Genomic DNA, 132,500 nt, shown 5'->3' with positions numbered 1-132,500 from the left:
TGTGTGTGTGTGCGCGTTTGTCTAGCTATACTTATGGGGACCATACGCATGTTCACACACCGACATGCTGGGGACGTCTGACACAGTGGGGACAAAATCGTAGGTCCCCATAATGTTATCATTCAGGAAGATAGGGGGCAGTGTTGCTGAAGTGTCTGGTGTTTTTTTTAAGCAAGTCCCTCAATTCGCGTTTTCATGTCATATGACACACACACACACAACAGTGGGGACAGCCCCCATCAGACGATAGTTGGTACTGCAGTTTGTGTGTGAGTGTCAGCATGCGCCGTTGAGTGTGTGAGAGAATGGGAGAATGAGAGATTCACACACTACTAGCCAATCACAGGTCAGATATTTGCATACAATGACGTTGGCTTCAAGTCAGCCCATATGGTGGACTTTCTTTCAAGGACTTGGTCCCCGGTTGGTCCCCGTAATGCATGCATACATGCGTGCGTGTGTGCGTTTGTGGTTGGTCCCCGTAATGCATGCATACAAACATGTGTGTGTGTGTGTGTGTGGGGCTTGTGAAAAAAAAAACAGTTTAAATATACTGTATATTCTAATGGCCATTGGGGAAACGTGACACATTCGTGTGCTTCCAATCTTGCCCATTAAACAGTTGAAAATTGTTTCCTCTTATTTGAACGGAACAAGGAAACATAAAAAGTGCTTACTGAACTTAATGAATTACAATACAATAACCAGCTAACAGTATTTTTGCAAACCTAATGACATTTAGATTGTCTTAAAGCATACTGTGCTATTGCTGCAGTGATCACATAAACCCGACTTATACTCGGTTGCACTTCGGTGTCGCATGACGACAATAGCCAATCTACAAGTTCACAGCGCAATGCATGGCGACGCGTTGCGAGATTGTAGATCTGTTTTTTGTATGACACCGGCACGCAACAAAGTATTAAAACGTCACTGTCGGGGAGAAACCTCGTATCTCCAAGTTGCACATTTGTACTTTTCTTTGTAAAGTAAAGTCCTGCTTCATCACACAAGACTGTCATACAAAACTAGTGAAAATAGCAGATCTACAAGCACACCCCTTGGGATAATAAAGGTATCTATCTATCTACACAACACACACAATGCCTGTGTGCTTGTAGATCGACTATTTTCACTGGTTTAAAACATTTTTAAAGTGATAAATACAAAACGGTTTTGGACATACAAGAAGGTTTCCACCCGATAACGACGCAGCAATATTGTGGTCAGCTTTTATTTGGCGGGGCCCTCGATCATGGAGTCCACGGTGAAGTTGGCATGCTCGGTGCTGGCTTCCCCCTCGGCCTTACCCCCAGAGTGGATGGAGCCGGTGGGGAGGCAGGCCATGGCAGAGTCGTAGCCAGTGGCAACCCCGTTGGGCAGGCAGGCTAGATGGGGAAAGAGACACATGATGTTAGAGTAGGGCTGGGCGTCATGCATTCACACATCAGTATCACGATTATTTTAAACTTTTGTTTTCAAAGTATCAGATCTACAAGCTCACAACACGTTGTGAGCTTGTTGATCGGCTATTTCTGCAATTCCTGGACAACACTATTGTAAAAGTATAATATACAACTGAGTGTGTTGATACTGGACAATTATTGTGTTGATTTGTTGATATATAGGAAATGAAAAAATATATGTGTATATATAATGTTCAATAGAAATGGGGGCAGTGGAACTCACTAGCCAACCCACATCAAAGCAGGCTTATCTCTCTTCTTTCAAAACGCACCTCTTCAGACTTGTCCTCCCCACCGAATCCCCTTTCTTTTAGTTTACCATGATATGTTTTAACAGTTTTTAGTCTTTTTCTTTCCTTATTTTCTTTAGCCTAATTATTTTTTTGCTTTAATAAAGTCTGTATTACCTAGAAAAGCGCTATATAACAACAAGTAGGTCGGGAGTGGCTTATTGTCGGTATCAGCCGGTAACACGCTGGAGCCTGTCCCCGTTACAATGTGCTAGACCCCTGGAAGATGGATTTCTGAGATGGAGCGCCACACCTACCATCAGCTCCCAGTATTTGCAGCACGACTTGCTGCACTCAAGCCGTGCTACTCATACGCTGAGTTGGCGGTGCCTGGGATCATACACATGACCTTATGGTCCAAAGGCGAGACCTCTATCGACTGAGCTACCCGAACATATATGATATATTATTATAGTTATTATGTACAATATTGTGCTATAATAAAGAGCTGCTAGTAGGCTGTGTTGTGTTAGCATTGCACTGTACCCATGTTGGGTCTGCTAGGCGTATGGTTAGAGCTGTCACAATATGACATTTTACATGGCGATTAATTGAAACTGAAATAATTGCAATTAACGATTTAATTGTATTTTTGTCGTTGACGATTACATTTCTGTTTCGCTTTTAGGCTTTGAAGTTTAACACACTTATCCTAAATGACTGACATTTTGACAACTTTCTACTCAAGAACGTTGATAGTGGAAATAGCCGATCTACAAGCTCACAACGCATCGCATCGACACGTTGTGAACTTGTAGATCTGCTATTTCCACTATTTTTGAAAATGTTTGAAAATATATGAACATTTTTCAACATGGAAACGATTATGACAATTATATCAAATAATTGCGATTAAACGATGATGTAACTAGAAGCAGTGCTCTTCCGAGCACAGGTCTCCACCAGGCCACACAAATCGGCCTGTTATAGCGCCACCATGAGGCTGATTTAAAAAATGTGGGGCAGAGGTTCTGAATTAGCATCCAGGGAGTGTGTGTGCTCAGTTTGGCAGCGATCGGGCCAACGGCGCCGGAGATTAGCTGGTAACAACCAGGCCACACAAATCGGCCTGTTATAGCGCCACCATGAGGCTGATTTGAAAAATGTGGGGCAGAGGTTCTAGATTGGCATCCAGGGAGTGTGTGTGCTCAGTTTGGCAGCGATCGGGCCAACGGTGACTGAGATTAGCTGCTCACAAACTGCGAGGACGCACGGACGCACGCACGGACGCACGGACGCACGGACGGACGGACGGACGGACGGAGGGGAAAACATACTCTCCCATAATAATTGTGACAGGCCTATATTTGGTGGGGATCAGCCAAATGCGATAGTAAACTTGACTGGGGTCTGCTCTGTACTTGGTCCTCCCCACATGTTTTAAATGGTTAACATCATCCCTGAGACAAGACCTTTGACAGCAGGCCAGCACAACACAACACTTTACCATCATGCTTCCAGAGTACCAATATCGAATCTTATCAATGTAAGCCCATTTGCCCACTCCAGCCCACAATGTGAGCTTGAAGATCTGCTTCCCCCCATTTTTGGAAAATGTTTGCCTATTTTGAAATGCCCAAAATAGGGACACCAGGTTTAAATGGTTGACCTACAAAAATGTAATGGAAAAACACAGTGCCCATGTGAGTATAACAAAGTACACTTGTGTAGTGAGGGGGGGAAAAAATATGCAGGCAAAAACAATCTCACATACAGCCAACAAATCTTTTTTTTTTTCTTGGATACTCCTCAAACTCATTAATGTGATAAATGAATATTGCCTGTGGCTTCAGGATAGGTACACAGTACAGCAATATATGGAAAATAAAAAGGTTTACACGTGACAGGCAAATAAAAGGGAGAAAAGAAATACTATTGCTAAACAGATAAACCAGCAGAGTAAAAAACAATACATCACCGCTCCCAAAATGAATGGGCCATTCTGTAGGCATTGTATTACTCGGGGACTCTGACCTACGATATAAACGTATTCTTGCCAAAGCATATAATTTACAGCAAATTGAACCACCCAGCATTTTTTTGTATTTAAAGAAAGGAAGACAATAAACACAAAAGTCGAGGCGTTAGCTCTTTTGCAGTAAACACAGTAGAGCTAGCCTATGTGCACCCAGCCATTTTAGCACACAATGTCCCTTTACTGCATGAATGGGCTAATAACAGCATGTTGCTGGCAGCTATTAAGCAAGTCAACTTGCATCTACTATGCCATTCTTGAGGGCAGAACATTTTAGTTTTCAATAAATGGAAAACATTTTCACTTTTTTTCCTTCTTCCTTGAATACAATTTACAATTTTGGCATTTAGCAGTCCAGAGCGACTTAAAATAAGCAATTGTATACATGCTGTACATCAATATCAATACATCAAATGCACAGCAATAGTAATCAAAGAAGAACATAATAGGTAGACCAAGCACCTATTCAATAAAAATAAAAAACACTGTAAGAAGCAGAGAGATCAAAAATGCTATCTAAAAACATGTATGGTCATTGAGCGTAGGCAAGTGCTAAGTTAAGTGCTATGGGCTAAGGTGGAATCTGAAGAGGTGAGTCTTCAGACCACGGCGGAAGCTAGGGAGCCTTCACCTACAATTTCAAGCACCTGACCACTTACTGTAAATCTTATATACAGTACTTTCTCCGGGGTCTATACTACGCCCCCTCCTTTTCCCTCTATAGACACAACCATGGAGCCCAATCATACAGTAACTGCGGTGTCAAGTGGCTCTGCTTCGCACCGCGACACCGCAACCACGAGACAGCGCTCTGTGGATTTGTCTATAGTCTATACCAGTGTTTGATGAGATTTAGACTCTCGGACCCAAAGCGTATTTTGTTAGTGTTTGATACGATTTTGAAATCCATGCTGTATTGATGTGGTACCATAGGAGAGAATAACAGGTAAACGTTGATCAAAATAAAAATTCTCTGATTCTCTGCGAATTAAGTAATGCAGATGTTTAACAAAAATGTAACTCTTGAGAGCGTAAAATGAAACCAAATGGACCCGTAAGAGTCTATTTATTTGGTTTCATTTTTACACTCTCAAGAGTTGAAGATCTATAAGGGTCCATTTGGTTACCAACTCCCCATCATTTAGCTGGGGACCACCTGGAACCCCCTCAAGGACTACTTGAGGGGACAAGCTCACAACATGTCATGTTAGGACACATTGTGTTCTCCTACTATGATAAGTCCAGAAAGGGGATTCAGAAAGAGGTTCATTATTGCTTTTAATGTGGTTTTATGTTTTAATTTACTTTTCTTTTCTATTTTGCTTTATTGTTAATCATTTTGTACTTTTCCTGTGCTTCATTCTTACTCTGTAAAGCACTTTGAGCTGCATTTCATGTCATGAAAGGTGCTATACAAATAAAGTGTATTATCATTGTTATAATTATTAGGAGTGCCACACGATTTATGCTTTAGCACTGTAGACAATATTCTCTATGGTGTATTGGTACAGTGTCATGCTGACATCACAGGTTGAGGTCTTAATTCTCTTTGGGAGAGACGGCAGTTCGTGTTCTCGGAATTGTCCTGTTCTCCTACTGACCATTACTTTAAGTAATGGAAAGTAGATAGATAATGGTGTTACATAGATCTGAACGGTCCAGGCTCCTTTCAGAAGCATTGTTATGCAAGGCTGCATTACACTATACGTATATACAACATAAACTACCTAAGGCAATACGCTGTACTAGTACTAAACAGAACATAAGCTTAAAAAGTAGAAATGTTTCCAACCATTGCAACCATATTGCAATCTCCCATCAAAGGCATGCTGTATAAGCAAAAATATCCATGTTCCATGTACACGCAAATTGACTTACAGTGTATGATAAATTCAATGTCCCGTAAAACAGATCTGAATTTCTCACCACCGCAGTACAACTTTGGTGAGGCCTAAACCTAAGAGAAGTCAACTTGAGACAAATACGTTTCCTTCCCTTCCTATTAGAAGTTCTTGGGCCACACTCGAGCTGGCGTGGCAAGTGCCTACCTCCCTCTCTCTACTCCTCCTCCTCCTCAAAGAGCCTGGCTGGGAGCGAAAGGAGGGGGGAGAAGGGAGGAAAAAAAAAAGAGTAATTTTTCTCCTCATTAACTTCCTGATTGGTTTCGGACTCCGATTTCTGCCCGTCTGCAGTTTGTCACCCATTCCAAACTGGTGCTCCAATCGTTAATACTAATGTTTGTGTAGCTAACTGCACCCAGCTCTTTTTTCCCAGCGGTCTACTAGTGCAGCAATAACGCTGTGTGGGTGGGGGTTGGGGGTTGGGGGCCCTAGAAGGGGGCAGCGGTTGTGAATTAGCCTGTTCAATGTTAATTCCCCCGTGTTCATCAGGGGGTAAATCTATGGCGTAATTAAAGGTGAACGCGACCGGATGTGTTATTTTCACAGGCGATAGTTAAATCACCAGAACACGCCGCGGTCCACGTGCTGTGTGTCAGGCCTTGGTTACGTATGTTTTTGTTTAATACAGATTGATGTCGGTGCACTCAAGTATCAGAAAAATACCTTGTTCTCAATTAGGCCTTCTGTGCCAGTAAATGATGAGACCCTTCCACTCATTTATTCCCCATGTATTCCCTCAGAGCCAATTGAGCTTCATCTATGGAACCATGACACAGAGTCGCACAGCGAAAATTGCTGATCTGACTGCTACTTCCAAAACAACAACTTAAGTAGGGTGAAACTCACGTTCCGCTGATCACCTCATAGCAATCAAAATGTACTTATACAGTTGACTGTGCGACCTTCTACTCTGCATCTACAAAACAAAACAAATTTAAATGTTTAATTCTTGTTCTTTCTTCTTTCTTAAACAACCCAATACTTGCCATGATAAGGCAATCATGCTCATGCTTCCATCATTGCATGAGGAATGATCACGCCACTTCTTATCACCTGACGGGGGAGCTTCCCGGGTTAGATGTAGCGTGTGGAACAGTTCCTTTCCCCTCCATCAGGCGCCCCGGCTGGCCAGGGGGAGGCAGTATAGAGACCAGAATTACTGCATGTATTTTGTGAGGGTAGGCGGCCTACCGACCCTAGGGGACACAGGGAAAACATGCAAACTCCACACAGAAAGGCCACACCTAGGGTGTGGGCGCTGATGACGCGGAGGAGAGAACACGCCGCTAGCGGCTCCCGGCGGGAATCGAACCCAGGAGCTTCTAGTTGTGAGGCGACAGCGCTACCGGCTGTGCCACCACGCCCCCCTACATTCGATGCTTCTGTATCTGTACGGTATGTATCTGAGCGTCTGTGTTTACGTCCATAGCCAATCAGAGAGGGGTCGTCCCAGCCATAGTCAATGAGGGACCAGCATTCTTGGTGACATCACCATCAACAAGTGCGACCTGATATAAATAACAAGGAGCAAGTCGGCACCTTGACTGAGTGCCAACTTGCCCACCCACATACAGTACATACAGACAGCACCGAACAGCTCTGATCGTAGTACTTGCGTGCTCTGCTGGCGCACAAGTAGGCTATACATGGCCACGAGTGCGGTCTAGTTTACTTAGCAATGATTGTGTTGATAACTTTTTCCAAAGAGAGTAGAGTAGAGTTCTGGTGATCACACCTTTGTCAAGTTGATGCCGCCTAGAGACGATAATTTAGACAAAAAATTACCGGTATGTATTTGGCTGCGGATCACTTTCTGTACAAAATGTTTACACAGGGACCCCAAAGATGTGTGTTGTTAAAAATGGAAGAAAAAAAATTAAGTAGCCCAAGTGTAAAATAGGATTAAAGGGATTAAACCTGGAAGCCACTCAAGGACCCCCAGGCGTCCCCAGACCCCACTTTGAGAACCAGTGCTTTAGACCGTTAATACAGCTCTTTATCCCATGTCTTTCACTGTATTCTCAGCCTTGAAATAACTCCCCCTGAGAGATCAGACTCCAACTTGTTGGTGTCCCTCAAGTGTAAAACAACTGTGTAACAAGAGAGGCTTTACTCAGTGATGTTTGAGGGGAACGTTTCTCCCATAAATGAACTTTTGCCCTTTTTCCTCGAGTCGCTCTGCTCACTATATAAGATTTCCAAACTATTAAACTGTCTTTGTGCAGAATAACAAAAGGAAGCTTTTTAACCCCCCTCTCCCCGTCCTGTTCAGAAATGGAGGGAAGGCGGGAGGGAGTGAATGAAGGCTCAATCATTTCTGCCGCTGCCAAAGAGGGGAACAAAAGCCCAGATGTGAGGGGAGATGGTAATTCAGTCTGATCCACTGTGGATAAGCAGCTCTCTCTGTGGGTTTCATACTCAACACTCATCCACCGTACACAAGGGTCATGAGGGTAGATAACGCACTTAAGTAACACACACACACACACACACACACACACACACACACACACACACACACACACGCGCGTTATTCTGCACTGTTGCAGCGATGCCTAAATGTTAACCGCATGAACGCGAGCATCCCTGTTCTGGGCAAGTCGTAATAGGCCGGAAATAGGCGAACATCTGGTGAAAATACGTGAATAGTATACCCTGCGAAAATAGCATATCTACAAGATCAAAGATTGTGTATTATTGCAATTTCACTAAGTACAGTAGGTTAGGTTCTTTGTTGTAATCATTATCATCATCATCATCATCAATCATCATCCTTTATTTCACAGGAGGGACCCTCATTTACAGTGGCGCTTTCACCGAGTTATTTTTAGTTAGTTACGCAAAAAAAGCTTGTTGTCATTAATAAGAAGCAACAAAAATAGAATATACAGTATAATATCAGCATGATGCCATAAGGTAAATACATGATCTTACACTGTAGGTGTAATCATAATAATCAAATAATTAATGCTCGAAAGCACTACGTAACATTGTTAATGCACAAAACTGAAATTGTATCTTAAAAAAATAAATACAAAAAAAAAAACTTTTCTTCCACATTTCAATGCCACCCAGAAGCACTTAGAGGAGGTTATCATCACACAAGTAAAAATTCAATCCTTCGAATGAAGAGTTGCCTGTCATATGACAAGGTTGGCCTGAGATTAAATAGTGCCCATTAAAACGATACGAGCGGTGTCTAAAAAAATAAATAAAAACCTGGCCCTGGCCCATTTGAAGGACTGGGGAGGGGTACAGGACCTGACTACGGATGACCCTCACCAAGATGGACGTTCCTTTCTCTAGGGACGACATGGGCGTCTGGCTCATCATTAGGCCCCGTGGCAGGACTTAATGGCCCAGAAAACTCTGTCAAAGAGCAGACAGGCAGGCAGGCTTTAAACAGGCCATGCCTGAAGAGAGGTGGAACAGTTGGAGAAGACCCATGTCACCGAAGAGAGAAATACGCTGGTTTATGTGCTTCTTAAAACATTTTCACGCCAAGGGACCCCTCCCCAAATTGATTTGTGTTTGGTCGGGGGACTGTGTCTGAAAAAATGTTGTGCCAGGAAAAAGGGAATATTTATAGAAATGTTTGAAAATGATTCAAAGATTTTCCACTATTCTTGTTCTTATGTTAACAAAAATAGCAGATCAAACGCTCCCACTTTGCACCATGATGCAATGTGATCTTGTAGATCGACTATTTTGAATAGCCAACGTATAAAATATAGTTAAAGTGATTAAACAGATTTTAATGCCATATTAACCAGTAAGACTCCCTAATCGGGGAGATAAGCGACCGTCAGGTCACATACACAGGGCAAAATCTGTAGGAGCAGTGTCCAAAAATTTGTTTTGCAAAGATTGGCCTGATGGTAGCGCTAGAGGAGGGTCATGTGAGAAATCAGGGCTGGAGGTTGTGGTTTGCCAGCCAAGGAGTGCGTGTGTGCAAAAGTTTGGCATGGATAGGGGCAACGCTGGCGGAGATAAGAGTGGGGCCAAAAGTGTGACGTGAGACAGACAGACGGAGGGACAGCCGGTGGAGCTTGTCATAGTAACTTGCAACCTGACGGTCGCAACAAAAGTTGCTGGGGACCCCCGGGAACGCACTCAAGTATCCCTACTTTGAGAACCAGTACAGTAAGTGACAACAGTAAGTGACAACATATTTGATCATATTAACAACCCCTCTGACCATTGATTGAGGGTGATGCCTGAGCTCCTTCTAACTCCAAGCAACATCAAACATCTAAGAACCGATGAATTAAAAAGCAATTAGTAGCATTTTGCCTCGTCATACATTAGGCCTAGTATCCTCCATACGTTCTATACTGTTACCAATTATGTCTTCCATAAAAGTTCTCATTTTCTAAATTCACAGCAGTTCATAATCAAGCAGTTTGTAAGAGATGCAGTCTCACAGATAGCTGTCAGTGTGCATGGGAGCACACTTAAATCCCCATTATTGGTGCATTATAGAAGTGTGGAGAGCACAGGGGCCGGTGCCGGGTGACAGAAGGCATCAGTGCCAGGGTCAAAGGCTAATTAAGCAGAGAGGAACCTCTGCTCCTGCATTGTTAACCAATCTGTCCCAGGTGGATATGACTGCCGGAGAGGCGTGACACAGCCCTCGTCCCTATGCTAAATCTCCATTTCGGCTACTGTGCCCCATCAACTCACAAAATGGCCTGTCACTCCATCGCCGGGTCTTTGGACGTGATCCGTCGAGGAGTTATGGATATACAATAATGAACCAAGGCTGCGGATCAATGTCTGTGGGATTTTTCTATCATTACATTTTAAACAAGAGATTCATCGGGAGGCGACGGGGTGAGAAAAAAATGCCAAAGGACACATGTAGAGTGAAATAAAGGCTATAGAAGCAAGGACAACCCTCGCAGGTCATAAAAGTACCGTATGTGTTTATACTGGTTTGCTCGAATGTTTCCAAGAACAGTCAGCACCAGCATCATTTGTCAATGCCCACAGACATTTCAACAAGAAACAATGCTCGAAACAATGAATGAATGAATGAATGCAATGCGAAGCAACTGCAACACCTTAAGTAGATGGGACTTTGTAACATTAGAGAAGCACATCACATAACGGTTAGCCTATACACAGCATTTGTTCTGCAAGTAAACAATGATTCAGGGATTGAAACACTGCTTGATATTACTTTCCCACTAAGTCAGTTCTTCATATTAACCAACTATCTTTGCTTACACGCAGGCGATTCGATTACTTGCATCCAAAACTTGATAACCGGGAATTAATATGTGACTGTGAAAAACAGTAATTCTGCACACACTCTCAGTCAAGGCTTTGAGAGAGAGTGTGAGAGAGAGTGAGAGAGAGAGAGAGAGAGAGAGAGAGAGAGAGAGAGAGAGAGAGAGAGAGAGAGAGAGAGAGAGAGCAGAGCGGAGACATAAACTACACAACCCTGGCCATTTAATGTCTCCACAGCCCCAGGCTGGTGTTAATGGTGATGTTGTACAACACATTACAACAGTGTTTGTGCCCTGAGCAGACAATTATACTGGTATTTAGCCCATCCAGAGAGCCAGAGGCTAGGCAGGCACTTAGCACAACAGCAGAGTGGAGAAAGAGGGAGATGACAGGTTGTGCAGGAGATGTCTCCTTCAGGGCATTTGGCAGGCGTTGATTCAATTAGCGGCTGATTGAGCGAAGCCCTCCGAGGCCTGCAGGAGTCCAACCAGAGCCACCGTCCGTACCGTCAGTTCTTACTTACAGTTCTCTCTGCAAGCCATAAGGCCTCTACATACTTCGACCGAAACCGCCGTTTTCGGTCAAAAGGTCCTTTTCTACCATAAAATGATATCCCTCGGGACTTCTGAAAAGCATTGGACCGAACGAGCGTTCGGAAATTTGCGGAAAACACAACTCACCGAACATTTCGGTCGAAGTATGGAGAGGCCTTTAGGAGGAGGAGGTCGGGTAAAAATGTAATAATGAACTAAATCCAATGTGTGTATGTGTATAAAATAAATGACTTTGGTGACTTGTTTTTATAGAAAATGAAGATTTTAATAAAAAACAGATTGCAGTTCATCAAAACAGATTTTAAAAGTAAAGTTAGTGTCCCGTTTAAGCGAATTTGACTTTCTGTTATCCCCACTAATGTGAATTTCCTCATATTAAACTAGTAAGACGACTCAGGGTGACAAGCGACCTCGTCCAAAAGGGCGAGGTCTCGCCACAGTGAAGTGGACACCAGAGCACATCCTATCGTTGGCCTTTCTGACATGCAGTCCTCACTCCTCACATTCTTCATTGCTTCAGTTCACTCTCTTCACTCTAGTGTCTAACAGAGGATCCCATATGGTGTGCCGTGTGACTAGTCCAGGTGTGCCTTGGGATTTTGGGATCTAAAATACATGTCAATATTTCATGTTTTGTTTTTAATAGTTACAAGCTCACAACACACATTGAGAGCCTGTAGATCTGCTATTTTCAGTAAGAATACAGGTGTACCTTGAATTTTGACTTATTGGTGTGCCACTGTGCCCTGGGCATGGAAAGGTCAAAAACCACGGACACGTGACAATGAGCGAAATGGCAGTAACGTGGGGAGAACTAATGCAATATTAGAGGAGGGTAGACCATATGTTAAACAAACGCCCATAAAAAGCACTGGACGCGCCATAGCTAAACCACGCAGACAATCAATTCGTCTTATGTATGCATCTCTCATACATGTCTGCCATGGTAGTTGGGATGACTGCACCACACTTGACAGTAAGACAACAGCCATTGTGTTGGCTGCTGAGGCAGTATAAACTATAAAGTGACACAGGAGTGCAGTTAGTGGAGTAGCGCTGAGTGATGCCCTCTGAGGGAATGAACTCTGTCAGTTACATCAGTGGTTCTCAACCTGTGGGTTCGGGACCCCAAGGGGGGTCCCGAACCCCAGATGATTAACTTAATGTGCAGCATTGTTTTCTCACTCAACAGTAAACAAACCACCATAAGGTTCAAGTGTATAGAGGGTTTATGCACATTTCTAAAGTGACAATTTAAGAACGATTTAATACCTCTAAAATGTCAAATTAAACATTGGCCAAAGTCAAATATTAGAGGCAGAAATTGTGAAAATAGCCAATCTACATGCTCACAACACCTCACGTTGCGAGACAATAGAACTGTGTTGTACAAAATGTAATGCCTCAACTCTTAGTGCTCGTCAGGGTGGGGGGGGGGGTCCCCAGTTCAAAATGCGATTATTTTTGGGGTCGCGGCCTGAAAAGGTTGAGAACCACTGAGTTACATGACAATGAAACAGCACTTCCTCCTGAGTGCTCACTGCTTGTTTTGGATTCTGTAAATCCCCACCGAGCGAAGCGGGGAGGGTGCTTTTCGTAAACTCTGGCTTTAGTGTGGCCGCAGGCGCGTGCTGTGTGTGTGCGAGTTGCTGTGTGCAAATGGCAAGTTTTTAAGTAATTTGATCCGAAGGGAGGCAAGGCCCATTTTACATGGGGAAACAAAGAAACTTATCGACACCGATCTCTCCATCGTTTGTCAGGGAAGGTGGAGAAGCTGGAACGGCAGAGTTTATACGCAGTAACTCACTTTTGTTGTACAGTACGGTACTATGGATTGAACCAAGGAAAATCAATAGAATATCATCTAGAAAGATAGTAATGGATTTCTAACTTAATGGGCTCACACAGGTCCATCGATTAGCAGGATTAACATCTGCAATACCTCAACACTCTGATTTGCATTTAAATTACTGTGTGCGCAGTGCTGACACCAATATAACAAAACAGACAAAATGTATGGGCGCCGCGCGAGGCGCCAGTGACTGTATAAATCTCGCCGTTCGCCGCGGAAAGCGAAACAAACACAATAATGAGCAGGGCTCTGCCGCAGTGCCAGACGGCTTACAAAACTTTTGAAATTGGAAAAAGTTTTGAGCAAGGGGGGAAAAAAAAGAAAAGAGAGAAAAAAAAGACAACAGACTCCAGCCAAAAGCTGCCTCCTGTGAGATTGAAATAGCTATAACTCAAGTAAGGGGCGGGGGGGGGGGGGGTTCATCTGAGCATCCCCGGGTAGCTCCTAGCAGGGCGCGGGGTGGGTGGGTGTCTGTGGAGGCACGGGGAGGGTGGGTATGGGGGTGTGTTAGTGTTTGTAGTGTGATGTGAGGTGTCGGGTGGGTGGGTGGGTGGGTGGGATGGAGTGGCGATGATGGTAGATGGGGTAGGGTGGGGTGGGGTGCGGTGTTTGATGGACTGCGGTGTCACCTCCCGCTCGGCGATTTACGGCGGCGGTGCTGCTGACGAGCGCGGGGCAGTAAACAGGCGCGCTGGGGGCGTATTTCACAGGGGGCTGGCTTTTATGAAGAACACCGGGACGGCTCTCCCCGCCGGCTCCGCCCGGCCCGCCGTGACGGATGGAGAAAGACGCATGACAAGCTTCATCATTGTTTGTAAATCTTAACTGTTCCCGCTCACTAACTCCAGAAGGCAATTTTGCGGAGACAGCGCGGGGGCCTGGGGGACGTGGGTGGGTGGGTGGGGGGGGTCGGGGGAGAGGAGGCGAGGTGAGGCGCAGAGGGAGGGGGGGCAGAAAGGACAGCGTGGCACTCCTGAAGGTTATTTGGATCTCTGTATTTGGCCAACTGATTAGCCCTATCCCGGGCTGTAGATAAATTTGACGGTGCGCTGTTTGGCAGCCAGAGAGAGAGAGAGAGAGAGAGGGAGAGAGGGAGCGAGCGAGGGAGGGCAGCTCAGGGCTCACAGCACACATCCTCCCGGTGGCCTGATGTGGAGGTGCACCTTAGTTTCAACCCAGCGCCGCAACGGAGAGGAGAAAGTTGACGCGACTGAAATGAACCTCTCCATGGGGGCGGTGATATAGATAGACCAGTGTTTCTCAACCATTCACATGTTGAGGACCCCCAAATCTATGTGTCTTTTAATAGGCCACAGACCCACTTATATTTTGTGCCAGGGACCCCCATAAGAAAAACCTTGTGCTGTTACATCTTTTCAAAAATCATTGCTCGATTTCACCAAATGTTTTGAAATATCTTGTAGATTGGCTACTTTCAAAAAGCACAAGTAAGTAAAGGGTTAAAGTGGTTTGACAGATTTTGATGCTATATTATTAAATAGATTTAGCTGGTAACCTCCTGGGGGTCCCTGGACCACTGACATAGTCAACAGAGAAGTGCTACTTATGAGACTTATTCCCCTCCATGTTACTGTGAACTCTTGATGTCAAACACAAACTCAGAGATTAAGATCTGGAATTATTTTATGCTTTAGCTATTGTAGATATACAAGCTCACAGCACAGCACAGATTTTTTGCAAATCTTTGAATATATATTTTTCAAAGCAAACTTTTTTAACTCAAAATTTACATTTATAGAATCGGGTCAATATATTCAAAGACAAAAATAGCAGATCTACAAGCTTAATGGGTTATGACAAGGAAGCCCGGTGAACAGATTTCCAAACAGACCAGATCAGAATGTTTGTAAACATATGTGTAGGCCTGTATTTCCAGGTAGAAAGTCGATGGATAAGGGGCACGTGGTGCAGTGGTTAGCACTTCGCCTCACAATTGGAAGGTCCTGGGTTTGATTCCCGCCGGGGAAAGCTGTGGGCGCTGGGGGCGTGTTCCTCCACCCGCGTCATCAGCACCCACACCCTAGGTGGGGTTGGCGATGGGGCCTCTCTGTGGTGAGTTTTCATGTTCTCCCCGTGTCTCCTTGGGCATAGGCCCTCACACAAAAACATGCAGTAGTCCTGGTTTCTATACTACCCCTAGCCAGCCGGGTGCTCCTCAATGTCCCCTGGCGCGGCAGGGGGAGAGCGGAAACCAGGACTGCAGGTTAGGTAGTCACCGGGTGAGAAAAATGGGTTGCAAAAATCGTGGGATAAAAAACATTAAAAATAAAATAAAAAGTCGATGGATATCCACACAATATAAAACCAAGCGCCATGTCTACTTTGTCAATAATAATACTGCTAATAATGGGATGCTGCTGGCGTTATCTACCCGGAAAAGCATTTTTGGTTGTGGTGATTGCGACCGTAGGTCACACTTACTATCAAAACCTGCACAAACTGTGAGTGAGTGAGTGAGTGAGTGAGTCAGTCTGTCCGTCTGTCTGTCACACCTCACACGTCACACTATTGCCCTGCTCATATCTCTGCAACCGTTGCCCCGATCCATGCCAAATTTTGCACACACGCTCCTTGGCTGCCAAACTACAACCTCCAAGGACCCCCGGAGCTCCAGGGACCCCCAGGTCCCTGGGGGACCCCCAGATGTAAAAAATGACCAAATGTGCAAAAATGACCAAATGACCACCCCAACGGGGCTGCTCACGGGGAATTCCCGGGGACCACCGACTCCTGGTGCTCCAGAACGGATGCAAAAGTGGTGGCGCCCCCAGTGGAGGATCCCCTCCACTGCAGCTCACATAAAATGCCGTAACTCGGGCTAGGAGGGTCCGGGAGAGCCGGGGCCGGTACCTATTCGTCCGCCAAGGCAACGCGGACACCCCACCCCTCATTTCTCACATGGCCCTCTTCTAGCGCCACCATGAGGCCGATTTTTAAAACACATTTTTGGACACTGCTCCTACAGTTTTTGCCCTAAAATCACGCAAATCGCTACACAGTATGTCTACACTCATCCCATCACCATGAATCTGTCCCATATAGCACCACCTTCAGGCCGATTTTTAAAAACACATTTTTGGACACTGCTCCTACAGATTTTGCCCTAAAATCACAAAAATCACTACACAGCATGTCTACACTCATGTCATCAACATGGATCAGGAAGATTTTGGAAAAACAATTTTTTGCCCTATTTGTGGAGATAAGGGAGTCTTACTGGTATGATGATGATTTGGTCTATATAAGCACATTGCTTACTGGCTGCACATAATTCCCTCAGCTGGGTTTTTATCAGCAAGAGTTTCTGTTCTACATTATGCCGAGGATATTTTTGTGTAAAAGATATGAAACATGACTCGTGACCCTGTCGTAATGTCCTCAGCTCGACCGTGGGTGCCAATAAAACACAATGGGAAAATATAAAATCCCATGACTCATGAGAAATGGCAAAGGAGTGAGAAGGAATTGGCAAAAGGTCAGCATAGAAAATATCAAAAAGTAGAAACAGCGGCATTCCAATTGATAAAAAATGCTAGATTTTGTTATTAATCTGCTACAGCAGGCTAGTGGCGCGTTTTGGCCAAAGCCTTCATCACCTGAGTAGGAGGGAACTGACTGTACTGGCATAGTGTCTGGCTGTTGACAGAACCACCGCTTGAGGCTACTGTGACGAGGCTCGGTGCTCGCAAGCAGATAACTGGACAGCAAGTCCCCCCGCAAACATTTTTAAAAATACTCTGTTACAAGTAAAGGTCCGGAAGTCCAAAATGTACTTGAGTAAAAGTATGAAGGTATTGGCACCAAACTGTACTTAAAAGTACCAAAAGTAAAAGTACAAAATGTTTGAAAATAGCAGATCTACAAGTTCACAATCGCGACGCGTTGTGAACTTGTCGATCAGCTATTTTCAAATAGCCTATGGGCCTAATGGGCTAAAGTGGAATAATGTATGTTTTATAATATCATCACTATTATATCTGCAAAGTAACTACTGTAGTAACTAAAGTTCTCAAATGATTGTAATGGAGTAAAAGTACAAAAATAGGATAAAATAGAAACTGCTGATATTGCGGAGGAGTGAGAAGTTACAGCGGCAGCGCTGTTAGCAACCAAGGACTGACTGTGCTGGCAGCATGTCAGAGTGCTGACAGAAGAGCCACTAGTGACGAAGGTGGAGGGAGCTCACTGGCAGATATTGATACATTAAGTCCAAGAAAAGAAAGAATAGCGTGTGAAACCATGTCGTCAACCTGGAACGCTCCTTCCAAAAAAAAAAAAAAAAAAAAAACATCACTTCTGGCACAGGTAGTTTGTACCACAGAGGCTACTGAAACCAAATAATGGCCTGCATCTATCAGAGTTCTCATAGGCGTGCCGACCCCCTGACCAATAATAGCACTGGCATGTCATGATTTTCACCAGTGTGATATTTGATGATATGATATATGATGATATGATACAGTATAGTTGATGATATTTGAATGTTTTTTTGTTGCTATTTTATTATTTATGTCTATGAATTGAATACCAAGGTTAGGACCTCCAACGCAAGGATTTATTTTGGGGTGTTTGAACTGTTCTTCATTTTTGTCTAATAAAAGATTCAATCAAAAAACTGCAGCAATGCACTGACACACCTAGCTTCATGACACACTGAACCACGACATACTGTACAAACGTATGTGCACACACGCACACACACGCGCACACACACGCGCACACACACACACACACACACACACACACACACACACACACACACACGCGCACACACGCACACACACACACACACACACACACACACACACACACACACACACACACACACACACACACACACACACACACACACAGACAGACAGACAGACAGACAGTATATGAAGAAATGAACAGCAGTGCATTAAAGTTATCTGGGTGAGGAGCTGACACCAAACACAAGAGGACCACCCTCCAAGACAGCGTTGTTGTCTTGTAATGGAGCATGTCAATACATGGCACAGGGCTGACGGGGGACCCTCACCACAACTGGACAGGTGACAGCTACTACTAACAAACAGCAGGGTGGGGGGGTCACACCACTAAACCCGCCCTATTTTGGAGAAACAAAGTTCTACAAGCTCACAACGCGTTTCGATGCTGGGATACATTGTGAGTGTGTAGATCGGCCAAGTTCACTGTTTAAAAAAAAAGCCTATACTGAATCCACAAAATAGGTACGCCAGGGTCAAAGTGGTTAACCCACTTTCCTACCCTATTTTCATCGGAGTTGCAGAATAATACAAAGTAGGAAAAGGCTGGTAGGAACTAGGAAACAAGTGCTTTTAGCAAGCTGCTGCTTAGCCTCAGCAAGAGAAAGTATGTTTCCTTGCTGGTATACAGTATACAGTACATGTGCACAGGCAGGCTGGTGTGTGCGTGTGTGGAGAGTGGAAAGTGGATACAGGTACCGATAGTGTCATTTAAGACTACCTTCCAAACGCTATGTGTGCAATGCATTGCTGTAAAAAGATTTTTACATGAAAGAATTCGGTCTATGCAATTAATTAATCCCCTTCAACTCTCACACTGCATGAAGCTTTCAATTTACAATTTAGGCATTTAGCAGCAGCTCTTAATCCAGAACAAAGCTAGCATGCATGCAAGTGATGTTGCCAAGTGATGCTGCCATGCTTTCATCAGTCATATCATATCTGTTATGGAGATGAGATTATCTGATTTGGAGCAATCCTCTTGAATCTGTTCATACTGTTATGCAACAATGTTTTCTAATACATTTTAAACTTCCTCACAGCAAAGACGTGCAGGTTAATTGTCTTGGGGAAGGGTCTATGTTATAGTTGTAGTTTTGACTTTATCCCCTTTATCCACAGACACCCACAATGAAAGCAAGGAAACAGTCGTGTATTGTTCTTATGTTGTGTGAAACGTTTGTTTATTCTTCATAACACTATTTCTTGGCCATGTCTCTATTCTGGCAAAATACGTCTAAAAAACAGACAGACAGACAGACAGACAGACAGACAGACAGACAGACAGACAGACAGACAAGAGAGCTACATGGTGTAGCTATAACCGCAACACACGTTCACATGTGTTCGCTATCTCTTTAAGTCAGGATTAAATACAAAAGGCTGCAGTAAAAATCTTTTTCTTTTCACTTTTATTTATTTTTTATGAACTTTATGGCGCCCTTGACTTGAGTGCAGACCTCCCTTGGATGTACTCTGCCACGCTCTTGACAAAGTCTGGATAAAACTTTATGGGGCCTGTGAAAGTGTGTGTGTGTGTGTGTGTGTGTGTGTGTGTGTGTGTGTGTGTGTGTGCGTTACTCACAGCCTGCCTTATTCTCAGTGCAGTTGTTGTTGTCGAAGGCGGGCGGCACGCTGGCAGAAGAGCTCAGTCCCTGACTGAAGGCTGCGGAGTAGTAGGAATGCATGTAGTCGTACATGCTATGGTTGGACAGAAGACCATCACTGCTGGGCACCTGCTTCACTCGCACGCACGCACACAAACACACACACACACACACACACACACACACACACACACACACACACACACACACACACACACACACACACACACACACACACACACACACACACACACACACACACACACACACACACACACACACACGTGCACGCACACACACACATGTGCACACAATGTAAAATTTAAAAAATGCACATTGTGGTGCATTCCCTCTATCCCGGAACACAGTTAGTGACACGCCAATATGTTGTACATCTCTCAATTGTGACCTTGACCTTTGAGACCAAAAGGCTGTAGTGGATCAACACTATATGTGTATATATATGTGCACACACACACACGCACGCACGCACGCACGCACACACACACACACACACACACACACACACACACACACACACACACACACACACACACACACACACACACACACACACACACACACACACACACACACACACACACACACACACACACACACACACACACACACACACACACACACACACACACACACACACAGACACTAACAGTAGCCAAAAGTGAAGCTCACAACGGGTTGTGCTAGATTGGCTACTTTGTGGTTATTCAAACCACAAAGTTTTGTCTTGGTTTCTTTTGCAGTTGTGAAACATTGAATGAGATGCTTTCTGCAGACCGCCCCCACCCCCTTTTTTTTAAGCGATGCGTTTCCTTCGTCTGACAAATACCCAAATGCTTTCATGCCTCGCTAGAAAGCTGCAAACAGATTACAAATACAACAACCGCATATGGCTCCAGTCCACACACCTCGTTTTCCAAGAGTATTTCCATTGCAGTGAATTTGTCTTTAAAATCTGCCCAAGCGAGCACCTAATCTTTACTGGCTGCAGTTTAACAGCCTAATCTGACAGGAAAAAAATACTCTGGGAGAGAGGAGAGAAGTAGCGCTTGAATTCACAGGCTGGTGGACTGATGGAAAAATGGATTGCAACAAGCAGCCGGGGGCTTTCTCCAGCCCTCCGAAAACTTTAGAAGGGGCTGTCTCTGCAGCGAGGGCGGCCTCGCCGAAGGGTTTTCAATTTCACTTTTATGGAATTTGATTTCTGTCAGCCTGTAATATGTCACCCCATATTGTCCACGCCATCAATTCCCCGACAGCTTTATAAACTGTTATTTAAGCTACACTCTGCTCTTGTATTGGGCCTTGACAAATACAATAGAGATTGGAACGGGAATTTTGAAAATGCACCAAGCTTGCATTTTTTACAGGACACATACCAAAAATAAACATTAGCATTGGTGGAAGCTGCCCGACCGTCTAGGTCAAGTCTTGTCATGCTTACACAAGTAGTCGACTACCGTCACAGGGTAACAACAACATGACTCATTCATATAGAAGTATTACGGTACGTAATTCTCTATTGAATCAAATGGAACTAGAAGCAGTGCTCTTCCGAGCACAGGTCTGCACCAGGTCAGGTATGTTATTGTGGCCTCCTGGTGGCGCTATAATAGGCCAATGTGAAAAGGGTGCCATATCTTCTTCGGCCTTTAATGGCAATCTGACGCTGCATGCATGATTTGAGGCATTTTGTTACAAAAATGAGTTTGGCAAAGTCGACCTGCTGGTGGCGCTATAACAGGCCAATGTGAAAAGAGTGGCATTTGTTCTTTGACCTAGTGGGAATGTGCATGATTTGAGGCATTTAAAAAAAAAATCCTGCAAACTTTGGAAGCCAATCTTAGCCAATCTGGATGGAACATGGAAAATCGGACAGATCCATGTCAATCACATGAATGTAGAGATACTGTCTACTGATTTGTGTGATTACAAAATCTGTAGGAGTACCGGCCAAAAGTTAGCTTTGCAAAAAATCGGCCTCCTGGTGGTGCTAGAACAGGCCCATGTGAAGAATGTGGGGCAGAGGTTCTGAACTGGCATCCATGGAGTGTGTGTGCACTGTGCACAGTTTGGCAGCGACCGGGCCAACGGCGCCGGAGATTAGCTGGTTAACAGACAGACGGACGGACAGACGCACAGACGCACGCACGCACCGACGGACGCACCGACGGACACACGGACGGACGGACGGACGGACGGACAAGGTGCAAAACATAGGCCTGATGGACACATTTTTTCTTTGGAGTCTGTAGCATTAAGGATGAAGTGATTGTTCCACTTAAAGCAATATACATATTCCTCAACTTTAAAGCTCACATCTTGTCATTCCAAGTATAAAATGACTCACTTAAACCACTTTGTTGACCGGTGTCCCTCAGGGGTCTATACTTTGTTCCCTCCTTTTTTCCCTCTACACCAAATCTGTTCACAGAAAATAGCCAATCTACAGTAACAAGTCACAACACATCGCACTGCGATACGCAAGCTTGTAGATCTGCTGCGTTTAACCGAACGTTCGCCTATTATGACATGCCCAGAATAGGGATGCTAGGGTTCATGTGATTAACAATACGTGTGTGTGTGTGGGTGTGTGTGTGTGTGTGTGTGTGTTTTGTATGAACACACACTTAATAACATTTAATAACACACACATGAAATAATTGCATGTGTACAGTAGAGGATTGGATTCCTTATTTTCTTAATGAGAAAGAGAATGATATTGAACTAGACGCATCTGCCCCCTCCAGCCTAATTTGGACTCCCAGGGGGGGCTTCCTTCCTTACCACCCTGACATGGCCTGTCTTCTTATCTGGCACCATCTCATGTCTGGGAGCACTCTGCTGCACCACCCTTTTATTATCATTCTCCACCTGCATGACAGTCAAACAGCGCTGAGTGGAGAGCCCAGGACGGGGAGAGGGCGGGAGATGGCCCCGAGCTGATAAAGACCACACTGTTTCCTCTGGAGTGGGGGGCGTGTTCACTGTTCAGGGGCGTCACACCAAATTCTGGGCCCTGGGTACAAGGATTCACTGCGGGCCCCCCCATGAATGTTAACTATTGAAAAATAGCAGATATACAAGCTCACAGCGCGGCACCGAGTGCCGCGCTGCGAGCTTGTAGATCTGCTATTTTTGAAAAATCGTGAAAATGTGTGCCAAGAAACCTATGTTTCCATGTCAGTGATGCTCAAACATTTTCATGTGAAGGACCCACCATCTCAAAATATTTAGTTCCAGGGAACCCCCAGAAGCAAAATTTGAGTTACAAATGTTCACTTAAAAAATACATATATTCAAAGATTTGCGCACATTTTCATGACTTTTCAAAAATAGCAGATCTACAAGCTTGCAGCGCGGCACTCGGTGCCGCGCTGTGAGCTTGTATATCTGCTATTTTTCAATAGCTAAAGTTACTAGGGCCTGGTACTTTCCTACCCCTTGTGACGCCCCTGGGCGTGTTTAGTAGCAGTGCAGAGAAGTGATTTAAATCTGTGGTTCTCAAGCGTTTTCATGCAAAGGACCCCCAAATGAATATGTGTTTGGCCGCGGACCCTCATCTGAAAATATTTTGTACCAGGGACCTCCATACAAGATTTGTGTCAGTAAAAAGTTTCCTTTTCCAGGATAAAAAAAAGAAATAGCAGTCTACAAGCTCACCATGCCGAACACATATTTTGACGCTATCTATTTTTGCTGGGGACCCCCTGGAACCCCCTGGGGGTCCCCCGTACCCCAATTTGAGATGTTCTGTTAATAGATGTATTCATTTCTGGATTCAGATTCATTAAGAGCTTGCACAGGTAAACTTGGTAATCACAGACAAATCCTGGGTGTTGATTCAAATCTGAGAATCAATCTCTTTACTCTCAGTCTTGTGGCACTAAAACAGGGAAGCACTAAAGCTTGGAGGATAACCACTATGCTATTCATAAACATATAACTTAGGGACGAAAAGTCAAACGAGGCACCTAAAAATAAACAAGATAACCTTTCACACAGCAGAATTTGAATAATGGGACCGCTTGGCACACTCTCATCCTGACAACTTCACCAAAAACACAGCAGCCCATTCATAATTCATAGAGGATGGCAAAATTATGCTAAATGCGCTAACTGATTAGCATTAATGCACTCTCTCTCTCTCTGACAAGCGCCGAGGCATAGCGGTTTGTGCCGCTGCCGACAGACAATACCATTAACCTTTGCAATTCAGGTCTGAGCTGCACGTTGGCAGGTTAGCGGAGGCAGTGACCCCAGACGTGGATGTTGCTACTAGGGGAGTGTGGAGAGAGAGCTGCTGCTACAAAACCCTCATCATGAAAATAAAGCACCTCAACAGAGGCTCCTCGAAGAGATATGGACCTAATTTGCCTCGTGCGCAAGCTCATCTCATCTGACACAATAGAGATACATTTAGTTATAAATCATTATATATGCGTGTGTGTGTGTGTGTGTGTGTGTGTGTGTGTGTGTGTGTGTGCATGCGCGTGTGCGTGCATTTGCACTTAGGTTAGGCTAGATGGGAGCTCCCATATAATTTCCAGCCTATGTCTCATTCCTAATGATCATCCAAAGGTGATAGCTTTAAATAGGTGTTATGAGTTCAACCTCTTTCTCGTCATATGATGACTGAGTGAGAATAAACAATATATTTCTTTAAACACAAAGTGAGAATAAACAATATATTTTTATATCACTAGACTCACTGAGGAAATACCTTCTATTCAGAGCATGTGTAAAATATGCATTTTATATCCCCATACGTCAGGACATTATCTTTGTCAGTGAATGACGTTAAAGTTCCAATGTACATTTTTCATCACTGCCAATTTAGTAGTTAGTAGCTACTTTAGTAATACACAAGGTAAGACAAACTATCGGGCAGCTGGCGTTTAATCAAGTATATAGTTACAAGTAATAGTATTAATGGAAAAGGTTTGTTCACCAGCTAAGCCTTGCCAACTAAACCCACAATTACTGTTAGGCCAAATAACCAAAACTGCCATTGTCAGGTAGCATTAGCTCACTACTGATGTTAGCTACATGGCCTGGATTTGATATGGTCAGTCAGGTCACAGGTGTTTCACAAAATGTAATGTAAAGTCTTCCAATAGTGACTCAATATATCATATTCATAAAGGTCTAGCTAGCAGGCTTTACATGATGTGACAACTCTTAGGGATGCCACGAAAAATCGATTTGTCGCTAGTCTCCAAAAAGTTATTTTAATATTTCAAATTCGAGGCTAATAGGCCTACTACTGCACACCAAATCGCCCTTGATGTATGTCACTCGAAAGGTAACTATGTGGACTGAGAAGGTTAAAGTTATAAAACTGTAACCATAAAATCATGGACAACAATCAACACTTAATGTTATGTGACCATGTGAGTATAATATAAACTAAAAGATATATACAAACTTAAAGGTTTTATATATGATATTAAAAAATATATTAATAGAATTGCCGAAAAATAAGTGTTTGATGAATGAATGTGAGTTTAAGTGTTTAAACTGTTCCTCATTTTGCTGGGGACAACCTGTAATCCCCTCAAGGACCCATAGGGTTCGCCTGACCCCGCCCGCATTGAAAAGCAGTGATGCTAAAGAACAATGGAGGAAAGTATCCCTACTTCACCTATACAGTCCAACAAAACATATTTAACTCATTTACTGCCTATGACTAGTTTGACGAGTTATATAAGTGTGTCCACTCTGCCTATGACTAGTATGACAAGTTTTGGAAAAAAAAAAAAAATGAAAACTTTTTTTTTGAAAAATTATTTTTGGACCCCATTAAATCTAGTAAACATGATTTCAATCGCGATTTTGCATGTTCCACCCCCATATAACCCCATCTTTCAAACAGGGCGGCCATCTTTGTTTACATAACATGTAAAACATAATGGCTATTATCTCAAGAATGCCTGAACGGATTTCCAATCTGATTTTTTTGTTTGAAAGCTGTGAACAAACTGCACAAACATGGTGCATGATCTGTGCATGGGCGTGCATGCTCTGTGCACTATAAATTACATTGAAGTCTATGGAGGCTTCTGGCGGGGAGCCCTGATGGGAGGCCATTCAAAATGGCCTCCCATCAGACAAAAATGTGATAACAATAAATTTACCCCCATTCATTCCGGATGGTGACCCGTTTCGAAACGGGTCACCATCCGGAATCAATGGGGGTAAATTTACTCAAATCAAAATTTTGTCTTAGGAATGCGACAAAAACCAAAAAATATTATTGAACTCTACTCTCCATGGCATGAGTAATCAATAGAAAAAAAGACATTTTGGGGGTGAACTACTCCTTTAAGGGAGAAATAGACCATGAATCTGCTCAATATTGATTGATTTCACATTTACAATGGCAAGTTAAAAGGTTTGTTAACAATACCTGGTAGCAGAAGTGGCTATTCTCTCTGACTATTCCGTAGCCTGCAGTGTTCAAGGTTGTTCTATATTGTTACATCTTCTACATACTGTAAGAGTACAAGTTATTTTTGATAGGTTTCCTTCGGACAATGTTTCATGTCACCTTTTGATATCGCCTCAGCTTGCTTGGAACCTTGACATACCAAAAAAGTACTACTTTTTTCCAATGGAAAACCAAAAGGGCGAGTAGAGTAGAGTTGGTGCCGTGCAGTGGAAAATTGGCATAAGTTTATCTCCTTTAACATAGAGGCTCAAATGGAGAAGCATCAGTTTCCATTTGTCTTTTGATATAAACCGCAAAACTCCATGCGTTTAAGTCTATTAGGCCACTACATCTGGTGAACTGTGATTCCCAGGGAGAAGAGTGCCTTCAGAAATCCAAGTCATATGGCTCCCAAGGATATACTGAAAAGGAACTCTGACCAGATTAAAATACAGTATAGGTTGTGCCAGTTTGCTGGCCATCTAAATCAGTTGCTTGTATAGCTTTGAGGGAACGGCCAGTGGTAAAGGCACGTACAGTAGCTGCAGCTCCAGACAGTTTGATGTAATACAACAATGTAAAAAATATTTTGAATTGTATCCCAGCTTAAAGCAGATGCATGCCATCCTCCACCCCCGCACTGCTCTGTTCATCCAGTGGCTTGGAACGGTTGCAGAATCATCATCTCCTGAAGCGAGCCAAGTAAAACACAGACTCTTTGCAGCGAGCACGCAGGTCCAACATCAACAACTTCCAAAACACAATTCATAATACTAACCTGACACCATTCTGCCAGGGGGATGGCGACTGTACCAGTTAATGTATGCACAGTGCACACACTGTTCAATAAACTTCAGTGAAACGCTCACCATTTGACTTGAAATTGATTTCAAACAGATGAATGTGTGACCCATCTTTAGGCCTGTCACAATTATTACGTAATCGTCTAATTGCAATTATTTTACATAATCCCAATTATTTTGCATACCGGTAATCGTCATAATCGTTACCATGTGGAAAAATGTGAAAAATAGCAGAAATAGCAGACCTAAAAGCTTACAATGTGTCCCACCTTGTAAACTTGTAGATAAGCTGTTTCCGCTATTCAAAAATAGATAAATTAAAGTATAGAATTATTAAATATGTCAGTAATCTGCCCTGTGCAGGTTGTGATTATGAAGACTAAATGGCAAACAGGAATTAATGCCCACTGGGGAATGGGACGTTGTAAGCTTTTACAGATGGGCCGTTGTAAGCTTTTACTGATTTTAAAAAAAATCTGTGACAGATTTTTTTTTATCTGTATCTTACCATCCACTTGAATGGAGAAAGAGATTGTTTTTATCTGAAGAAAGAGATTTTTTTATCTATTATCTGGCCCAGTGGGAATGGGCCGACAAGTTTGAATCCATCTGTTCCAGTCTTCAATGCCAATTGAAAATGTGTAAATCATGACACAGCTCTAGCCGTCTTTGATAATTCACCGTCTGTTTATGGTCACCTGGTACTGTTGGTAGTTGTAGAGGTTGCCATAGTAGGCAGGGTAGCGGGAGGGCTGGTAGAAGTTGTAGTAGGAGGTGTCTGAAAACAGGTCAGCAGGATCAGCCTGACCCTGCAGGCCCCTGGCAGAGGGGCTGGAGGTCAGCGTGGAGCGGCTCCCCCCTGGACGCAAGACAACAGCTTATCAGCAGCAGCAACAATAGTCTTCTTATTAACACATTGAGATTATTTCATGCTTTAACTATTGAAAAATAGCAGATATACAAGCTCACAAGCTTGTAGATCTTCTATTTTACTAAAATGTTGCTTCTGTAGGTCCCTGGAACTAAATATTTGTGGATGGGGGGGTCCGTGGCCAAATACATATAATTTGGGGGGGTCCTTGACATGAAAAGGTTTGAGCACCACTGACATAGAAACATAGGTTTTTCATAAACCTGTTTTAGGATTTAGGAGACATTTACAGTATAGAATCAGGTCAAAATATTCAAAGACTTGCACTCATTTTCAAAAATATTTTTTAATATAAAATAATGGTTATTAGTCATAATAATGCGTAATAATACATTACCAGTCTAAATAAATAGTGTCCCTTTCACTTTCCAAGAGACATGATCGTGTATATGAGCTACAATAAAAGAGACCAAAATAGTATAATATGAGTGTTATACATGACATTTCTACATTGACCATCACTTAAACTCTATTTACTTGGTTGACCGTAGTCCCCAGGGGTCTCTGTACTAAGCCTCCTCTTGTTTTCACTCTACACTAATTATTTTTGCCTTAAATAGCTAATCTAAAAGCTCACAACGCACCGCTTTGCAAGGTGTCGGGAGCATGTATAGATATGCTATTTTCACAGAATGTTTGCCCCCGGAGAACTGAATGCTAGGGAAGTGGGGTTCTTGTGGTTAAAGTATGTTCTTATGCTAAATTTGCCATATGGGACTTCCTGATTGCCACAAGATATTTCACACTCTGCCTACACATATTTTCCAAAGTATGGTCAACTCTACCAGACCACTTACTTTCTATTGATGCTTTGACTGTCAATTCAATGGAAGATCCTGAGTGGGAAAAACACGGATGTCTCAAACTATTGGCAACAGCACCATCTAGAGATGATGGGAGAGGTTTGTGGCCAATCACTGAACCCAGCATCACATGCACCACCAAGCACCAGCCTTGCTGCATCACACATCATCACACAGTGAAGAAGTGTCCTAACTCCGGACAGAACTCTGCCATTCAAATCGATATTCATCATCCGTGGGGCTTTCCACATCAACAAGACTACATTTCTCTCCGACAGGCGCCCTGATCTTTTTTCCATCTTAACAGAGATAACAAGGGCTATGGGACAGAAAGATAATGAAAACTGCCGTCCTCACTCTGTCATCGTGGAGTGCTTGACTCCCCTTGTCCTACATTGTTTGTAACAAGAGCTCCAGAGGAGGACTTTCTATGTAGCACATTCAGGTATCACCGAGTGGTCAACTCCCCTCCATCTCCTGTCCTCTGCTCTCTTGTAACCAAAGCACGCACACAAATTTGGAGAAGCCAAATGTGCAACCTTGACCGGGTCAGTATTCAAGCACCTGATGTTACTATCAGAACACAGAGAAGTTGAGAGAACAGACTCAACTCTATCCACTCAGCCATTTGCCTCTCCTTTTTCTTCCATTCCTCAACCATACTTAATGTCCTAAGAATAGCTGCCAGCCCGGTACACAGTAAAACCTATAGATGGTAACAAAGCTCTAAGCCAGGGGTGTTCAACAGGGGGTTAGGATGTCCTCAGAGTTACAACAGGGAGGACACCAAATGTTTGTGACAGGAACACTTTTTCTCCCTTTTACATGAACCACTTGAAGTTAGAATTCCTTTTCTGAGGGGAACATTAGCCAAAAATAGCAGATCTACAAGCCCACAATGCCCATTATTCTTTTAGTTTTAGTGAAGAGGGAAAAAAGTAGGGGGCACTGTGGGGGTTGAGCTATTATCATTACACTGCAATGTTCATTTTGTTTGACTATTCAACATTCATTCTTAGGAATGGGGAACTTGTTGTGAAAATCTGACATAGTGCTTGGAAATAAATGGTCCAAACATGGTTTTATGCATGCTGAAGGTGGTGTGACAACTGAAATAACGATGTGGGGTGATCATAAGGTGATGACGTTAGTGACTCACTGACTATTTCTCTCAGAGAGAAAGCATTTTAGTGAGTGAGTGAGTGAGTGCTCACCAGTGGTGCAAGTACTGTATTTAAGTACACTTTTGAGGTAATTTCCAATACTTTTACCACTACAAAACCACAAAGTTACTTTTTACTTTTACTTTTACTCCACTACATCTTGGATCAAAATATTGTACTTTTACTTCATTACATTTATCTGAAAACTTGACATTTTGGCACATTTGAAAATAGCCAATACTTTAACTTTAGTATATTTGGATGCCAATACGTTTGCACTTACACAGTACATTTTGAATTCCGGACTTCTACTTGTAAGGCTGCACCCACACCAAAATCCGCGTTCCGCCAATGCATTTCAATGGGAAGGGTGGCGGTTTCATGTCAGTGGAGGATATCTGCGCGCTGCGCAGACCTTGTGTTTATGCTGGAGAAGATAGATTCTCTGGTTTTTCCCCTCTGTCCAATCGGGTGAGTCAAAGGTGGAATGGGAAGGGTTCTGGAAGTGACTGACAGGCGCAGCACTGGCTTTGGGACATAATACGCTTCTGTGCGTTTTTAGTCAGCATGCGCACGAAAATAGTTTATCCTCTGGCGACCATATTTGGTGTGTGTGCACCCTAACAGAGTACTTCTACATCGCAGTGTTGATACTTTGATAGGGCTGTCACAATTATGACATTTTACATGCCGATTAATTGTCACTCAAATAATTGCGATTAGCGATTTAATTGTGTTTTTGTCGCTGACAATTACATTTCTGTTCTGACTAGGGCTGGGTTCGGTAACCGCCGTACCGCCGTATCGCGGTATACCGCGGCCTACCGCGGTGTCAGGGTCCTTACCGCGGTCAAAAAAGACAAAAAAATAGGCTATTTTTATTGAGAACGAGCGAGTTTTAAAACGGGGGAGAAGCGAGGACCGCATGCGCTCCATGCCGCTCTGCTCTGGGCCGTGTACCACACGTTGGAAGCCGCCCACATACGTCACTCACACACACACACAGTGCACGCAGGGCAGTAGAGTACGGAGCACAACTCTATGACGGAGCAGCAATGCAGCATATACTTTCTCTGTAATCCACTCGACACAAGGATGTTAATACATACCTTGTGTTGTGGCATATCTTTTTTTATTCATACGGATTACTGGCGGAGCGCGGGCCGCGTGGACAAAACCGAAAATGAAACTATTTTACTTTCTCCAGCTACACCGCGTCGCACGTTGTGCTCCGTCCAGCGGCGCGTCGGCGATTTTATAACCTTTTCTGTCAAGTCTTGTAACTAAAACCTGTATATAGCAGCACTCAATCACTGTGATTTGAGAGTTGAGACGTGACGTGAGTTTACAGAATCACTGTACACGATCTGACTACCCTTCCTCTTCTGGTTTGTTCACATAACTGTTTGTGTCTGAAAAGCCCAAGTAGCTAGCCTACGTTACTATGGTAACCCGACAGTGCAGATCTAAAAGCTCAGAACGCATCGCGGATGCGATGTGGTGTGAGCTTGTAGATCTGCTCCTTTGAAAGCCAGACCCGCTGTGCTGTACGGAGAAGTATATCTCGGGCAGTCAGGCTGTGTCGCCTCTCCACTGTGGAGAGGCGACTTTTGGGAAGATGATTGCAATATTTTGGCTTATCGCCGAACCTTAATTAATAGATACGGGGGTGCGGTAATTACCGCAGTACCGGCGGTAAATGGGAAGACGGTAATCGCGGTAACAAAATGTCCATACCGCCCCAGGCCTAGTTCTGACTTTTAGGCTTTGAAGTTGCACATGGTAGATATGACACATGACATGACCTAAATATACAAAGAAATTACTGACATATTTGACAACCTTATACTTAAAAACATTGATAGTGGAAATAGCCGATCTACAAGCTCACAACGCGTCGCGATGCGATGTGTTGTGAGCTTGTAGATCTGCTATTTCCACTATTTTCGACTTTAAAAAAAATATATGAACATTTTTCAACATGGAAACGATTATGATGATTATGAAAAATAATCACGATTATGTCAAATAATTGCGATTAGACGATTATGTAACAATTTTGACAGCCCTATACTTTGACTTCCGTAAAAAACGTGTGAGTTCTTTTTCCACCTGTCCGGTGCTCACCTGAGACAGCGGGAGGAGAGCCGGTGGTGCTGGAGATGGTGGGGGCTGCAGGGGGGTGGTGGTGTCCCCCCGCACCAGAGAACAGGCCGTTTGCCACCTCGTTCTTGACGTTCACATCAGAGCCAGTCAGGACCACGGGGCTGAAGAAGCCCATCTCCTCCTCCTGGACCTGCTGACGGCGGAGGGCAACCTGGCATGATGGAGTTCAACAAAGACCACACACGTCCCTTTCAGAGCAGCGTTACCAGTGTTTTACATGTCAACATGCTCATACATGTACATGTACAGTAGCTCAGGGGTTCTCAAGCTATTCAGGCTGTGACCTCCAAAATAATCATATTTTAACTGGAGACCCCATGACGAGTACTAAGAGTTGAGGAATTACATTTTGTATAAGACGGTTTTATTGTGAAAATAGCAGATCTACTTGCTCATGACGCCGAGGCAACGCGTTGTGAGCTTGTAGATCTGTTATTTTCACAATGTTGTGAGCATGTAGATCTGTTATTTTCACAATGTTGTGAGCATGTAGATCTGTTATTTTCACAATTTCTGCCTTTAATAATTGACAATTTGGCTAATGTTTAATTTGTAAATGTAAAAGTCCTGACCTTAAATTGTCACTTTAGAATTGTGCAGATACCCTCTATACACTTAAACTTTATGTTGGTTTGTTTACTGTTGAGTGAGAAAACAATTATCTTGCACATAAAGTCATCTGGGGACCTCCCAAAATCTGACTCACAGGTTGGGAACCTTTTACTCCACTACAATTATTTGAACACTTTAGTTACTTTAGTAGATTTTGATTTATTATTACAAAACCTACATTACCACTTCAGCGATGCCAAGCATTGTGAGCTTGCAATGTAGATCTGCCATTTTCAAAAGATTTTTATACATTTGAAAACTTGAAATGGGAAAAGGTGCATAATGAGCAGGCTACTTTCTACTTTTGGTAGCCTACTTTAAATACAGTTTGATGCCAATACTTTTGTACTTTTACTTAAGTACATTTTGAATTCCTGACTCTTGTAACAAGAGTACTTCTACAATGCAGTATTGATACTTTTACTTCAGTAAGAAATGTGAGTAGCTATTTCCACCACTGGCTGACACAAAGTTGCATGCCATCGTTTAATAAACTTGCCTGTCATCACTCATCAGATAAACTGACACTGCAAACTATGAAATGTGTCATGGTGGATAAATAAAGCTGATACTTTTATCTGGAAACATTATCTAAACAAGATGTGTTCAATTCAACAGTTTATGAACTAAGCATAGAGCTTGGAACACGTTTTGATCAACACTCCATAGTGGTTTACAATACAAGCCAGTTGTTTATAAACTAACTTTGCTAATGTTAGCTAACATTATATAGGCTATATAGTATACCTACATGTTTTCAAATATTGTACTTTTACTCCACTACATTTACATTTATTTGAGAACTTTAGAAACATGTTATTGTTACTTTGCAGGTAGCTACAGTATATAAACAACTATATTACAAAACACACCCACTTTAGCACTATATTTTAAACCTCGGTCGTTTGAAAACATCCGATCTACAAGCTCACAACGTGTAGTGACGAGATGCGTTGTGAGCTTGTAGATCTGCTATTTTCAAACTTTCTTTGCACTTTTACTTCAGGTACTTCGTACTTCAACAAGACGTTCAAGTAGTCTGCACTTTGATGCCAGCAACACTTTCGCACTTTTACTCGACCTGTTTGAATTCCGGACTTTATACTTTGTAACACAGCATTTCTACTTTGCAGTATTGATACTTTTACTCAAGTAAAAAACACGTGGGTATACTTTCCCCACCACTTGTATAGGCTATAATAAAGTAACAGGTGGTTACCTGGGCGGCCATGACTCTCTGTCTCTCCGTGATCAGCTTGCACTTGTTACACGAGCACTCCCTCCAGTTGCAGAAGCGCTTGTGTCCCTTTAGGAGGCTGACGAAGCCATGGTTGCGGCACCGGGAACACTTGGGCATCCTGGGCGTCTTCATCTTGGCAGGTGGGCCATCCATGGTGGTGGGCTTCTCCTCTTTGCTCATCATCGTTGCTGCCTTCCTTGTTGACTGGACAACTAAAAGACTTGATCCTAGGCTGTGGCCCTGACCTGAAGACTGTCACAAAGATAAAACAAAAAAGGTTCTTGTCTTCTTGGCTGCCACTGGTCAAATAGATGGGAGTTGTTTGTTTCTTCTCTCAGCTCGCCTGTATCTCTGCAGAGCCACTGCGTAGGAGCATGTGGGTGTGTCGCCTCACGGGGCCAAGATGAGCAGGGCACTGGCACACATGGTCCGGAGGGAAATAGAACTTCTTAAGCCAGGGGTTTTCAAACTTTTTTGACCCACCCCTGTAAACAACCTTTTCATCCATGATGGCACCCCTGAATTACACTGTTAACTTTTTGAATATTTACATCATAATGAAGAAGTATCCGTTTCCATCAGAACTGACTGAAAATAACTTTATACTTGACGTTTAACCACCTTTTCTGGGGGAGGGGGGGGGGGAGAGGGGGACTGTTACTAGTGAAGTGATATTTATGCAGTGATATTGATGAATTCCAATTTTTCCAAATGTTATCTAACTCTAAGTATTCTGAGGCACCCCTGGAATGGCACCCTAGGGTGCCACGGCTCCCACTTTGGGAAACCCAGTTCTAAGCAGTGTCTCTAGATTTTGGTGTAGAAAACCATCTATGTTAAAACGTTGTAATCGAATTTCACTATATCTCAGCCAATATTGCACTTTAATTGCGACCGTATAACCTCAAAAAGGTCGATAACTTCACAATCAAAGTGGGTGACAAGGTCATAACACGAAAAAACGAAATCTCTTACTTAGGATGTATCCTGGAAGCTAATCTTTCCAGTGAAAAGATGACTTCTAAAGTAATAAATAAAATCAACCAACGAACTCGTTTCCTACAGAGGATAGCCCCGATGGTCAATTTTAACACACTGAAGACCATAGCTGGTGCAATAATCCAGCCCCTCTTTGACTACGGAGTCCACGTATGGTATCGTGACGCCCCACAAGCCCTGAAAACTAAACTCCAAACAGCCCAAAATAAACTAATTAGGGTCCTGCTTAGCCTTCCCTATCAGACTCACCTCACCGCTACTCACCAATTAAGAGTGGGGTGGCTCAGAGTAGATGACAGAGTACAGCAGCTTGCAATGGGCCTGGTGTACAAGATACACTACACCACTATGATACCCAAGTACCTGTCAAAATACTTTATAAACATTAAGGATGTCCATAATTACAACACCAGAGGCAGCGCCACAGATCACTTTCAACCCAGAGTCAAAACCAACAAAGGGTCAAACTCTTTTTTCTGCTATACCACCAAAATGTGGAAAGCCTTACCGAAGGCCATAAAGGAGTGTGGATCACTTGCATCCTTTAAAATTGCCCTGAAAAGCCACTTACAGGCAGCAGCCGTTCGCAACTGGTAATAATGAACCTAGCCCCAACCCTACCCTCCCCTGCCCCTTCTTTGTATATACTGTTTGTTTAAGAATTACTGTCTTTGTTTTGTTTTTCTTTACATATCTACTGCATAGTACTGTGTTCTATCTGTCTGTCATTCAATGTTATATGAGATACTTAAATGGTTTCCAGTGGAAATAAGCTTAGTCTTTTCATGGATCTCCTTTTAGTAGACCTTGTACCAGTGAACTGTACCGTCATGAAACTGTACCTTTTCCTATGCAAACTTCTAATAAAGTCTTCAATCAATCAATCAATCTTACTACAGAAAGCTGCTCGAGGTGTCCGTGCGTCAGTCCGTCACACGTCACACGTCAGTCCGTCACACGTCACACGTCACACTTTTGCCCTGCTCACATCTCCGCAACCGTTGCCCCGATCCATGCCAGATTTTGCACACACACTCCTTACCTGCCAAACTAAAACCTCCAAGGACCCCCGGAGCTCCAGGGACCCCCAGGTCCCTGGGGGACCCCCAGATGTAAAACATTTCCAAATGTGCAAAAATGACCAAATGACCACCCCAACGGGGCTGCTCACGGGGAATTCCCGGGGACCACCGACTCCTTGTGCTCCAGAACGGATGCAAAAGTGGTGGCTTCCCCAGTGGAGGACCCCCTGCCACTGCAGCGCACATAAAATGCCGTAACTTGGGCAAGGAGCGACCGGGAGAGCCGGGGCCGGTACCTATTCGTCCGCCTCGGCGGCGCGGAGACCCCACCCCTCATTTCTCACATGGCCCTCTTCTAGCGCCACCTTCAGGCCGATTTTTGAAAGCACATTTTTGGACACTGCTCCTCCAATTTTTGCCCTAAAATCACGCAAATCGCTACACAGTATGTCTACACTCATGTCATCAACATGGATCCGTCCACATTTTTTGGGGACACTGCTCCCTACTCTTTGTGTATACATGTGACCTACGGTCGCTTATCTCCCGATTAGGGAGTCTTACTGGTAGCTGAACAAATAAGGTGTCTAGACCTGTGTTTTGGGGGTCAAGGATCACAATGGAACTACTATAGTGATCATAATTGCGACCGTAGGTCGCACTTACTACAGAAAGCTGCTCGAGGTGTCCGTGCGTCAGTCCGTCACACCTCACACGTCACACGCGTCAGTCCGTCACACCTCACACGTCACACTTTTGCCCTGCTCATATCTCGGCCACCGTTGGCCCGATCCATGCCAAAATTTCCACACAAACTCCTTGCCTGCCAAACTACAACCTCCAAGGACCCCCAGAGTTCCAGGGACCCCCAGGTCCCTGGGGGACCCCCAGGTGTAAAAAAAATACCAAATGTGCAAAAATTACCAAATGACCACCCCAACGGGGCTGCTCACGGGGAATTCCCGGGGACCACCCACTCCTGGTGCTCCAGAACGGATTCAAAAGTGGTGGCGCCCCCAGTGGAGGACCCCCTGCCACTGCAGCTCACATAAAATGCCGTAACTCGGGCTAGGAGCGTCCGGGAGAGCCGGGGCCGGTACCTAATCGTCCGCCAAGGCAACGCGGACACCCCACCCCTCATTTCTCACATGGCCCTCTTCTAGCGCCACCTACAGGCCGATTTTTAAAACACATTTTTGGCCACTGCTCCTACAGTTTTGGCCCTCAAATCACGGAAATCACTACACAGTATGTCTACACTCATGTCATCAACATGGATCCGGAAGTTTTTGGAAAAACAAATTTTTCCCCTATTTGTGGAGATAAGTGACCTACGGTCGCTTATCTCCCGATTAGGGAGTCTTACTGGTATATGTAGCCTACCTTTGTCATGCTGGTGTGCAAATCAATAGTCCTACTACAATATAATCACGCAATTTAACATTTTTAGCCATCTTCAAAATAATTGCTTGCCAATAGCTTTCTGTTCATATATGGTACCAGTAAGGCTCCCTAATCGGGAGATAAGCGACCGTAGGTCACTTATCTCCACAAATAGGGCAAAAATGTGTTTTGCCAAAATCTTCCTGATCCATGTTGATGACATGAGTGTAGACATACTGTGTAGTGATTTTCGTGATTTTAGGGCAAAATCTGTAGGAGCAGTGTCCAAAAATGTGTTTTTAAAAATCGGCCTGGAGGTGGCGCTATATGGGACAGATTCATGTTGATGGGATGAGTGTAGACATACTGTGTACCGATTTGCGTGATTTTAGGGCGAAAATTGTAGGAGCAGTGTCCAAAAATGTGTTTTGCAAGAATCGGCCTCATGGTGGCGCTAGAAGAGGGCCATGTGAGAAATGAGGGGTGGGGTCTCCGTGCCGGCAAGGCGGACGAATAGGTACCGGCCCCCCGGCTGTCCCGGTCGCTCCTAGCCGGAGTTACGGCATTTTATGTGAGCTGCAGTGTAGGGGGTCCTCCACTGGGGGCGCCACCACTTTTGCATCCGTTCTGGAGCACCAGGAGTCGGTGGTCCCCGGGAATTCCCCGTGAGCAGCCCCGTTGGGGTGGTCATTTGGTCATGTTTGCGCATTTGGTCATTTTTTACATCTGGGGGTCCCCCAGGGACCTGGGGGTCCCTGGAGCTCCGGGGGTCCTTGGAGGTTGTAGTTTGGCAGCCAAGGAACATGTGTGCAAAATTTGGCATGGATCGGGGCAACGGTTGCGGAGATATAAGCAGGGAAAAAGTGTGACGTGTGAGGTGTGACAGACAGACTGACAGACAGACGGAGGGACGGACGGAGTTACTTACACTTTGTGGTGGTTTTGATAGTAAAGTGCGACCTGACGGTCGCAACTATCCACTCTCAATTAGTTCCACCCAAATCCTCAGTGAAACTTTGTGGGAACCAATCAAAGTTGGGTTACCCAGAGGGCCTGCATGGGCGAAAAACTGGAAAAATATACTAGTTGGCCAATATGTGCTTGTGTGGGTTTGTGGGATTGCTGAATCCATTCCAACTGTTAGTCTTCTCTTTAGCAAGACTGACAAGACGGTCATGCCTATTTTATAGGCAGGACTGGCTGAAGAAAGTCTGTTTGGGTTATCGATAAATGTCTTCCAATATCATAGTCATTAAACATTTGCTATTAGCATAATTTGCATACTGTACACATTATGTCAAAATTGCTTCTCTTCTCTGTGCCTAGCAGGTCACCACTAACTGTGAAGAGGGCACGTGGCTGGCCGGTGAGCAACAATCAATTCAGTACTGGAGCAGACAGGGACCTGTAATCCTTCAATTCTACCACCTGGTCAGCCATGCTTGTGCTGCTAAACTCTTCCTGCACTCTTCACTTCTTCTGTGGCAGAGGGAGGTCGATGATGCCAGTCACAACATGGTACCCCCCAGTCCCAGCCAAGCAGTGGTAAGCACCAATAAACATCTCATCAAATGTGGTTGCAAGAAGAGGTATTGCATGTCACACTGTTCTATAGGACGGGGTGTCCAAACCTTTTTCAAAGTGGGCCACATTAGAAAATATTAAAACACCCAAGGGCCGAGTATATATCTCCTGTCGGACCATAACAAAGTCACATACATAAATTATGCATCTGTTGCATTACAATTAAAATAGTTTATTTAACTATCATCAATATTTAAAATCAATGGTCTTCTGTCAGGTGTGTGCTCTGAACAAAACACAAATAACTCAGCCTTTTTTCAGTCTTATTTCACATTACCAATTGTAATCAGACATGCAAGGTAAAAAATACAATAAAATAGGCCCCTGTTCTAGAAGGTCTCAGAATCTGTGCCTGTGCAGCAGATGAAGAGGTGTGTGGAAATGTCAGCCAGGGACATCATCGATGATGACGAGGTAAATGGAGATCCCTCAATTAACATGGTTATGATTATTTTGGAGACCTAAAACTAGCTTCATTAATAGGCTATCTATTTTTATAATGTAATTTTGTTACATATGCAAATGAGACTTATAGTCTATGCGAGTCTAAGATCATCTCTGTAAGTAAAAAATAAAATAAACTACAGTCTGCAAATTATGCAAATGAGGAAAGGTTGCATGACTGCACCATGGTAATACAGTAGATGGATTTCTGGACATCAGAAACATGGACTTAGATTCTTAGATACCCCTAATTAGACATCCCACACAAGCACATATTCGCCAATTAGTATTAATTCCAGTTTTTCGTCCAGGCCCTCTGGGCACCCCAACTTTGATTGGCTCCCACAGAGTTTCACTGAGGATTTGGGGTGGAACTAATTGAGGTGTTAGAAGACACCTTTATGAACAGACAGCTATTGGCAAGCAATTATTTTGCATTTTGGCATAATAATAATAAGCATAAAGTGTGATTACATTGTAACAGCAGTATACTGATTTTGCACACCAGCATGCCTCAGATAGGCGACATGTGATCACTCTAAGAATAGTTTCATTATGATCCTTGACCCTCATGTAACGCCCGGAATTCAAACCCGGGTCTCCCGCGTTGAAAGCCAATTCTCTTTAATCTGGGGGAGATATTAGACTTTTAGGTCATCACACTGGGGCTGTGAGCCACTCTGATTCACTCACAATGACATACAGGTCTAGACACCTTTATTTGTTCATTGAAATAATGTTCAACTTTTTTACAAATCTCATCATTTTCTACACAATTCTTTCTAATCTAGAAACACAAGTATATTTCCTGGGGGTGCTCTTCTTCCCAATCTGTTAGCTGGATTTATACTTCGCTATATGTCAGTTTCGTGTGCTGAAAATAGCTCACTGTGAGCTTATAGATCTGCAATTGTTTTGCTGCACAACACCGAAGTACGACGAGCATGAATTAGGCATTAATGTTCAGGCCAACAGATAGGCCTAGCATAGGAGGCTTAGCATGCTTACATGACAGACAGGACAATTATATTCTTTTTAGACCCATCGGAGGTTGATAAACGAGACACACACACACACACACACACACACACACACACACACACACACACACACACACACACACACACACACACACACACACACACACACACACACACACACACACACACACACACACACACACACACACACACACACACACACACACACACAATATGGAGACTGGATGCAGTTTTCTACACAGACTGTTGTTCAGCAAACTGAATCCTGTTGAGAAAACCTTGAATAAAGTAGCTCAAAAAGCCCCATATCTAAGTGTTGGTAAAGCATAGGCCTACTGAGATATCTGAAACTAATCAAACCAACTTAGGCCAACGGTTTTGATCAGTCAGGAAAGTTAAACCCTGCGCCCGCTGGCCTACCAGTACAGGTGCATACCACATAGGCTATGATGCCTGACAGTGTGTCGCCAGTTCGATTCCCGATGCGGACAACCTTTGCTGCATGTCACTCCCCATCTCTCTCCCCATTTCCTGTCAGTCTACTGTCCTGTCAATAAAGGCATAAAAGACCAAAACAAATCTTTTAAAAAAAGAAATGTTAAACCCTAGACGTAGGCTACTCAGTCATGGTCAAAACTATAAAAAACAAGCTACGGTATTTATTTTATTGCAGTGTAATACAGTAGGCCTATATGACTTTTTAGTCACTTGAGCTACAGTCTCCCTGATTTAAAAAGTATAGATCCAAATTTGAGTTACACCGTAAATCAGATTATTAAACTATGTTTTCTTGTAGCCTACATAATATAACCTACTGTGAGAAAAAAAATAGTGTTGAGTAGCCTAGTACATTTTTGGTCATCTTTTCATAGTTTAACTATAAGCTACAACCTTCAATTTTGGGCAATATCATGAATATACAGTATATTAAGTGTATTTTACGATTACTCTACTTCTTGTACCAGAACACAGTAATTGGTAAAATAACACTGGTGCCCCAGCCAGTGCTGAATATGAGCAGCTTTTCAGTCAGTTTCATGGCAAACACAGTCCAGATAGCATGACATGACATGATATAACCCTTTACTTTAAAACCCAGAATCCAGATGTTCTTAGTTTTACGATCCACATTTTCCCCAGGTGTACAAATGTAGGTTATGTTGAAGTAGCTGTAGCTTCCCAAGCTATGCTTTCAAAGTCGCTTCCCCAGCACTGATAATGTGTATAAAAAACTATAAAGTATTAATAGTAGACCAATTCACACACACACACACACACACACACACACACACACACACACACACACACACACACACACACACACACACACACACACACACACACACACACACACACACACACACACACACACACACACACACACACACACACACACACACACACACACACACACACACACACACACACACAGCTGTAATAGAACATTAACAATAAATGTGTATGGTGAATGAATACCCTTTTTAATTTATTGAATGGTCTGAAACCAAATTAATCTCAACACAGGTCAGTCATTTTCAGCTGAGTGGATTTACATGCACACACAAAATGCAGTGGCGTGCAACATGCAGGCACCCAGTTAAAACCACAGCGAGAGATAGAGGGAGATGGAAAGAAGTTACCAATTAAAATGGTTGCATTTACATGCCCCTGAATCAACCAATGGAGACAAATAACTGCTACGCACCATTGATGCTCCTGATAACATCTGCAGGCTGGTGTGTGTAACTCAACGAAACAGCAACACTGCCTTTCACTGCCTCTATTACTTCAGCATGTTGTGATAATGACGGATTATGATGAGATAATGAAGTCACACAATGATTTAACTATTCTATTAGTCCGACTCCTTTCCTATCCCAGTCGTATGGAGACTGTGGAGTACACCAATGGAGGGCATGAGGCCATTATGCAAGTAGTTGCCTACTGTGTATTAATAGAATTAAGGTAAAATGTGAAAATGGAGAATACAAATTAAATATCAAATGCTTTCATGGTAAACGTAAAAGGCTATTTTCACAGTGTGTATGACAAGAAGCACTATAGTGGCACTCACTTGTAAAATTGGTCAGCATTTTAAAAATACTACTTCACACCAACAGAGGGAGCCAATATGAAGTGAATGGTAGATGAGAATAGATCACAGATTCTGAGACAAGGGATCTGAATAACATACTATAAGCTTCAAGAGAACATTATATTAATTAAATTAATGTTTTGGGAAAAAACATTGCTTTGTTGACCTTTGTTTGTATCTTCAAACATTCATTATCATTGTCTGGAACAAGAGAGCTTGACGTGCCCACACTACAAAGCACCAATGGAGGCCTTTGAAGCAGAATCATTCTGGACTGAATGGAGTCCTGTGGTATGGGCTACAATGATTTTCTGCAGATTTAAAAAACGTATCAGTGACATCTATCTCAAGTTCAGAAATGATCATAAAGTATTGGTTTCCCAGTTTGTAAATGTGAGAGAGAATTAATCGTGTTCAATAAATTCACAATTTCATTGCAATGCCACGTCGCAGTATTGCCTGATTGGTGAAAAATTAGCTAAAAATGAGGGTCCTACCAAGAAAATACCTCTGGCTTCATTCATATCGTAGTGAAGGCCTTAATCCAAAGAGGGCAAAAATACTGTTTAATCAAGCACCTTGCAGATTATTTCAAATTTTGGAAGACCTAATACTTAATCACATTTTAAGGCAAGAGCTTTACAAGTTAAATATCTTTCTCCTGGATTTGGTTGGATTTGAATTTCATTATGAAACAGACTTGAAATGTAAAGAGGAAAATGAACATGTAAAATAAAACACTTTCTTTCATCATCAAGACCACACATTCATTAATTTAATTGTTTATTGATGTAAATTGTTACATATGGCAGAAGACTCAGGCACTTCAATTCTCAATTTAAATGAAAGTAAGTACCTTGTTGAATACTAGTGGAGGACAGGACAGCTTACCATATATCATACAATGAACATGACAGAAAGACACAGGACAAAAAAAAAGTAAAATCTCTAATTGACGACGGTATATATACAATGAAATACATTTATTTGCATTAAAAACTATACCTCGATAAATATATAACTTCATGTATCGTTAAGTAGTAATAGGAAATATTTCAAAATACTGTGATTGTTTTTAAATAGATACAAAGGATTTGTATAAAAGTAGAATTTCTCCAGTCTAGGCCACATCTATTCATTGATGCATTCATCTGCCAAGGGTTGGTGCACTTAATATAGCCTACAGGCCCAATATATACAGGGGACAGGTATTCTAGCTTGTGGGTGGATGTAAATTATACAAACAGTTTTTCTCCTGTGATAAACATAATGCTGATAATGATGTCAGTTAAGATGATAGGTGCTGGTGCTTTTATCAACACTGATCTCACTGGGAATTTAAAGGAACAATTCGCTTTGTAGTAAAATGGCCATTTTGGAATAAATGGCGCGGGTGCTTGAGTCTGCCTCCACGGCAGTCTTGATGCTGGTGGATGTCCATACACTCTCGCTATTTCAGGTAGATGACGATGAGATTTCAGGCACCAGCTGGTTACATTCATTTGCGAAGGGCACTTTGGGCTTGTCATTGAGGTGAATGTGCATATGAAAAATAATTCCAGAAACCTCCTCGGCTGGTTGGTGCCTGGCATTGGACCCCTCATCCAGCTGTGGGTAAGGCATCCTTGAACGTGAACCGATAGCAGCGCAGGGTTTGACTTTTGTTGGAAGAAGTGGAACCTTTAATCAAACATCCCCCTCCTAGTTGGACTGGGGGACATCTTTCTGCTGAGCCGAGGTGTCCCCTAAAACACACACACACACACACACACACACACACACACACACACACACACACACACACACACACACACACACACACACACACACACACACACACACACACACACACACACACACACACACACACACACACACACACACACACACACACACACACACACAATATATATCATATCATAAGTAAAATCAGAGAATTATAAAGAAACCTAAACTATTTAAATGACTATTTAAATATTTAAAGACAGTTACGGGTGAAAGTTGAGGAACCCACCGGTGACTGGGCTTTGGAGAAGTTGACATGTGCATAAAGCAACACTGCAATGTCCTTGTGTCCCGCTTCCAGAGCTATGGACAAGGCATTGCTCTCATCCTGAAAAAGCAAGGAGTGAAATCAATACAAAGGAAAGGAGAGGAAGAGACGAAGAAAGGAAGGTAGAGATCTACGACAAAGACTTACAGTATATTTAATGTGGTTTCAACTATCAAGGTAAACATTGAGAAAGAAAGAAAGATGGATAAAATAATACTGTATTAACTATAATGATCTTTTAGAAGACATGCTGATAGCTCAGATCGGCAGTAGCAGCAGCAGTAATGTAATTTAGATTTTTATATAGAATGATGTCAGGCCATTTTCCACTTTGCTTCCTATCGTACATCGAAGCTATAGTGTGTCTGTGTTTGATATACAGACTAATGTTGTTTTGATTGTTTTAATTTTTACTGTTTTGACTGTATAGGTTCTTGGTCTTTTTAGATTACTATTTCTATGCATTTTATGTATTGATGTATTACCTTGTGCTGTCCCTGTTTATTATAAATCACTCTGGATTAAAGGACAACTTTGTTTTTTTACAATTGTAATTGGTTTGTAATTAGAGAAAAGAAAAGATGAGTGTTAAAATGTTCTCATTTACTTCTATAGTTTTAGAGATTTTAATGACTGATTTCAGTGGTTGGGGACTTGGGGGCATGCATGCAAGTGGCTAAATGTGTCTTTTTAAACACAATAAGCCGGCAATTTCTTTATTACCATTTACAGTAGCCCCCATAAGTCACATCTGCCCATGAAGGATTGTGGTGCATCTTGGGAATGGGCTTATTGTGTCTAAAAATAGATATTTAGCCACTTGCATCGATGCCCCCAACCACTGAAATCAAAGTAATCAAAATCGCTAAAACGATAGAATGCAGTAAATGAAAACATTTTAACACTCATTCTTTCTTTTCTCTAATTACAATCTAAAATATGAACCCTTATTGTAATAAAAAAACAAAGTTGTCCTTTAAGAGCGCAAACTAAATGCCTAAATTGTAAATTGTATTAAAATCCGGCACTCTGGGATCCGCTGCCTGCTATACTCACACTGTCGCTCAGGGTGGCGTCGCAGCCGGGCTGGCCCAGCAGCAGCTTGACGATCTCCACGTGGCCGTGTTCGCTGGCGCACATGAGCGCCGTGGAGCCCTCGTCGTCCTGGATGTTGACGTCGGCGCCCTGAGCCAGCAGGGCACGCACCATGTCCATCCTGCCATGGCTGACCGCCAGCATCAGCCCCGTCTGGCCAGCCTGAACCACAGTCACATGCAGGGATGTGCAGAGAATGTTAGAGAGGCAGGGGATCACATTTCTAAAAGGGCCTTTTGGCGGAAATATCGAAAAGAGCCGACCTCAAAGCTCACAATGCGTCGCCAAGAGCGGTATCAAGTGGTATCAAGTGTGGTACTTGATACCACACTGAACAAAGCATAATCAAGTGAATACTGGAGATGTGATGTACGGAATGGATTTCTACACAGAGAGAGCAATTCCTTCATAAGATGCTGCATTGAAGTTCAGGAGAGTTTGGACATGGCAATTCTCTTGAATGCTGCCTTCAGGTATGGCTAGGAAGAGGGCATTTGCATTTCTTTCACCATAGTGAAAACTGCATTCATGGTCTATCAAAATGTACTTAAAGTACCAAAAGTGGAAAGTACTCTTTATGCAGAATGAAAATAGCTATTCCACAATTCCATTTTCAAATGGTCAAAAATTAAATGGTCAAAAATGTATATCTTTGCGTGAGACCCGACAGGGAAGCACTACTGAACGGTGAACGCGAATGAATCATTTGAACAGATCATTGATGTGTGAACATGAACGAAATGATTCGTTCACTGAAATGAACGGTTTTGCCCACCACTAGACTTATGGAGAGGGTAGAAATAAAGTTGTACTGTAGCTTGCTGAACAGGATCTAGCAGCCCTGGTCTGACACCTATCTGCGAGGGTCCACCTCCTCTCCTCTGGCAATGAAATTAATGACATTCATAAACCAGGGAAAAGACTGACATATGCTTCTGCCCCCCACATCTCCTCAGAGATCACAGGTCTTTCCATCTACACATAGACTTCTAGTAGACTTCATAGACATTGAAAATGTTGTTGGTAGAAACAGGAAATACACTAGCCTACTCTGAAAAACCAACTTCCATTCTGCTGATGACAAGAAAACCCCTGAAAGGAATTAGGTAAGTCTTGCCGAGCCATGAGGCTCATAGGAGGAGCCCATCTCCTGATTCTGTAGTGGGAATCAGGAGGTAGTTTATGTATAAGTACAGCCCCTGGACATGGCGCTAGTATAGCAGGGACTTACCCCCAATCCAACCCTTGATGCTGAGTGCCAAGCAGGAGGCACTGGGTCCCATTTTCTTTGTCTTTGGTATGACCCGACCGGGGTTCGAACCCTGACCTCTCAATCTCAGGGCAGAAACTCTAACCCAGTGGTTTTCAAACTTGGGGTCGGGACCCCAAGTGGGGTCACCAAATTATTTTGCGGGGTCCCCAGGTGATTAGCTTAATGCCATTTCTTTTCTCACTCAACGGTAAACAAACCAACACAGAGTATAAGTGTATACAGAGTATCTGCACATTTATAAAGTGACAATTTAAGGGCTTTCAAGACTGTTTTAATACCAATCTGGCCAAACTGTCAAATATTAAGTAAGCAAGAGGCAAACATTGTGAAATTAGCCGATCTACATGCTCACAAAGCCTTGCAACGCGAGGCGTTGTGAGCATGTAGATCGGCTATTTTCACAATATTAAATACATTTATATTATTATTACATTAAATGTAATAATAATATTGTAGGTAAATAATATTGTAGGTAAATGTAATACCTACGATTCCAAGTGCTTGTCAGGGTGGGGGTCCCCAGTTCAAATATGTTTACTTTGGGGGTCACGGCCTAAAAAGGTTTGAGAACCCCTGCTCAAACCACAAGACCACTGAGCTGGTTGAAGAGAGAGAGAGAGAGAGAGGGAGGATATTGGCAGTGCTCACTTACCTGGCTGGCTCTGGCGTTGACGTCACCCTTGCTGAAGAGCTCCTCCACGATGCGCATGTCTCTGGGAGCCTCTACGGCTGCTAGGGCAGCTAGCATGATGGGTGTGTAGCCCGCCATGTTCTGCTGGTTCACATTACACACATCTGGGATGGACACACACCATAAAGACAAGTACTTTATATGGGAGGCGTTCAGTGCGTAGTCCAACACTTCAATAACACACTGATAAGGGATGCAATCGTTAATCTAACTAATTGATTCAATCGATTATTAAAAGTAATTGATATACAATAATTGATGAATAATTTAATAATACATAATAATTTTGGATATTACAGGTGAAACGTTTCTTTTTTTAAGATTAGTTTTTGGGCTTTTGGCCTTTATTGGATAGGACAGTAGACTGACGGGAAATGGGGGGAGAGATGGGGAGTGACACGTGGCAAAGGTCATCCGGATCGGGAATCGAACCGGCGTCGCCGCCAGGCATCCATGCCTATGTGGAAATGCCTAAGAGGTATGCGCCTGTACCAGTAGGCCAGCGGGCGTCCCACAGGTGATAAGTTTCAAGCTCACAGCGTGTTGCAACGTGACTCCTCACTGGCTGGTGAGTCATTAGGACACAACAGTAATGATAACATAAAAATGTGTGTGGGGAGGAATTAATTGGCATAAATGACTAAATTGGGGAGAAAAAGGGGGTACATTTAAAAAAAAAAGTAATCAATAGAATAATCACTTAGAAAATAATCGACAGGGGGCGCCCGCTGGCCTGGTGGTCAAGGCGCGTACCACATACTAGGCTATGATGCCTGCTGGCGTCGCCGGTTCGATTCCCGATCCGGACGACCTTTGCCGCATGTCATTCCCCATCTCTCTCCCCATTTCCTGTCAGTCTACTGTCCTATCAATAAAGGCATAAAAAGGGCCCAAAAAACAAATCTTTAAAAAAATAATAATAATAATAATAATAATAATCGACGGCTGCAGCCCTAATGTTGATGTGACCCACAAGATTGACTTGTTACCCCGCCCTCTTGTGTCTCATGTCAGTCACCTGTTGCCCTGCCCCCTTGTGTCGCATGTCAGTCACCAACACAATAATGTACAAGAGCGGCCTCCTCAGTCAATCACATCCCCTCCCTCGTCAAACACACATGTACAGAGGGGCGTGCCGGGCGTGTATTATAAGAACATCTAAAAGCAAGGCATCCGTCTACACTCTAGAGCCTGCTTATTCAGACCAGGAGCAATACAAAGACACAAGAATGGAGGAATCTCTAGATACAGTGACCTTCAGAGATGTCGGAACATGGTTAGCGATATAGGGCCAAAGTGAGCATGGGGGGTCAACCTGCCAGGGGCGGGAGGGAGGGGTGGGTAAGGAACTGGGGCTGCCCAATGGGGAGGACAATGGTTACAATGGACAGGGGGTGGATGTGGGAGTCGCAGACTGTCAGACAGCACAGGAACACAAAAGCCCCGGGGGACAAAGGGCTTTCAGTGCAGCGAGTGGCTGGGACCTCATCACAGTCTATTGAGCGCTCAGAGAGAGAGAGAGAGAGAGCCACGGATCAGTGAGGAGGGGGAGGAGGAGGTTCAATGGAGAGAAGGCGAGAAGGATGAGAAATGGCAAGAAGGGTGGAAGAAGCAGAGGGTAGAGCGAGCAGAAAAGGGGGAACAGTGAAGGGGGAGGCGGTGAGCAATGAGTGGTATTGGCCATTGGGGGTATTGGAGCTCTGCTGGTGGCTCACTTCTGAGCTAGGAGCAGAATGCAACTTCAGCTCCATCAGGAGTCAAACGAGGCCAATTCCATGGTCTCAGTGGTTTCACTTAAACCTGTGTGTGCTCGCAATACTTTGGCTAATAATACAACAGGTAGTTCCTACGAAGCAATTGAACGAGCGCCAGCGATGCCTTGTAAGCGACTAAGCTAGCAGTTTTCATGTAAAGTTCAGACACATAGTGGTGAAATCTGGCATTAAAATGAAACTGTTGTATAACGCAATATTACACTCGAGTGTCATGCCTTATCAGGGTTATTGGCACTTCAGCCCTGCCTACGGAACTCGCCCGTCGGCACGTTCCTGTGCCAATAACCAAGATAATGCACACCCTCTTGTGTAATATTGCTTAATTGTAAAATGAATGCGTTTCAAAAGTCGTAGCCTTAGTCAGAAATCCGTCTGCCTTATTGTAACTGAAATGTTTCTTTTAGCTCAGGGTTTCAGGGAAACAAAACAAAGAAACCCTGCTTTGCTCACCCGCATCCAGCAGCTTCTTGACCACCTGGAAGTTGGAGTGGGAGACGCTGTAGTGCAGCGCCGTGTTGCCGTTTCCGTCGGCCATGTTGACGACATGCCGCAGCACGGCCGGCGAGACGGCGCCGAAGCCGTCCAGGTAGTCCTCCACCATGCCTGACAGCGCCGCCTTCTGGCTGGACACGCGGAACCACTCGTGCTGCACCGTGTTCAGGCACGCCCTCTGTGGACGGTACACACAAGGAATATGTCTTGTATAGGCTCAGTATGGAAAAATACTACATGGACGGACAAAAACTCTTTAAAGGTAGGGTAAGCGATTTTATTTAATTCAAATAACAACATGAATCTACGTTCTGATAGTACTTGTTACTATAGAGCAGTGTTTCTCAAACTTTCAAATTTCAAGGTTTCCCCTTAACTCTGACAGTGTACAATGTCAGAGTTACAGACTTGTATGGGTCAATTTAGACCCCCATAAAGGAACCCACAGAGTCCCTGGAATCCACTTTGAGAACCATGGCTATAGAGTGTGTGGTCCATATTTGGACTTCAGCCTTATCCCCTGTGAGGAGAAAAAAAGCAGTTTCAGTTGCTCCACCAAAACTGTTGGGTGACAGATTTTCCACCAATCAGGATAGAGTGGGGCCTTCCTTCAATCATGATAAAATGTCTTGCTGGTCAAATGTCCTTTAATGCCAACCTGTCCTCTGTTGTTGATGTCTGGCCAACACTCCTTTGCACTGAGCCAGGCACAGAGTCAGAGCAGGACCAGACCGACAGGGGACAAACATCCACTGATAGGCTTAGAGCTCCAGATTAAAAGAAGTGTTGTGCTTGTTCACTCAGAGAAGAACCTACGACACACTGTCAGGCTGGTATTGCAGCCTAGTGCACCCGGACCACCACGCCAGCGGACCGGGCCCAGTTTAACTATTATTAAGCCCTATTTTACACTTCATAAAATAAATAGCTGATCTACAAAGTCACAACGCAGGTGTGTGCACTGACCTGGCCTCTGTGAAATACTAGCATCATGTTCAGGGGGTGCCTCATCCTGACCCATGGGCCACATATGTCTCATGAACCCTTAGTTCCTAAGGCTACTTGCTTAGTTTACGATATCCTGATACGGCTGGTATGGTGTAATAAATAGCAACATATAACTATATATCTGAGTGTACAAGCCCACTCATAATGTCAATTTCAGTTCTATATATTGCGTTGGCTTAACACATCAGCTAGACACAGACTAACCCAGTCGCGTTGCGAGCAATTTTTTTCTTTGCCAAATGACATGCCCAAAATTGTAACGCCAGGGTTAAAGTGGTTGATAAGACTTCCCAAAACAAACTGATTGGACTACTTCTCTGCCTTAAGTCCATGACCCACGTAATTCCAACACACTCATTTGGGATGGCTCAGGGTAGAAGACAGGCTTAAGCGAATACAAAAATGGGACTGGTATTTAAGATCAAAGTCAAAGTGACAGTGCCCTCAATACCCTCATACCTGACTAACTACCCACAGACACAACACTAGAGGGAGCGACCCCGATCTGGTACTAACCACATTTAAAACTACTCTGACAATGTCAATGTGGATTGCCCTGACACCATCCATTAAAAGATGTGAATCGCTGGTTTCTTTCAAAATGTCACACTGTAAGTCAGGGTTCCCCAATTAGTTTTCCCCAAGGGCCGAATTATGTCTAGGGTACCAAGCCGAGGGCCACAGCATTGCAGGGGGCGACGGTGGCGTTCCCACTACTCAAGCAACGGTTTTCGTCGTTGTCGGGTGAACATCTTGTATGTCCAAAACCGTTCGTTTTGAATTTATCATTTAAAAAATGATTTAAACTAGTGAAAACAGCCGATCTACAAGCACACAACGCCTTGTAGATCTGCTGTTTTCACTACTTTTGTGCGACGGCCTTGTATGATTTGCGAAATAACGTACAAATTTGGAGATACGAGACTTCCACCCAACAACGACAATATACTAGTGTTGTTGGTGCTCTTATACCACCATTATTACTGGGGTTGGTGTGGGCCAGATAGTAGCCCCCCGCGGGCCGCAAATGGCCCGCGGGCCGCCTATTGGGGAACCCTGCTGTAAGTCATACTGTTTACATTTCTGACTAATAAAGTATTCGTTAATCAATGAATCAATCAAGCAATAGAATAAATTACAGAACAGAGGATCATAGAGACTCACCAGGTCTTTACTGGTCACAGCCTTGGCATCACTCAGGTGTGTTTTAAGAACACTGCATGCAGCCAGCATCTTCTCACTTAGCTCATACCTTCAGGGATGCAGGGGAAGGGACATGGACAGGACAAAGTTGTATGTTGGACATTAGAACACATTGGAATGGCTTTCATTTGCCCAAATGGTATATCCAATATACTTCTAAACAACAGCCTATGATTTCATCCTCTGAAATGTTTGAGATCTCTTAGCATGCCCATCATTTAATTAAAGTCTTAATTGTTTTCAATTTCAGCTTAGTTTTAATTCGTTTTTTTAATGTGGGTTATTTATAAGGCTTTTATTTGATTCGATTAGTTTTAGTGTTCACTTTACTTTTGTATAGTAATATTGAGTATTTGTATTTGTCAACAAAACATACTACCATTTACAAAATTGGAAGTTAAGATTTCATATCCACCTACAATACTAGACTTACGCTATGTATGAAATAAACTAAGGACATTTCCAGTGTGATTTTAGTAAGTTTTAGTACATTTTGTAAACAAACACACAATGCAGTTTCAATCGGTTGGCAAAAGCAAATTCACTATAAAATGTTGTTTTACGTTCATTTAGTTTTTTCATCATTTCGTTTAGTTTCAGTTGACCATTAAAGCCTCGTTGTCTACCAACCTCTCTCTCATCTCCTGCTTCTCTGGACCGTCCTCCTCCTCTCTCCTCTCCACGTCCACGGCTCCCTCGCCCTGGAACCCTTCCTGGGTCGACGTTTCTTCTACGTTCCTGTGTTTAGGGATGGGACGATACGAAAATATAATGTCACCATAATTGGGACCAAAGAAAAATAGTGATTCACGACATTATCACTGTAAATACCTAGACAATTAGGGTGTGACCATGGCCTTCACTTTATTGACATCATCAAATAACAGAATGGCTCAAATGGCTCTTACAATCGCGATAATCAAAACATCCCCAAGACCCCAAAATCCATTATCCTGGAGCGGACCATTTGCCCAAAAATATCAAATCTGCAATGCAGCTCTGTGCACACGTATGTGCACGTGCATGAGCAGTTTTTCGTGTATGTGCATGTAGCTTGTAGATCGGCTAATCTTTTGGCAAAGAGATTTGGTAGTGTGTGGAGAAAAAAAAAAGACTGTATCATGTACATTATTTCCAGGTCTGTTTTACCAATTATAGGGTGTTTAAATGGTAACGGATATGCAGCTCGGCAATCAAAAGGTGAATTGATCCCAGTGCACAACGGAGGATAACTTCGCGATAAATGTAAATCTCCAGGATATGATTTTTATCACGATAAATGATAATAACGGTTATCGTCCCATCCCTACCTGTGTTCCTCCTCCTGTCCTCCCTGCTCCTCCACCTTCTCCTCCTCCTCCTCCTCCTCCTCTTCCTCCTCTGAGCCAGAGGAGCTGCTCTCCTCAGAGCTGGAGTCATCGCTTGATGTAGTCTCGTACCTACACCACCAGGGGGCGACATACACAGCAACACAAAACTCCTAAGCTCAAGGCATGACCTCCAAGGAGGCTTAAAGACCCAATGAAATGACTATTTGGGGTATTTAATTTTTAAGTTTCAGTTTGAAAAGGAAGCCTGTGTGTTTCTGAACCAATCCGAGGGGACCAGCCCTTCAGGCGATGGGATTTAAAATCTGAGTAATGGGAGTAATGGGAGCCAGCAATGGGAAACAAACAGGTGAATGTAATTAAAGGTTCATTTATATGCAAGCGGACCTGTCTATACTACTGTCCAACTCTTTGAGTTCCTTTAGGGGGGGGGGGGTCTAAATTGACCCATACAAGTCTGTTAACTCTGACAGTGTACAAATGGAACAATACAGTATTTTGAATATATATGCCACTCACCCTCCATTCACCCCAACAAATTGCAGGTTCTTTTTGGTGCCATTTGACCCTTTTCCATCCTTCTTTTTCATGATGGATTTTAGGGTGCTCTGACTGCCCTGTGGACTTCCTGAGGAGAAGAAGGCAAAAACAAATGAGTGGAGGCCCCCCAAAACTGGGAGAGAATTGCCTGATTATACTTAGTTGAGCACCAATGTCGCGCATTGAAAATAGCTCAGCATGACACGTTGTGAGCTTGTAGATCTGCCATTTTTGATGAGTGATTCAATGTGCAACCAAGAATAATAATAAGAATACATACAATTTATACAGCACTTTCCTAAGCACAGTAATTTTTCAAAGCAAAATAATAATAAATAAAATTAAACAATAGTATAAATAAGGCGTAACAATGGGGGTTTGAAGTGTTTTATCCTAGACCAGTGGTGAAAGTGGTTTGAAATTCTTGCCGGAACTGTCATAAATTGGCCGCGTGGCGAAGCCGCACGGCCGGAAAAAATTTGGGAGGCTCTAATCCCCCAAAACCCCTGAAATGCATAGAAAACTGCATTTTGGGAGGCCCACCTGCTGCCCTTCTATAATAAGCCTCTTCATATTGTTCATTGTTCCATACAGAAGGGTAAGCATATATATAGACCTATATATATATTATTATTACCCTTATTATATTATTATATATATTATTATTAATATTATTATAACCAGTTATCTAAAGTAACTAAGTAGACCTACATTTACTAAAGTACTGTATTTAAGTACAGGTTTTAAGTATAGCCTAGCCTACTTTACTGGAGTATTTCCAATACTTTTAATTCTACTCCACTACATCTCCCATTTCCAGATGCAGAATTGAATCATTTTGGTCTATTCTGCATGTATTGCAGCATGCAGGCACAGACACGAGTCCTCCTAGAGATGGGATTTATGGCTCTTTGAAGTGAACCAGATCTCTGGGATCCGTTCCTTTCAAAGAGCCGTTCAAAAGACGTAGGCCTACATTTTGATACTTCTACTACTCAAGTACATTAACATTCCAAACTTCTACTTGATTGCAGTATTGATATTTCTAAAGAAATTGAGTAATTTTCCCACCACTGTTCATTAGAAAGGAACGGCTCCCTACTGTGAACCGAATCCTATCGTTCATTTCAAAGAGCCGTTCAAAAGACTCGATTCGTTCGCGAACGTCCCACCCACTCGCTCCGTGTCAAACAAACACTGAAACGCAAACAGACTGGATCACACTGACCTACACAAACCCACGGAAATAATTTAGAAGCACTTTATCAGAAAATATAACTAGTAACACTTGTGTACTGTATGTTAATCTGACTTTAGTATAGGCTATTGTTTTCTTCCTGGACGTGCGTTTGTGGCTGGCTATTTAACATGGGATTTTGACAGCTGGCTTCTCCTCTTCTTAACGGAACGCAGTTCCGGACCCGAATGTTTTAACGGAACGGGGGTTCCGGCCGTTCCGGCTCACTTTCACCACTGTCCTAGACAGGTCTTCCTCAGGCAGTGAACTTGTGGTTAACAGTGTTCGTCACAGAGCCGTCATTAAAACTACTGTATATTGTTCTAACCATGGAAGACATGCATTGTTCATTCATTATTTAGATTACATTCTCACAGTTATGTTATGAGCAGAGTAGTAAAACGCACCATGAGACACATTGAAACCAAATCTGATATTTACCATGGCTTGTGTGGCTCGTAGGATTATTGGCCTTTCCCCGTGTAACACTTCTGGGAAGTGACCTTTTTTTTATTATGTATTTTTTGGAATTTTTATGCTTTATTCCAGACATACATACACAGACATTAACAGAAAGGCAGGAAAGGCAGGAGAGAAGGGTGATGACAGGCAGTAAAGTGCCTTGGGGTTGGATTCGAACCGTGGTCAGCTGCGTGAAGGACTATAGCTTTATTCATATTTAGTATACCGCCCTTTACTGTAAGTCACAGAGGCACACAAGAAGTGTAACGTTTTAAAGTGGTGATGATGCTTTCAGTCAAACCACAAAAATGTTGAGATCAGTCAAACCACAAAAATGTTGAGATGTGTTTAATAAGGATTTCACTTCACTGTATGGATGATGTTGAGGTTATAATAGATTAAAAATAAGTCAATGGTCCAGTTATAGCTTACAATGTAGTCCACCCGTGCACAGTATGTATGGGTTATTAATGGCTGTAAATAGAGGATTGTCAGGCCTTCGATGGGCGTGAAAGTAAGGGTGATAAAATATGCCTGCTTCCCGTCTGACCGCACGATCATTTCAAACCGTGTTACAGTGTCAAGTGTGAGAAATATCTCACCAATTAAATGTATGAAACAGATGTCTCTGCTGTACTTGTGGGATCATGAACCTGAACAACTCGGTGGGATCAAACAACAACGTCGTGATAGCTTTAACACCCGGTTCGTGATGAGACTAGGGATGGGAATATATGAAAGTTTCATATCACGATTATTGTGACAAAAGAAATCGCGATTTACGATATTATCGCGATAATCAAAATCCATTATCATTGGGCGGAACATTTGCCAAAAAATAGCAGATCGGCTATTTTTTTGGCAAAGACATTTGATAGAGAGTGAAAAAAAGACTTTATCAAGTACGTATATTAAAAGTACCTTTTACCAATTCTAGTGGGTTTAAGTGTTACCGTATATGCAGCTCAGCAAATAAAAGGTGAATTGAACCCAGTGCATGACGGAGAATGATATCACGATAAATTAAATCTCCACGATTACCGTGAGTGTTTTTTATCACGATATACGATAACATCGCTTATCGTCCCATCCCTAGATAAGACAGCCCACGCAAGTACCCATACATTTTAAATCTGCCGAGGACACCCACTGAATGGTAATGGCACATCCTGTTTGGATTGGAAGCTTTAGTACTAGCTATTTACTAACTATTTAAGCCCTATTTTGCAGCTCAATGTATTTGCAGCCAATGAGTTAAAAAACAGCAGCTATACAAGCTCGTAACACGTCACTTCGTGCCTCTGGGGACCCTGGAAAAATATATTTTGAGATGGGGGTCAGCAGCCAAATACACATTACTAGCCCTTACCCGTTCAAAGATATGAGCTCTGAAATGATGTGCAGTGTGTGGGTTATGGGATGTGCACTGTGCACACAGTATATGAGGGATGGAAAGTAACTTTAACTGGTGCTTGCATGATAATATGTAGGAGCATCAATGTAAGAAATACCTGTTTCGTTTAATGGCTATAGAGATACTGTGTACCGATCTGCATGATTTTTGGACAGCATCTGTAACAGGGCCAGACTTTGTGAAAGTGCCAAACGGGCTTCACAGTTATGTCAGGTGTGTTCATATGCTAATGGTGATGCGATTTCAGATCAATTGCTCCAGCCACTGAGAAGAAACGCTGTGACAGACAGACAGACACTCACTCAGACAGACATTCGGAAAATGATGTGTTTGATTGTGGGGGTCCTTGACATGAAAAGCTTTTGAACACCACTGATACAGTAGCAACATAAACTCTTCCATAAACAGTTAGGATGTAGAAGACATTTGTAGAATCGAGTCCTCTGGGCTTAATGTGTCAACCAGCTGTTCTAATAAAATTGAATTGAATTCTAGCCGCCAATGTTACCTTTAAGTCACGTTACCATGGAATGTTAAAACCCTCTATTGTGTGCTCGAGTGTTAATGTACATTTTCCACGACAGTCTACACATAATGGAGAATATAGCGTCGCCGTCGGGCAAAAACCTTGGATGTCCCAAATCGTTACTTTTCAGATACTGGAAAAAGATAAGAACCTGTATTCCAATGGATCAGATGTGTTATTATTTCATCACAAGCTTGTAAATAATTGTCATCGGTTCAATGATTATAAAACCCACAGACTTAAAGGGGAAGTCCACCCATTTTCAATATTGAACTATGTCATGAATATACCTTAGAGGAGTTGTGTGGAAATAAAAAAAAAGTTCCCCCCCTTCTGTGTTGCCTAGAACTGGAGGATTGATTTTGGGGTTTGTATTGTAAAGTACAATGTGTGATGTCATCAAGTTGTAATTTGCAATACAAACCCCAAAATCAATCCTCCAGTTCTAGGCAACACAGAAGAGGGGGAACTTTTTTTTATTTCCTCCTCCTTACTCCTCTAAGGTATATTAATGACATAGTTCAAAATGGGTGGTCTTCCCCTTTAACCACTTAAAAAAAATAGATCTACAAGCTCACAACACAGAGCCATTTTTGCGTGAGGCACCCTTGTACGAAGTAGGGCAATGATTTATGAGAAAACATAAAAAGCTAAATAGGGAGTTAAAACGTTTCTGCCTTATATTAACTCAGTTTTCCTCTTTTAAAACAAATCTCATGTTCCCTCCAAGCAGTTCATTCGGACTAATTCAAAGTGAACTGAAGCAAACAACTAAATAGTCCGGTTAATTCCTTCCAAATAGCTGCCAGTAGAGGCTGAATGGCTACTGGGGCTCTGTAAGACACGATCAACTGCTGTGGCAGAGAAGAAAATAGTAGAGAAGTACTGAGTGTCTTTGTCCACTTCTTTCCAACGCTATCAAGTCAGTGTGGCATGGGAACGAGCCCCAAAAACCCAGAAGTATCCAAATCATTTTAAGTACAGGCCTCGCAAAGCCAAATACCAGCCTAGAGCCAGAACAGTCAGCACATCTGCCAAGACTCGCCCCAGTGGAGGGGCCTCCACTGCTGCTCTGTGCAGGGGTGTTACAAGAGGGGGGGGGGGGGGGGGGACTGAGTTACTAGGGCCCAAGGTGGAGGGGCCTGGAATTATTTGACACTTTAGCTATTGAAAAATAGCAGATCTACAAGCTCACAGCGCGGCACCGAGTTGCTTGTAGATCTGCTATTTTTGAGTCATTGAATTCAAGTCTTTGAATATTTCAAATCCTTCTAAGGTTTTTTCTTTTTTTTTGTTTCTATGTCAGTGGTGCTCAAACTTTTTTCATGCGAAGGACCCCCAAAATGATATGTATTTGGCCACGGACCCCCATCTCAAAATATTTAGTTCCAGAAGCAAAATTTGAGTTACAAATGTTCGCTTAAAAAATACATACAGATTTGTACACATTTTCACTGTGTTTCAAAAAATAGCAGATCTACAAGCTCACAGCGTGGCACTGAGTATATCTGCTATTTTTCAATAGTTAAAGCATAAAATGTGAGTGAATCCTTGTAACCAGGGCCCGGAATTTGGTCCGACACCCCTGGCTCTGTGCACACATGTGCGTGTGTGCACGTGCATGAGCAGGTCTTCGTGTATGTACATGTATGCATTTTCCGAGTGTATATGAACGTGCGCACGATACGTTCGGCATGCTTCCATTATTTTGACAGGTGGGGAGTGTGAACAGCCTGAGGGTACTAGCCGGTTCACGAGTCCTGCTGCTGCTGTTGGCTGTATTTACCCCGTTGCATGGAGCCCAGCTACATCCTACACCTGGAAAATCTAATGAGAACGGAGCTACAGCACTACTGAGGCGTTACAGAAAGCGAGTGCTCGGTTGCCAGGTTAGCATTGGGGTTGCAAAGTTGCCAAATCTTCGGAGGTACCTACCGTGTAGTGCTGTGGACATCTGCTGATCCATACGGATCTTTTGCTCAGCCTGCTGCTGCTGGGTAAGGGTGACAGCGGGGTTGTCTGTTGGAGGCGGGGACGTCGACGTTGTGGTCAGCTCTGTGTGGGAGAGCTCCGTCCGCACGCTCATTGACTGGGAGACGACCTGCTGGCTGCCTTCTGCAACAGAAAGGAGATGCAGATTGACGTAAGCAACGGATGCGTAGGTAGTCAGGAAAGTAGTGCAACACCGTGTCACCACCGTGTCACCACGTCCTCAATTTTTATGAACCCATTTTCTGTTACGATTATTATTGTATTTTCCCTATTAATAAATTATTTCACAAGTTTGTGGACCAATGTTTGACTCAAATGCTGTGCACATGAAGAGCTCTGAAAGTTGCAAGGGGGTTGAATTCCATGTTGGACCTCATGGTGTGTTTTACTACTCTGCTAAAACCCATCCAGCGCTCTTTGATCTGGAAGTGCCTGGCAGGTTTGGACAAGACTTTACAGATGCTCACACACAAACACTCACACATTCAGTAAACAACACGTCACTCGTTTACAGTGTCAGTCAATAACTAACTCCCAGACACTTTACTATTATAATTAGTAGTAGTATTTTGCTACGTTACATTCTGAAATATTATGGGAGGTAAATCATAAGAGGACTGGAATTCTTATAAACCACATGAACCCTAATGTACATAACTAGTAGATCGGCTATTTTTGGTGAAGAGATTTGATGTAAAGGGAAAAGGGGAGAGGGCCTAGTATAGAGCCTTGAGGGACCCTGTTCAACAAGTATACAGTATAGGTTCGAACTGGCTAAGGTAGAATCTATGGCTAGCAAAACAGAAGAAAATGCTGGAATGATTGATGTTGAAAGTTGAGTGGGCTGAAAGAATGTTCCTGTCATCTGGATTTAGAAACTCAGCTGTTTTGCTTCAAGGTCAGACCTGGAGAACATTATCCATGCAGATATTCCCCTTTGTCCTCGGTTTTTGCAAATCACTGTACACAGCAAAGGTTCACCAACCACAACCAAGAAACAGGATCATGTCATGGCTATCGGTCGACTTTAGATCTAGTTTAAAAAAAAACCCTAGCACTAGTATTTCTGCTCTACAGTTGTTTGTAGTTTTTGACATTAACTTCTATTTAAAACATTTTCTTCTTTAAATTGTAATTTATAATTTGTTTGCCTGTTCCCCTCCGTAGGTAGGTGCAAATTAAGCCACAGAATGACCCTGGAATGGGCCTCAGGCTTGCTTTTACTTTCCTGTGATAACATTTATTAACTTTGCCTTTGACTTACAAACAACATTTTTCTTCTTTTTTGTCATATTATACTAATTATAGTTGATTATTATTATAATAACTGTGTAGATGATTAGTCCATTAGTCTTCCAAGAGAGGCCAGTATCGGACCAAAAACAAGCTTGCACTGGAAGACAGACAATGACCCCCTCTCTGTTCGTATGGCAACCAGGACGTCCCATGCGGTTATGTAACTAGGAGGGAGCCATGAATCAGCATCAACAGTGAGGCGCTAGCCAGAGGATGGGAGGGGTGGACACAGGGGGACGGGGGCAAAAACAACAAGTGGCCAATAGGTCCCATGCCACTGGCTCCTGAAAGAAATGAGCTCATTGTTGGTACAGGTCCAAAGCCCCCGCCGCATTTTTCGGGGTCAGAGATAACTTTGGCCTGTCCGATCGCATCAGGCGTCACTTTACACATGCAGACAGTGTGTGAACCCCCGTCCTCCCCATCCACCCACTATCTCCTCTGCAGCATGGCACAGACCGGCCTACACAGATTAAAAATAGACCTTTGGTCCTCAGCCACGTTATTATATCGGCCATGTTGTTTGCATTGCCTCATTGCCACATTGTTGTATCTCTTTGTGGACAGGTCAGTGAGGGATGATGACAATTCAACTTGAGTTTGTTCCTCAACGAATAGTGCAGTGGGGAATATAGATAACAAGACAAATACTTTGTCAAACTGTGTGCTGAAGACCATTTAAAAATCTATGTTTAACAAATTCATCAGTAAATATTACTATTATGAATCACCTTTTTAATGAATTGCTCAATGCATTGAATTATCAAGGCAGAAAAATGTAGCAAAAAAAAAAACCTCAATAAATGCTCAATCCTAGTGAAACAGTGAGAGAGCCGAGCGGTGGTAATAAAATGTTCCATAAGAAAGAGAGAGATACATCAGGGTCTAAAGCGAGTCAATCTTGTGAAATCTAATTGTTTCAGTAAATCTTCACTTTCTCTTCAATGTCCCCCCAAGGCAGCAGATTAATGGTTGACAGACATTTTGGTTAGATATCTTTCAGTCTGGCTGCGCCAGCTGTGTGTGTGTGTGTGTGTGTGTGTGTGTGTGTGTGTGTGTGTGTGTGTGTGTGTGTGTGTGTGTGTGTGTGTGTGTGTGTGTGTGTGTGTGTGTGTGTGTGCGCGCGCGCACGTTATGTTGTCTAACCTAACCCAACATGTCTCTTGACAATTCATCGCTAGGAAACAATGTTAAGTATTTTGCAAAACAGCGATGCAGAGAAGTGATGCCAACATATTATGCATTCAGTCATCAACTCCTAGCATAAACACAAACACATACTGGAAGCATTCAAAGCCTGACCTTTGCTGGAAGCGACGGCGTCTGGCTGCAGCTTCAGGATGTCAACGCTGCGAAGCTCCTCGGCACTTGCGTACTTCATGACAGAGTTGATGGACGAGAGGGTGTTGACCAGCTCGCTGTTGATGGAGCCAAACTGGGAGTGGGGCTGACCAAAGGCGTCGGCGAGCTCACTGTAGTTCTCGGCCAGCAGCATTTGCTGCTCCTGCAGCAGCTTCTGCACCCTCTCGATGTAGTGGTCCAGTCCCGCACCCCCGTCGGTCGGCGCCTTTGTCGGCACAGCCTGAACGCTCACCACCGCTGGCTCTTCCCCGCTGCTTTTGGTCGATTCCGTCAGTTGGGACGGGCCGCAAGCTATGTTCCTGGTTTTCAGGCCAATCAAGAAGTTCTCGTGAATGCTCACCTGTCCCACCCCACAGTCTTTGGTTTTGGTAGAGGAGGATTTGCCCAGGGACGACTCCACCTCTGTGGTGGTTCCCACGGCAATAGAACGCTTATTTGATGTGTCTGTAACGTCCTTGACCAGTCCGTCCCCAGCGCCAATGGTTCTGGTCTCGTTGACTACCGTGCTGGTGTGCTTGTCGCAAGTGACCGAAACAGTGTTAGTGAATGCATCAGCCAGGATGGCAATTTTTGTGTTGGTGGCCTTACTCACAGCTTCTGTCTCAGTATTAGTTTGTTGAGATGCCGTCTCAGGGGTGACCATGATGCTTGAGTCCATTTTGGTAACAACATCCGGGTTGGTTCCTTGAGACACCAGCTCTTTGACAGGGTTGACGACTACGTCCACAGAACATTCCCCACAACCGACCGATCTGGACTCCTTGATCAGCTCGGCCATGGGTTTACAGAGGGCCAAGCTGTCCACCGACTCCTCTGTGTTAACTCCGACATCACAGACGTTCAGCAGGTCCACGCCTACTCTCTGGTGGCACATCTCCACTCGTCTCCCTACACACTGGTCGTGCACCTGCACTCTCTCATGCACCACCCATCGCTCCATGGGCACCTCAGGGCCTATGGCAATGCTGCACACACTGGGTTGACAAGTCACCCCTACGGTTTGGGTCAGAAGAGTCTTAGCCGTGCTAGCATGGCTGAACTCCAGGTGATTGCCCACTCCCTGGGTGTTGGTCTGGATTCTGGCCTCTACAGAAGTGCTATACATCTCAGGCCGGGCCATGCAGCCCTTGTCTACCTTTTTCTTGTTGGATCCGCCGGCCGCTTGGAGCTCCAGCTTCAGCTTGCCCATCTCCATCTGGTGGGTGGTTTCTTTCAGCTGGACCTCCAGGCGGTAGACATTCTCCTTCAGCGCGTCTATGGTCTGCTGCTGGAGCTCAATCTCCTTCTCAGCTTCACTGGTCATGCCCAGCATCGCCTCAGTTACACCCACCCCGGAGTTGCGTGTCTCCTGTCGCTCCGTTGACACCCCAGTGTCACGGAAGCGAGGCTCTGTGGGCAACTTCCTCTCGGTGACAGTGAGGCTGTTCATATTTTCGTCTGCGCCGATGCCAACGTTTTGCTGGTGAGCTTGGTTCTGTGCATGGGCAGGCTGGATTTGCTGAATTTCAGCTGCATTGGCGTCTTGGGTCTTTTTCTCAAGAGCTTGGACCTCAGCGGCTAGGCGCCTGAACTCCTCCAGCCGCTGGGCGTTCTGCTCCTGGGCTTCAGGCTCCACAATGTGCAGTTCTGTTTCCTTTTGGATCGGACCTGGGCTCTCCATCTGGGCAGCGCTGCCCACACTGTATGAGCGTTTGCGGAAGCCTCCAGGAGGTCCCTGGCCCTTGGACTGAGCAGTCAGTTGCCTTTTCTCTTCCTGCAGAACTGCAATCTTGACCTGTAAGATGGGAATGCTCTTCGCCTGCTCCTCTAGCTCTTTAAGCCTCTTGAGAGCCACCACCATCTGCTCACGGATCTGCTGCAGGTGCATAGGGCTGACATTGGTCACCGGGGTTGTCATGCCAGAGCTCATGGGACTATGGCGAATGGAGCTGCCCATGGAAGGCGGGTAGTAAGTGCTGTATTCCCCATTGTGGAGGTGGCCGTTGATGGGCAGTGGCTGAACAGTGCTGGGGGAAATCTGACTCAGACCCACAGAGCCAGAGTAGGAGGACAAGGAGCTGTTGGAGCCCAGGCCCCCGAAGCTGGCCAGACGCCGGCGGGGAGGAGGGGGCTCGCTGTGGGGTTGCATGAGCAGGCGCTCCTGCTCGAGACGCCGCCGCGTCTCCATCAGTGTCTTCTCCACCTGGGTGTTGTGGCGAGTGGCAAACCTGGGGGAGGGGGGCGGCAGCAGCTGCTTGGGCTCCGAGCTGCTCAAGCAGGACAGTTGAAGTGGGCTGTCATAGGCCACGGCCGCCCTGCTCAGGGTGGGGGTCAGCGCGGGGGTGAGGGGCGTAGCGGCCTGGGGGGGCCTGGAGGTGAAGAAGACCGGGGACTGCTTTGTGTCGTCGCTGTTGGAGGAGGACAAGGAGTCTGTGGAGGTCCATTCAGCCTGAACACTGCCCCCGCTGGTGCTGCCCCTTGGCACGGTCAGCGCTTTGGCCGCTTTGGGCCTCCTCTGGATGCTCAGCTTTTTGATGGTGTTGCCCCTCTCAATGTCATCCACATACTTCAGGAAATCCAGGTCTAGCTGATAACCGTAGGGGGTTTCAACGTAGTAGGGGGCCACCGAATCCTTTTCATCCTCTGTGCCTGGACACCTCTGTCCTCTCTCTGTGTAGGAAAGAAGACAAAAGAGAGAACAACGTTCAGTTAGTTCCAACATTCAGTTACCTCAATAGTTCTTTTGTAAAACTGAAAATTGTCAGAGTAGAGTTTTGATCCTTGTCTTGTGATAAGAGTAAGATTTCATTTAACAAAACAAAAAGGACAGCTGGACAAATGTCTTCTTTTGCATTAAAAACAAAATCTTGGAAGGTAAACCAAACATTAAGTGTTTCCTTAGCCGCAGACAATTGCCCTCATTTGCAGCTGCAAGCCTAAACACGACTCAAGTGTTTCACATGTTTCTGCTAGAAAAACATGAGTGGTAATCATTTTGGAGACGGCTGGCTAAAGTCAGCCTGAAACTATGCAAGAGCCCAATGGGACAGCAACTCCCTGAAAAAAGTACTTGGGAAGTAAACAACCTGTTTGCAGAGGGACATTTACATCTCTTGATAACAAAACAAGTAAACTATATTAATTTGAATGTCTGTTTGAAGTAAATACTGTAGATGATTATGTTTTTTCCCCGTAGTCTTGCATGGTATTATTAATACAAAGTAAACATGAATGAGGCTTGTGACCATTGACTGTGTATGTATTGTGACAGACAGACCTGTTGCCAACCTGCATAATCTCTTGTTTACAGAACATGGATATAGCAGAGTCAGAAAGTACAGAGAGATAAAAGGTCAACACACCAAGTCAATAAAGTCCAAAATTCATCCCGTTTACTGAATTAAAAGATACCTTTTCTAAAAAACAAAACTAGCTGTTCTACCCTCAAACACTTACATAAACACTTTTGCATGATAACTCTTTCCACAAAGAAGAAAAAAAAAAAAAAGAAAACATAGCAATCTAGATTTAATTATTGAGTAAACAATGTTCTTGGATGTCAATCAAAGCTGCTTATATCGAAGTCCAAATTCCACACGTCTGGTTGAAAAATGCCCCCCACCCCCCCAAATCAGAGGAGAGAGGCCTGCTTTCCCAACTATCCAGGCCATTAGCAGACTATACATTCACACTGTGTTGGCCAAATACAGCGCCTTGTTCTTGGTATGCCTGGAACTCTCACTGACTAAAGTAAACAGGGGCTTGAAATAAACAGCCCTGCTGCTCTCACTTCCCAGGGCACACTGCTCCGACAGCCTCTTCCGTCAATCCTTTCCATTCAGTCAAAACATAGGAGGGAATTACAATGCTAATCCTGCTGCGAAAACCTCACTGCCTTGTTGTTCAAACTTCACTTACCTCAGTCAAATAGCAGGCTCCCGACCCTAGCACACGCTCCTCGCTCTCTTACTGTGTACGCGCTGGCAGGACAGGATATAAAAAAGGAACAGACTACAGAGCTGTTCTCTCTCTCTCTCTCTCTCTCTTCACTCTTTCTCAATCCTCACTCCATAAGGGGAAAAATTCCACTATTGGTGTAAACTTAGCCAAGCACAAGTCAGGCACGCCATTGGCCGTTGCTTCCTCCAATCGTGTGCAGCTTTCAGCCAGGCTCTTCCCTGCCCAAACAGGAGTCCTGTTATTCAGTGTCAGGTAGCTGTGGCCATGACAATAAAGCCTATGTTCTTGGGATATGTAGCTTGCTTAGCTACTTCTAGCATCAGAGGTCAAACCTTTAAACACAGATTTACTTATTGAAAAAGAAACAATAGGTTGATGTTGTGGTTCTTCCAAGTGAATTAATTTTGAATATCCATGTATACACCTCCTAGAATGATATGTACCAGCAAACTTTAGCCAACATCGATCGAAAGTAAACGTCAAAATCACTTAACTCTAAAATAAAGTATCTTGAACAGTGTGAACTTTGTCTTAAGCGTTCAACACAAAGCGTCCACTGTCAATGGCGTGCTCCACTGTGACTTGTACTGACCTGAAAGGGCACATCCTGTGTTTTCTGGTGTAAATATTCCCTGTACTCTGACACAGACGCACTCTTGTACTGTCCGGGGCTGAGGACTCCCTTGGCACGAGCCACTGCGAGCACACCAGCCATGTCATAGAAGTGACAGGGTGCTCTTTGGTACTGGGGGGGCTACACCAGCCATGTCATAGAAGTGACAGGGTGCTCTTTGGTACTGGGGGGGGGCACGGGGGCCCTGAACAGCTGAGCTGTGACCTCATCACTGAGGGACAACTGAAGTGTGTGCGTGTGTGTGTGTGTGGGGGGGGGGGGGGGGAGGCACGTTCTAGCGACAGGGAACCGATAGTCACACTGACGAGGGCTGCAGGAGTTGTTATGATCACCAACAGCTGTTACATTGTCAGTGTGACAGGGATTACACAGTACTACAGTGTTATGAGGCAGCACTCCGTTCACCAAGTTTCCTTTTGACTAAAACAGCAACCAAACGCCCCCTTTTTTTTCGTAGATCTCCGTCTAATTTCTAAGCGTTAAAGGAGTAGTTCACCCCCAAAATGACTTTTTTTTTGGGGTCAAGGGTCAAGTAAATTTACCCCCATTGATTTTGACCCAAACGCATTTGGGTCCCCATCCAGGGCCTTGTATTTGGGTCCCCATCCAGGCCCACACATTTGGGTCCCCATCCAGAATCAATGGGGGTAAATTTACTATAATATTTTCTTTTTGTCTTAGGAATGCGACAAATACAAACAAATATTATTGAATTCAAGTTTCCATGGTGTGACTAATCAATAGGGAAAAAAAAGTCATTTTGGGGGTGAACTACTCCTTTAACACAACTAGTGAATGGAATATCAACTGATCATAATATATATGTTCAGTTGGAAAACATTTGATATTGATATAATATTAAGATACTTATTTCCATCCAACATCCTAGATAAGGAGTTTGGAGCTGGAAAACAGTCCAATCGCCTTTTATTGGTCCTGAAGTGGAGGGGAAATTGGCCAACTGTGAGCAGTTTTAATTACCCAATGAAACATTTGGCAATCTGTAAACAACTCTAAATAGATTTTCGAGCTGGGCTTAAAAAACATCTTTGCAGTTTCATCCTTAACAGCGATACAGAAATATTTTAGTCTAATTACTGAATCAACTGTTTGGATTTGAGCTTTACTTAATACTTAAAAAAAAGGAGCCAAGGAAATGAAAGCTTTTCTGCTTTTCTTTTTCTTTTTTTTACTAGGGCCAATCAAAAGTCTTTCACAGACAGGAAGTGGTGTCCCGGTCATTACCACTGTCTTGAGGCCCAACAATGAAAACATGCACTGCCTGGACACAGCATGAGAAGTAAACCAAGTGTACCTGTATATGTTTTTATTCGTTTTTTCTCAAATAGAAACTTTAATCAAATCTAAGTTTTCCAAATCAATTAGAAATTGGTCAAAACATCTGTGGTCCCATAAGTTTTTGTTTTCTACATTTTGTCAAAACATTTTCAAAAGACATTCCCCCAAAAAGCTAAAATTTTAATGAATAAAAGAAGAATTTTTTTTTTCAAAGTAATATTAATTAATAAATAAAAGAAGAATAGAAGAAATTCCATAAATTAGAAAACGAACGTTTAAGAAGTAGTGAAAATGGCCGGTCTACAAGCTCACAACGCGGCGTTGTGTCTTGTAGATCTGTTTGGGTCTGGACCTGAAAAGTTTGGGAACCACTGGTCTAGCAAAATCTGGATGGGCCCCAAGAATCTGGCATCGGTTGGGCTCTAATATTAGCTACTTTGAATGCAGGCATTCCTGTTCATGTTGGAATGTTTGTGTTGACCAATGAAGTTATATTCAGGACAGAGGAAAATTACACCATCAGCACTGGGCCCATGTTTGCAGGGCTGTGTGTAAAAGTTTATATTTAGTGATAACAAAAGCCCTTTAAGGATCCATTGTGTGCTTGGAGACAGAACAAAGTACTGCACTAAAAAGGCTGCATAGTTTCCTAGTTGCATGTGAAGTCGTCAACAGCACCTCCAAGGCACAACCATTTCCTGGTTTTAACCACTTAAACCAGGGGTCTTCAACATTTTCAGGCCAAGGATCCCTTAGTTGAGAGAGAGATGAAGCAGGGACAGCAACCTGTTCATAGATTCCATATAGTTTCATTGTTTGACAGCACAATCATCATTGTTTTTTGGATTCATGTCAATTTGTGTTTTCAGATATTTAACCACTTGAACCATCAATAATTAATAAACCTGACTTTTCACTCTGCACTAATCTGCTCTTTTCCCCCTCTACATCAAAGATCTTTGCCAAACATAGCTGATCTACAAGCTCACAAAGCCTCGCAGCTCGAGGCATTGTGAGCTTGTAGATCTGCTATTTTTGGCAGAATATAGACGCTAGGGTTCAAGTGGTTAAAGGAGTAGTTCACTCCCAAAATGACTTTTTTTCTATTGATTAGTCACGCCATGGAGAGTAGAGTTCAATAATATTTTTTTGTTTTTTGTCACATTCCTAAGACAAAAATGTGATAACAATAAATTTACCCCCATTCGTTCCGGATGGGGACCCGTTTCGAAACGGGTCCCCATCCGGAATCAATGGGGTAAATTTACTCGAATCAATTTTTTGTTTTAGGAATGTGGCAAAAAACTAAAAATCTACTCTCCATGGCATGAGTAATCATTAGAAAAAAAGTCATTTTGGGGGTGAACTACTCCTTTAATATTAAAAAGGAGAAAAAAAGTTTCTATCACTCAAAGATTTGGAGGACCCCCTGTAGTTACTCTGGGGACTCCCTAGGGGTCCCAGACCCCCTGTTGAAGACCCCTGACTTAAACCATCTATACTTAGTAAACTAATAATAGTTTACCAGGGTCGGAGGCTCGGAGCTGTACTTGGTCCGCTCTCCCCCCCACACACTCCAAATAAAGGCTCTTCAACGAAAATAACCAAGCTTATTTACAACCTCACAATGCGTTGTTATGCGTCGCAAACTTGTAGCTCTGCCATTTCTGGGGAGCATTCCCTCCTAGAAAAGGGATGCTAGGTTTCAAGTGGTTAAATCACTAATCCGTGAAATTCCACATCCGTTTTTTTCTAGCCTCCACTCACTGGCACATTATACCAGTGATAGAGCTTTATGAGCGCACATTCCTAACAGGAAGGGAACTACTGTTTCCATATACCATATACTGTCCAGCAGGTTTCCCTGATGACTAGCTACATGACGCCTAGAAACATCACTGTTTATTTTGTACATACTTCACCTACAATGTATATACACATCCTGTACGAGTACATACTGTATAGAGTGCATACGTGTGCAGTAAATGGGCACTTGTTACTTAGAAATGTTAACATCACCCAATCACATAGTATAATGCAATAGTGTCTAACAAAAGGTATACTTTTCCCCAATGAAAAGTTGAAAACTTCCCAAAATGGCACAGTTGAAATTACCATCATTCCCTACCTAGGATGCAGGAGAACTTCCCGTCCAAGTTCAAGAAAATCATAAGACAGGTCTAGCTTGAAGCCCCAGCTGGTGCTAAAACAATATTTAAGTAACCAGAAAAATGATATAATAATATTCATGTATCATACTCACACTTGGGTTGTGCAACGCTGAATGTTGGCAAAATAGTGCTGTGTGAAGTGTTTAGAGGACAGGACTGTATGGTAGCCACTAGTCAGACACACGCCCCAACACAGACTAACAGAGGTTCTTTTCTCACACACACACGCACAGTCGCCTGGTATTTCCTGACCCTGCCTGGATGTGAGCTCCATACGCCTAATTAGTCACAACAACGTTTGATCAACCCCTCTTACTGCATGAGCGTAGAAACATGACTAAACATTCATTCTTATACACAAACCCTGGATTCAAACACCAAACAATGCAGCACTACACACTTTGTTCCATTTCTTTCAATGGTGGGCTGGCTAGGGGGGAATAGTAAGGACGAATAGGTTAAGAGCGAGAGTGCTAAACCTAAAACATTTCATTTTTCAAGCAACTCACAAGGCAGTGCCAGACGTTCTTGCCAAATTCAACAACTTTCTACACAATGACGCAGACTCGAGGAAATGTTCGGGCTTCCTTAGCAAGCAGCGAGGCAGGGGATGAAGTATGAGAGGCTTTGTCCATCTCACTCCCTTCTCCATGCGTTAAGTCAAACAATTACACAGGCTGAACGCTACTGGAGGGCTAAACGCTTTACTGGAGGAATGAACGCCATTGGAAAAACGTGATGTTGCTGTTTTTCTGCAATATAAATAATATATATAATATAAATAATAATAAAGAGCAGGAATTTTTCCAGATATATTCAGATCTACATATACTGTATGTATACGTAATATCTCCATTTGTAAAGAATGATTATGTTGATTATAGAGGACAAAATAAGGTATTTGGTTCAATGCTCATAATATATAATACTTAGGCCCCTATTAGACGAAAACAGGCTTCACTATAAACGTAATGATTTATAGTCGTTTGTGGGGGGTCATTTAGACGAAAATGGCGTCTCCGGGGGGTGAAACCGTAACAAAGTGAACCCCCCTGTGAAAGTGGAAAAGGTACAAACGCTTTGTATCTCCCGCTTTCATCTAAATACCGTAAACGCAGCAAACCACTGAAAATGATAAGATGTGTGACGTCCTAGGGCTGTCCCAGTGGTGTAAACTGTAAAGTAACTATTAAGTACATTTGCTAACATTAGCCCAAATTTATACCGTAGCTATTTGAAAATAGCCGATCTACAAGCTCACAACAACGCGCCGCGGTGCGTTGTGAAAATAGCCGATCTACAAGCTCACAGCGTGTCACGGTGCGTTGTGAAAATAGCCGACCTACAAGCTCACAACGCGTCGCGGTGCGTTGTGAAAATAGCCGACCTACAAGCTCACAACGCGTCGCGGTGCGTTGTGAAAATAGCCGACCTACAAGCTCACAACGCGTCGCGGTGCGTTGTGAAAATAGCCGACCTACAAGCTCACAAGTTGTGAAAATAGCAGACAACTGCAAAAATAGCCGACGCGTGTAATCATCATCATCCCCTCTCCATAAGCTGCAGTAAAGGCATTGACTCCAGTCCTCTGTGTTGAAACGAAACGTGAAGTGAACGCCTTTTTCTGTATCGTATCATAAGGAATAAATATAGTCCCGGGATGTGTATGGTACATGTGTCTGTTCCGACCGTCTGGAACAAACTTTTTAATCATTTATAGTTAGCCAGCCAGCCAGTCTGCCTGTGCTGTGTGACGGCAGTGTGTTGTGTTGACTGACTGAGGAGGACTTCTTTGCTGGCTGCTAGGAAGTAGAACGGAACTTGGGCAGTGCGGTCATGGAGACATGCGCCACCTAGCGACCTGGCATGCAAATTACCGCGTTTAGGGACAAATTGCGTTTTAATCTAAAGACCACATAAAAAATGAAAACTAAACGGCTCTTAGCAGTTTACAGTGAAGCCTGTTTTCATCTAAAAGGGGCCTTATATAGCACTTTTCATAGTATTCAAAGTTGCTTTCAGTTCAGGGGCGGCATAGCTGAATGGTTAGGGAGCCTGCTTGGGGAACCAGAGCCCCTGGTTGTCCCAGGTTCGATTCCAGGCCAAGGTAGCAATGTCGATGTGTGTCCCTAAGCAAGAATCTTAACCCCTAATTGCTCACGCGCTGTGGGCAACGAATCAGCTGGGTTGGGATGAAAATACAGAACTTCCCTCACGGGAGGAAATAGGTATCTATGCTTTACAAAACAAATCAAAATAAACGACTTCATTAGGAAAGAAAAAGTTTAAAGGGCTAAAAACATTAAGCTAAGACTAAAGGGTAGAAAAAAGGGAGATTTGGTTTGAGGCAGGGAAAGCAAGTCTGAAAAGGTGGTCTTTGAACACGGCAAAGGTGGGGGCGGCTTTGACGTGAGGTGGGAGTGGGTTCCATACCATAGGGATTAGGGATGTTGCTATATCTGAGAAAGCCCTGTCACCCCAGGTGTGTTTGCTTGTTTTGGGGATGTCCAGGAGGTTGGCATGGCCAGACCTGAGGGAGCGGGAGGGCGCTTGGAGTTGGCGTTTGAGGAGGTCAAAGCATGACACCTCTGTGAACACAGAATGTGCGCTGTGCATGGTAGACCAGTTGTCAGGGCAATATCATTCACCAGAAACAGGAGTCTAACATAGTTAAAATCGAGTTTGAAAGTTCAATGTGTTTATATAGGAGGGGGTGGGGGTAGGGATCTGATAAAATGAATATTAAATATTTAATATCTTGTTCTATCTTGTTGTGATCATATAATTAGAAATACAGAATGGAATATTTCTATACTGGCAACTTTATTCTTCTTAACATCAACCAATAGGCCTTCAGCTGAAGTACCGAAACAAACTACAAGTAAACTACTACTATAAGTATGTCCTAAAATAGCATAACTTACATGTGCACTGTAATCTGGAGTGCAATATAACTCTGAAAGTGTAAAAAATGAATGAGTTGCATATTTACAAGAGTTTTAGACTAGAGTTAAATTAAAGGAATATAAAGGAAACAAACTGTCATCTTTGTTGAAAGGCTAAAGTTCCATAAGCAGTCATGAAACTGTCTCCAATGCCACCAAAGGTATGCTGAAATGTTTACTCCAATGGTTTCACAATCACTAGATACGATCCAAGAATGTGATAAACCACAAAACTAACTCCTGGTGTTTAGCTGTTACCCTTGGTGGCTAGCCTGGGTGCCAGCCTGTTCGCTCCGTTCCGCGATTTGTTTTGTCTCTGCGCATCACAGTCTGGAAATGATTCAGTTGACTCGTATTTCAGGAAGCAAGTTGTGAAGTAGAGTCGTCGTTCCAACGAATCAGAGTAGGGTTATCGTAGCAACGTCATCATAAACACACTCAGCACACTGGTGTGTTTGACAGACATCACCAAAGACCAATCGGAAGCCACAGATGTGTGAATCCCGCTTCTATGTCCCACCTCCCCTTGGAGATAGGAGGCTTTCCAGACTGTGATGCGGAGAGACAAAACAAATCGCGGAACGGAGCGAACAGGGGCTACTTGGTGGCTGTGTTTATGTCAAAATGGCAATCATGACTTCCGAAGACATCAGATTGATATAATGGCTTCTATAAGCCCTATGATTGTGCCAGGCCGGTGCTTGCTCATAAAATGCATCATGTGAATTATAGAACACAGAGAAAGACTGAAAAAGACAAAAAGGGACATTTATTGTGGTTATCATATACTATGATAACCATTAACAATTAACTAAAATGCTGTGTAATCTCTAGGGACAGTAATGGCACCTTAGATGGATAATTCACACTAAAGAAAATGTTTTCCTATCGATTACAACTTGAATTCATGGATATTTTTTGTTTTGGTCACATTCCTAAACCGATAATTTGAGTCTTTGTCTCCATAGGGAACAAAGCAGGATCTTTGTGTCTCCATAGGGAATCACTGCTGGTCATCAAATGATTGGCTCAGGAATGCAACAAAAACAAAAAGATATCCATTCAAGTCACCATAGGATGAGTAATTGATTGAAAAAAGTAATTTTTGGGTGAACCTTTTATCTATCTATTCTGGGGCAAACATTCAGCAAATATAGCAGATCTACAAGCGCTCACATGGCCTGATTCACGTTGTGACACATTGTAAGATCATAGATCTGAGACAAAGAAGAAGTCGCCAGCACACAAGAAAATCCTTTTCACATGGTTTATTTACCTCTCTGGACAGAGAACAACGTACGCGTTTCAAAACGCATACGTTGTTGTGCTAGTGACTTATTCTGTCTCATGTTCTTATTGAGCCGTGCACCGAAAAGACTTTATGTAATTTGTGAGTGTTGCAGGCTTTCTGCTCTGTTGCAGTCTCTTTCTATACTAGCTCATAGATCTGCCATTTTCAGCAAATAGTATTGGTGTAGAGGGGGAAAAAAAGAGGGGGCCTAGTATAAACTCTGGTCAACAAAGTACAAAGTGTTAAATTAGGTAAACCACAAATAAGTGCTAGGACAAAATGTCTAAATAGTGATGTTATTCTTTGATTATTCCTTTTCCGCTTGTTGTATAAAATATCTCCCGATTAGGGAGTCTTACTGGTATAAAATGTGTTTATAATTAGTGCCAGAGCACTGGACCCAATGCAAGGAAAATTGTGAAATGCAAGGAATTCTTCTTTGCGCAAATAAAATCAACAAGATATTGAATGAGGTCTCATTCATCGCTGCTTGCAGCTTTAAATCATTGCGACCGTAGGTCGCATTTACTACCAAAACCTCCACGGGCTGTCTGTGCGTCAGTCAGTCAGTCAGTCAGTCAGTCACACTTTTGCCCTGCTCATATCTCCACAACCGTTGCCCCCAGGGACCCCCAGGTCCCTGGGGGACCCCCAGATGTAAAAAATGACCAAATGTGCTCACACGTCACACGTCACACTTTTTCCCTGCTTATATCTCCGCACCCGTTGACCCGATCCATGCCAGATTTTACACACACACTCCTTGCCTGCCAAACTACAACCTCCAAGGACCCCCGGAGCCCCAGTCCCTGGGGGACCCCCAGATGTAAAAAATGACCAAATGTGCAAAAATGACCAAATGACCACCCCAACGGGGCTGCTCACGGGGAATTCCCGGGGACCACCGACTCCTGGTGCTCCAGAACGGATGCAAAAGTGGTGGCGCCCCCAGTGGAGGACCCCCTGCCACTGCAGCGCACATAAAATGCCGTAACTCGGGCTAGGAGCGTCCGGGAGAGCCGGGGCCGGTACCTATTCGTCCGCCAAGGCAACGCGGAGACCCCACCCCTCATTTCTCACATGGCCCTATTCTAGCGCCACCTTCAGGCCGATTTTTAAAACACATTTTTGGACACTGCTCCTACAGTTTTTGCCCTAAAATCACGAATATCACTACACAGCATGTCTACACTCATGTCATCAACATGGATCAGGAACAAATTTTTGCCCTATTTGATTAGGGAGTCTTACTGGTTATTATTGCTGCCAGCTACAATAGCTGAAGAACCAGAACAAAATCATTTTACTCTTATGTACCCATACGCAATAACTAACAATAAAAAAGCTTGAAATTACACTTGTGCCATGATTTAACTCCAAATTTGCTTTTAATAAAAAAGAAAATCTTTTTCCCATTGACCTTTTAGCACACAAACACAACCACTAAAAGAGTGCCATTGAGATCTATTTCACTGTGAAATCTAAGTCAATGGGGAGAATATTTTCGATTATCAATTGTAAATACTGTTAAGTGGAGCAACTATTGAATGTATCGCAAAAATATTATGGGTTACATCATGATAACTATACAACCGAAGCATAATCATGCTTTAATCCCAGCTCAGATGAAATACAGTATTTTCTGGACTATAAGGCGCACCTGACTATAAGGCGCACTGTCAATGAATGGTCTATTTTCAAACTGTTTTCATATATAAGGCGCACCTGACTATAAGGCGCACATAATGGACGCTACCGTTGCGTTATGCATCCAACAGATGGAGCTGTGCTAAAGGGAATGTCAATGGCAATGAATGATCCATATATAAGGCGCACTGGACTATAAGGCGCACTGTAGTTTTTTGAGAAAATTAAAGGCTTTTAAGTGCGCCTTATAGTCCGGAAAATACGGTAATTGTGATTTACAGATGTCTAAACCAAAATAATAAAGGCATAGTTTCAATCAAATGTAATCCTTTCAAAAAGTGGCATTATCCTATTGAATGTATATAAGAGGTATGTACTGTAAGACCACACTTAAAACCAGAGATCCATTTGCCAACAGTCGACAAATCTTTTTGTGTAGAAAATGTTGAAAATCCATTCCAGTCAGGCTTAGTGAACGAGGCAGAACAATTATGTCATTTAGAGTAAAGACACATGGTGCCCTGCCCCTCTGGCACACACTCACAAACACACAGCTCTGACACAGACACAATAGGAAACCGGCTCACGGACCACAATGCCGTGGGGTGTTTTTAAGTTGTAGTTGGCTTGTCACTCTGTTGAAACAACACTACTGGAGAGGATTTGGAGAAGCTCTAAAAGCTCCACTTTTCACTTTACTCCTGTTAGGCTGCTCTCTGGCTTGGTCCAGTCATTGCTGCCATGCTGTTGCAATGGCAGACCCACCACAGCCTCTGGGTTTTCTTTAATAATAATAATAATAGTTACCTACTCCTCCCGGGAGGGAAATTCAGTATTTGCAGCCCAACCCAGCTGCTTCGCAGCCCACAAGGAGCGCGTGAGCAATTAGGGGTTAAGAGTCTTGCTCAGGGACACACATCGACATTGCTATCCTGGCCGGGAATCGAACCAGGGACAACCAGGGTCCCTATGAAATGGATCTGTACTGTAGCGTAGCATAAGTGCCTCTTCACAGACACAGATAATGGCTGTTATCCTACAACTCAAACAAAAACATCAAACTCAAAATGTAAACGCTGTGTTTCTCTGTGGTTGTTTTGAGCATGTTCTGGATGCATCTTTGTGTATCTTTTTCTTCCTGCGAAGGCAGAGAAGGCGGCCCATTGTCGGTAAATGCACCACCTTACATAGCGGTGGAAGGCTCACACAAAAAATTGTGTTTAAGCGTCCAGAAATGATCTGCCACACATGCTGTGCATACCTCTGGGGATTTGTAAGTGAAAAGGATTCACTTTCTGCTTGTGTTTGTTTGCCAGGCCAGGAATGTGAGCTGTCTGCAGGTGTGTGCTCTGTGCTGGACCTAGGCTGACAGAGTTGATTTCGCACTCAAGTGTTGAAATCTCTTCTATGCACGTAAGCACCAGGGGTGTAACAATACAGTAACTGCATGGAAAAATCAAATTGTCAACCATCTACTAGATCGATATGCAAACAGCATAATATCGTATCGTTTGGCTTTGTATCGTATCATATCGTCTTACAATGCAAATAATCGGTATGGAATCATTTTGCAATGCAAATAATTGATTGTATGGAAACTACGTTTTTGGACCTTGTATTTTGCAATTTTAAGAAAAAAAAAACGTTTCCATTCCATATAGCTACTTTGGTCTATCGATAAATGTGTAGAATCTCTGTGTTCATGTCAAGGTGCGGGTTTGCCCACGTGTTGAAATACAATGTCCATGTATTTGCCAGAAGATCGCTGTGTTTATGTCCATAATAATTATTATTATTTCCCTTAAAAAAACTGCACTATCGACATGTTTCACATAGATTTAATATCTTTGCAAAATAGTTACTGTATTGATTTTAAATCATTGAATCATATCGTCATGAATGAACCAATATCGTCCATGTATAGTATTGTCAATAGGGATGTGAAAAAAAATCGACTCACGCTCACCGCGACTGTGTGTCTGTGTCGGAGACGAGTGCATGTCTGTGTTGTGCATTCGCATGCATGCGGCGCTAGTCAGGTCCACGGACTACTGGTTGAGAAACACTGCTGGACCGGGCTGATGCTCGCGTCATAGCAGTGCGCGCTGACTTGCCTGACTGTATCAACCTATTATAACTCTATGGTATCAACTCTATGGACTGGATGCTTTTGTTTACCTCCTGCCTCTGCATGCATGCTTGACACGAAAGCTCGCTTGTTAATGGCAGCGTCGCCGTCGTGTGCGATGATCGCAAAATACGCGTTAATGCGACACACCCGTGGACGCCGTCGGGGAGAGAGCGAGGCAGACACTGCTCCACATTTGATACACTAGCCTGTAGCCTGAGCGCCCCCACTACGTTCCATCCATGGACTTTATCTTATCACTCCGCTTCTAGTCTCTAAAGAACAGACTCCATGCTAACGCAAGGAAGAGCAATTATTTATTATAATTATTATTAGGGCTTTGATGCAAGTTCTGATGGGTGCAGCTGCATACGTTGTGTCGCTTAAAGTAATGCGCCGTTGTGCTCTCCTCTCAGCTGCTGCTTAGCGAAGCATGTACATGTCAACCATGTATCGTCATGCGTATCGTATCGCTGTTGTATTTTTGGGGTTTTTGTTTTTTGTGGGGTTTTTGTTTGTTTTGTCAGAGCTTTTCTTTTGTTATTGCTTTGTATGTATAAAAAAAAGGGAAAAAACGAAAATAAACATTGTAAAAAAAATATATATATATATATATATATATATCGTTACACCCCTAGTAAGCACACAAACAATCAGCCTTGGTGCACTTTTGAGATGGGAGGGTTATACTGTAGGTCATTAAGTTTGAGGACAAGTAGTTACGTATCTTGTTTTGATACGGTATAATGAATTTCTGACACTGTTATCAGGCTTTCTAGCATTTTCTTTGGCAGCGCATGCCATGTCTGACATTCCAACAGTGGTGTGCAACTTTCATTTGCCCATGACACCACAACATAAGAGCATAGCAGGAAACTTGTTCCAAAGTTTCTGCACCCGTTCGGAGCGAGCGGGTTCTAGAGAAGAGCTCATTCAATCAACTCACCACTCTTAAACCCTTTCAATGCCACCTTTTCACCACTAGAGGGCGCCCAGTGGCCATAGAAAACACCATAGAGATACGCTGGTATATGCACAAGCCGTGCGCAGCCATGATGCGCCTGAACACTTTCCTTTGTGCATGTACAGGAACAGGATGAAGTTAGCTATTGGCTACCAAGCATTTTAGAAGCCCTATTTTCGGCGATTTAGCCATGATTAAACCTTGCACACCTCATGGATATGCATGGAACAGAGACAATGAGCTCTAAAGATCCTGGATTGCATTGGAGTGGATGGTAAATATCGGCGGCGCGACGCTCTTGCGGGCCGTGTAAACAGATGACGGCCGGCGGCGCGGCTCGAAAAAAAAAAAAAAATTACAAAAATATATATTTTTTAAAAAGCCGAACTAGTTCGGGATAGGCACCCAGGACGTTAATAATTATCCCGAACTAGTTCGGGATAGGCACAATAAGAGTTAACAATACATCTGACGTGAAGTCGATCGGATCGAAGGATAGGCAATAGAACACAGCATTACAAAAGCTTTACAATGTAGATGCAGTGAACGATCTTGGAATAAATCATCCTGAATAAATTGCCTGCTGGATTCTTTTTAAATGATACAAGATCATCTTTGATAAAGTCCACATAGCATCCAGATGCAAAATCAAGGCAGTGTGTAGGACTCAACAGGCTAAATATACATACCCAACATAGACAAAACTGGATACCTAAGCCACATTAGGCCCTATTGTATCCCAACGTGGCTAGGTTTTATTTAGCCAGGACGACAAGCACAGATTAGGACCTTGGACAAATCGTCAACAAGTTGTCAATGAGATGGTCTTCAATTGCAACCACACATATGTGATTGAGAAAGAAATATAACTGTATAATACACATAATGCAAAACACCTCATCAAATGCATAATATTAAGGCAGTTTACAGTATATTAAATGTTAGTTTATATAGGACAGTGGTTCTCAACCTGTAGGTCGGGACCCCCAGGGGGATCCCCAATTTATTTTGGGGGGTCCCCAGATGATTAACTTAATGCACAATGTTGTTTTCAAACTCAACAGTAAACAAACCAACATAAAGTTTAAGTGTATGGAGGGTATCTAAATATTTCTAAAGTGACATTTAAAGGATTACTTCACCACTTTTCAACCTATCTTCATATAATAGGTCCTCACTAATGTTCATGATAAAATATCACAATTTCTTTCTACTCAGACTGGGTCTCATAGGAGAGCTGTGGGTGGGTCAAATCCTTCCACCGGTGACATCATCAATGGGAAATGCAAGCTAATAGAAACTGCAGGCTTTCTATTCCTGAAAAGTTGCAATGTTAAAGTGGAAGCCATTGTTCTCGTGATAATAAAAATATTAATCTTTTTTTTTCAAAAATATTGTTTAAAAAAATCTGTCAAACGATGATGTCACCGCCACCGGTGGAAGGATTTGACAGCTCTCCTATGAGACCCAGACTGAGTAGGAAAGAAATGTGCTATTTTATTATGAACATTAGTGAGGACCTATTATATGAAGACAGGTTAAAAAGTGGTGAAGTCCTCCTTTGTAATACCTCTAAAATGACAAATTAAACATTGGCAAAATTGTCAAATATTAGAGACAGAAATTGTCGTGTTGCGAGGCGTTGTGAGCATGTAGATGAACTATTTTCACAATAGAACCGTGTTATACAAAATGTAATGCCTCAACTCTTAGTGCTCGTCAGGGTGGGGGGGTCCCCAGTTAAAATATGATTATTTTGGGTGCCGTGGCCTGAAAAGATTGAGAACCACTGATATAGAATATAAGTGAACATGTGGCGTCAGTGAACACCAACTAACATTAAACACAGAAGCAGGGGATTGATTACCTGGGCCATTGCCATTCACGTGCATGGTTTGAGCCATGGTTGGAGCCGTGCACTCTGTGTCCCACAACAAGACTCACTGGGGTCATGCAACTGCCATGCATCAAGTCCAGCTTACCATGCAGCCTGCAAACTGACACAAAAAGAACACAAGCCAAAGTGTTACTTATACATTGAGCATTTGTCATCCAAGTATTAATGTTAAACACATTCCAAGGCATTAGAGGAGCAACCTAGGCTGATTTCTATTTGTCTGTTTTCCAGGTTAAAAACGACAGAAGATTAAAACATGGCAGGCTAGCAAGCAACATGGCTGCTCAGTGCTAGGGTTGTTAGATTTAGGTGCGCCCCACTGACAGGGACTGTCATTATAGTCATTATACTGTACTATTAAAGATAAATATATAAGAAGAACACATGAAAAAAGTATTTGGGGGCACTTCTATGGCCTACTGGCAGTGTACACAAGACGGCTGATCGGTCCTGTGGCTTACGATATTAGCTATGCATTACGTTATCAGGATTTGCAGTTGTAAATTGTGAAATGTGAAAATTAAACCACCATTTTAATATGTGGCTTTGTTTTGTCTAATATTTTGCATTGATTCTTTGATGTTATAGGTACCCATTTTTTGGCAGCATTTCCTAAAGTGGACTGAACATTTTGACACATCATATGTAAACAAATCTCTCATAACTTTGGCAGAGTAAATGATAGACATTTAAATCTGACTTTTACACAGTTGCATCACACAAAAGGCCCTTCGTTTTTTAAAAGGTTAAAGCCCACTTAATGCAATCAACAGAGTGGACCCCTGATTTTTCACAGGTGTGCTTGCTGCATCTGACATTTGTGCACATAGAGGTCTTGTGTGCACTTGTCCAGTCATTATCAATGGATACATTATGACCCGACACAAAAGAGCTATTCTCCCCTTAATATGGAACAAACACGGGGAACAAGAGTTTGACTCGGGGGCAACAGACGGTCGGCATAAAAAAAAAAAGATCTGGATGAATGACAATGGAGACAACAAAGACTTCTTACTCCCTTGCCTTCACAGAGTTTCAAAACATTTTTTTTCCATTTGAGATACAATTCAAAAGTACATCCCAAACATCTATTCAATTACCAATATTGCAAAAATAAAGTATACGTAAGAAATATTTCCAAAACGTGCTGCGTCTCAGACCAATCGCACCGGTCTTCAATTCAATGCACCTTACACTTTTTTCATGAGCTACCCCAGGAAACAAGTAAGTAAATTGAGGCGAAATGTAGTACTTTTGGGTGTAGTATTCAGCTGTAGTACCATACATCACTTCACTAGGAGAAGTAACCAGTGTCCTCTTTCACTGCCATTATGATCAAGAGTCAACTCAAAACAGATTGGAGATCAGTAGTAATTTAGTCAATTGAATCTCAGAAACACATGATGAGTCCCAAGTAGCCCAATATTAAAAATTCCTCTCTGTCAGCAAATGAAACTCCGATAGAAACAGCTCTGGTCACCAATGCAGGTGATGTTTCAGAGGAAAAATGCATTACTAGTGCCAAACTGTATTAAGGCCAGCACCATTTAGGGAAAGTTGTTTATACTGACTGAGTGAGCTACCAAAAAAAGATGCACATCAATGTCATTAGGACGACGCATTGTGACTGTCTGTAACCCACCAGGACCTATAATAGCTCTGATATGGAGGGGAGAGAGAGCCAAGTCATCCCCTGCTTAACAAGCTCTCATCTCCAAATAGGCCTAGTCCTGGCTACAGTAGACCTCCAAGCTCTCAGCTGGCCTCCCCTTCTCAGCTGCTCTATCTCAGAATTAACAACATGAACCCCAGCGTCCCTACACCCCTGGGCAAGAAGACAAACATTACGTTAAAATAGACAAACATATCAAAACATTTGTCGAATATAGGGACATATAACAGCTAGAAACTGCTATTTTTGCTATTGACGTACAATGAAGTATAGTGTTATGAGATGTGAGGGAAATTCAGGGAATACATGAACATCTCACATATGAATAGATTCTCTAAATGTTATTTTTACCAATCTGTATAATCTTATGTGCATGGTAATGCTGTTGTTGCAGACCTGTTGCCGTAACATTTTGCTGCGTGTGCCTGCATAGATAGATAGATACCTTTATTATCTCAAGAGGGAAAATCAATCGCCCAGAGGCAGCACAGCCGAAGAAAAAAGTACTGTTGTGTACAGTGAAAAAACAAAGCAAAACTATCTTATTATACATTTGGCTTATGGGCCACGTCACTTTCATGCCCACTCAGACCCACTGCCATTCATAGGTAGACTGTTGTTGTATGTTATAGCCTGCTCATTCGCTAGGTGCCGTTGCCATGGTGACATAGTATACGCCCATGTTATAGCCTCCCAGATTATGGGACCGCCGTTCATTCGCGAGGAGCCGTCGCCATGCCGTGGCTATGTGTGAGTGTTTGTTTGCAACTTTGCAGATCTCGCGACCCAAAGTGGGGTAGCTATGGGACTCAAAAAACTAAAAGAAGCAATGCTTTAACTGACACAAACTTCACGTGTGCGTCCCTGCAAATGCATGGAACCAAATGGACCCTACAGTTATGACGGCCGTGCATGTTTGGGTCAAGCAAGCGATTGTGCCTCAAAATACTTCTGTGTCTTGACTGCCTTGGATCGGCTCCGAGCACCCGCAGGGTGCGAGCCTAGAATGAGCCTGGCGAAGCCATGCAAACTTCCAGTACCATACAATGCAGTTACACAAGTGTCACAGCATCATAACACAAATAGCAATACATATACAACTTATTAATGCAGTGCCAAACAAGAAAAAGTGACCTTAGCCAAATAAAGTGTCCATAACATTCAATTCCACATTTAAGAGTCTCGCCGTTATGTCAAATACAAGTCAAATACTTAAAAAGACCTAATAGTGCAGAGCCAAACAAAAGTGTCCATTGGTCAGTGCAAAAAGCAAGAGAAATTGTGCTCACAGCAAAAGCGGCACATGAACCCCCCCCTAGGAATGTCATTAGAGGTCAGTAACAACTACTAGTTAAGTTAGGTTACAATTGTCCTTGGAAAGCGACCATTGTGTGTCTCATTGTATAACTTGAGAGCAACCGGCACAAAGCACTTTTATCAATCTCTCACACCTGCATGAGTGAGGAGTGGTAAAGAAAACCTTATTGATAAGTCAGGCATTTCCCCTGCCCAGGCATCATTAGAACCCAGGTCTCATGAGGGAGATCTTGGTTATAATCCTGAGATTGCAGCTCTAAGTACAAAACTGTGCTTGATGGAGTATGTGTTTATTTTTCAGCATATAAGAACAGTCTATAATGAAAATGTGAATGTGGATGAACAATGTATCGTCCTGTGATCACAGATGTTTGTGCCATTTATTGTCTACCGAATGTTTTTAGGCATGACAAATTCAGCGTCATACAAGAAATGTATAAAACACGTGTAGGCCCACAAAGAAAAATAACTATTAAAAGTGAGTGCTGTTTTGAGTTGATATTGTCTAAATTCTGAACACAGGCTTATGTCAGATTACCAAGCTGGTCCATATAAATACATTCACTGTAAATTGTCTTATATAGCTTTAGCAAGAAAGAATACAGTGAGGAAGCAGGGAAAGTTACAAGCTGAAGATACAAAATGTTGAAATATGGGGGGGTTGTTTATCTTTGATCCTGGTTCCAAATACTTCAAATTCCACGCCATGATATAAAAAACGTACTATTCTTGAATTCTCTTCATTCATTGAAGAAGCAAAGCAGTGGATGGCATTTCATGGAAAATCGGTTTATGACCGTTTTATTTGCCATCTGTTTTTAATCTAAACAGAGTCAGAGCATGTTCATAAACAGAATCAACTATAACAAAGTTTTCATGTTGAAGAACCGACATGTTGCATCTTTTCCATCACTTTTGGTGCATTAACAATCAATATTGATGTGGTTCCATCATTTGACTCAGTAATTTCTTGTTCAACTGAACCAGCATTATGCAATTATTTAATTCAGCAAAATTACACGAGAGGGTGTGCATTATCACGGTTATTTGCACGCCAGTCTTGCTGCAGGAACGAGCTGAAGGCGAGTTCCGTAGGCAGGGCTGAACGTTTTGTTGATTTTAATACAAATGAGGTGTGTGTGGTTATATTGGCAGAATCTGAGTGTAAAACAATAAGGAGCATATTTGGAATTTACAATTTCTAATCAGCGGAGCAATATGTCAATAATCTCATGTCATTGTGTTTTACCAGGTTTGCACCCACAGTACCCTGTCAGCTTGAATAATCCGTGTGAGGGAAATAAACTGCACAAATGCACACATTCCAAAGACAAGATGCAAACATATGTTTGTCACCACTAGTGATGGTAAGATATGAAAATTTCATATCACGATTATTGTGACAAAATAAATCGCGATTTACGATATTATCGCGATAATCAAAATCCATTATCCTGGGGCGGAACATTTGCCAAAAAATAGCAGATCTACAAGCTCACAACGATCGGCTATTTTTTGGCAAAGACATTTGATAGAGTGAAAAAAAGACTGTATAAAGTACATATAAGTACCCTTTACCAATTATAGAGGGTTTAAGTGGTACCAGATATGCAGCTCTGCAAATAAAAGGTGAATTGTTCCCAGTGCATGATGGAGGACGATATCACGATAAATTAAATCTCCACAATACGATTATCGTGAGCGTTCTTTATCACGATAAACGATAATATCGCTTATTGTCCCATCCCTAGTCACAACACACACAACACTGAGATTTCTGCAAAAGAAGATGACATGAAACCATAGTGACTGAAGTTAGTGAGCAATTCCAGAAATCACCTCCTTTCTCCATGCAATGAGAAAACAAACAAGCAACCATTTGACTAACCAAACGTCTCTGAAGTGTCCTGTTCCATGGGCTGCTAGTACACAAACCTGTAGGAAGCAAATCCTTCCATCATTTTCATGTTCCACGCATTCCTAAGATAATCATACACAAAGAATTTTGAGGGACTTCACCAAAATTAGTTGGGTGTGTCACTCAAAACACATTCTTAAAGGGCCGGTTCACCTCTGGGACAACCAGATCTTATTTTATTGTTGTTTGGGGCACGATCAACACAATCCTGAGTTATTTTTTGTGTTCAATCTGTGTTTTGAGATATTTTAGTATGTCAGCATGAATGATGATGCATTTTGCATCATATGAGTCATCATGCTGCATCATATGATGCAAAATGCATCATCATTCATGCTGAAATACTAAAATAACTCAAAACACAGATTGAACAAAAAATAATAACTCAGGATTGTGTTGATCGTGTCCCAAACAACAATAAAATAAGAACTGGTTGTCCCAGAGGTGAACTGGCCCTTTAATGACGTGCAGTGTGCACTGGAGAGAAGAGTAGATCGGTTCGATAGCTCTCTGCTCATACCGATGTTTATGTTTGCACTCTTCATAGACAATTCTGAGAGAATTCAAATTAGATATGGGTTGGTCACCAAACTGTTCACCACACCGTCACCTTGTTTCAACATAGAAAACATTTTTCGGGGCAACAATAAATATTTGGAATATAAATAAATAAATAAATAATTAAGCGGGCAAGACAGCAATCTAATCTTGGCTGATTGCTTTCTTATTTATTTATATTTTAACTGATGAAGGTATAACAATAAAAGTACCGGTTTCGGCAGTGATTGCGAACCGGAAATGCAAGTTCGACCCCGGAACTACTCGATCTTTTAACCCTTGGCAGCCATGTTTGTTTACATTTGAAGAAAACATTATGGCCTCTATCTTATGAATGCCTTTCCAAGCAGATTTTTTTGTTTTAAAGCTGTGAACGGCGTGCACAGACACGCGGGTGCATGATCCGTGCACCATCGTGCATGTTAAAAGGTAAGAAAATGGTGTAAGGGAAAGACATAGGACGCCATTTTTGGGTTACAGGACGATCATGCACAGATCACAAACGCTACTGGCAAAGACCATGGCAGGTGGTAAATGATCAGTAATAGACCTTTTTCCAGAGCGCTGCGGTGTCGCTGTGCGAAGCGGTGCCGCTTGACACCACAGTTATTTGGTTGCTGCTCTGAGAAATCAGTCTATATAGGCTTAATGTCGGACGGAAACCTTGTATGTCCAAAACAGTACATTTTCAGGAAAAGTAAAAGTAAAAATTTTCAGGAAAAGTAAAAGTAAAAGAACCATGTAACCAAAGCAATTTTAGTCACAAGCTCTTTATAATACTTTTCTTGGTCAAATATTGATAAAACCGGCAGAGAGACTACCCACTTTAAACCTGGCGTCCCTATTTAGGTCATGTCAAAAATGGTAATGGTTCAAATCGTTCAAAAACAGCCCAAAAGCTGACAGATAAGCTGGTAGGTTTGCCATTTTCACCACTTTTGTAAGACACTGGCATATGACCAAAAGAATGCATTAATTTATGAAGAAAAAAAAACATATAATAAGGTTAAATCATGGGGACAAGGTTTCCGCCGACAGCGATGACAGGATACTGCTGCAGGACAACGTGCTACTCTGGATTAAATGCCATTTTGATACTTCTACTATGTCAGATGTGCCAGTGAACACATTCAAAGAATGTTGCTCAACAATTCAGTAGCAACAAGCAGAACAATTTCTAATCAAAGGAAATACTAATAATAATAAGTTAAAACAGACACTGAGGGATATATTATGATGAGGTGTTGTTCTGTACAAATTATGACAATATGAAAAAAGGCGTAATGGAGAAAGTCTAAACATTTTTTTTAAAAGGTGCTTTAGCATAAGCATCTTGAATTGCTATGTTTATGCTAACTCACATGCTTTATATCAAAACTGCAAATCCGCAACAATGATGAGAACATGCGTTTGTCAATCATTCGCCAAAAACAGTTTACCTGTAACTCTCATTCTAACGTCGTCCGACAGCATGCAGGTAGCGAGTACAAGTGAATCCACATAGCCCTGACAACTAGCCTATAGCCCAGCGATCCACAAAGAGAGAGGGAGAGAGGGATAGGTTACCAAGCTAAGATTAGCTGACTTCCTCAGATGACAGCCAAACGATCTGTGTACTATAAGAGGAAACAGTACTTTAGGCAGTTTGGGCCACCCCAACGCGTCCGTCTGTCCGTCCGTCCAGCCAGCCAGCAGCCACCAGGTAAAGGGCCTAAATTTTGAGACTAATGACCTCCGGTCACCTCCAGAGCCAGACCCTGTCTGGACTGACCTTCAACTTTGAAAAGGGTCCAAAAGGACAAAAACAATGGTGTGTAAGGCATTGCCCTTTCATAAATAATTAACTTGCCTGAAGAAAGAGTCAGCATTTCTCCCGCCTTCTGCCAGCTGAAGGTGGAAACGGGGTAAATAAACAGCCTTATCACCAAACATGTGGCAGAACACCACCCTGTAGCCCATTAATCAGTGTTAAAATCTTTTTGATGGGCTCGAGTAAGAGACACATAAAGCAGACAGACTCATCTGTCCCAGTAGTTATCTGGCTGGCTACTGGTATCTGTGCCTCCCATTATCACAGTACAGTCAAAACAACGCTTTGCAACTCTTGCCTTGAATATGAATAATTTCACTACTGACATTAGATTTCAGTCAGCAGCAGGTGGCCTCTGAGTGATTATCAATTCGTTGCGATTGAATAAGCAGCATAACACAAACAGTGTTCATTTATAAGTCAACTACTGAACTAAAATCTTTAGGTAGACATAGGCCTACAGTAAAATCCACAGCGTGAATTGTGTCATCCGAGTATGTAACCAAATGGACCGTGTACATTTAACGAGGAATATTTCTACGCGTACTACCTCATTTGTTGAGCAGTGGAAGGGGGGTTTAGGTGTGTCCCATGGGGGTGGAGTGGTCATAAACAAGGACTGTCTGAGATGGCTGGTACACTATGACCCATCTAGTTCACGTGTCAGGCATGTCAAGTGCTGTTTACAGTCTGCTACAAGGCAGCAGCTCAAAATATCCCATAATGTCAGCAAGACGACATTGTCCATTTATATTAAGCCAAGATTTCATTTTCAGCAGCGTTTAAGAGGCCTTTGTTAGGAAATGATATTTAAGCCCCAATCAATTTAAGGGGCCTGACTGACTGAAAGGTTATTGGCCATTATATGATGCAAAGCCAGTTGCACATAGTCCATTGCTTCCCCAAAGGAAACTCAGAAGATCTAGATCTACTATTTTTACACCAGTACAGTACACATCTACAACAGGCCAACCAAGCTTTCCTCATGTGAGAGAGCCAAAGGTAGCCTTGTGTGGCTCTTCAGTTACCTGACACGGCTCTGCAATCTATTTAGGAATTTGAGAATTTAAGAATGCTGCGGACTGAAATGCCGGTGAAACTTAGCGAGTCCTACAGGAGTGCACGCACACAAGCATTTGCACATGCGTGCACGCCCAAACACACAAAACGTGGTCAAGAGAGGCCAAGAACAAATGTCAGAAAGGAAGGCAGTAGCAGGATGTTTTCAAGCTCCATGGAGTAAGATCCTCTGTGTTAATCTATCCATTTGAAACTCTTGAGAGTGTGCAAATGTAACCATTGAAATTGACCTGTAGGGTCCATTTGGTTACATTCAGAATACAATTTGCAGTCTGTGTGGCTGTGTGTTCACAGTAAAAAAATCTCTCTTGTTGATCTGCCACCAGGGCGTTCTGCAGCACAGACCAAACAACCATATTCAAATTCTTAGATTGCAAAAGTCAAAGACGAGAAGCTAAGTTGACGACTCACCATAACTCACAGGACAACACGAGACGAAACAGACCATGCCATGCAGATCCAAGCAGGGCTGTCAGAGACTGTGACTGTCTGGAGACCGGGTTTCAAAACGGGATGAAAAGGGCTGAAACATCTCGTCTCTTGTCATTAGCCGACACACATAGACCGGATCAACTCGTTTTGTTCCTCCTCAGCGAGTTACATAAATATTAAGGACGCACATATTGTATGCTCACTATGCTGGTATGACAGGTGCTGCAGGTGCACGCCTGTTGCCAAGTTACAAGAACCCAGTCTGCAGGGGTGTGTATGTATCTGCATTGCAAAGGAAGCCGACACAATGCTTTTACACGCTACAGGTGACCCGTGGTAAGGAAAACAAAAGCGGATGCAAACTAACGCCACAAGATCTCTGACAATACCAGACAACACCACCGCCTCACTAAAGAAGTGGGTAGTCGTCAAGGGCTGACAAAACTGTGACGAGTTTCCTCACATTTTCCACAATAAAAAAAAAAGAAGAAAAAAAAGAAAACACAATCCCTGCACTTTGTGCAAGTTTTGCAACCCAAATGTCAACCAGTAAACAGAGCGAGTGCTTAGGTTAGAGAGGCCTATAAAGGGTTGAAAAGTTGCTACTGTGAATATTCAACAGGGCTGCTTTTTCCTCTCATAAAAGCCTCACTTTCACTGGCCGTGGTTTTTAATGGAGGAAAAACGCCCCGAGATAAAGCTGAATACTTCGGTCTACGTATCAGCGGGGGCTCCAATTTGTGTCATGCACACACACACGCACGCACGGTTTGCCATGTAACCTTCCCAACCAGTGAGAACGGGGGAGTGGCACGTTTGTGTGTGCGCGAGTGTATACATCACACGGTATGTATGCATGCGCAGGAAGGCGTGTGCAGCTGCATAACTGCCCAGCGAGTGGCGGCTACTTGTCATGTTCACTCTCTGCATCTGGCTCTCATTAGGACCGGCCTTTGAAGCTTTGGAGGGGAAGCCGCTGTGCCAACTGTGAAGGAGGAGGCGGTGTGGGGCATGGGAGGGGGGTGGGGGGGCAGACACCTGCAGGACGGTTGACATGGCATTAGGGATGGGATGATAATCGTTATTGTCGTGAAAAACAAAACGCTCACAATAATCGCAGAGATTTTAATGTATCGTGAAATTGTCCTCCGTCATACGCTGGGATCAATTCACCTTTGATCCACTTAAATCTTCTACAATTGGTAAAACACACCTGTAAACATACTTGATACAGTCTTTTTTTCACTCTACCTTTTTTACCTCTTTGCCAAAAGAATAGCCGATCTGCTATTTTTTGGCAAACGTTTTTCCCCAGAATATGGTGGTCGATGAATTTTAAGAGTATTAGGCATATTTTGATTATCGCGATAATATATCGTAAATTGCAATTGTTTTGGTCACAATAATCGCAAAACATGACATTTTCGTATCGTCCCATCCCTACATTGCATGCACATGGGCCGCGGTGCTGAATGCTGCTGCTACTGAGGTTACCTCTTCATAAAGCTATCCCGCAAGAAAAGGAGTGAGGGCTGAGGAATGAAACTTAGCTAAGCGCCGAGAGTGTTTTTCTTTTATCCCACAATTTTGTAACCCATTTCTCACCCAGTGCCAATTGCCTAAGATGTAATCCTGGGCACTGATCTCCCTCTGCCAACCTGGGGAGGCCCCCGAACTGAGCTCATGCTTCCTTCAGTGCAGAGGAGTGAGCAGGCTGCTTCTTATCCCCTGACAGGGGGAGCTTCCCCGGTTGGACGCAGCGCGTGGAAGGAACACCACGTTATTCCATCCAATTCCTTTCCCCTCCATCAGGCGCCCGGCTGGCCAGGGGGAGGCAGTAGAGAGACCAGGATTACTGCATGTTTTTGTTAGGGTATCTACCCTAGGAGACACGGGGAGAACATGCAAACTCCACACAGAAAGGCCCTTTCGCCAACCCCACCTAGGGTATGGGCACTGATGACGGAGGATTTCATGCTTCCACCATCACACTTTCACGACAGAAACAACATGGACGAGGAGGAGACCGATACCGACTGGCTAAGACAGCCTCCAGTGTTGGTTTGTTTTGACACTTGCTTTGGCAATGTAGATGTATGTTTTCTCATGCCAATAAATCAGTTTTGAATTTAATTTAATTGTGTGGGGTCTACGCCTCTCAAGTGCTCTGCAGTGTGTGTTTTGACAGAGCAGATGCAACTAGATTCCCAATAATGGATAGCAATAAAGTTATTGAGCTGCAGCATGTTTTTGTCATGAATAGTTACATTCTTTGCATTCCATTCAAATGCAGTACATGCCGAATAAAACTGGATCATGGTCCCATGGATATTTAAAAGCTGACGTTTCTATCTAAGGGGTGAAACATTTTGGTGGCATGATATCAAATTAAAGATGAAACGCCCCTAAAAAAAAACACTGCTCCCTAACCCACAGCATGAGTCTCTAACGTACCATACCATCCGACTAAACATAACACCCACAGGTACGTTAAACAGAGGATGACGTGATCATTAATAGGCAGTCAACTCACTGTAATCGGTTTGCACACGTTTTTCTATTTTTTTGGGGGGGTGGGGGTTCAACTTTCAACTCGATGCCAGCTGTTCCTTCCACAAAACCACCCACAGCCCTTGTGCACCATGATAGAAAATGTAGTATCTTATTTCAACTTCAAGTCTACAGCCTTATAGTAATTATAAAAATTAAAAGATGACACAGACGCCCCATCATTACACCAGGCACGTGCACACAGACATCAAAGGGGGCTTGAGCCCCTGCCCTTTTATCAGTCTGTAAAAAGTGCCCTCTCCAGACCATGAATGCAGTTTTTACTATGGTGAAAGAAATGCATGCCCTCTTTCCATGCAAGGCAGCATTCACGAGTCCAAACTCTCCTGAACTTCAATCTTATGTTGAAAGAATTGCGCTCTCTGTGTAGAAATCCATGCCGTGGGGTGCCTGCTGACCTACTGGTCCAGGCGCATACCACTTAGGCATTGCCACATAGGCAATTCCCAGTCTACTGTCCTATCAATAAAGGCAAAAGCCCTAAAAAAACAAATCTTAAAAAAAAAGAAATCCATCCATCCATCATCTCCAGTACTGACTTGATTATGCTTAGTTCAGTGTGGCATCAAGCACCGATAATAGCCGACCTCCAAGCTCACAATGCGTTGTGAGCTTGGAGGTCTGCTATTTTCGATATTTTCACCAAAAGGCCCTTTTAGAAATGTTAGCCCTGCCTCTCTAACATTCTCTGCACGTCCCTGCATTATACTGCTGTGAAACAACTCCTGTACTCCTACTGCCCCCACCTTCTTCATTTATTTCATCCAAGAAATGAATAGATCAGAAATAGGCGTTCAAAAGTGCAGCGTGGTCCAAGAATGTTCATCTTCCACAGAATGTAGATCTTTGTATTTCAACTTTATAGCAACATTATATTATTGAAGCTAAAAATGGATTTTGGAATGAGGCTTTGAAATTACAGAGCACGAACGAACGCATTGGCCCAGCTGTCAGGCACATGCAATGTCATAGTATCACTATCATTTTGCAATCCGCACACAGACATTCAAGAAGAAAAAAAAGAAAAAAAAATGTATTTCATACAAAAAAACGTTTTCAGAATTCACTCATCGTTCAGTTCCATTGTAACTGTGGAAAAGATTGATACCATTATTGACTTATTCTGGGCAAAAACGTTCCAAAATGTCTATTTCTTTTTTCACTGAAAATAACTGTAAACTCACAGCATCGCAGCGTTGTGGGCTTGTACGGTAGATTGGCTATCTTTGCTACGCAACACAGAGATAAAAAGTATAAATCAAGTGGTTAAATGATGCTCACTCAGAAATGCAATGTCTGTGGGTGAAAGAAGGTCATTTAGTCGTTCTGCCAGAAGATCATTTCTAGGCATAGCACGCTGCAGGGTGAATGTGTAGGACTACTTAATTATAGTTGTCTGTTCAAGAGTCGATCCAATGAGAGAAGAAAAACACATTGGAGGGTGTGCAAAAAAGCACCCATGACTGGCATAAAACAACATTTAGAACATCTATAATTCAGTGCTACCCATATTTTCCTCACACACACGCACGCAGAAGACACAAATTTGTTCAGCAACTATGTTGTACATAGTAAAGTAAGGGAATTTGCTGAGAGACTCAGCTTTCATAGCAAAGTCTATAAAAAGATTACAAAAAGTTTCTAAGCACTTGGTGGTCAGTAGCCCCTGCCTACACACACACACACACACACACACACACACACACACACACACACACACACACACACACACACACACACACACACACACACACACACACACACACACACACACACACACACACACACACACACACACACACACACACACACACACACACACACACACACACACACACACACACACACACACACCTCCCCCCTAACTGAACCCGCGAGATAGGGGTGGAGAGCTCATTTTAGAATGTTGCTTTGGCCTGCGGTGCCTCTAGTGTAGGAATGCACTTCATCTGGTTTAGTACTGTGTATGCAGTCTGTCTGGTGAAACAACAGCTCTCCTCAGAAGACCCCTGTAGCAAGACCATAACACAGACATGCAGACCCCTGTAGCAAGACATTTAACACTAACAGACACACAGACACAGTTTTAAATGATTATGTTGGGCCTCATGGCTTGAAAAGTTTGTGTAGCAAGACCATAATGTTTTCTTTTCCTTCTCTCTTTATGCCTTTAGTGGTAGGATAGTACAGTAGGTTGACAGGAAATAGGGGAGAGAGATGGGTGACATGCAGCAAAGGCCGTCAGGATCGGGACTCAAGCCAGCGACTTTGGACTTGGGAGCCTAGGTGCCCGGACTGGGCCTCCAGACCGCAATGTTAACAGACAGCCAGGCAGCAATCATTACAGGTTCTGTCCTTTTTGCACAGCGGAGTTATAAAGTACAGAAATAGCTATAGATTCCAGAATGTTCTTCTCTGCATCCTTTACAGTACAGCTATAATCAATAGCCCAGGATAAGGGTGAAAAGTTAGGAAAACTCCCAAGGCCTCTGTGCTGACATGGGCTCTCGATCATTAGTGTGGTTGCCATAGTACTTGTCTGACTTTATTCCATCCATCCATCTTTCTCTTTCTTTTTTTCCACTCCTAGATAAACGTTTCGCCGAGCTACTCCTCTCACAGTTTTTTTTGGCACACACTTGGGCCATATTTTAAATCGACTGGCTTCATCAAGAATCGATTCCTTGCATTTTGCTAAGAGATACGTTATATATAGTTTTAATTTATCTAAACGTTTGTGAATTAATTTCCTCCATTGATTTTAATAGATGTCTGACGTCATAGACTGACACAGTATGTTTTTATATGGGAATTCCTAGGTATGGGCTTAATATTGATGACATCAGCGACCTCCATATGAGCATAGAAGGGACAAGGACTGAAAGAGAAATCTCCATATATGGCCATTAATTTATAAGTAAATACATATTTTCCCATTGACTTGAATGGAGTATTTAAATGGTAGGACAACATTCATTTGAAAGTGTGACTCGCGTCACGGCAACAACACTTGCAATTTCCAATTGCATCTTTCTAGTTCCTTTTCTCCCCTTCATAGAACTGTAGTGGAGTCAAAAGTACAATATTTGTCTTTGAAATGAGTGAAAAGTATTTAAAACTACAAATACTCAAGTAAAGTAGGCTACCCACACTCACATAATTTATTTCAGTACACTACTCAAGTAAATGTACTTTGTTACTGTCCACCATTGATGAAGGCTTGAAGGTTTTCAGCAATGGACAAACTGGACCTTTATGCAAACAACAAGATCATGATGTATATCATTAATCAAGCAATTTGGAGTGCTGACTTAGGACTTCTCCCACTCTGCTGCTGACACATTCTTCTCCACCCACCTTTAGTCCAGGCAAAGCAGCTGCTTCTGCTGACAACACTGCCCCCTGGGGGGACCAGCATGCAACAACTCGCAGAGGTCCCAAGAACATTGGGCTTCATTTTGTATAAACAAAACAGAGTAGACCCTTACAAACGTACGTCTAGGCCTAATAGGTATGGCAACGTAGGGGTGGGGGACCAGTGGGTTGTTTAGGAACACCTATAAATTACCCATCACAATCATTCAAAAACTGCTTGCACAGGAACAAGTTGTTGACACCACAACGTTGAGAAAATATCCACCTGAACTTTCTGGTCTGAACATACTGTAAGACTCACAGGCACCCAGAATTCCACATAGTTGATGATTGTGTCCTGTTTGAACACTTTAGCTCCACTATGTAACCTTTTAATAACTATAGAATATTGCCACATTTTGTCCCATTGATTCCAATGAGAAAAAGAAAGAAATCCCTCCCTGCCCTGACTCTGTATCAGGGCTAGGACCCAAAATATATCAAAACCCACATTTAAAACCTTCATCTTGCTCGTGTACAGTAGGTTAATTGAATAATCAAGAAGCAATTAAATTTTTTCTTACGTCAACAAATTGACAACAATTTTTCTTTTTTCTTTTTTTTTTAGAAATGAAACAATCGTGACATTGATTTGAGGTCATATTGCCCAGCCCTAGGTTTTCACTGGTATGACCACCAGTCACAGGCATCTGGGCAATCACGCCAAGGCAGGAAGTGTCATCAACACATAGAGGCTGAATCAGGGGGAAAACGTTTTAGAAGAATGGAGAAGAGTACGAAGAATTCCACAAGCATCACAGTGACCCGGAAAAGTTGCCATGTGGGTTGTGGATCTCAGCCCACTAATAACTAATACCCGGTGGAATACTTAATTTCTTTACTCAAGTAAAAGTATCAATACTGCAATGTAGAAAACTCTGTAACAAGTAAAAGTCCAGAATTAAAAATGACCTTAAAAGTACCAAAGTATTGGTATCAAAAGATACTTACTACAAAAGTAAAAGTACTCATTATGCGGAATTTCCCATTTCACAAGTTTTCAAAACGTATAAAAATATAGCAGATCTACAAGCTCACAACTTAAGTTTTCAAATAATTGTAGTTGAGTAAAAGTACAATATTTGTCTTTGACATATAGTGGAGAGTGTAAAAGTAAAAATATAGAAAATTGGAAATACCCTAAACCCAGTAAAGTAAAAGTACCTCAAAATTGTACTTAGGTACAGTACTTGAGTAAATGTACTTAGTTACTTTACTTTACCCTACCAAATAATATAGTAAAGCCTCTAGCAGTCAAAACCCTGAGTCTAAAAAGAACTAAAGGGTTGTAGTTGTTGCTTATAATGTAATAGCAACTTTGTATTTTGCATACAGTATGTATGGGACATAATGAGCTATATATTTATTAAAAAGTAACAGAAGAGCTCCACGGAGCTACTTCTCAAAACACAAGTAGCAACAGAGAACATTATCACAGCAATACAGCCACTCTTATTTAACTTAACGTGACTCACCATCATTTCACATATCTCACATTGTTTCTTTTAGAATGGAGTTTTCCCAGTGTTCCATCACTGCCTGATCTGATGGTCTCATCTACTCATAATCGTCCACAGTTTCACTGGTGTCAACACTGAACTGCACTGAACTCCCTTCTCCCCAACATGCACTCAGTCATTCTTTCTGCACCCTGCTCTTTGTCCCCCTCCCCCATCCATATTCTCCTCTGTCCAGCCTGCACTTGACCAAGGACAGGCTGGAGCCTATTATTTGTTTAGCTCTTGAGTGGAGCCAGTATGGCTGAGGGGCCCATGGCCCCAGGAACTTCACCGTCCATCCACCCGTGTGGGGGACCATCCTATGTGGAGCACCAATTGAAAACCACCCCATTCGACCATGTGAACATTTCCCACCAACCCGGAGGACGTCCTACGAGGCTTACGTAAAGCCCACCTTTCAGGTGGAGGGCATTTCAGATGGCACACCATCTCTTCAGATTGTCTGGGTATTAGTGGTGGGCAAAACCGTCCATTTCGTTCACGGCAATGATCCGTTCAAATGATTCGATCACGTTCACCGCTCAGTAGTGCGATCGTCCCGTGAAAAACACTATCATGGGAGCGTTTTTATTACATCGCGAGTACAGCCTGCCCTCCCGTCCTGTGCGCCAGGGGCTATTAGGGGGAGGGCATGGAGGGTATGAACGAAAGTGTGAAGGTAACTGTTTAAGGAAATGAACGAATCGTTCATGATTCTTTCTTGTGATTCATTCTTATGAACAAATCACTCATGAAAGACACATCACTACTGGGCATTACGTGGCATGACATGTCTTATCTGCATGTGTATACTGGGTTGAGGTACAACACCATGCCTATATCAGTGCCAGCAGTCCAGTTTGTATAGTTTAGTGAAGCTAGTGATAAGACTACATTTTAGCAGACTAAACATCTGCAGGAAAACATCTGAAAGTGTGCAGATTACAAGATATATAAAGATAGGCCTAGGCAGTCTTTGTGCGGTGTAGGACTAGTAATTATTGTTTTTCAATTTGCTGCCAAGAGAAAATGAGAAAAGGAATAACATCTTGGTACTCAGTCATTTTTTACACTGCATGGCTGCATGCATAAAGGAAATAAGTAACACAGACAAGTTTTAGTCTTTGTGAAAGGTTACAGACTTAAACATTTGAGGCAAAACAAGGTTGGCGCCAAAACCCAGACCATCCAGTTCACCTTACAACCTTGTAGTAACAAGACTAGCGACTCTAGCGGGCTCCCCTGTCAAACCCGGTGCTTTCACTCCTCTGCTGTCAGCTCCGTCAAAGAGACATTGAGGGAGAAATCCCCCCATTTAAGTGCTCTCGTGTTTGCTTTTGTGCCCAGCAAGCCCACTCTCCTGACCTTTTGGAGACGGACCAATAAGATTGAGCGCTGCTTCTCCTATGGTGCCCTTCTCTTCTGACAGTGGCCAGACAATAAAGAACAAGCTAATTAAACTGATGACAGCTGGGAGGTCTTTCACTGGAGGGAGGGAGGGGGGGGGGGGGGGGGTTACGACACAGAACTGGGCACAAGGCACCTCCCCACTCCAATGTCTTCACATTTCACAAACAATTTGAAAACACGCCTCAAAAGCAAACTTTTGGTTTACATACACACTGTTGACTCAGAGTGTAAAAATGGAATGAAAAATGGACCCTCGAAAATAGCCGATCTACAAGTTCACATGGAACACCATTGTACGACGAAGTATGAATCAGGCTTTAGAAATTAAAATGTGTTGAAGAGGTCAGTGGAGGAGGTATTTCATTTTCCTCCTATCAGATTGGTTGATTTGTAGTGTTGAAATGTGTGGTTTCAATCTAACGTCTCAAACCATGTGTTGATGTCAATGCGCTACAGTGCTACATGGAGCTGGGAACTAGTGTTTTGAGTGCCGCTGTGTTTTCACTACACTTACTGCTGTCATGCAGTTAGGTCTTTGTGTTTTATATTTTATGTAGACATACCTTGCTCGTTTCCCCCTTTTATATGTTTAGGCAATGGCACTCATTCCATGTGGTTATGGAGACTGTAATTATGATGCTTCTACAGTAATAATTACAATTTCAGAGTAGATGACCGACTGAACAGAGGATCTAATAAACAGGCGCAACAGTTGGGATGTGACAACTATTCTGCTTTCTAACCAAGCATGCTTACTTATGACTTTTAGACTTGCAACAACAGTCAACATTATGTTTTGTGCCACAAAATGTAAACATGTAAATTAGACGTTCTAAATGTTGGTGCATGCATACCATGTTTAGTGCTAGGACTAGGAGGTGTGATAGACTGGTATCCAGACAGACTAGTAATTTTTATAGCTGTAAAAAGTGTTAACCGTGACAGGTTCAACTGTCCATGGTGATAACCTTGGTCTATTTGCCATGCGGGGAACTATCTGAAGAATTTTGGGAGCAATGCAGGCAAACATCCGCCTGTCTTAATTAGAGTCGGCCTCTTTCAGTGAAAGACTGATTGCTGGGGAACGACTTTTGTTTGGCCCGCCCAAACACTTGAGCTGCTGGACCAATAATGATGTTAATGAGTCACGGGCCATCTATGGTGCATTAGCGCCAGGGAATAGAGGGAATTGTTCCAATGTAGATCAAGATCTATAGACAGGAAAAGTTCCACAGCAGAGCAGAGTAAACGGGGACATGTCCCACTGACCCAAGTTTGTCACACAAGCTTGAGCCCGCATGTAGGGCTGGGTGATATGGACAGACTCAAATGCCCAGCCCTACCCACATGTACTGTCTGTATGTTCTGATGCATCCTAAAATTTACATAAAACATCTGCCAATCGCCACCAAGACAAAGTTAGTGACCAAACCATTCTATATCACAGCGCAGTTAACCATAAATTGCAGTTCTATCCTTTATGTTAATTGTAGGGCAAAGTCTGGCTTGTTTCGGAAAGTAGCTTCTTTGGAGTAGCCACTGGGGGGGAGAGAATCAATCAGCGTCCCCTCAAGCACTGGGTTTTCATCTCAAGGGACCGCAGCCCCAGCTGTGCCATGGTCCAAATGCTGGGAACAAAAGAGAGCCGAGTGCTACCAGAGAGCGGGAATGAGAATGACAACTCCCAGCCTCAGGGGCTTTCAACCACAACATTACCATCAAACAACCTCCGAAAGAAAAGGTGTTTCCATTGGAAGTGATATCAAATCCATCAAACCACTTTGCTACTGGAGAGCAGTGAATCCCAAAAGTGACTGTGTGAAACGCCACTGATGAAGGCAATCACAGTGAATGCTTTAATGCAGAAGAGTGTAATGTGATTTGACATTTGAGCGTGAGGACAACAGGTGACAGTACAGGAGTTTCATGTGAAGAGGCTGTTCTACGTGGTTTTGTCCAGGTAATTTCCTCTTTGTCCTTCACTTTAGATCATCTTCTTATCTTTCATCCCTACTGTTACTATGCCCTTGCACGTCTTATAGCTGATTTATTTATACTTGGTTGCACTTCCCTGTTTTAGGTGTGTGACACTAAGTATACATAACCAGTAAGACTCCCTAATCGGGAGATAAGCGACCGTTGGTCGCTTATCTCCACAAATATCACAACCTCCACCTCTCACGTCATACGGGTAGCCATAGTTACACCTGGAATGTTGAATCTCCATATATGGAGATAACCTACGCATCACACAAAGTCTGACCTCACCAGCCCATACTTGGGCATGGACGACTTATATCTCCATATACGGAGATGGCCATATATGGAGATACGATGACATCACAGAGTCCACAGCTGATGATGTGGCGTGATGTCATACAATACACAAACAAGCCCTATATAAAGGGGCAATTCTCACCAGGGAAGAGAGCATTGCCTGGAATGTTGAATCTCCATATATGGAGATAACCTACGCATCACACAAAGTCTGACCTCACCAGCCCATACTTGGGCATGGACGACTTATATCTCCATATACGGAGATGGCCATATATGGAGATACGATGACATCACAGAGTCCACAGCTGATGATGTGGCGTGATGTCATACAATAAACAAACAAGCCCTATATACTGATGCGATACGATGACATCACAGAGTCCACAGCTGATGATGTGGCGTGATGTCATACAATAAACAAACAAGCCCTATATACTGATGCGGAGATATGAGCAGGGCAAAGGTGTGACGTGTGACGTGTGACCGACCGACGGACGGCCGGTGGAGGTTTTCATAGTAAACTGCTCCCTGACGGTCGCAACTAAGTATAAGTCAGGCCTTACTGTTATTATGACCCCTACCCCTGTACTTCTTACCGTTACTATGATCCCAGCATTTCTTTCCATTGGTTTATTATAATGTTTAAGGACAACTTGTACATCTCTCTGGGCAAGTGACAGTGTTGACAAAATAGCAAAAATAAATGTAAACGTGCTGTCAAATATATTCATGTCCATCTGTCGAGCCCTTCGTCCCCAGCTGGCTGCCATGTCTCGGACGCTAGCTGGCTTTTGTCACAATCTCAGCGCACGCTTAGCCGGCCCCATTGTTTATCAAGGAGATAGGAGCGTAGAGCCTAATAAGCTGACATCAGCGGCTAGGTCTGATTAACCGGCTTCAGATGTGTTTGTCACGGATAATATCAAACATGCTAATCATGTCGTTGCCAACCGTTATCATTCCTGCTCAGTCACAGAGACTCTTTAGTCTCGCTATGATAAAGCAACCTTGCGAGAAGCGCAGCGATTAAATCTCATTTGGATCACAGCAATGTTATGGCATTGCTGTGATAGGGAATGCAGTTTGAAGACAAACTGGGCCCGATGATGAGAAACAAGACAAGCAAAGAGATATTATTCTTTTCATGGATGCACAAACGTTTCTGCCACCTACCACTGACTCTCCATGACACAAAATGTTATCATAATATACATTAGAAATACAAGTAAAAGCCTGTGTTCAAAGTTTGACTACAAAATACAAAAGCATTGGCATCAAAATATACTACTAACAGTACCAAAGTAAAAGTGAAAATTCATATTTTTCTAAGATCTGTTTGGGGTAGTGAGTTAGTATATTGGAGACTGTCAGGAAACATAGGGAGAGAGCAACACACAGCAAAGGCCTCGGGAATCGAACCAGTGTCTCGCTGTCAGGCCGCATTAGAACTGTGTTATGCACCTTAACCTCTGGTCTATCAGGCCAACGTCGCACCCAAGGTACTAAAATGTTTGAAAACGTGTCTAACCTTTTTGAAAATAGCTGATCTACAGGCTCACCGCGCAACACGTTGTTCTGAGAGTAAAATAAGACTTATTTTGTTGATGTAATATATGTTTTGTAGTGAGTGGAATGATGTAGTGTAAAGTTTTGAAAAATGAACTTACACAAGTAAAGTAAAAGGTTCTCAAAATTGTACAGTACATGAGTAAATAAATGTACTAGTTACTTTACACCGCCGGAACCCCAAAAGGGGAAACAGAAGGATGGACCCAAGAATGCGAAAGAAAGGAGAATAGACAAGCGAGAGAGAGGGAGGGGAGATACAGAGAGGGTGGATTAATCCCATTAGGGCGGCAGCTAAATGATTTGTTCCAGTGAAAGAGGGAGAGAAAGAGATGGGGAGGGGTGTCACTCTGGGGGCGGTGTGTGTGTGTGTGTGTGTGTGTGTGTGTGTGTGTGTGTGTGTGAGAGAGTGTACCGTCGGGGAGCTGAGGTTCACCTCCTCAGTGGGAACTCTTTTGCTCTCCTGTTCAGATCTCTCCCTGTTAGCGGGCCTCAGCCGTCCTCACAGACGGTCCCCAGAGGGGCCCACCAGGCCAACTGACTGATACACGACGTGAAGGAATTCCAGAATTTGAAATTCTAATTGCTTCCCATGGTGAGACGAAGGAGGAAATGTTAGAACAAAGGAGTGAAGCGTGGAGAAGGTGGATCGAGTATCTGACACGGCAAATTCAGCGTGGAATTCAGCCGCCGGCGCCCGTGACCTCCAAAACGTACATGGGCACATTCACGCCGATTCAAAGGATGACTCCTACGCACTGCCTGGAAAAAAAACCTCTGCAATTAAAAAAAATACTATAACATACGATTAAAGAGATTAGGGGGAGTGTGTTAACAAGACTGCTGACACGTGGTGTTATGAGCAGCCCTGGGCTGCCTCTGGGCCTTCCTCACAAGGCTGACAAACGCAGAGTCCAAATCTAGGGCAGTCTGTTAACACGTGGAATCATACTGTATATCAAACACACACACCGCAGGCCCAAAACAACCCTCAGGTATGCGTGTGTTTGTGTGTGTCCTTGTCCTTCAAAGCTGACAGTCTTGACAGACACATGGCTCGGTTCCATTCGGTGAGAGTGCTTGCAAACAAAGAGACTCCCTGTCTTCGTACAGTGCACTTTCTGGAGTTGCAGGACGTCATAACAATAGCAGATGGATCCTTGGCACTGAAAAGGCTCCATCTCCTCTGGGTAAGGAAAGATGACTGAAAGACTACCCTTACTAACCTAAAAAACAAAATAACTTGACTTCCCTGCCACACACACAGTCACACACACGTACGTATTTCTCCCTCCCCCTCCTTTACAGGACTGATTAAGAAATGTGACAAAAACAGACTCTTGAGTCTGAGTCATGAGTGACAACTTGATACCTTAGCTCATACTCATCTGCCACAACAACACGCCAAAGGGCAAGGCAAGTAAGGCAACATTGGGCCAAATAGATCACTGCAGAAAAAGAAAAAGGCCTGTAAAAATGTATGTAATTATGATCAAACCCTTCTTCCAACCTTATTCCTAACCTCAATGAGTGACTTTGCAAACCCACACTTCCAAACAGAAGTAACCGTAGGGCTAGAAGACATGGAAATAAATCAAATATCATGATAATTTTACCCATTTTGACCAAATATCTATTTTGGAAAATAAATGTGTGGATTTGAAGATCGGGGACCATTTTTTTAAATGTGGACAATTATTGTGATTTAAGTGATTAAAACACGTATGCCATATGATATCACAATAAAATACAATATCCAAAATCCCAGACAATATCTATTCTTGTATCACAATATTAATATAATATTCATATAATATTCATATAATATTGTTGATATATTGCCCAGCCCTAAGGAAGCAGATAAGCAATGTATGACGAGGCTGGATGGCTTGCTGCAAATGCAGACAATGTGTACAGGTGCAAAAGAAAGCCTATTCTATTTTCAAAGCCATTTTCAAAGTCATTTTCCTAGATCCTACTCAATCTCTCTAAAGAAATCACACAGCACTGAACATAAAATGGCAGGGGGAAAAAAAACATGTCCAAATGCTCAAATTACGAGCTTGTAATTTGCCCTGCCCAGGGGGCACGGCTCCATGTACATTCAAAGCAGGGCTTCCGAGCCCTTGTCAACGCAAAGGAAGCTGTAATAACTGTGGGACTACGGAATGACTTCCGTGTCATCCTTTTCATTACACTGGCCTCGGCTAGTGACTGTGGGGTCATAGGCTAGCAAAACAGAAGCATGCCTTCATAGGTATAATGCAACACATTGTATTGTGTCGGGAGCGGAAAAGGAGAGGAGAGCGAGAGGGGGACTCATCCCAGTGGGAGTCGCTTGGCCTACAACAGCAGTAGCATTCCACTGGAAACACTGTGGCATTATCACAGCCCTCTGTTCTGTGGGAGGATCTTCACATCCACTGTGACAAAGGGATTAAGTCTTACGGGCATTCTGGGAATTTCTGAAGGTGACTTGTTTTAGGAAATGTTTTTATCCATTTGGAATCTGCTCTCATTTCTGATTGTTTGTTTTCCGTAAATATTTATTTATACAGCTCTGCTGATAGATTGTGGGCATTTACTTAGCCACTTTCATGTTGGTATCACTATTTTGGGCACAGGGAAATGTCTTCAAAACTTTCAGTTTTTTTAAAATCTTTCAAAAGCTCAGTGTGAACTTTTAGATTGCCCATTTTGGGGTCGTCGGGGTGTGTTCACCTCATTAGCTGACGAAAACACTATTCTAGACGCATGCCCGGATAAAGATTAAAATCAGATCCTTAAGTTACGATGCCAATAGGCATATGCATCTGAATGTCTCTTACCAGTGAGAATAGTGCCTGATAAATACCATGTGAACTTGTAGATCTACTAGTTGCGGTGCACAAGTATAACTCAGGCCTTAGGTTGCTCAGGGTGGCATGCTTGTGGCACCCACATGCTTGCAAGCATGAATTGTTATGCCATCGATACTGAACCACTACATAATTCATTCAGACCTCATGACTTTCAAAACAGACAACGGGTTGTCTGCAATGTCAGATGGGCATTATTCACCATATTGTGTTCACTATTGACCAACGTTCACTAATGTACGGTCTACTCTATACCACTACTAAAACATGACTGACAACCTATGCCGGAGGGCAATCCAATGCTCAGGCATAGAGGATGATGATGATTATCCCACAACCTAATTAGAATCGCCCCAAAAAATAGTGTGTATGCTGGTTGGTCCGACCGTCCATCTGTAACTCCAAGTTCAGCAGTTGCTCAATTGTCTAAAAAACACAATACAAAAATCAATAACGCATGTACCTTGCCCAACATCAACGTTATCACCTTCAGATGTGTCTCTACTTCTCATAATCCCCAAATGTTTAAAATATTTTCCCAAATTTTGGCCTGTAGGCGGCTGTCCTGTGATGCGATTTACATCACAAATGGGCGTCAACATCACAGTCTGTCTGCTTCACACCAAGGGGCTGTAGGCTAGTTATTATTAACCTTTTAAGCTAAATGTATTCCCAAGTTTGGGACTGTGTGGCCCTAGTGACATTCACTTGGCCCTGCTGTGGAACTAGTGGCTACTCACGACAGGACGTCACTAATTTGCCTACATAGAACTGCATAAGCAAATTAATAGAGAAGATTAATCCATCTATGCTGAGACCACAGATGAACAGCTACATTCATTGTTAAAGGTCCTACACCATGCATTTAAAAATAATTTATATAACACTGTTTGTGTCCCAAAAACGTTTTTGAAAAGGTTTGAGGCTAAATTACCACTCCTGAATACAGAGCCCCTGTCATTTCTGCCTGGCTTTCAGAGCATTTTCAGCTGCAGTACCACCTTGTCCTGAGTGGGAGGACTGCGCTATTGAGCCAGTTTTGGCCCCACACTCCTCCCCACCTCCTGCTCAGCAGGCCTGCCCACCCCTCCCCAACCCTCTCCCAGCTCCTCCTGCCTCCTTCTCAGGCCTGCCCACCCCTCCCCAACCCTCTCCCAGCTCCTCCTGCCTCCTTCTCAGGCCTTGTGACATCACAAATCTGACATTTCACAATCAGGACCGTTCTGAGACATGCTAACATAGATCTGCCCATAAACTGAGAAAGACACAATGGTCAGAAATAGGACTTTGTGAGGATAGAAGTTGCTGGTGGGACACCAAGAAAATACATAAAAATTGGAAAAATGAAAATTCATGGTGTAGTCCCTTTAAGGTCTCTAGTGGATTTGTAATACACAATGGGCCAATATGGCTGCTAGCTCTCATCCATGAACAAATATTGACTCCTTTAGTGACCCATCCTCTACAAAGTGACAAAGAAGGGGAAGGACAATCTGCATTTGTCTAGAGACAGATGTCACTGAATATACAAATGACAATATAAGAAAGGGAAGCAAAAGGATTCATAGGACTTCCAGGATAATCACCAGGCAGATAGATATTAAAACATTCCATAAGCAGTTAGAACTCTTAACTGGATGACGACACCTCGCCCCTTCCGGTGTGATAACGTTATGCTTTGTTACGCCTTACTTTAATATTCATTCAAACAGTCTAATAAAGAAAAGAAGCTCACTAGAGAATGGATACTACATACCCATCTCAAATGCCTGCCAACTTGTTGATGCAAAAGAGTTGGCTCCGAGCCAACGTCACTTTAATTTGAATAAACAAAGAGGGGCGATTATAACGCTTGCCCTAAAGTCAGAACACGTTCAGCATTCTGAATGCCTTTATGAAAAGGAAACAATAAACCATGTCCTTTCGTCAAGGATCTGGAGATGATGGCTTTCTGAAGGGATGTCAGTGAAGTAAGACTGTAAGAAGAAAGCAAATAACTAAAGAATTAATGAAAAGAAAATGCAGCAGGTCTTAAAGACATGGAGAGATAACCTTCCCATTGTCCTTTGTATCACAGCATTAAAGATACGATAACCGTATTGGAGTTAACAAATGCCAGAGAAACATCCCCACAGTTTGACGGCCACTCCTCTCAGATTAAAGGGGACTGACAACCAACCAGTCAACCATCAACATTTATCTATGTATATCATTCATTATGGTCTGACAGACAAACCAAAACTCAAACCACACCAGGACTCTTGACAAGAATCGGTACATGCAAGCCCAACCCAGGCCAGTAGTGTGAGAAGCCTGATACACATCTGATCTGGGGATGTTGTACTATAAATATTACTCGCCAGTTGTTAAGAGGAAACATTGTTTCATTACAGTAGGACAGAGATCATACTTTAAGTTATTTTGTGTTTCATAATCATTACAACAAAAACTTAAATAAAAAACTAAACTTAAACATTATTGTACAATATAAAGTTATGTGTGTAAATTATGTTTGGGAAGTACCTGTAAAGAATGATTCACTCACTATTGCCTTAAACGTCAGCACAACGCTAATCTTCATCTCTGCATCATTGGTGGCAGTCAGAGCATGGCGGTTAGTAGACACTGCTGTCGAGTGAGGATCACGGGGACAGGTCAGGGAACCTGTGGACAGCGTTGCCTAGGTGATCTGCCCCTCACATTGTGGAAACTGAAACCCGAGAGGGCGTAGGGCCCATTATCAGACCGACTTCACCCACAGCCAGGTGCTGAGGCCAGGACGTTACATAGACAGACACTACAAACATGATTTGGAGACTGCTGAAGAGACTCTTAAATACTCAATCCTTAACATCTCCATGAAATATATTATGGCAGTAAACACGAGGACTGGACTGTTTCAGTCGGATCTGGGCATTTATCATTCAGGAAGTGCAATAAAGTCCAGGATGCATTTCTAGTAAGTTTCATGATGTGAGATAAGAAAGTATGCATAAATGTTCACCTTAAAGCAGATATTAATCAACTGACACCAAGAAGGAATGGAAACCAGCTAACCGTATGAATTCACTCACAAGTCTATGCTGACCCAAATCACCTAACACTGGGGACTTCAACAGGGGGTCGGGGACCCCTAGGGGGTCCTCAGAGTTACAACAGGGGGTCCTCCAAATCTTTCAATGCTTTTTATATTAACAACTTGAACCCTAGTGTCCATATTCTGAGAACTAAAGCCAAAAATAGCAGATCTACAAGCTCACAACACAGCAAAGAGGTTTGGTGTAAAGGGGGAAAAGAGCAGAGGTTTATTAGGTAATGACGGCTCAAGTGGTTAAATATCTGAAAACACAAATTGACATGAATCCAAAATACACTGATGATCGGTGCTGTCAAACAATGAAACTACAGTATATGGAATCTATGAGAAGGTTGTGGGGGTCCCTGCTTCATCTCTCTCTCAACTAAGGGGTCCTTGGCCTAAAAACGTTGAAGACCCATGACCTAACACATGGATTTCAGACTTAACAGATGATTACACGCAGTCACTCTTTTTGCGATAATCAAAGGGGCTTAATGAAATGTGGCCTCCCGTGGAGGCGGGCCCATATTAAAACCCTCCTCATGTGGTGCGCAGACCAGACAGTGTGCCTTCATGTGGAAGAGAGCCTTTAACTAGAGCAGATAAGATCAAGGGTGTCGCTAGGGAGTCAATCTCCACTGTAAACAAAGTCCCACTGACCACAAGAGGAAACAATTTACTGCCCTAATGTAACAGTTTACTGAAAACTGGTGGGCCTTCTTCGAGGAGCTGTTTGACTACTGCCTGGAAGAACTAAATGAGACATGTTGTTGTCACGCCATTTTGGAAACGTTTGGAACACTTTGAAAATGTTAGCCTATAATGACAGAATTGGGACGCCCAGGTGAAAGTGTTAATGGGTAATGATTTGGATTGTCAAGTTTAGTTTATTAAAATTCTGTATGGCCATTTTTGCCAATGCAGACATTTTCAAACATGGCAACGTGAACTTAATACAAGTACAACCCTGACACGAACAAATGGCCACTCACACTGAAAATGCAGTTCTTGAACTGCCGACAGATACAGGCCAAGAACGACTACCCAGTTTACACACACCATATACCAGACATCACCTGTACTGCTTTAACCCTGTCTCTAACAAGCATTTACTTGACCTTCAGTTGGACTAATAGCAGCGCTATTCTGTTTAACTCAATTTAAACTAAAATTCACAAAAAGAAACAAAACATCCTAAAAGTTAATTAAAGGTTCAGCATGGAGACATTGCCATATTTATTTCAGATATGGGCATACAGCGCACACACAAAAACACAAACACAGTCACTTGACAATGCTAACCAGCCAGTGATGGAGACATAATTGTAATATGAGCATGCAGCCTTGTAGCTAGTGGACCAAAGCTCTCCCTCCTTGTGTTGTGCTGAAGCCATAAATTGTTAGCCTAGCTCAACTTGACAATCCACCCATGTTAAAACAAGGTGGCGATATATACTGCAGTTAGTTAGCTGCATTAGTATATAGGCTGGCTATGCCAGGCTAATAAACTGTGGCATCACTGACAGGAGACAGGAGACAAATTCAACAGCATATATTTGGTGCAGCCCACTGTCACAGTTGGGCAGATAAATCTGACTGTTCCCACTGACACTTAAATTTAAATGCTTTAAGTTGATGATTGTTAATGCTAATGGATAATTATAATGAGTATTTTAACTGAAGCTGTAAATATTCCACCTCTTTGTGATAAAGATGGGCTCAGGCCCAAACATCCAGACTGCCTTATTGCTGAGTGATTCACCTTGACAAGCAAGGTTCCAGCATGTCTGCATAGGCATTATCCCAATATTGAACCCTGGAATTCCCTTGCACCTGCCTTGTCTTGTTCAACACTCGACAAATGTATTTTCTTTTAAAGAATTCCTCCCTTTTCCAGATGATTGTTCATTCACAAACTCTCTTTGAACACCCCATGAAAAAGTAATGGCTGGCTATGGCTTCATGAACAGCCAGGAACTCCTATCAACCTTGGATGATTTGCTCAACTCTCATTTCCTCACCACTTCAGAAGCACAAAGACCACAATGGTGGTTTACTACTGTAGCCCATGTAGTTTTCAAAGTTGTTGTGCCCAACGCACACCAATGAGCAAGTCAAAAATCTCAAAAAGCACACAGTCATAATGAAAATAGCTGATCCATCTACAAGCTCACAATGCATTATTATATGTCACATCGGATAACACATTGTAAGCCATTAGATTGCTTTCTACAATTTATTTACGTATTAATTAGATTTAACTTTTTTTTGCCCAAAATATGGATGCCAGGTTGAAAGTAGCTATTCCTAAAATATGTCGGTTGGGGTACAGAATTTGCCTCTGAATTTGGAAATGGCTACCAAGTATACTGTATATAATTCATAACTTTTTGTATAATTGTATATATTATTGTAATAATAATGTGTGGTTGTCACAAAATCCCAAGGCATACCTGGCACATGAGTTTTGGGAACCACTGATCTAGCCACCCAGTTTACTCTTTATGCTGGCAGATACTGTACAGTGATAGAGGGAGCCTTAATTATGGTTAAAGGCCACCGCATGATCCCTCAGCTGGGCAGAAGGTACAGTAGGATAACTTTTAAAAACCCTTTGGGCGGTCAAACCATCTGGGATTTCTGGTTACATTTCGGTTAAGGAACCAGTAATGGCAAAAGTTAAGAGTTCATTCATACAGTACGTCACGCTGGAGGCAACACATATTTCAGGAGAAAATGTGTTATTAACTTATTTGTGTTGAGTTACACAGTTGTGTGACAAAGTATATAAATAGAAAACACCACAAAGCTCATGGATCACCACCAAGTCTGAAGAGATTCCCAGAGAAACCACTTTAGATGTCAGTGTTAAGATATTTTTAGCTATTCGATGAAAAACATCTGCACTCTTTTAAGAATAGGTAAGGCTGAGAAGAATACAGTTTCTGGGTGTCCCTGCCTAGTCATTGTCTCCACCAGCCGAAGGCTGAGGGGAGAGTATGTTTTCCCCTCCGTCCGTCCGTCCGTGCGTCCGTCCGTCCGTCCGTCCGTGCGTCCGTGCGTCCGTGCGTCCGTGAGTCCTCGCAGTTTGTGAGCACCTAATCTCAGTCGCCGTTGGCCCGGACGCTGCCAAAGTGAACACACACACTCCCTGGATGCCAATCTAGAACCTCTGCCCTAAATTTTTCAAATGGGCCTTTTCTAGCGCCACCTAGTGGCCGATGTTTCGCGTCCGTGCGTCCTCGCAGTTTGTGAGCAGCTAATCTCAGTCGCTGTTGGCCCGGTTGCTGCCAAAGTGAGCACACACATTCCCTGGATGCCAATCTAGAACCTCTGCCCTAAATTTTTCAAATGGGCCTTTTCTAGCGCCACCTAGTGGCCGATGTTTGCAAAACACATTTCTGTGCACTATTCTTACAGATTTTGTCCAAAAATCCTACAAATCGGTAGGCAGTATCTCGACAGTCATGTGATCGACACGGATCTGTCCGATTTTGCATATTCCATCCTGATTGGCTAAGATTGGCTTCCAAAGTTTGTAGGATTGCGTGCGTCCTCGCAGTTTGTGAGCAGCTAATCTCAGTCGCCGTTGGCCCGGTCGCTGCCAAAGTGAGCACACACATTCCCTGGATGCCAAACTAGAACCTCTGCCCTAAATTTTTAAAATGGGCCTTTTCTAGCGCCACCTAGTGGCCGATGTTTGCAAAACACATTTCTGTGCACTATTCTTACAGATTTTGTCCAAAAATCCTACAAATCGGTAGGCAGTATCTCGACAGTCATGTGATCGACACGGATCTTTCCGATTTGGCATATTCCATCCTGATTGGCTAAGATTGGCTTCCAAAGTTTGTAGGATTGAGCCGTTTGGAACAAAATGCCTCAAATCACAAACGCAAAGTGCAATTATCATGAAATCGCGCACACACGTTCCCACTAGGCCGAGGAAGAAATGCCACGTATTCTTTTTTAAATCAGCCTCATGGTGGCGCTATAACAGGCTGATTTGTGGTTTTACCTATAACTCCACCAATCAGTTCACAAGGACGCACGGTCTGGTGGAGACCTGTGCTCGGAAGAGCACTGCTTCTAGTTTCTACTCTGTTTTTCTGCCACTCCTCTATTATGAAGAGGTTATCAAAACACAATTACAGCAAGTCTTGACAAGCAGCATGCTCCCAGAGTTTCTTTCTGGGCATCTTTCAGTGCATTATACCTTGAATCAATTGAGACCATGGATCGTTGGATCCCTTGATTGTATACAAGTGGTCCAGAATGCTGCAGTTTAAGTCTTGACCAGGGCCTCCAAAAGGTCTCAGGTAACACTGATACTGATTGCACTGGGCCCCCATCAAATTCATAATACTATAAAAAGTTATTATGATCACCTACACTATAGAGTCTACAGTATAGGCACCTGCCAAGTGCCAACAGTAGAGATCTACTGCAGCCCTACACGTCACAACTTACAAGCAGGCCTCTAAGCTTTTCTGCTCAGGGCACTAGTTGTTCTATCTGGAGGCTTAAAACTAAATTCCTAAACTTCAGAACTCTCTCTCCTTGGACTGTAGACATCTTTAAAAAACGGCAAAAGACCCATTTGTTTAGACTCGCCATTGTGCCATTTCTATAGGCCTATTTTCGAATTATTTTGTGAAGCACTTGGTGATTGTGACGTCTGTGCTCTCGACAGGTGCTATGAAAAATAAGGTTACTGAATTACCATGACATGCAGTATGTACACCAAGGAACTGAAACAGCTGTCCACAATTGGATTTTTTCTTCTTTTTAATAGAAGATCAAACGGCATCACAGTGGATACCTACTGTAGTATACTGTATGTGTATAGCCTCAATCACTGAAGTCCAAATGAGGTTCCCAAAACCAAGAAAAACCGCCACATCTATATTTGCAATGTAACACCTATAGACTACACATGGATTCAGTTGTATTTGACAACATCATTTCTAGCTAAGGATAGCTCTTCTCAGTTAAGAACATCAGGTGGTAACTGAGAAGTGGGACAGACGAAAAAGAGGGCTTAACATACTTGGCAAACAATACACTTCTCTGAAACATACACTTTTAGTTTTAGCCAAGGTTAATCCCAGCTGCAGAGTGAAAAGCCTTCACTCATTCATCCGCCTCAAGTCAAAAACACGCAAGTTCAAGCATGCATGACTTCGTCACCATGAACAATACGCGCTACAGTACTATGAATAACTAGGTCACCAAATTGATTCCATCCTGTCCCCATCACAAGGAAATAATATGTCTGTAAGGAACAGCTACCTCCGTTTAAACATTGATATAGACTTCTGAGCTGAGATTTCTACTTGAGAAGGTCAACACTGAACAACTTTTGAATCAGCTGTTGAGGCTTGTTTGTGCCAATGGCGACTTTGATGAAATCACGTTCCAATTAGGTTCCTTTCTACATGTGGCAGCGCTAAGTACAGCTGGACTAGCTGAAGTGGTATTAGATTTAATCCAGTTCAGCACTTCAGCCCAGTGTGTATGGTCTGAGGCTTCAAAGGCAAACAGGGATATCGAGCAGCACTGTGAGCTGGAGAAAAGCTTCCTCCCTCCCTGAGCTTTCTTTTTACGACACAAAAGAACACAAGACCACTTTTAGAAGCTTGAGTGGATGCTATGGTGATTCATTGAAGTTCTCAGGATGCTGTTAAATGTATTTTGCAGTTTAACTTTAAAATGGGACAAATGTATTATTTTCTGTAAATGGCTCAACAGAACTGACATTGTGTAAAATATCTATAATATTTGTTTAAAGTAAGGGTGAATTTTGCGTTCTAAAGATGAGGTAGTGGCATTAGGTTCAGACTATATTTAAAAATTGCCTTCTTTCATGAAAAAGTATGTTGCCCATCTCAATTATTTGATACGGCAAACTAGAGAAGACTACACTGTCCATCACACAATCCACTTTTTAAAAGAAAATCCACAATTCACTGACAATGGCATAAAGTCATAAAGTACCAGGAGTTACCCAATTGGCTTGAAGGCAATGCTACAATCCTTCTAGAACCAAAATCAACTTTTTTCTCGTCTACTGCCACTTGCAAAACCTTTAGTACGAATGCATCGCTACGTATCAAGTTTATACACAACCAAAGCTAGCAGAAATTTGATTTACTCAAATCCACCACTGTTTAACCCCTTAAACCTGTTGACTGGGGTCCCCCAAGGATCTGTACTTAAGTCCCCTCCTTTTTGCTTACTACACCAAATCCATTTGCCAAAAATAGTTGATCTACAAGTGTGTTCTATGTTTGCCCATTAGGACATGCCCAGAATAGGTATGCTAGGGTTAACATGGTTTAAAGTCTACAAATCTACAAATCTAGCAAGTGAGATTTAAATTATTATGACGGTTTCTGCCAGCACGTTGATCATTCAAATAATCACTTCCTGGTACAGTAGATCTTCAAACAATCTGACACCAGGCTGGCAGTCAGCCTTGCACTGGAAGCCTGTTCGGAGTGCTTTAAACAAGTCACTATTTTGAACACATGCTACTGTATGGACTATGGAGATCGCTTCCATATGTGCAAAAGCTACCACACCAGGCTTTATAGTCAACATTAGCCAATGACTGAAGACTTAAGAGGAATTCCATATTATTCTGCAATTATATTGTATCAACTGTGAAGAGCGGGACAGGGTTACGAAGAAGTGGTGAATGCAATCGTTATATTTATGCCCAGGTTGTAAGGCCTGGGCAAGCGCACGATAAACGCATGAATGGGATGAAGATCGCTTGCTTTACAGTCTGTTCGCCCAACTGGGACACCGGACAACTGGGACAAGCCCTTCAAGGTTTCTGCTTGACAGCAACGCACAAACACCTTAATGATAAAATACTAGGTGCTGGACTGAAGAAAACGTGAAAACAGAGTCTGCACAGTGAGTACACTACACATTGGATCATGCTACCATGAATATTTATTAAATTATTCATCACCGAAGGTGATGTTTCAAGCAACAAGTTGAGGCGCTTCCAAAGGCTCCATGTGAACGTCACAAACATGAACTAGTAGTAAAGCAAATTCTGCCTCTGGGGAAGAGATTGGTGCTCAAAAATGTCACCTTTGGTGGCAATTTCTGGCAAATATAATAAAATAGCAGGAGCATAACATCATATTATCCAGTGTGGGGACTGATTTTCACAGGGAAAATCCCAGTTGTCCAACGTCCGACTGTAATTATTGTCCACGACATTGCAAGCGGCTCGAAGGCCAGCGGACCTTGGTCTTACTCTTCGCGGCCGAGCGCCGCAGGCTCGAGTGCCCGCGAAGAGCGGGCCAGCGCCGCGCGAGTTACGAAGCCGTGCTGAATGCAATCGTTATATTTATGCCCAGGCCGTAAGGCCTGGGCAAGCGCACGATAAACGCATGAATGGGATGAAGATCGCTTGCTTTACAGTCTGGTCGCCCAACTGGGACGTTGGACAACTGGGACTAGCCCATTTTCACATTTAGATCTAAATACAACCGGCTCAGGCAGTGCAGCGGAGAGGAAGTTATTTGGTCTAACCAAACGTCAGAGCGATGGAGTTTACGCACAGGCAGTGTGTAGGTTGGAGTGACATGTCTCAACAGTGGAGGCTGGCCTTTGATCACTGTAGACAGAGGGGTTTGTCTCAGGCAGGTGTTAATTGAGGGACCTATGCCATATGTCCACAGGGGCTGGCTGTGTACCGAGAGCGCCGATAAGCCTGATGTACCAACCAACACCAGTCCGTACCTGCACTCAATCTGCTTAGGAAGCTGTGCATAAGCGGGGGAACCAGGGAAAAGTCCATGGAATGCCGTGCATGCTGTTGGCCATGCACAATGTGCAGATTAAACGCTAAGCTAGCTACAGTACGTAACGCACTCAACTCTAAAATGTGGGGAAAAGGAAAACCTCCATTGTCAGTGGACTTCATGTTATATCGGACAACACTGTAAAATCTTGGGTGTGTTACAGGTCCATTAGGTTTCCTATGTACACTTTCACCATTGCAAATGGATAAACACTGAAGATTTTACTGTGAAGGCCTCCTAGTCTTCACAGTCCGAAAATTGCTGCTGGTATAATTCACAAACACCAAACTAGTGACAGTATTTAAGTGCAGGGTGTCTATTTTGTCTGAGACAGCATTTACTACAATAGAGATAGATGCATTGGAGATTGACCAAATCTGCACGTCCTGCATGCTGGCTAGTGGCTACAATGAGCACATTTTTCATTAGTCACAGAAACATAATTCAGGGCTGTTAGAAGCCCTATTAGAAGTAGAAATGATAATTGGGAGGTGGTGTTGTTTTACACCTACTTTGTCACTTGTTTTGTTCTTGATAAAATAGCCTGTCTCAATTTACATAAGACATCCTGGCCTAGATTAGACTGGTAAAATGTAACGAAATGGATCCTTGTGTTTGCTTTGGTTACAATTCTTTTACACTGTTTGAGTTACCAGGGGATTACCGTGCTGTGTGCACCCAAGAAAAATGGACATGGGGATATGCCAACGCGGGAATTCCAAGAACTTCATGAAACACATGTCAAGGGTCTCATGTTGTCCCCTTTCCCTTGATATATTCACCCATTGCTTCGTCTCTAAAGAAAGCAGAAAAGCTCCTGAGCCCAGAAGAAGATGAACAGGCCTCTCTGTGACCCCTGGGAAAACCTCCAAAGCCTAACCAGTACAATAGGGGACCACCACCAACCAGGTCTGAAGCTTGGCACACTCCACAGTCCAAACAGTAAAAATCATTGTAACAAAAAGTACCCTTATACAGAGTTAAATTAACTGGAGTATTTATATTTGAATCCTAAAAAAAATATTCTCATCTGTCCCGTCCTGTCCTCTGCTCACCTCTGCAGGCATTTTTATACAGCTATCATCTGGCCTGGCTCAGAGACTGTGATGGTAGAAAAATAGATAGTTGTGTGCCAGATCATTAAAGGGTGGGGGGGACGGGAGAGAGAGTGAGAGAGAGAGAGAGAGAGAGAGAGAGAGAGAGAGAGAGAGAGAGAGAGAGAGAGAGAGAGAGAGAGAGAGAGAGAGAGAGAGAGAGAGAGAATCCACATGTCATGCAGGCATCATGGCTTAAAAATGATTCCTTGCTGAAATGTTGTATGCATAAAAATAAGTCTCCCGCACCACTGCCTCTCTGACATGAACAACAGCGGTTTGGTTTACAGTGCCCTGCATGGCCCTGTAACATTTTGAAGTTGATGACAATCCCTTTCACCATAAAGAGCTTTTGTTATAGTCTCAAGCACTGTATTTCAAGGCAATGGGAGCCGGGGACAATGGGAATGGGTTGGTATCCTCAAATTATAGCCGTAGAGGAAGGGATATTAAAGACCTTTTTACAATGCTCAAGTAGGTAATAATGTGACGAGGCAAAGAGTAAAGTAACCAGCGGGGTCACATGCCACCTGCAGCGAACAAGGTTCCAAATAGAACATAGAACTATAATAATAAAAGAGTAGCCCCCCCCCCCCCCCCCCCCCCCCCAGATATTGTTTTCCTGCATTGTGCAGCTCAAAGTTCAAAACATGAGCATGCGAAATATCAATGACACCTGTTCATTGTTAAAAAAACAAAACAAAAACTAGATTGATCCAAACTTTAATGGTATGAAATGTTAGCCTAAAGATTAAGTAACGACCCCATTGGAGAGAGCGAAAAAACCTATTCATCTTCAAAATACCGCAACAAAGAATAGCCTAATATTGTTTCTTTAATAGGGTTTTGATGGTGAACGCACGGACGTATGTTATATGAGATGCATAAAGTGATTCCATGTGTAAAAAAAAAAATCAAACCTCGGTTCGAAGTGGAGCGGTGAATCTGAGCAGCTATACCGTGTGTGTGTGTGTGTGTGTGTGTGTGTGTGCGTGTGTGTGTGTGTGTGTGTGTGTGCGCGTGCGTGTGCTGCAGAACAGCGCCCCTCCTTTAACTTGTGTGTTGTGTGTGGCCACTCAAGGTATTGCCAGGCTACAGACACGGCCAGCCAGCCAGCCACATACATACATACCCACGGACATACCTGTCTATTGGGAGCGCTTTCACCGCTCCAAAAAGACGAGAAGCTTAACAGGATCTCCTTTTAGTTGACCTTGTACCAGTGATTTGTACTGTCATGAAACTGTACCCTTTCCTATGCAAACTTCAAATACATTCTTTAATCAATCAATACCAGCTTTTGTAAAACCTAAAACTTTTTCCAGTGGTCCAGGGACCACTAGTGGTCCTTGAAGGGATCAGGTGGTCACCAGCTAAATGATGGAGAGTTAGCCCTTGTTGTAAAAAACTAAAGTTGTCCTTTAAAATGGAACCAAATGGACCCATGTTTGTCCATTTTGTTCCAAAATCAAAGTATAATATAAGTAACACCTGCATTAGGACTGTTTAATTTACAAGAAGTCTACACAATTAGAGAATGCAGAAGAATTGTTATTTCATTTGGATCAACGATTGCCTGTCATCTCTCCTGGCACAAACATCATACATACAACACTACACAGCATGGAATTGTGGGCAATATCTTATCCAACGAAACGATGAAATATTCCCAAGTTGTGGTTCCTTGATGTGGAAAAGGGTTGAAAACCAGTAACCACTGACCTGAGAGATATAAACACATGAATATCCCTTCTATTTCTCCTCTGCGCTGCAGCAGCAGCAGCAGCATGCACAGTTCACAACTCAACTTACCCGATCGACGCCAAGTGCTCTGTCTGTCTTTTCCCCTGTCTGTCACCGGTGAGTGAGGTTGTTTGTTTTCTTTAGGTTTCGAACGCTCTTATCTTGTCTGTCAACTACGTTGGCAAGGCTTAATATAAAATAAGAAGATGATAATAAAAAGCTATTATTATTCTACTAAAAAAAACTGAATGGGACACTTAAAAAAACGCGCAGCCTTTCCAATCCAGAGATCCAGACCCCGTCTAACGCAAGCAAGCACCACCACCAGCCTCTCTCTCTCTCTCTCTCTCTCTCTCTCTCTCTCTTTCTTTGTAGTTGTCCGCTTCAGCAAGTTGTTAAACCGCGCGCATGCGCACCCGCCACCACCGCCACTGTTGCCTTTGGCAAAAGCAGCAGATCTGCAAGCTCACGGCGCATCGCGCCCGCGTCGCGTCGTGAGCTTGTAGATTGGGCTAACGTTTGGCGCGCGACACCGTCGTACGGCGCAGTGTAATCCCCCAGGCCCAGGCAGACAATCCTCCGTTCCACAGTGAAGGTCAGTGCGCACAGGTAGAAGTGGGCGGTGCCTACCTACCACCTTGGCACCTTTATTATATAATAGGCATAGATAGCAGCATAGGCCAGTGTTTCTCTTTCACATTTCAAGATCTCCCTTTAAAGGGATATTTCACTTTAAAAAAAAACTTTTGGTAATTTTATTGTCCAATCAGGCTTTTGGGAACACCCCAGACAGTTTTTAAATTGCTTGATTCAGTATTTAGATATTTGATATTTAAATTTTAAAAACAACAAGGGACCAAAGTGCTGCTACAACATAAAATGCAATGGAAGAAACATGTATAGGCCTACACAACAATATTTCGTGGAGGCAATGGGTCATTTGGTTTTTAAAAGCCAGGGAGAACAAATAGGCCTATGTCTATTAGGCCTATATATTGATATATTATGGCCAAGGAAGGATGCAGCAGTCCTAACAGTCATAGACAGGGTGTTCCATATAGGCTAGCGGCTCCCAAACTTGTCAGGTCAAGACCCAAAAGAGAGATTAGACCGTTTTCCCTGGACCCAAGATCTCAAGATGCTCACTGCACCACATTGCAAGCTGTTTTTTTTCACTAGGCCATTTCTTAATCATTATTATTATTATTATTTAATTCATGACATTTCATAGATGTTTGTTTGTTTAATATATATATATATATATATATATATATATATATATAGACCTATATATATATATATATATATATATATATATATATATATATATATATATATATATATATATATATATATATAAGAAATAATGAAAAAAGGCCTTGGCTTGTACCCATAAACAAAAACTTTGGATTGCTTGTCTACAACACAGTAGCATACATTATGCTCCAAAGGGTCTTGTTAAGAATAGTAAAAGAGTGACATCTTGTGGTCTGTTTTTTACATGATTACAAAAGAGAACCAAAAAAAAAAAAGGTTCAGAGTTGGACAGAAGCATGCTCACAGGTTTAAGTTGAATAGGCAGGCACTTAATATAACACCTTAACGGAGTAGTACTCTGTTAAGGTAATTATATTGAGATTGAAGCACCCTGAAGCCAAGTAGTAGGCTAAATATTAACATATTTTATGCCAAGATGCCTTTAATATCCACAATAAAAAAGAGAGATCGCCTCATCTAGTATAGGGGTTCCCAAACTGGGGGCCGGGACCACAAGGGTCCCTAAATGATTGTGTGGGGTTTACAGATGATTTGCTTATTGTGCAACATTGTTTTCTCACTCAACAATCCAACATATTGTCACTCAACAATCCAACATATTGTAACAATCCAACACATTGGCCAAATTGTCACCTAAAAAAGAGGCAAAAGCTCACAACGCCTTGCAATCCTATAATCTCTCAAGACAGATTCAGAGCTCCGCAGATGAATCTGTCGGAAACTTCCATTACAACGTGTAGAGGAGTTGTTATTAGGAATGAAAACAAAGGCACGCCACTGGAAGACGAGGGCTGAAGGAGAGTTAACGGCCTCTCGTCATCCGGTCTCTACACTGGGAATTGAGCAGTGTACCCAGAGGCAAATTATTTATTTTACATTTTATTTTTCCTAATGGGTTCTCCTAACCCTATTTATCTGTGGAACTGAGTAGGAACCTAAATATCAAACATATAATTTTCGGAATGTCTGTCTGAGTGAGTGTCTGTCTGTCTGTCTGAGTATCTGTCTGTCTGTCTGTCTGTCTGTCTGAGTGTCTGTCACAGCGTTTCTCCTCAGTGGCTGGAGCAATAGACCGTTTGTCAGCCTTCTGATTGGTCCCTGAGACTCCCTGACTGGCCAACCAGAAAAAAACATTCACTTTTTGCTATCGGGGGTGGAGTTTGTGCAGTGGAGAATGTTAAATGTGGCTTTCAAAACTGTCCGCAGTGCGCGACACGGCGATCGCCCGGTACGGCCGCGATCTCGGCCGTGATCTCGCTCATCATAATGAATAAGCTTCAACAAACTAGTTCACATGGACCATATCAATGGTCTAAGAGTCACGATTGGGTACATATATTTTAAATGGGCAGAATTACGAAAAGCCAGCCTATTATGTGAGGTTAGGATTATAGTTCTGTCCTCTTCCTACCCAGGATGCAATGGGCGGTCTATTCTCTTTCTGATCCAGAGGATTAAACTAATTAAAACATTTATTTTCGGGGGGAAAACTACTGTTTTGCTATGTAATTACTGTACCTTTTTCTTCCCTTTTTATTAATATCACGTAGATGTGTTTTTGTGGTACTTTATATAGCTGTAATGAGGCTATGAAGGGAAAAAAAATCCCATCCACTACCACTATAAAAGAATCTGCAAAGAGGATTCTGTCCCACTGGGATTAAACAAATTAAAACATATATTTTCGGGTAAACCCCCTGTTTTGCAATGTAACTACTGTACCTTTGTCTTCCCTTTTTATTAATATCACCTAGATGTTTTTCCTTTGGTACTTTATATAGCTGTAATGAGGCTATGAAGGGGAAAAAAATCCCATTCACTGCCACTATAAAAACAATCTGCCCAGGGTCAAATGTCCTATCATAGTAACAGGGCAGAATGGGGCGGGATTTGCAAAAGGGCTTATTGCTCTGAAATCGCATCACCATAAGCATATGAACACACCTGACATAACTGTGAAGCCCGTTTGTCACTTTCACAAATCACATGCTGTATATTAGCATTTTTATGGTGTATCTACTATCTATTCTGCATCTAGCATGAGGCATATCTATTCTGCATCTAGCATGGGGCAACATGTTTAGCTCTGTGTGTGTGTGTGTGTGTGCGCGCGTGTGTGTGCGTGTGTGTGTGTGTGTGTGTGTGTGTGTGTGTGTGTGTGTGTGTGTGTGTGTGTGTGTGTGGGTGGGCGGGGGGGGGGGGGGGGTGTTGGCTGGCCCTCTTTCAGATGTTGTCATGTAGATCGGTACACAGTATCTCTGTAGCCTTTAAACGAAACGGGTATTTCTTACATTGATGCTCCTACATATTATCATGCAAGCACCAGAAAGTTACTTTCCATCCCTCATATACTGTGTGCACAGTGCACACCCCATAACCCACACACTGCACATCATTTCGGAGCTCATATCTTTGAACGGGTAAGGACTAGTAGGTTTAATGCCTCAACTCCGACAATTCCAAGTGCGTGTCAGGGTGGGGGGTCCCCAGTTCAAATATGGTTCAAATGGACCCTTACGGGTATGTAACTCTTTAAAATGGAAAAATGGAACCAAATGGACCCATGTTTGTCCATTTTGTTCCAAACTGCCATTGTACACTCAAGTGTAGTTTGGGGTCCCAGAGATTAAAAACGGTATCAAATATGGGCCTGTTGCCTAATGCATATTAAACTGGGGGTCCTTGAAATGAAAAAGGTTGAGGTGTAGTAGAGTCATCATGGGTGCTGTTAGCACAACAGCAACTTAAGTGTGCCTCAAATATCATTACGGCTAGGCACTTCTATTGACCTTTACTGAAAGGTCAACTTCTGAGAATAGAGTAGCCCTGAACTATTTATGCACTCTGAAAATACATTCTCATAGTCACCTTTGCAACAAGTGAGCAATACATCTTTGAATTGTACTTTTTCTTCTTGTATTGTATGTCTCTTATGTTGCCGTATGTTACCTTTATGTCATACCGGTATGTGCTATATGGACTCCTGTCTGAAATGATAGTCCCAAAAATTACCAAATATCTACTTTTATTGACGCTTTTTCCATTCAGCAACAAAACTGAGTGAGCAAACAAGAACACCTTAACCACATGAACCCTATAATGTACAGACAGTACAGAATGTGAATATTAAAGACACTTGACACTGTAGTCTTTGGCACATTTGGTTTTATTTAGAGGAATCCCATTATCAGAATGAGGTGCATTTGTCTTTGGTCATCGCACTTCTTTGGTCTCCATTTTAGATTTTAAACGTTTATGTGTGTGTGTGAGTGTGTGTGTGTGCGCATGTCTTCATTGTTTTACACAGTGTAAATGTACTGCATGGTCCTCCTATCTTCCCTCTGTGTGTGGAATGTGTATGTGTAAACGTATGGCCCTCCTACAGCATATCTTCTCTCTGTGTTTGGTATGAGTTGTGTAAAGTGTAAAGATCAACATTACACCCTCTCACTTTCTGTTGATAAATGTGAGGTACTCCTTTACGTCTTCAGGAGAGCCCATCGCCACAGCAGACTTCTCGTGGATGGTTTTAGGCATGATATCCAGAATATCCATGGTGCCGGTGGTAGCTACGCCTCCTGCCTGCTCTATAATGAAAGCCATGGGGGCGCCTTCATACAGCAGCCGCAGCTATGGAGGCAGAAAGAAGAGAGTCAGTTTGTAGAAGTGAGGAATCTCTCTCTCTCTCTCTCTCTCTCTCTCTCTCTCTCTCTCTCTCTACTAAAAAAACTCTTCTTTTATGCAGTATTTTGCATGGAAAATAAGCAATATTAAAAGGCTATGTGCAGTAACTCAGTCTCTCTTCATACTTAGTTGACCGGGGACCCCCAGGGATCTGCTCCTCTATCGTCTACCCGATCTACAAGCTCACAATGCATTGCAACACCAGGTGTTGTGAGCTTGTAGATTTTGTATTTACACAGAATGTTCACTCCAGAATAGGGACACACATTTTCATGCGGTAAACACACACATGCACACACAAAACGTGTGTTACAAAACTTAGTAGTTCTGTATTCTTGTAATTTAAACACTGAAATAGTTTGGTCCCTCTTGCAAATAATTTAGTTAGGCAATAAGGGATGTGTGGGGTGACAACATAATATTGTGACACTGTCACTGGCCTGAAAGGTACAAGCACTCTCTGGATGGAAGATGGAATTACATCATTCCTATTTTGTAGCGGAGCTGAATGTGAAACTCAATGTGAATATACAAATAAAGTAGTAGGCTAGTAGTTGTTGTTTTTTATTGTGTATTACATTCCCTACATATCCACATGATGTTAACAATATTCAAAGGTGTATATATATCTGAGAATAAATGTGTATGCAAGTATACAACAAATGTGTTTCGACTCTAAAGAGTGTAAAATGTACCCCTATATCTATATATTTATCTATCGATCTACTGTATCTATTTACTGACTAATATATCACATTATTGTATTTCTTTCTTTTGTTTCATTTTTTTTTTTTTATTATGTATGTTTTTGGTTGTTTTTTAGAGACTGATATTGTGTATATCATATACAGAGAAATCCTTTTGTGAAATCTAAAAAGAAGACACAGAAAGAGGGTCAAATTCTACACTTATGTCTATGAACATCTCACCTTTCCTGTGGGGCTCTTCTTGCTTGCTGGGTATAAAAAGATGCCTCCATACATCAGTGTTCTGTGGACATCTGCCACCATAGAGCCAACATATCGGGCATTGTAGGGGGCACTCCCATCCTACACATTTTCAAAACAATATTAGATTTCCATACAAACACAATCCAGTCAATCCTAAAAGGGGATGAAAACACTGGGCTGATTTTGTATGTTGTTTTCCAGTTGGGGATCAAAATTACAGCAGAAGATGAAATATACCTTATAGTAAGTACATTGTGATGAACACAGCCGCAGAAATTACAATTTAATTAAAAATGTGTGTGTTAGATTTAGGTATGTCCATGCTTGCCCATTGGCACCCATGGCTCCCACTATTATTAAACGTACAACTAATAATATTTTAGGACTACAATATCAGCCAAGGGTTTTGTGCATTAATGCAGTGGTTCTAAACCTTTTCAGGCCGCGACCCCCAAAAGACTCATATTTTAACTGGGGACCCCCCACCCTGACGAGCAGTAAGAGTTGAGGCATTACATTTTGTATAACACTGTTATATTATGAAAATAGCAGATCTATATGCTCACAATGCCTCGCGTTGCGAGGCGTTGTGAGCATGTAGATCAGCTATTTGTACAATTTCTGCCTCTAATATTTGACAGTTTGGCCAATGTTTAATTTGTCATTTTAGAGGTGTTAATTTTTTTTTTCTTTTTTTCTTTTTGAGTGAGAAAACAATGTTAATCATCTGGGGACCCCCCAAAATAATTTGGGGACCACCCTGGGGGTACCGACCCACAGGTTGAGAACCACTGCATTAATGAATATCAATTGACTTTTTATGTGTTTTAAATTACCCTGGGGAACCTCTTCTTCTGCAGGTAGTCTAATACGGATTGGTCAAAGTACATTGAATAGCCCTCATTTATACTGAAGATGTTTCCTCTGGGCTTGATCCTGACATCTCGGTCCACCAGGATGAACTCCCCAATGGCCTGGCAAACAGAACATGATGCATGCTATTAGACCACTGTGTTTTAACAGTTTCACTTAGTTGGTTAATAACTCCTTGGTGTAAATTCATTTGCAAGTTTGATTTATTTTGCTCCATCTCTGTCATTTCTGTCTGGAATGAAGCCATCATTATTTCTGTTGTTTTTTCTGCCTCTATTGATTGTGCAGTAGGTAGACAGTGAACAGGAAGAGCTGGGGGATGAAACGCAGCAAAGGTTGGCCCTGGGATTGGGATTCGAACCTGTGACATGCTGCCAGGCATCATAGCCTATGTGGTATGCGCCTGGACCGCTATAGCCAATGTTCACCTATTTGCCAAAGAATAAGGACACCACCAGGTCGAAAGTAGTGAAGACAGAGACTCACCGGGTCCAGCATGAAGCAGTTCACCCCCTGTCCAGTAGAGAGTACCACCATAGTGGCACTGCCATACAGGGCGTAGCCTGCTGCCACGAGGTTCCTGCCAGGCTGCAGGGCATCACTCTCACACGGCTCTGTATTCTCATTGAGCTGCAGCAACACACAGTGAAAGAGGACACGTCCAGGTCATGTAATCGTATCCTCATTGTTTGAACATTAGATAGTGTGGTGTCTCAACACGTGGTTAAAAAACTAAAACAAAGACTGCTCTCATTTAGAGCTGTGGTATGGGCAATCCATGGTACAAGTTTGACATCTATACTGGATTTTGTAGCTATATTTATTATTACATTAAAGAAATATGGCATTGTAGCCGTATATGACCGCAAGCTGTGAGCTTGTCTTGACCTTGTGTTAACCTTGGTTTTCTTTGTCTGGTCTTCCTGTATCCAGGTATGACTGTGGATTGCATAAGAATGGTGGAGGCAAGACATGATAGCACATGATAACACAGTGTAGCAGTGAAAAGAATAGGATACATTGTGAGGTTTTATCAAAAATACACATGGAGGCAGGCAGAGTCAACAACAGAAGATTACACACACTGACTGAAAGTTGCTAAACTGTGTGTGGTAGCTGATCTCGAACCACAAGTCACAAATGTGCACGGTTCACACACAAAAGATACAAAAGCCTATACAAAATATAACAAGTGAAAACGGTTTAGCAACATCCTAAATCACGGCCCACTAATGCAATAGTGTGCTGTTACAATCAATCTGTTTGCCCCTTCTTTCAAAAGCAAGGTTATTATAGTTGACTAAAACAAATGAATAATGAAAACCAGAATTGAAAATACATTTTAGTTGACTGAAATAAAAAATAAAGCTAAACTGTATTCTGTGTTATTTAAACAAACTAAATAGAGAAAATGTAGAAACTGTAACTAAAGTCAAAATAAAAACAATAATTTTTTTTTCAAATATAGTAGATCTACAAGCTCACGTTGTGTTTTGACCTTGTATAAAGACATCTTATTACAAGAATCTCATGCCAAAGCATAATTCTGTACCTTTTTGTAGACGGCAAAGATGGTGCCGATGGAGACCAGGCAGTCAATATTGGACGAGCCATCCAACGGGTCAAAACACACAATGTATTTACCCTGCAAGAGAATCAACGTAACTGTCAGTCAACTGGTTTATGACATCTCACATGTGATTATTATTATTAACAGTTAAAACGCAGTAGGAATCAACAGTAATGCACTGTACAATCCTAGGTTTGATTGATTGATTGAAGACTTTAGAAGTTTGCTTAGGAAAAGGTACAGTTTCATGACAGTACAGTTCACTGGTACAAGGTCAACTAAAAGGATAAACTCCTAAAAAAAAAAGTCTTTGGACTTGTTTCAATCCGGGTCCTTTTTTAAAACTCATATTACATTGAATGACAGACAAATAGAACCCAGTACTATGCAGATTTTTTTTCTTTTTTCATAAAACACAAAGCGAAATGTTAATTACAATAGAAAGGTAAGGGGTAGGTAAGGTTAGGCTTAATTTTCTTTTACCAGTTTCGAGTAGCAGCCGCCTGTAAGTGGCTTTTCAGAATGGTTTTAAAGCTAGGTAGGGATTTACACTCCTTTAAGGCCTTCAGTAGGACCTAGGGTGTTCCACATTTTAGTGGCATTGCAGGAGAACAAATGTAACCCTTTGTTTGAGCCAAATCTGGGTTGGACATGATCTGTGGAGCTGCCTCTGGTGTTGTCATTGTGAACATCCTTGACATTTTGGGAGTACAGTATTTTGCCAGGTACATGGGTATCTTAGTGGTGTTATGTATCTTGTGCACCAGGTCCATTGCAAGATGCTGTACTCTACCGTGCTACCGTGAGCCACCCCAGGTGAGCCCGAGATGGAAGGTTAATCAGAAGCCTAATTAGTTTGCTTTGGGCTGTTTGGAGCCTTGTTCTTAGGACCTTTGAGGCGTCGCAATAAGTGGACTCCATAGTCAAAGTGAGGCTGAATGAGTGCTCTTGCTAAATCTTCAATGTATTTTTACTTTAGAAAAGGTTGTTTGATTTTTTTGATTACCTTAGTAGGCCTAGTAATCTTTTCACTGGAAAGATTAGCCTCTAGGATACAACCCAAGTAGTGGGTGTTTAAGTCCAACTCTCAAAGAGTGTACAAATGGAACTAAATGGACCTGTACTGTCTAGTAATATGCATTTGGTTAAATTTTTTTACCCTCCCAGAGTTATAGACCGATATAAGTCAATTTGGTTCCGTTTGTACACTGACTCTCTGTAGACTGATTTTACTGTGTGCTTCCTGATTATAGAAGTCTTTAAATATGATTATTCCGTTCCTCCACAATCCAAGTGACAACAGTCACTATTATATTGCAATTTCATCCAAGTCTACTTCACTCAATCAATTTAAATATAAGCTTAGAACCCACTTGATGTAATAAAGTTTCAGTCTCCACACCCACATACACTTGCACCCACACACACACCATTTTCTTTTCTTTATTTTATTAAATGTATTTACTTTTCATACTGCATATTCATTTATTGTATTATTTTGTGTCGTTATGTTATATGTTATTTTTATTTTATTTTATTTTTATGATTATTTTGTATTATTCTGTTAACTTAGGTGAGATTACTTTATAAACCCAACTGGGTTTTTTAAATCTCACCTGCACAACCCAAGTCAAATATTGTTTCAAATGTTTTGTTCTTTTAAAAATGTGCAAATAAACAAATAAATAAAAAATAAAAAAAAAAAAAAACAAATAAAAAAAAAAAGACACAAGTCACCTACCCTCTTATCTGGTTCTATGATGATGGCCCTCTCGTTCTCCTCAGAGATCAGCACACAGGAAGTGAAGGACGACTTGATCATGTTGATGAACAGGTCATTGGACAGAATGTCCAACTTTTTCACCTGGTCACCAGTCACGTTGGTATGGCCAGCAATGCCATAGCTGTTGAAGACATGAAAAAAGAGACGTTGACAGTTAACATTGTCATAGGACACAGTCATACCAGTTTCTTGTCTCAGTGCGACATGACAAAAAGTTCTTTACATGAGACTTAAAGCTTAAGGTTGCCCACAAGATATCAGTTCTGTCATTATAGCCTATAGTAGTTCAACAAGAGGTCAGTTATAAACTAAATGCATTGTAATACGTGTTCATGTAAGCTACAGGCCGGTTGCACCCTTCTACGGATGGATATCCTGCACACCTCATCTGCACACCGCCTCTAAGATAAAGTGATGACATGTGCAACCGAAAATAATTCAATTTTTGAGCATGTTTTATTTTACTTTCTTTCTTTCTTTCTTTTATCTTTCTTTCTTTCTTTCTTTCTCTCTTTCTTTCTTCTTTCTTTTAATTTACCTTGTGAAGGTTGGCTGAGCATGAGTGCTCTTTTTCAGCAACACCCATTCAAACGCACGCACGTACGCGCGCACACGTACGCACACACACGTACATACGCACGCACACAAAAACACCCATTCACACACGCACGCACGTACGCACACAAATACCTCAATATCAATATTGTGAATATTTTGTGGCAGTGACTATTGGTGCTTTCACAAAATATTTATACAATGACTCTTTTGCTAAATAAGCATCAGTAATCCCTATATAATAACTAAGTGGGTAATGGGAAGAATGATAAATTAGAGCAGCTACAACAGTCAGAAGTTCAGAGCATTACGCCATCACTGTAATGCAGTCTTTACAACCAGGAAGACAACTAATCTCTTATCAAGATATTACAATATCCAAAATCACATCACAAATCAATAGGCCCATCATAAAAATTAAAAGAATCACTTGCAATATCGATTCACACATTTACACATGGTGCACACATATAGGGCTAAACCAGGGGCGTCAATTGGGTATGGCAGGGGTATGCAGCTGCCATACCCTGGGTCCAGGGGGGGAAGATAAAAGTTAGTTCTAAATATGAATCCATGAATGTCTCTTTGTCTATCTGTGTGGGTTATTATGTTGGTAAATTACAGTAAAATAACTACAAATGCAAAGTTAAACAAAATGGTCACTTTAACAAGGTATTATAATTATATTATAGGTATATATAATTATATATTATATGTACTTCTTCTTAAAATAAATATATCATGCCTGTTGCTAAGGTATGGCGCGCCGCGCGCGTGCAAGACACCAGTCATGTTAGGGTTAGGCTTAGCTTTTTCTGAACTGACGCCACTGGGCAAAACATAAAAAATAAATAAAAATAAAAAACATTGTACTTACAGATGAGCAATCCCTGCTTTTCTCACTGCTGAGGAGATGGCTTTGATGGCTGTGCAAATAGAGTTCATCAGGGTGGTCAGCTCTCCAGTGCCCTGGGCCCTCCGGCCCTCCTCCAGAACGAACCGGGTCACCGTCACCACATTGGTGTCGATCACCTCTTGGTCTTTGGACATGGCTTCGGTGTAGATGATGCCGGGTTCGATGGAGCAAGACGACGGGCAGCAGGTTGAGCGGCAGCAGCAGCACCAGGTGAAGCAAGTGGAGCCGCACATTTAAATCAAATTCCAGACAACAAGGCGGGACTTTTTCGTGTTCCGTTTTGTTGTGGTTATGGGAGGAGCAAAGAGAGATAGACCAATCCCAAGAAAGAACTCACTGAAAAAAGGGATGTGGTCAAAGAGGTGGACGGGTCTGGACCAATCCCGTGTAGGAGCCCACTGGACAGCAGGTGTGGTCTACATGGACTATGTGATTGTGCAGTCAGTGCTGTGTGTGTGTGTGTGTGTGTGTGTGTGTGTGTGTGTGTGTGTGTGTGTGTGTGTGTGTGTGTGTGTGTGTGTGTGTGTGTGTGTGTGTGTGTGTGTGTGCGTGCGTGCGTGCGTGATGCAACTACCGGTGAACTCATAGTTGGCTACTGTTACCCAAGGGGCTCTATAGCTACCAAACTGTTTTCTAATAGTTATAGTGGAGTAAAATGTATAAGGGTTGAATTGTGTTGATTATTGGCAGACCATGGGCAGTTCTTCTCACGGTTTTGTAGAGACACATTGCTGAATATTCCATTTGTGGGTTGCAATGGTTACGGTGGAGTTTACACGTATGCATGCACACATGCTCCCTTGCCCTTCTACAAAGGACTGTAATATCCAAAAGGTTGGGAATCACTGATTTCATGCATCTGTATTTCCCCAGATCTCTGAGCGAGAAGATGCAAAGAGATGTTCCCATATTTTTGGAGCTATCCTGGTTGCAAGGGTTGCCCTGATTCCACTTTGGAAGTGGAACCATCAAACTTGGCCAGGTGAGTTTGGAGTAATACAATTCTACTCATTTCTCATTTAAGGATTTCATAAGACTAAATGGTGTGTTATTCAAAAGACTAAGACTAAATCGTTAAATAAAATACAATTCTACTAATACACAGTTTTTCATTTAATAGGATAAAAGAAAATGTGTTGATTTGGTTGATTGCGAACGTCAGGTCGCAGTTACTATCAAAACCTCCCCCGGCTGTCTGTCTGTCAGTCTGTCACACGCCACACATCACACGTCACACTTTTGCTCTACTCATATCTCCGCCACCGTTGCCCCGATCCATGCCAAACTTTGCACACACACTCCTTGGCTGCCAAACCCCTCATTTTTCACATGGCCCTCTTCTAGCGCCACCATGAGGCCGATTCTTGCTAAACACATTTTTGGACACTGCTCCTACAGATTTGGCCCTAAAATCATGCAAAGCGGTACACAGTATCTCTACAGTCATGTCATCAAACGCATCTGTCCCATCTAGCGCCACCATCTTGCTTTCTTTGTGTATACGACCTGACGGTTGCTTATCTCCCGATTTAGGGAGTCTTACTGGTTAAGACTAAAATACAAACTTTTGATATCTGTCAAAATGAACACTGCACAAACTCACTCACATGATGCAGGCGGCCTGCCCCCTTCCCATGTGGATTAGGAGGCCGAAGAAAATGCCTGACCCTGAATGGTAAGACTTTTCCTTTTCGCTCTTCACCTTCTTCAATGATTGTACAAGATCAAACAACATGGTGTGGCGCATGCGACAGATCGT

At 42.7% G+C, this 132,500-nt stretch overlaps 3 protein-coding genes across 4 annotated transcripts; all 3 read right to left on the bottom strand.

Moving 5' to 3' along the window:
• Positions 1-22,552: 22,552 nt before the first annotated feature.
• dmrt1 (doublesex and mab-3 related transcription factor 1) lies at positions 22,553-33,998 on the bottom strand (the record flags this gene model as incomplete). Its single annotated transcript, XM_080738672.1, has 4 exons — positions 22,553-22,633; positions 27,599-27,759; positions 31,925-32,114; positions 33,795-33,998. The coding sequence occupies 4 exons, from the start codon at positions 33,996-33,998 to the stop codon at positions 22,553-22,555; spliced, it is 636 nt and encodes a 211-aa protein (XP_080594798.1).
• Positions 33,999-43,109: 9,111 nt separating this feature from the next.
• Positions 43,110-88,152, bottom strand: kank1a (KN motif and ankyrin repeat domains 1a). Of its 2 annotated transcripts, none has more exons than XM_080738095.1 (13): positions 87,910-88,152; positions 80,976-81,105; positions 62,031-64,739; positions 59,376-59,555; positions 53,781-53,889; positions 53,244-53,372; positions 52,564-52,671; positions 51,895-51,982; positions 49,681-49,900; positions 47,417-47,559; positions 45,453-45,653; positions 44,358-44,456; positions 43,110-44,088 (listed from the first exon to the last, which is right to left on the bottom strand). In XM_080738095.1, exons 2-13 carry the CDS (start codon positions 81,010-81,012, stop codon positions 44,026-44,028), a joined length of 4,086 nt encoding a protein of 1,361 aa, XP_080594221.1. In that variant the 5' UTR covers positions 81,013-81,105; positions 87,910-88,152; the 3' UTR covers positions 43,110-44,025. The 2 variants fall into 2 exon arrangements, with proteins under 2 accessions (XP_080594221.1, XP_080594222.1); XM_080738096.1 differs by lacking the exon at positions 87,910-88,152 and adding an exon at positions 85,883-85,901.
• A 35,503-nt stretch (positions 88,153-123,655) lies between these two features.
• On the bottom strand, positions 123,656-130,928 carry fbp1a (fructose-1,6-bisphosphatase 1a). The gene is made up of 7 exons (XM_080738014.1): positions 130,703-130,928; positions 129,229-129,391; positions 127,470-127,562; positions 126,404-126,547; positions 125,881-126,018; positions 125,024-125,143; positions 123,656-124,040 (listed from the first exon to the last, which is right to left on the bottom strand). Exons 1-7 carry the CDS (start codon positions 130,873-130,875, stop codon positions 123,858-123,860), a joined length of 1,014 nt encoding a protein of 337 aa, XP_080594140.1. The 5' UTR covers positions 130,876-130,928; the 3' UTR covers positions 123,656-123,857.
• Positions 130,929-132,500: the final 1,572 nt, after the last annotated feature.

The sequence above is a fragment of the Nannobrachium achirus genome, assembly GCF_963921795.1.
Source record: "Nannobrachium achirus genome assembly, chromosome: 12".
Classification (NCBI taxonomy): domain Eukaryota; kingdom Metazoa; phylum Chordata; class Actinopteri; order Myctophiformes; family Myctophidae; genus Nannobrachium; species Nannobrachium achirus.
This window is presented reverse-complemented; position numbering and strand designations above follow the sequence as displayed.

Excerpts from the sequence above, each read along its gene's own strand:
- kank1a (XM_080738095.1), bottom strand. The coding sequence starts at position 81,012 with ATGGCTCAAACCATGCACGTGAATGGCAATGGCCCAG. Across the intron at positions 51,983-52,563 it reads AAGCAGGAGATGAGAGAGAG|GTATGAGCTAAGTGAGAAGA; the intron begins GTTGGTAGACAA and ends GCATCCCTGAAG. Across the intron at positions 47,560-49,680 it reads CAAGAAGCTGCTGGATGCGG|ATGTGTGTAATGTGAACCAG; the intron begins GTGAGCAAAGCA and ends TGTCCATCCCAG.
- fbp1a (XM_080738014.1), bottom strand. The coding sequence starts at position 130,875 with ATGTCCAAAGACCAAGAGGTGATCGACACCAATGTGGTGACGGTGACC. Across the intron at positions 126,548-127,469 it reads TCTTTGCCGTCTACAAAAAG|CTCAATGAGAATACAGAGCC; the intron begins GTACAGAATTAT and ends GTGTTGCTGCAG. Across the intron at positions 124,041-125,023 it reads AGAAGAGCCCCACAGGAAAG|CTGCGGCTGCTGTATGAAGG; the intron begins GTGAGATGTTCA and ends CTGCCTCCATAG.